The 122,915-nt window shown below is 44.9% G+C and overlaps 17 protein-coding genes across 34 annotated transcripts; 4 read left to right on the forward strand and 13 right to left on the reverse strand.

The window, feature by feature from the left end:
* Nucleotides 1-583: 583 nt before the first annotated feature.
* LOC100845459 (E3 ubiquitin-protein ligase Os03g0188200) lies at nt 584-2,396 on the forward strand. The gene has a single exon (XM_003561916.2). The coding sequence runs from the start codon at nt 1,007-1,009 to the stop codon at nt 2,156-2,158; it is 1,152 nt and encodes a 383-aa protein (XP_003561964.1). The 5' UTR covers nt 584-1,006; the 3' UTR covers nt 2,159-2,396.
* Nucleotides 2,397-2,939: 543 nt separating this feature from the next.
* On the reverse strand, nt 2,940-8,169 carry LOC100845763 (protein DETOXIFICATION 27). Its single transcript, XM_003561917.4, has 8 exons — nt 7,571-8,169; nt 4,883-5,424; nt 4,548-4,634; nt 4,336-4,392; nt 3,937-4,175; nt 3,703-3,821; nt 3,480-3,566; nt 2,940-3,371 (listed from the first exon to the last, which is right to left on the reverse strand). Exons 1-8 carry the CDS (start codon nt 7,910-7,912, stop codon nt 3,324-3,326), a joined length of 1,521 nt encoding a protein of 506 aa, XP_003561965.1. The 5' UTR covers nt 7,913-8,169; the 3' UTR covers nt 2,940-3,323.
* Nucleotides 8,170-14,438: 6,269 nt separating this feature from the next.
* On the reverse strand, nt 14,439-16,422 carry LOC104582410 (fasciclin-like arabinogalactan protein 1). The gene is made up of 2 exons (XM_010231932.2): nt 15,700-16,422; nt 14,439-14,593 (listed from the first exon to the last, which is right to left on the reverse strand). The coding sequence occupies exon 1, from the start codon at nt 16,383-16,385 to the stop codon at nt 15,882-15,884; it is 504 nt and encodes a 167-aa protein (XP_010230234.1). The 5' UTR covers nt 16,386-16,422; the 3' UTR covers nt 14,439-14,593; nt 15,700-15,881.
* A 2,951-nt stretch (nt 16,423-19,373) lies between these two features.
* LOC100823306 (purine permease 3) lies at nt 19,374-20,896 on the reverse strand. Its single transcript, XM_003558581.3, has one exon. It carries the CDS (start codon nt 20,773-20,775, stop codon nt 19,606-19,608), a length of 1,170 nt encoding a protein of 389 aa, XP_003558629.1. The 5' UTR covers nt 20,776-20,896; the 3' UTR covers nt 19,374-19,605.
* A 6,398-nt stretch (nt 20,897-27,294) lies between these two features.
* LOC100846066 (purine permease 3) lies at nt 27,295-28,869 on the forward strand. Its single transcript, XM_003561918.4, has one exon. It carries the CDS (start codon nt 27,573-27,575, stop codon nt 28,743-28,745), a length of 1,173 nt encoding a protein of 390 aa, XP_003561966.3. The 5' UTR covers nt 27,295-27,572; the 3' UTR covers nt 28,746-28,869.
* Nucleotides 28,870-29,207: 338 nt separating this feature from the next.
* LOC100823616 (bet1-like protein At1g29060) lies at nt 29,208-30,966 on the reverse strand. Of its 2 annotated transcripts, XM_024458661.1 has the most exons (5): nt 30,732-30,966; nt 30,310-30,443; nt 30,099-30,190; nt 29,818-29,874; nt 29,208-29,676 (listed from the first exon to the last, which is right to left on the reverse strand). In XM_024458661.1, exons 1-5 carry the CDS (start codon nt 30,755-30,757, stop codon nt 29,515-29,517), a joined length of 471 nt encoding a protein of 156 aa, XP_024314429.1. In that variant the 5' UTR covers nt 30,758-30,966; the 3' UTR covers nt 29,208-29,514. The 2 variants fall into 2 exon arrangements, with proteins under 2 accessions (XP_024314429.1, XP_003558630.1); XM_003558582.4 differs by lacking the exon at nt 30,099-30,190 and having other exon boundaries at nt 30,314-30,443; nt 30,732-30,954.
* Nucleotides 30,967-31,901: 935 nt separating this feature from the next.
* Nucleotides 31,902-34,283, reverse strand: LOC100824228 (GEM-like protein 1). Its single transcript, XM_003558584.4, has 4 exons — nt 33,940-34,283; nt 33,723-33,824; nt 32,719-32,990; nt 31,902-32,314 (listed from the first exon to the last, which is right to left on the reverse strand). Exons 1-4 carry the CDS (start codon nt 34,130-34,132, stop codon nt 32,126-32,128), a joined length of 756 nt encoding a protein of 251 aa, XP_003558632.1. The 5' UTR covers nt 34,133-34,283; the 3' UTR covers nt 31,902-32,125.
* A 5,759-nt stretch (nt 34,284-40,042) lies between these two features.
* LOC100824533 (transport inhibitor response 1-like protein) lies at nt 40,043-42,865 on the forward strand. The gene is made up of 3 exons (XM_003558585.4): nt 40,043-40,820; nt 40,962-41,487; nt 41,569-42,865. Exons 1-3 carry the CDS (start codon nt 40,294-40,296, stop codon nt 42,325-42,327), a joined length of 1,812 nt encoding a protein of 603 aa, XP_003558633.1. The 5' UTR covers nt 40,043-40,293; the 3' UTR covers nt 42,328-42,865.
* Nucleotides 42,866-50,031: 7,166 nt separating this feature from the next.
* Nucleotides 50,032-52,276, reverse strand: LOC100846372. Its single transcript, XM_003561919.3, has 2 exons — nt 51,836-52,276; nt 50,032-50,772 (listed from the first exon to the last, which is right to left on the reverse strand). Exons 1-2 carry the CDS (start codon nt 51,943-51,945, stop codon nt 50,349-50,351), a joined length of 534 nt encoding a protein of 177 aa, XP_003561967.2. The 5' UTR covers nt 51,946-52,276; the 3' UTR covers nt 50,032-50,348.
* Nucleotides 52,277-54,823: 2,547 nt separating this feature from the next.
* LOC100824841 lies at nt 54,824-76,090 on the reverse strand. Its single transcript, XM_014896341.2, has 32 exons — nt 75,664-76,090; nt 73,763-73,989; nt 73,545-73,618; nt 73,313-73,366; nt 72,872-73,191; nt 72,307-72,375; nt 72,112-72,200; nt 69,794-71,959; nt 68,351-68,428; nt 68,137-68,248; nt 67,847-67,897; nt 67,650-67,696; nt 64,064-64,532; nt 62,838-62,906; nt 62,581-62,658; nt 62,095-62,229; nt 61,897-62,004; nt 61,506-61,634; nt 60,622-60,737; nt 60,409-60,526; nt 59,630-59,735; nt 59,364-59,503; nt 59,049-59,219; nt 58,860-58,970; nt 58,166-58,277; nt 57,403-57,740; nt 57,182-57,272; nt 56,244-56,339; nt 56,101-56,171; nt 55,907-56,019; nt 55,369-55,474; nt 54,824-55,238 (listed from the first exon to the last, which is right to left on the reverse strand). Exons 1-31 carry the CDS (start codon nt 76,012-76,014, stop codon nt 55,393-55,395), a joined length of 6,291 nt encoding a protein of 2,096 aa, XP_014751827.1. The 5' UTR covers nt 76,015-76,090; the 3' UTR covers nt 54,824-55,238; nt 55,369-55,392.
* Nucleotides 76,091-79,308: 3,218 nt separating this feature from the next.
* LOC100825450 (protein EMBRYO DEFECTIVE 514) lies at nt 79,309-82,078 on the reverse strand. The gene is made up of 2 exons (XM_003558588.4): nt 81,564-82,078; nt 79,309-79,884 (listed from the first exon to the last, which is right to left on the reverse strand). The coding sequence occupies exons 1-2, from the start codon at nt 81,927-81,929 to the stop codon at nt 79,540-79,542; spliced, it is 711 nt and encodes a 236-aa protein (XP_003558636.1). The 5' UTR covers nt 81,930-82,078; the 3' UTR covers nt 79,309-79,539.
* A 639-nt stretch (nt 82,079-82,717) lies between these two features.
* On the reverse strand, nt 82,718-84,360 carry LOC100825759 (aspartyl protease 25). Its single transcript, XM_003558589.4, has one exon. The coding sequence runs from the start codon at nt 84,258-84,260 to the stop codon at nt 82,962-82,964; it is 1,299 nt and encodes a 432-aa protein (XP_003558637.1). The 5' UTR covers nt 84,261-84,360; the 3' UTR covers nt 82,718-82,961.
* A 1,902-nt stretch (nt 84,361-86,262) lies between these two features.
* Nucleotides 86,263-91,272, reverse strand: LOC100826074 (vacuolar protein-sorting-associated protein 37 homolog 1). Of its 2 annotated transcripts, none has more exons than XM_010230759.3 (8): nt 91,089-91,272; nt 89,570-89,609; nt 88,810-89,025; nt 87,964-88,051; nt 87,324-87,363; nt 87,170-87,216; nt 86,838-86,958; nt 86,263-86,711 (listed from the first exon to the last, which is right to left on the reverse strand). In XM_010230759.3, the coding sequence occupies exons 2-8, from the start codon at nt 89,593-89,595 to the stop codon at nt 86,551-86,553; spliced, it is 699 nt and encodes a 232-aa protein (XP_010229061.1). In that variant the 5' UTR covers nt 89,596-89,609; nt 91,089-91,272; the 3' UTR covers nt 86,263-86,550. The 2 variants fall into 2 exon arrangements, with proteins under 2 accessions (XP_010229061.1, XP_003558638.1); XM_003558590.4 differs by having other exon boundaries at nt 88,810-89,028; nt 91,089-91,246.
* A 2,678-nt stretch (nt 91,273-93,950) lies between these two features.
* LOC100826383 (ubiquitin-like-conjugating enzyme ATG10) lies at nt 93,951-102,273 on the reverse strand. 9 transcript variants are annotated; one of them, XM_014897113.2, is made up of 9 exons: nt 101,930-102,211; nt 101,348-101,625; nt 99,840-99,918; nt 97,086-97,248; nt 96,915-96,968; nt 96,773-96,826; nt 94,683-94,782; nt 94,506-94,603; nt 93,951-94,350 (listed from the first exon to the last, which is right to left on the reverse strand). In XM_014897113.2, the coding sequence occupies exons 4-9, from the start codon at nt 97,236-97,238 to the stop codon at nt 94,165-94,167; spliced, it is 645 nt and encodes a 214-aa protein (XP_014752599.1). In that variant the 5' UTR covers nt 97,239-97,248; nt 99,840-99,918; nt 101,348-101,625; nt 101,930-102,211; the 3' UTR covers nt 93,951-94,164. The 9 variants fall into 9 exon arrangements, with proteins under 9 accessions (XP_014752599.1, XP_010229065.1, XP_014752600.1 ...); XM_010230763.3 differs by lacking the exon at nt 101,348-101,625 and having other exon boundaries at nt 99,840-99,933; nt 101,930-102,273; XM_014897114.2 differs by lacking the exon at nt 101,930-102,211 and having other exon boundaries at nt 99,840-99,933; nt 101,348-101,911.
* A 444-nt stretch (nt 102,274-102,717) lies between these two features.
* Nucleotides 102,718-104,827, reverse strand: LOC100846677. Its single transcript, XM_010230765.3, has 4 exons — nt 104,796-104,827; nt 103,469-103,631; nt 103,298-103,351; nt 102,718-103,209 (listed from the first exon to the last, which is right to left on the reverse strand). The coding sequence occupies exons 1-4, from the start codon at nt 104,810-104,812 to the stop codon at nt 102,718-102,720; spliced, it is 726 nt and encodes a 241-aa protein (XP_010229067.3). The 5' UTR covers nt 104,813-104,827.
* Nucleotides 104,828-105,434: 607 nt separating this feature from the next.
* On the forward strand, nt 105,435-112,261 carry LOC100827009 (MADS-box transcription factor 47-like). Of its 5 annotated transcripts, none has more exons than XM_010231834.3 (9): nt 105,435-105,624; nt 105,699-105,929; nt 110,888-110,969; nt 111,096-111,154; nt 111,321-111,420; nt 111,492-111,533; nt 111,663-111,704; nt 111,781-111,929; nt 112,022-112,261. In XM_010231834.3, exons 2-9 carry the CDS (start codon nt 105,742-105,744, stop codon nt 112,038-112,040), a joined length of 681 nt encoding a protein of 226 aa, XP_010230136.1. In that variant the 5' UTR covers nt 105,435-105,624; nt 105,699-105,741; the 3' UTR covers nt 112,041-112,261. The 5 variants fall into 5 exon arrangements, with proteins under 5 accessions (XP_010230136.1, XP_010229795.1, XP_010230689.1 ...); XM_010231493.3 differs by having other exon boundaries at nt 105,436-105,624; nt 105,722-105,929; XM_010232387.3 differs by having other exon boundaries at nt 105,437-105,624; nt 111,787-111,929; nt 112,022-112,202.
* Nucleotides 111,117-118,154, reverse strand: LOC100820872 (transmembrane protein 131). 4 transcript variants are annotated; one of them, XM_024457992.1, is made up of 7 exons: nt 117,992-118,154; nt 115,986-117,693; nt 114,023-115,107; nt 112,615-113,938; nt 112,452-112,496; nt 112,037-112,369; nt 111,117-111,958 (listed from the first exon to the last, which is right to left on the reverse strand). In XM_024457992.1, exons 1-4 carry the CDS (start codon nt 118,123-118,125, stop codon nt 113,047-113,049), a joined length of 3,819 nt encoding a protein of 1,272 aa, XP_024313760.1. In that variant the 5' UTR covers nt 118,126-118,154; the 3' UTR covers nt 111,117-111,958; nt 112,037-112,369; nt 112,452-112,496; nt 112,615-113,046. The 4 variants fall into 4 exon arrangements, with proteins under 4 accessions (XP_024313760.1, XP_024313762.1, XP_024313761.1 ...); XM_024457994.1 differs by having other exon boundaries at nt 112,037-112,131; nt 112,204-112,369; nt 112,452-113,938; XM_024457993.1 differs by having other exon boundaries at nt 112,037-112,142; nt 112,204-112,369; nt 112,452-113,938.
* Nucleotides 118,155-122,915: the final 4,761 nt, after the last annotated feature.

A 122,915-nucleotide genomic window follows, 5' to 3' on the forward strand; every position in this document is an offset into this window, starting at 1 on the left:
GTCAATAGTGTAGGGCCAGTTTGGGGGTTGGTAGTAAATTACTACAGTACGTGTATACGTATCAGGCATGAACCATGATGCAGCAGGTGGCAGGTAGGCCGGAAAGTGGTCGGATTTGAGCCATTCCAGTCGCTGCTTTTGGTGTGTCTTTCGGCCAGACCTTTAAATCGTCTTTGATGAGGCGATGAAGGAAAAAAAAACGCTGGCAACAACACACAGCAACGGCATTTAACCTGAGCTCTTGGACTGAACCGGACCAAAGACTTGGTCTTGCTGGCCTTTCTATGATCGGTCGTGATGTGAAAACCCAAGCGCGCGGAATGTGGCCTTTTTGTGCTTACTCTGCACCATGGAAAAGATATAAAGGTCTTGCCGAGTAATAATACGTTATAGTACTAGTTAGACTTTGGCTTATTCAATCTTGTGTAAACAATAGATATGTACAGACAAACCCTGACCAAATGCAGGCATGAAAAAAGGCTTGGAAGCGGTGATAAAACAAGTCTCCATTTCGTCATCCGGGAAAAACGATTACACGCCAGACAAAGAGCAAGGAATAAGAGTCCACAATGAGAAGAGAAAGAAACCCAAAGAAAAGGGTCGTGTAGCGGCATTGCACGCTTTGATGGAACATGTCGTCGTCGGCCAATCAGAAGCTCGATATCGGTCAGCGGGCACCGCCCATTGCTCGTCGATCGACCCCCTCACGACGGCTTCCTGCTGACCTGTGGTCCCCCGAAACACATTCTCCCGCACGTACGCACGCATCCCTATCCCGTACTTTTTTTTGACAGGTCCTATCCAGTACTTACGTTATACGCATTGCACCCGGCGCAATTAACCTCCCGTTTGTACCAAACAAAAACACTTCCCCTTTGCGCGAGCTTCTAAAGAAATCACATTCGATCCGTTCCTTCAAAAGCCTCCTATCATACTCTAACAATCTTGTCCAGTGATCCAGTCCACCGCCGGCGCCTCAGTCTGCCAGGGAGATCGACTTACGGCGATGGCTCGCGGCCAGACCACCGAGATCACAGTACTTCTCCTCCTTTTCGGGCTGCTCTTCTTATCGGCCACGCGCGCATCTCTGGCGCAACAACAACAAAGCAACGGCAGCAGCACGAGCACGAGCACGAGCCCGAGCCACGGCGGCAGGACCGCCGGCGGGTTCACGCCGACGACCGTGGTGGTGCTCGTGGTGCTCATCTCCGCCTTCGTCCTCCTCACCCTCTTCTCCATCTACATCAACCGCTGCGCCGCCCACCGCCCGCGCCGCGCCTTCGCCGCCCCTCGTCCTCGGGTCGCGGCGGCGGCATCCTTCGACGCCGCCACGCAGTACTCCGCGGGCCGCCCCCGCGGCCTCGACAGGGAGCTCGTGGAGGCCTTCCCCACGGCCGTCTACGGCGACGTCAAGTCCCGCATGGCGACCAACAAGTCGGGCCCGCTCGAGTGCGCCGTCTGCCTCGCCGAGTTCGACGACGCCGACGAGCTCCGGATCCTCCCGGCCTGCTGCCACGTGTTCCACCCGGGCTGCATCGACCCCTGGCTCGCAGCCGCCGTCACCTGCCCGCTCTGCCGCGCCGACCTCACAGTCACTGACCCCCCCGCCGCCGACCTCACGACAGATCCGGAGATACCGATGGTCCAGGAAGAGGAGGAGGAGTGCGCGGCGGCGCCATCGCCGGTTTCGAGCTCCTTCATGCCGGAGTCCGAGACCTGCTACAGCACGACGTGGAGGCACGAGTTCACGGGCGCGGAGGGCGCCGAGTGCTGCTACCGGTACCGGAGGACGCTGTCGGCCATGGACGCCGCGCCGGACCGGCACACGCTCCGGCTGCCCGACCACGTCATGAAGGAGCTCGCGGCCGTCCGGAGGCACCGCCGGGCGGCCAGCCTCGCCGAGTACACGAACGCCGCGGCCGCGGAGAGGACGACGCCCGGGTGGCTCGCGTCCTTCTTGCGGTCCATGTCGCGGCAGCGGCAGCAGAGCAGGGCCGACTCTGGCTCGGACTACGCCGCCGGGGAGGAACAACAACAACAACAACACGGCGGCAGCAAACAGATTTATCCCGTGGCCGGAGAAAAACCCGGGGGGTCTGGGTCCGGTGGGGGGGACGAGAAGAAGTGCTCCGACGTTGACGCGTTAAACCGGGTTTGATCTTTTCGTTCTTGTATGTAACCTTCGTCTCGGTTCCTTATGCATGATGCACCGGTAAGGTACAAACAAGTATAAACACCATGACGAATAGAAAATTTTTGGGGCCTGATTGGGATTGGCGTTGTCTCGCCCGGCATTCCATGACTCGTAATCCCTTACCATGCACCTGGACCTGGTGCATGCATGTGATTTTCGGATATGCGTTACAGCGTCTCGAATTAATTCTGCCATTAATTTATTCTGCTACTTAATTTGCCTCGTTTAATGCTTTCCTTAACCTGATGGCCAGAAATTAATTCGCATGTAATCTTAGTGGAGGGCTTTGATTTCTATTCGTCGATGGTTACTGATATGCTTCCTTGGAGAATGTATATTCCGTCAAAGAACAATTGTTCTGACCGACGTAAGCAAACCTACTCGTTCAACGTAGTACTACTCCGTATTCGAATGATCGATAGGATTGCAGCCACCAGACGTATTGCATGCGAGCGGTCGTAAAACAGTAAAAACATGACGCTTTAAAATCTCGGTTTCACTATGATTTAAGGCCAGCGTAGAATAGCTCATATAAACTTGTATCCTAATATGCAGTATGCCGTTTTTCTGTTTTGAACAAGAACCGAGCAATCAACTTGTGCTGGACAAATTTATGTTTGCTACAATTTCAATAAAGCTTGGCAAATTTTTGGTGAACCGAAATCCGAATTTTTTTCAAAAATTCAGTGGGTACCGAAATTTTGTCCAAAACAAAATTTGAAACCTAAACTGATCCATTAGTCCATTCACATCGAAATTTCTTTTTCTTTTTCCTCTTGTTCTCATTTCTTTATGCACAGGCATGCATTCCAATAAATTTTTTCTGTTCCCATTCCTTTATACACAAGCATTCAGTCCAATTCGCCGCACTTGTACAGCTTTTGCTCCGATGCAAACAATCAATAATAAGCTACTTAAAGACGCCGGAAGTCCGGAAAATAAAAAATCATTACAGTACAAAATTGCCCGCACCAACAAACCAACAAAGGCCGCGAGCCACTCGAGCGAAGCCCCTCTCCCATGTATGAACACCATAGCCCCCTTCGTCCTACCACACGGGTCATGGGGGGAAGCCGGTGATGAGCCCGGCTGCACCGCACGAACGCCCCGGGAATTGCTCCCCCGTCGATCACCGGACCTCCGACCACTTGTCCATGCGCGTGCTCGCGATCATGGCCTGCCAGTGACACCCAAGTGAATAAAAACGTATCAGCATCTCTCGATCGGCACTACTAGCAGACAACAAGCAAAAAAGGCAAAAAAAAAAAAGTTCCTGCCGGCTCACCTCCTTGTCCCAATCGCAGCGAATGGTTATGATGGCCAGGATTAGCGTCTGGACGGCAGTTCCGCCGATCATTCCCGCCCAGATTCCCTGCAAGGAGCATCATCGCACAAGAAGTCGTCAGCACGGCGCAAAATGAGACACGATGGACGGCGAAGTAAATGTAGATTGCCAGTACTTTGAAATGTTCGTAGCCAAGATGAGAGAGATGTATAGGAGTACGTACCAACACGCCAAGGTTGAAGAGCCAGCCGAGAAGGATACCCATGGGTATGCCGATGAAGTAGTAGCTGCCGATGTTGACGTAGGCCACCATGGATTGCCAGCCGGACCCAACAGCCACACCTGCGTTTCACAAAGATGTTTAGCACTGGGCTATACAGGCTGCTAATGATTCAAGGCCCACAAGAGAAAGGGCTGGGCCTAAACGATAGAGCAGGCCGGGGAGTTGCGTGCGTACCTGAGAGCACGGGCTGGATGCTGTTGAGGAGGATGGTGAAGGCGAGCAGGATGGCGAGGTTGTTGACGGCGTCCAGCACGACAGCGCTGGAGGTGAAGATGAGCGCGAACTTGTCGTGGAGGCTCATGATCAGCACCCAGAAGAAGAGCCCGATCACCAGGGACGTCACCGACGACACGATCGTCGCGAACCGCGCGCCTTTCCCGTTCCCGGCGCCGAGCTCGTTCGCCACCCGCACTCTGCAACGCACACACGACCAACGTAGAACGTAAAAGTTAGCATCCTGAACGAAATTTTGGCACAATATTCACGGTCTCGTACTAATCCGAATGATCCATTTGACAATAAACATGGTACACAGAATATAGGTAGAAGACCGAGCAAGACAGTAGTGCGTACCCTGTGCCCGCGAAGAACGCCAAGGGAATCATCATCTCCCATCCGTTAATCGTCATGCTGTCCGCCAGAAACAAAACACGTGCATTGTCAGAATCACCATCTCCCATCCGTTAATCGTCATTTTTTTTAACAAACTATCCACTTCTTGTAATTGCGTTTATCAGCTACAAATTATTCCAGATGTTCGAAGAATTAAATAGTTTAACACTTACCAGATGGAGAGAGCATCCACCGCAATAGCCGCGTTCTTGAGATTTCCAGTCAGCAGGATGAGTATTCTGTAGTACCAGTTCTCCAGGCTGCATACAGAACAAAATTGAGCCAGTCGATTCAGATGCAAAGTGCAATATATTAGTCTCATGCACATCTGATCTGACGCCCGATTGACGACCCGCCTCCACAACAGTACGGGAATCAACCAGAAAAGCACATGCAAGATCTAACCACGTTTCGGTTTCATGCGCAAGATTTAGATATGGGTTTCAGACTGCAGCGAGCAGAAGAACCGTCAAAGTAAAATTAACACGGAGCACGTTACGTAACGTACCATAGCATTACGCCTGACGCCATGGAGAGCTTGACAAACTCCCAGATGTCGGCGAACGCCTCGAAGGAGAAGCCCTGCCACGTGTCGGGGCATCCGCCGCAGGAGACGTAGGCGAAGAGCATGGCGGCGGTGGCCCACCAGGAGAAGTTGAGCGTGAGCGCGATGCCGACGAGCCCGAACTGGAGCCTGCTGACGAAGAGCCAGGTGACGAAGACGTGGACGACGAGCGCCACACCGGAGGCCGCGGCGTTGGCGAAGTTCTTCAGCTGGCACTGCAGGAACCGGTTCAGCGGGAACAGGAAGGCGAAGCTCAGGTGCAGCGGGATGAACCAGATGGAGACGCGCCCGGCCATGGCGGACAGCTCCGGCGGCTGCCCCGCCAGAAGGAGCACGTCCTCGGCGAAGAAGTACATGGGCAGCAGCAGCACGGCGCACGCGAACAGCACGATCCAGGACCGCTGCATGTAGACGCCCATCATGTGGTACTTCTTCGCGCCGAACGCCTGCCCGCACAGCGTCTCCAGCGCGCTCGCCATGCCAAGCTGCACGAAGAAGCACACAAACAGTTACTGCAGGGTTAATAAAGTTCAGTTCAGATATACTCCACTGTGATCTTTCTCCTTTTTTGCCAGTCTGCGGCCTTGTTCTTTAACACAAGTTTGAATTCCATTTTTTTTACCCTTTACTTGTTCATTTTTCACAGCAATTATCCCAGACGGTGAGAATTCCTTCAACTTACCTCCATGTAGACACAGTGACATACTACATGCTCCATCCGTTTCTTAAAAAATCGCATATTCGTTTTCATTAAGATAAGACTTTGATCACAAATTACTATGTCAAGGTGTTGTTTATATGACATGAAATTAGTATTGCTACATCCGTTATCAAAAATACTTCATGATACTTGTGGTTTCATGTCATATACATTACATTCATATTGTATTGGTCTAGTATCGTGAATATTGATATAAACATGGTTAAACTTTCTTTAATTTGATTTAGGACAAACCTAAAATACAACTATTTAAAAATGGAGTAACTCTTAACAAAAGACACACAGATGGCATGTGTGTTCTAGAAACATAACCATCGTAGTTCAGGAAGGATTTTTTTTTTAACAAACATCTCACAAGTTTTTTATCTGTATCCACAAGCACAGACGCAATGGTACTCTGTGGTCTACTGTGTCCGCAGTTGAAAGCAGACTCGACAAGTGTGCGGGTGGAAGCAAGCTAGCAATCCAGATTTAACTGATCGATGGAGCTCTTTCTGGTGCCTTCTCACATGTACCCCGATTCACCCAAAGAAGAAAAATATTGTAGTGAGCGGAGCAGCCTTTTGGATCACATCGCCAGAGTCATACCTGACCACATAGTTGTCGGCTAGGCTGACATATTTTTCACAGTTTGGATTGGCTTTAGTTTTCTTTGTAAGCCTTGTTTAAGGCTTTAAGCACAAAAGTTCTAATTTGGACCAGATTTAATTAAGCTCACATGTCAAGCCAATGCCGCATTAACTAGGACGACGACATATCAAGGGATGAGGTTGAGGAGATGCCGAGGTTGTTCTGCTGAAGAGAAACTAATGTGCAAAAGGCAAACGATTAAATTCACATCCAGCACAGCTGAAAGCTGCGTCATACGTGACGTCCACGTTAACAAATGATGCCCACTCACAGTTTACGCAACTCAAATTCAAGATAGGCACCGAACGTAATATCTGGTTGGAAGTTGAAACATAAATTTTGGTGCGTTCGATGTGTCTAATCAGAATGTACTCCTCTAAGATGAAAATAATGCTCTGCAGATGTGACGGCAAATTTTGGTTCATCAGCTAGCTAGCAAATGTGCGAGGTGCTGGTACCAGAATCCGCTGCCAATGAACTTTTGTTAGGTGCTGATGTGTCATTTGCTGATTAGCTTAGACCCTGATAAAAGAAAAATCAACGTGTTCGGTGGGCAGTAATTCTATGCCTCAATTTAGCAAAGCTTTTGAGTCAGTGGCAGAACGAGTTTAGCTAGGTGCGCAGTACAATTGCATGAGTTTTGCTTGACCGTCCCAGCTGGCTCCCAGCAAAATGACGCAAGTCGGCAGGGAACCGAAGGCCGTCGCCCGTCGGACTCAAAGCGTAGTAGCCAGGGAATCGAATTCTTTGTCCACCGCATCGAAAACAGAGTGAACACAATTGCCCTTGTTCGCTTCGCAAGAACGGGAATCGATGCATAGACAAAGTACTAGCCGGTCCTTTCCAATGCAGGGGGTAGGTACAGCATGAACCGTGCAAAATCAAGAGGCTGGCAGAGGCTCGCGCTGGCTCAGCTCCACGTTCCATCCATGCTCCCGAAGAATCTAGCAACGTGGAGTAATTTGGAACATTTGCAAACTAGCCAGCTCGGTCAGATCAACATAACGCGTCGTAGTAAATTAGTAATACGAGTAGCTACTAGTAATTAACTCCAGTGATCGAACGCCAGCTCAGGGAAAGCTTCATTTCTTTCTCGGCGATCACAGAAATGGTACTGTACATATTTTGTTTCGAAAAAAACATTTTGTTGGGAATTTATTTATAAATTCTTGCTATATTTCGCTACGCCGGAGAAAAACCTTGCCATATTGGGCGAGAGGACGGCCGGCCGGGCGGCGGCCCCAAAAGATAGGAAAGAACGGAGCGTGCGTGCGACGTACCATGAGGCCGAAGCTGAAGCCGACGACGACGGTGTTGGCGATGGAGATGGCGGCGAGCTCGAGGTCGCCGATGTGGCCCGCGAAGGCCTGCGTGATGACGTTCATGCTGAAGGTCACTACGCGGCTGAAGATGGCCGGCGCCACGATCTCCCACAGCTTCTTGGATTCCTCCCACACCCTCGTCCCGAGCCTGGCCCCGTCCTCATCGGCGCCGGCGACGGTGGACACCACCTGCCAGTCCTGCTTCTTCGCCGCGTCGCCGTTCAGCAGCCCCACGCGCCGGCCCTCCTCTTCCTCGCCGTCCCCTCGCCATTGCCCTGCTCTCCGTGTAGCATCATCCATGGCCGTATCTCGGGAGCTTTAATTTCTCTCTTCTTCTTGCGTTTTGTCCCCTCTGAAATGACGTGCCCGGCTGCGGCTCCGCCTTCTTTGTTCTGGCTGGTTCCTGATGAGGGAGGAGGAGGAGACGTTGATTTGAGCGACAGCGACTGTGGCAGGCTGCGGCCCTTTTAATAGCAGAGGAGGAGGAGGAGGAGAATTTTGCGTGGCTGTGTTGTCGAGAGTCCAAATCCAAACGGAGAGACCGTTCTACGTTTTCTTGGAAGGAAAATAGAGGGGGAACAACTTATAACGTTGTGGATCGTACACACGGGACTGGCTGCTGCGTGGCACACGTTTGTCGCATGGTGCCGCTAATTAACCCCTCGGTCATCGATATTGATCGATCCCGTGTTGCGGGGGACGCTCCGCACCACTCCACACGCGTCTACTTCCTTCTCCGGGCCGGGGCTTCGTCTTTGTTTATTATGGGATGTCGCTGCATCTGAAATTCTGCGTGCAGCACGCCTCGTATAATATCCCTCACATGCAAACACGGATTATTAGTATTCTAATAAACGGCGCCGTGTGAGTGTGAACTGTGATTCTGTGAGGATGATGCAGGGAAAACGGAGTTGGCTGCTCGATGGTTGCATGATTGTGTTGCCCGTGTTGGGTGCGACCACTGATGATGGGAAGTTGGGAACGATTTTCTCTGTTCTACACTTCTACGGGCCGGATCAGGGCTGGCGCCTAGGGACTTGGGTGCGTCATGCATGTCGCAACTAGTTGTCCTCTCCTGTCCATGCACACGGAGAGTACAGAACCAAAAGGTACACATGCAATAAACTTGGAAGCTATCTGCATCAACGTGCCCCGGCCGACTCGATTTGCTTTTTAGTACGCTGCTGCGTTCTCGGGTCACTATCTGCACCAGCGTGCTCCGTATTGAGTTGCTTACTGGTGGTAGTACTAACACTAGCACATCGTCGTCGAGTTATGTCTGTTTGAAAGCAAAATAGCACTGCAACAAGGAGAAAGGGTGCACAGTGCCCCGGGCCCCGGCCGACTCGATTTGCTTTCAGCACACGAGAGCGACGTCCGTTTGCCATTTAGTTGTCATTAAGCAAACAGGCATCGATGATCTATCCACGTCATCATTCATTAGCAAGAATCCATGATAATTGTCCATGTGACCACATGCTCGAGTTATATAAAATCATCGCTGGATCTCTTTTCGATCGTGTGTGATCTCAGGTGCACGTCTAAGGTATCTCCTGCCCGAAGGTCAACCGGAGAATAGAGACAGGCACTCTCTCTCTCTCATGTGACTCCTTTTTCCGTCTTTTCTTCGACATATACCAGCTCCGATTTCGTTCAATTCTAACATTTGTTCTATTGAAGGAAGATGGTACCAAGTTTATGGACAATGTTTACGTGTCCCATCACGATTAGCTTCCATTACGGAGTAAACTTCACTTTGATCGATCAGTGAAAGTGGACCGTGTCTCTTTTTAGAAAGATTCGCGAACCGATCGTACTCGGTTTGGTTCCTTTATTAGGTTCAAGTCTTAGACTTGGTAGCGACATGAATTTATTTCTGGGTTTATCCAATGATGCTTTTTCAATGGAAGTAATACAGTACCTGTCAACAACGAGGTGTTTGTGGTAACTTCGTCAAATTTTTCAATGAAAATGACGTACCTGTCAACAACGAGCGCATATGATGGCATCGTCAATTTTTTCAATGGAAGTGATTACTCGCCAACTACGAGACGTTTTTGATGACTTCGTCATGTTTAATACATGTCGGCTCGGTCTTTCCAGTGTACTCATAGGAGTGGGATGTGGATTCATAGGGTAAGTGTGAGGTGTCTAACAATATTCACAAAATATTCAGTTTAATCCCTTAGAACCATTCCAGTTTAAGATCCTTGAAAAAGAAAAAGAGCTTTCAGTTAGGACGACGGAGCTCTGGTAGTGGTAGTTGGCAGCAGTTGTTATTGACATGTTGAAACCGACGCATTTTGGAACCAGGCCAGCACGCAGACAGTGGGCCGCACAATGCCACATGCAGCCAGAATTGGATGGTGCACGTAAGGAAAGAAAGAAGTACAGGCCGGCGCGCAGTGAGAGGCCGCAACACACCAATCCGGTGTGTGTGCATGAGGCCACGAGCTAGCATTAATACGTAAGTACGATGAGGTCACTGCTGATCAACGTGCTGGTGCTACACAGAATCGGCGAGGAAATTGCACAAACCACTCATCTTTGTTCATTTTGTTGTGAAAAACACCCACTCGACGTCTTTTTTTGCGCGAAACACCTACTATTCATATAATCCATTACAGACAAGTCCTAACCCGAGTTTTAGCTCACTAACGAGGGACCCACCGGTCAGTACCAAGCTGGCAGCTCATGCTTGCCACGGTGGATAGGGTTGAGTCGTAATAAGCTCAAAACGCTTGCACAAGCTCAAAGAAGGACATGCAGCTGGGCAAATCGTCAAGAACTAGCTCTAGCAACCAGCTGCACACACAAATGAAGAACTCAAGTAACAAATCTGCTCGAAACAGTGGGGATTTCCTTGCACACATATGTATACTGTGGAAGTGCGCGCGCGTGTGTCCTTATATGTAACTTATGTAAAGAAGAAGGGTGTAAAATGTAAAAGAACAATGCCTAACAATTAAATGGAGAGAAGGACGGAGAGAGAGGTGAACTCTCTAGAACAGCCAAGAAATTCTCCCCAAATCTCATGAACCCTAGAGTCTCAAATTTGCTTGATTCCGTTGATCTTTTCAAGTGATTCCACATGGTATCAGAGCACTCTGATCCGGATTGAAACTCTGTGCGAAATTGGATCGAGTTGTTCCGTGCTGCGTCGCGGATTTGTCGTCTCTATTGGCCCCGCCGTCGTCACCGTCTTGTACAGCGCGACCAGTGAGTTGCGCCATTGCTGTGTTGTATTGATTTGCTCCGTTGTTGTCAGGTCAGTTATCTCGTTCTGTGAGGTCTTGGTGAAGAGGAATTTGGTCAGCCCAGTTACTGTTCAGCCTGTTTGTTTGTCGTGGAAAAAAGGATAGTTCTGTTGTGCTATATTAAGTGTTGTTTGGTCCGTACTTAGTCTGGGAGTCATGGTTGAGACAAGTGTTGATACTGGTATTGAGAAACTTTGTGAAAGCATGCAGCGTATGCTTGCTCAGTTAATGGAACAAGCACAAGCAAAGCCAAGCAATGTGTTGGATCCTTTGAAGATCACCCTGGAACCAAATCCAGTTAAACTAACGGGTCCAGGTGATTATTTCAGTTGGGCTCGTAATGCCACTTTGATTCTTGGTGCGCATGGTCTGGATAGTTTTCTGGAGGAAAATGGGAAGAAATTAGGGGACATGTCACAAGAACAGTGGGAACAAAACCAAAAAAAGGTTATGGTTTGGCTATTTAGCTCTATGGAAAAGTCAGTCAGAGAACAAGTTGAGAATCTTCAAACTGCAACAGAGGTATGGAAAGATATCGAGAAGCAATTCTCATGGAAATCTAACAAAATGCAGGTTTCCATAATTTTGCAAGAAATGAAGCATATTAGGCAGGGACAAATGACAGTGACTGAATATGCAGGTGAATTAAAGAAATTGTATAGGGATCTGGAGTTTTTCAGGCCATTCAAACCTTTTGATCCAAGGGACCCGCATTTACTTCGTGAATGGTTTGAACCAATATTGGTTCAGACCTTTCTGGACGGCTTGAATCCAGAGTTTCATTTAGGCTCAGAGCTGTTATTTGCGACTCCAAAGTGGCCCACCTTGGAGGAGGCTGTTAAAGGAATTTGGAGGAAGAAACTCGTTTGTCTAAAAATCCTTCTGCACAACAAGTAAATGCAGAGACACGTGCTGCCTTATCTTCAGTTAGCAATCTTCAAGCAAATGCCATAAGCTCTGGTTACAAACAACGTAACAGAATGGTGTGTGACCATTATAAGAAGCCTGGTCATATTATGAAAAATTGCTTTGATATAGTGGGCTATCCCCCTGGCTGGCAGCAGAGGCAACTAAACAAGCCCAATACCAATAGCATTCGTCAAAGGAAGCTGGACAGAGTTCATTTTACATCATCCGAAGGAGAATCACCAACTATAAATGCACATGCATTGCAGGAATTCAAGGCAAAGTTGATGACTACCTCTGCTGAAGGATCAAATGAAGCTTCTAATTTCCACGATGCAGAAGGTGAGAATTACTTGTTAGACTCTTGGATCATTGATTCAGGGGCTACAAATCATATGACTGGTTCATCAAGAAAATTCTCCTCTTACACACCATGTTTTGGGAAGGAAAGAGTCTGTATTGCTGATGGTTCTTCTGCTCCAATAATGGGTAGTGGAACCATTAAGTGTGCACCAACTATGTCTTTGAATCCTATTTTACATGTTCCCAATTTTCCCGTGAATTTATTATCGGTCAGCTCAATTACAAAGAGATTGAATTGTGAGCTTGGTTTGAACCACAATTATGCTTGTTTCAGGATCTGGAGTCAGGAAGGATACTTGGGACTGGAACTGAACATGATGGCTTATACTACCTTGACAATGCTCTGTCTCCGCTTGCATTTTGTACAAAGGATACTCCAACTACAGATGATTTATTGCTGCTTCACTGTAGACTTGGGCATCCTTCTTTTCAGTCTTTAAGTCGTATGTTTCCATTTTATTTTGGGTCGCGTCGCAATGAAAAACTTATTTGCGATGTCTGTGAGCTAGCTAAGCACACACGGACTAGCTATCCTAGTAGTTCTGAGAGAAGTAAAATGCCTTTTGAGGTGGTGCATTCAGATGTCTGGGATCCTTCAATGTAACCTCATTACTAGGAGAGCGTTGGTATGTGACATTTATCGATGGATTTAGCAGATGTACTTGGTTATATCTTCTTAAGCATAAATCTGAAGTACTATCTGTTTTTAAGAATTTTTATACTCTAGTGCGCAACCAATACAATGCAAGTGTGAAAATATTTAGATCAGACAATGGAACAGAGTATGTCAACAAGGATTTTATTGACTTCATGTCATCCCATGGTATTATCCACCAGACAACCTGTGTGAACACAGCTGAGCAAAGTGGAGTTGCTGAGCGAAAGAATCGACACTTGCTAGAGGTTGCACGCTCTCTTATGTTTATGATGAATGTACCAAAGTTTTTGTGGGGAGAAGCTGTTAAGGCAGCAGCATACTTGATAAATCTTATGCCATCACGAGTTTTAAATTACAAAACACCTATTGAATGTTTGAGTGGGTCTAATTCCTTCATTGTACCTCCCAAAGTTTTTGGTTGCACTTGTTTTGTTCATGATTACAGGAATTCAGTGAAGAAGCTTGACCCAAGAGCAATCAAATGTATTTTTGTGGGGTATTCTCCTACTCAGAAAGGGTATCAGTGCTGGAGTCCTGCAGAAAAGAAATTCTTTGTGAGTATGGACGTGACGTTTCATGAGAAGGAGCCATTCTATTCTCCGAATGGAAGTTCTGCACTCGGCATTGGTAGAGAGGGGGAGATCCTAAGTGAAAACTCGACCATTGGGAGCTCGGTGCTAATTCCTGTGACCAGTACACCACAGTTGAACAATGAAACCGAGGGGGAGAAAAATACACATACACATGAGTATGAAAGTGGCACTAATATACATGAGGTATGTGGTACTCCTTCGTCCCACCGACTAATAGAACCTGGTGTATGTGATGCAGTTCCCTCTGGTTCCAATGCACCACCAGGTGAACCAACACATAATGATTTAGGTGGAGAAGATGATGTTGCAGCCTCACGGGATTCATCTCCACCTAGGGAGCATATCGTTGGAGCAACAGAAGGTGAAGGTACTGAAATTCCTATGATAACATCTAATAATTCAGAAGCTGATTATCCTATTGCATTACGGAAGCCCGTTAGACATAGAGATGTTCCGGCACGTCTTAAGGACTGTGTGGGCTATAAGCATGATATTGCTAAGTTTATCACTTATGATAATTGTAGTACATCATTTAAAGGGTTCATTGCATCTCTGGACTCCACATCAATTCGAAGTAATTGGAATGACGCAATGAAAGATCCTAAGTGGAAGGGAGCTATGCTAGAAGAAATGAATGCTCTAAAGAAGAATAAAACTTGGGAATTAGTGAAATTGCCACCTGGAAAGGAGCCGGTAGGATGCAAATGGGTATATACTGTTAAATATAATCCTGAAGGAAAAGTCGAGAGGTACAAAGCCCGTTTAGTTGCTAAAGGGTATACACAAATTTATGGTATTGACTACGAGGAGACATTTGCTCCAGTACCAAGATGAATACTATACGGGCCTTAATTTCATGCGCTTCTAATCTAAACTGGAATCTGTACCAACTAGATGTGAAAAACACATTCCTACATGGAGATCTTCAAGAGGAAATCTACATGTGTATACCTCCAGGATTTAGTACGGCTGAAACCGAGGGCAAAGTGCTAAAATTACATCGTTCATTATATGGCTTAAAACAATCTCCACGTGCTTGGTTTGGTCGCTTTCATCAAGCTGTAATGCAAATGGTTATAAGCAGAGTAATGCTGATCATACCTTATTCTATAAACGGAAGATTGACAAAGTGTCTGTCCTGATTGTCTATGTCGACGACATTATTGCCACAGGAGATGATGATACAGAAATAGAGATGCTGAAACTGCATTTGGCACAAGAGTTTGAAGTCAACCACCTGGAACAACTAAGATACTTTCTGGGAATTGAAGTCTCCAGGAGTGCCAAAGGTATTTATCTCTCCCAAAGAAAATATGTTCTAGATTTGCTAGCTGAAACGGGAATGATTGGATGTCGTTCAGTTTCTACTCCAGCTGACCCAAATCTAAAACTTGTTAAAGATGGTGGGTCTCCTGTGAACAGGGAACAATACCAAAGGCTTGTTGGGCGGTTAATCTATTTATCACACACCTGACCTGATATTGCATTTGTTGTTAGCTTGGTCAGTCAATTCATGCATGATCCTCAAAGTCATCATATGGATGCAGTAATGCGAATTATTCGCTACCTTAAAGGGTGCCCGAGTAAAGGTTTGTTATATAAATCAAATGGTAATTTACAAGTGGAATGCTATACTGATGCAGACTGGGCGGGTTCATTAGATGACGGAAGATCGACTTTTGGTTTTTGTACCTTTATTGGAGGGAATTTAATTAAATGGCGTAGCAAGAAACAAAGTGTTGTAGCAAGGTCCACTGCTGAAGCTGAGTTGAGAGCTATGGCGCATGGAGTATGTGAAGTATTGTGGCTGAAGATCTTGTTGATGGAGTTGGGTTTATTTCAGCCAAAACCTCTAATGTTGTATTGCGATAATAAGGCTGCTCTTGATATTGTCAACAACCCAATACAACATAGTCGGACAAAACACATTGAAATCGACAGACACTTCATTAAGGAAAAATTGGACCATGAAGTTATTTGTATGCCATATGTGAGCTCAGCAGATCAGGTGGCTGATATCCTAACCAAAGGATTATCTGATAAGTCTTTTGCTAATCTATGTTGCAAGATGGGTCTGTTTGATGCTTTTGCCCCATCTTGAGGAGGAGTGTGGAAGTGTGCGTGTGTGTGTCCTTATAACTTATGTAAAGAAGAATGTAAAAGAACAATGCCTAACAATTAAATGGAGAGAAGGACCGAGAGAGAGGTGAACTCTCCGGAACAGCCAAGAAATTCTCCCCAAATCTCATGAACCCTAGAGTCTCAAATTTGCTTGATTCCGTTGATCTTTTCAAGTGATTCCACGTATACCTTGCTCTGGCATGCCGGAGGAGGTGCTCCCCTGCGAGACGACCGAGCAGCGGAGTTGAAACGCGTTGGGGTAGAGCGGCTCCTGGGCTTCGTCCCGGCCGTCGCCACGGCCGCCGGAGTTCGTGGAGTTGCGGCGCTCGAGCCGCTTGCGCTTGCCCTGGAGGTGCTTGAGGCTCTGCATCTTATGGCGGCGCAACGAACTGGTGCGCATCAGGTAGCACATGGACGCGGTGGAGGAAGACCGCGCCAGTAGCCGCGGCTTCTCGGTGTCCGGCCCAAGTTAGCGCCTTCGTCGCCTTGTTTGCCGGGCAGAAGAGCCTGAGCCCGCCGTTGTCGTTGGCCATCATCTTCTCGTACCTCGAGGCCGCACCGGCCGAAGCCATGAGAGCCGCGAAGCAGCCGGACATGTTCCTGGCCACGACGCCCGTGGCGTTGGGCCTCGCTGATTCGGGCAACGAGGGAGCCTTGACAGCCTGCGAGGAGATCACGGTGCTGACCTTCATCACCGAGATGTTGTAAGGCGTCTCGTGCACGGACTTGACGAAGAACACCTGCGTGCCGTTGTTGTCGACGGCTTCCTCGTGCTGCTGCTGGGGCAGGAACCCGACACGCCCGCTGCGGCGGTCGAAGCTCTTAACCATGCCGGAGCGCCTCGGGCCTTGAGGGGCGCCGTGGGCGTCGTCCATAGCGAGCACCGTGATGGTGTTGCGCACGTTGATGAGCTGGCGGCTGAACTCAGTCAGGGGAGAAGCGGAGAGGAGGACGAGGAAGAGGAAGGTGAGGACGCGGCCAGCGTGGCAAGCCAGAGCAGCAACGTGGCTCTGACCGGTGGACCCCACCGGTCAGAATGCTTGTTAAAGAGCACAAACACGGATTATGACTTGTGTGCAACGGATTAAACGTCGAGTGGTTGTTTTTCACAAAAATGACGTCGAGTGGTTGTTTTCCGCAACGACGCTCCCAATGATGTGTGGAATGTGCAATTTTCTCCGGCCAAACGGATCGTGGCAGTACAGTCAGACGGTCAGTACGCACGCATCTGATCCGTCGGCAGGGGAAGTCACCGTCAGATGTGTACGCTGTTACCCTTTACGCAACAATGCCGTAGGTGAGCATTCATTTGGATTCTATAACTAGGTCGATCCAGTACTATTGATCAGCTTGCGTTGGACCCGGGCGCGCGATCGGCGTGAGCTCTATTCTATCAGAGTGCATGGGTGTCTCCGTCCGTTTTTAATTTGGTTGGTCGATCCGCTGCGCCAATCTTTTGCCGCGTTTGTGCTAGCTCTCGTCAAAGGGTACAGAGGCAGAAATAGTCGTCGTAGCGCGCGGTAGCACCACCTGAAGGATTCATATCGTCTTGTCTCTTGTGCCGTACGGCTCTCCATCTGAATATCTGATCGTCTCGTGTTGCAGATGCAGCGGGGGCAGGTTGCAACATGCTGTGTATGCAGCGCGAAAACACCGTATTAGTTTGGTTATAGATGTGGATGCAACCTGTGCGTGAGGGTCGTTCCTTGCATCGCGGCAGCCGGACAGGGAGCGAGGATATCATGTTGGTATATATCTAGAGGTTAAAGGTTACTTCCGGCGCGCGTCAATCTGGTCCATCAGCGAAACTGGCACGGGCGAACGATCCTTGTGGCGGTAACCGGCCTGCAGCTGCTGTTCCCGCCGCTTCCGAATTCAGAACAGGGCTGGGTCGTCCTCGATCAGCGTACACGTGGTGCAGGCATTCTTCTTCTCTGGATAACAAGCTAAGATTCGTTTTTTTTTGCTTTTACGAAGAGAAACAAACAATAGCTCTATTCATCGTGTGCCGTCGTATCAGCTGAGGTTGTCATCGAGGGTGACTGCCATCACCGCGATGCAGAGGGAATCAATCAGGGAAAGGAACTTTTGTTTCCTTTTCTTTCAGCAAAGCCTCTGTGATTCTGTGATCGAGGTCTCCGATTGGGACGCAGTCGTAGACCAGCACCAGCCATCTCCGAGCAATGATGGATGAATGGATGGATGCACAGCGAACGCATCTTTTTTAATCCTGGACTGCCTGCCGGGCGGGCCCGATTAAAACATGGGCCCCGCTGAAGGGCGGAACATGGTATGGGCCTGTTCTCTCGCAAAAAATATGGTCTGGGCTTGTTCTCTCTCAACAACAAAAACATGGTCTGGGCTTTGTTCTCTCTCAACAACAAAAACATGGTCTGGGCTTGTTCTCTCTCAGAAATAAAAAGTGATGTGGGCTTGCGGCATCCCGAGACGCGCATTAGCACGGAAAACGGCCTTAACGTTAGTACATCTTACGGAACCTGTAAGGGCGTATAAATTTCCCTTCCGTCGAAAATTGTAACGTGGCTAAATAGTCCAACAGACCTTTCAAAAAAGAAAAAAATATATAGTCCAACAGATCAGTTAAAAAAACGAAATAAAACAGTCCAACAGATTGCAAGGGCGCTAGCATAAACAGAATTAACTAGCTCCCAAAATTTGAGTATATACAGCACAACGAGAGATATTGCTACACACTAAATGCGCCGAATTCCATGGTAATCAACCCGTGAAACTAGACACTAGAAAAGGATGTTGAATCTTCTGTCGGCATTAGCAAGTTAATTTCATTATCTCAAACATGGTTATCAGAAGACATACTGAGAGCTAGCTAGCTCCTCTTTGCTTGCAGCAGATATATGCATTCAGATCGAACAACCATGATGTGTCCACCTGAGTCTAACATGATCACCGCTTTAAGCTGTCGCATTGTCTTGACCTTAATTCCTAAGGGCGCGATCTGGTTGTCGCTCGTGTTAGGTGGGAGCGCTTGATTTGTACGGTCTCGAGATTAACAGGAACACACACATGCGATTGTGCTAGAACCATGAAGCAGAGTCCTTTTTCTCTTCAGTCAATGTGCGCAGATTTCACAAAAATCCAATGTTTTGGAATATTTCTGACGCAATCGAGCCAATGCGTTTACTATATTTTTTTTCCGGGGATTTACTAATTTAGTAGTGGGAACTTACACATGTCCAAATGTCTGAAGAATGGTTTGGCGCAGCCCCTCGTGTTTTTTTTCTTTCTTATTAGGTGACTTCCTCTTCATCGTTGATCGTTGAACATCCATCCAAACAATCATGATTATATCTGCTACTAGGCTGCTAAGCGCCTAAGCCGACAGGCAGGGAAAACTAAGTCTGAAATAAACGTACCCACCCGTGACCCTTAGTCCTGACAACATCCACAATGGAGGACGGTCAGTGATCGAGGGCATGCATGGTCGTCAGGTCTGAGTGATGGACCGAGTCGATTTTCTCGCAGTAGGTTGATGCGTTTTCAGCGCTTGGAACGTCGTTGAGAATCCGACGAAACGCATACTGGAAAGCAAAAAGGTCGCAGTCCACGCGAAAGAGAAATTTAATGTATTTCCACGGGAGAAAGAGAGATTAATTTCCAATAAGAACTTACTATTAGCTGACAACCTCTCACGTATGCTCTCGTCAGATTCATCGCCATCAAGACATGCTCAAGGACTGCGGCATTCTGTGCGTCAGGGCAAGAGCGTGTGTAGCATCGTCGACGGCTCGATGCCAAGGCTTGGACGCACGGCAGTGTACAATTGCTAACTGGCGGTTTGCGCGGCTTTACGAAATTCGAATTAATAATGGTACGCTCCTTAATGAAAAGGTACGGTACAATCTGAGCCGTCTTTGTGTTTGCTTTGAGGAACGAGATGTACCAAAGCAGAAACCTTAAATCAAAGCAGCATTTAAAATGGAACAATGTCGTACAAAATGTATGTTACTGTGTGCTAATACTTTTTCAAGGAAGAAGAGAATTTGTGATGTTTACTACACCTGTATACCCGGCGTACTGTATGTTCATGTAGACACAAAATTAAGGTGTCGGTGTTCAAGGGGCAGCCAGCTCCAGGTCCCCGGTTTTCTTGGCCACCTGCTGCTGCTGCAGCAGTAGCAGCTCGCTCTTCCGTACCTCCTGCTTCTTCTGCGCCTTCTCGCCGTAGATGTAGGACGCGAATCCCCAGAGGGAGAGCACGAGGGCGATGCCCTTAGGCCCGTCGAACTTCTCGTGGAGGAACATGACGGCGAGGATCTCCGAGAGCGGGAGCAGCACGGCGATCATGATGCCGGCGAGCAGCGAGGAGGCGCAGGTGATGAGCCCCATGATGCCCAGGTTGAGCAGCTGCCACGACACGGCGTCCCACACCAGCACCAGGTAGTAGTTGTTCTTCCCGAGCCCGAACTCCGCCGCCTCGCTCGTCAGCGCCCCGAAGTCGCCCTTGATGCTCATGCCGAGCAAGCACACCATGGTGCCGGCGGCGCCCATCACGGCCTGCATCTGCATCACGGTGGAGTAAGGAGGCGGGGCCACCCTCGCGCTGCTCGCGGCCGGTCCCGTGGGCTTTCGGCCGTAACGCTCCATGGCGACCTCGACGAGGGGCAGCACGAGGCCCGCGAGAGCTGCGGCGGCGATGGCCTCGCAGAACCCGGTCCAGTACGCCTTGGCGGGCTCGCCCGCTGGCTTCCCTGAGCCGGGCCCGACCCCGAGCACGGCCGGACCGATGGTGAGCAGGAAGACGGCGTTGGCGGAGAAGGGTGTCAGGCGGAGCCCGACGAAGAGGAGCGCGAAGACGGCCGTGAAAGCGAGCTGCGTGGCCAGGAGCAACGAGGAAGTGGAAAGGGGCAGCGCCTGGGAGCCCATGGCGTAGACGAAGCAGGAGAGCGCGTAGAAGCAGCCCAGCACGGCCGCGGCGCCCGCGAGGCGCGGCGGCAGGAGGAGGTTGTCGACGATGCCGTGGCGGCGGTTGCGGAAGAGGGACACGCAGAGCGGCGGCAGGAGGAGCGGCCACCCGGAGAGCTGCAGCAGCGCCGACAGCCACAGGCGGCGCCCGCCGTGGACGAAGTAGACACGCAGCAGGAGCGGGCCGCCGGCGCCGAGCAGGACGAGGCACGCGCTGAATATCACCAGCGGCGACGGCCGGTAGCGAGCTGGCGGCGAGGCTGTGGGCGCCTGATCAGCTTGCTGCATGGCTGAGCTGGAACTGGCAGCTGTGGTTGCCATGGCGACGTGTATATGGAGGACTTTAGCTCAGCTGTTAGTGTGTTGTGCTAGCGCTGGTCTTGTACTTTGGCGAGTTTGGAGGCTCTGTTCGTTTGGGAGCTCCGGATGATGAGCTTGATTTGGTTGTGTGTTGCATGGAAATCTTCAAGGGTTTATATAGAGAAGCAGGAAGATGTGAAGCTCGCTCCCAAAGAAATTGTTGCAGCAACCAATCAAGTTAATTGACAAATTTAAGTAGGTGAGTCAACATAAAGGAAGGATGGAAGAAGTACACACGAACAGTTAACAAAGAGCGATTAGACAGGCCTGTTTGTATCTGAAATTGGCATATTTGCCCCGGAGTGTACTAAACCTACAATACTCCACTCTATTGCATGCAGTTAGCTACTTTATGATCGAGCCGAATTGGAAGGAAAATTAACTTGTTGGATAGAATTTTGTAGGTGTAAAATTCCCTGCTGGTTTTCCGTCTTTCAGTCACAAGTACTCACTCCGTCTCATGTTAAGTGTCAAAATATTTAGATCAATTTGAATCACTTAATATATGATAGAGGGAGTACTAAAATGCATTTCATTATAGTTACAGGTGTTCTTTGCGTATACGAAATATTTCACAGGAACCGTTCAAATCTTCATGAAACTGAACAAATTCATATCGTCCAAACAATTAACATATTGTCAGGACTCAGGACCGAGCAGAGGACACTGTGTACTCCCTCCGTCCAACAAAAGATGTCTTAAATTTGTCAAAATTTGAATGCATCTAAATATGACTTAGTGTATAGATGCATTCAAATTTAGTCAAAGTTGAGACATTCTTTGTTGGACGGAGGGAGCATATAGCTTGTTCATTGACCAGCGGCAGCAACTTGTGAGCAAAACGGTCAGCATTCCACGAGCCATGACCTTGGCCGCGTTTAATTTGACCATTTTGGGATAAGCATGCATTCCGCGTCCATAATTAAGCATATGCGTCGCCGGCCGGTCCAGTCCACGTCGACGCCAGTAAAATACTAAGCTAGCGTCGAGCTTAGCTTCTCTAATGATTCGCACACGCGCGTACGTATGCGTGATCATTGTTTAGCGAGTAGAGAACAAGGAGAAGCGCCTCCGGAGAAACTGCTGCTTTCAGATGTTTGGTGTAATTGGAACGCATGTTCGTTGTTGTTACCTGCCGGCAACTTTGGTTATTTTTTCTGTCGAAGGATTTTGTTGATTCAATTACTTCCATATTCTGATAGCTATTTGTCCGGACCTAGATTTAGAAACAAGTTTTGAGACCATACATATACTCCCTCCGATTCTAAATTGACAACAATTTAGGATCGGAGGGAGTATACTGTAGTAGATCAGAGGAAACTTTCTATGTGCGTCTATTTCTCAGGCGTCCAATTTTTAAGTAAAAGTCTTAAATTTTAGTCGATTCATCAAAACTGTTGGATTAAGATATAAGTGTCATCCCGTTCTCTCTCCTCACATGCTGTCGTTGGATTAAGATCTGGCGAGCAAACACGTCGACTGATTTCTAATTAAAAGACAGACGACTTGTCAATAGCAAAACCGGTTATCTATATAGCCATATAGGTCCATGCAAACTCCCAAATAGGATATCTTAATCACTAAATTTTATTGCGATGAGTTACTCACATGTCGAAATTATTGTGACATCCTCGTGTACGCACGACAGACAATGGCATGACACGTTCGGTCAAGCTAACATGGAATGGGTTGCACACTTGCACGTGTGTGTGCTCATGCCTGACCACCATTAGGGGCCTAACCACCGTAATGTGCAACCAGCCGGCCCCTAGGAGTATTGGCCTAATTTCACAATTTTGTGCCTGACCAAGCAAATCTATGAGCTGGATGGATGAGGCGGTCAAACATTCGAAAGGGTTGTGGCACATGCCAATGTTTTGGTTCGCGAATTGTGACGAACAGAGACAAGCAAAGTCTACATGGCAGTGACGATTGGGAGATGGCGTAGAGGCTGCAAGGAGAGTGCTCTCGATCATAAGTGGTTCATCATAATTGTCTTCGCATAGTATCGGTGCATTCCCTCCGTCCACAAATAATTGTATTTCTAGTTTTGTCTAAGAACATCTTCAGCAATAGCCCCTAAAGCAGGGTCCCTAAATCATGTTTAGGGGCTTTCCCCTAAAATTTTTAGCCCCTATTTCATTTTGCTCTTCAGCAGTAGCCCCTATATCTCAGTCCCTATTTATTTTCTCTTATAGACTGACACATGGAACCCACTTGTCAGTGGGTCAATTTTATCCTCTCATCTTCCCCAACAACAGAGGAGGGCACGGGGGCAAGCCAGGCTGACGGCGAGGCGCAGGGGAAGGAGGAGGGGAGCGATAGGCACGGCCTAGGCTCGCGGCGACGGGCTCAACCGCGAGCGGCGGAGCAAGGGCCGGCGGCCGCTGTCGTGGGCGACGGAGGAGAGGCGGGCCGCGGCCCAGGCTGGCGGCGGCGCGGAGGTATATCCGGGGCCGGCGGTCGTGCGCCATCTGCTGTGCTCGAAGGCGGGTGAGGGCGTCGGCTCGGAGGTAGAGCAGGGGCCGACGGCCGCGCGCCCGTCTGCTGTGCTCGAAGGCGGCGGCGCGGCGGCACTGTGCGGGGCAGCGGCGGCCAAGGTAGCGCGCAGAACAGCGGCTGAGGGCGGCGGCTCGCATGATGTGTCGACGCGGCAGACCTCGCGCGAGGCTGGGGTGCATGCGAGGGGAACGGCGGCAATGGGATTGGCCGCCGGTGAGGGGAGGCGACGTGGAGCTGCCGGAGGAGGGAGGGAGATTGTGGCGTGGCATGGGAACAGGAGGTCCCCAAGGGGTCCATGGGAATAGGGGTTGGAGGGGGTCTTTTAGTTGCCTCCCTACTTTAGTGACCCAAGTAGGGGCTCTGCTGAAGAAGGTTTTTTGGCCTCAGCCCCCGAAAACAGGATAGGAACCCTGTTTAGCGTCCCTGATGAAGATGCTCTAAGTAAAAAATATTAAATTTTGACCAGTTTTATTGAAAAATGTAGCAACATTTATGACACTAAATTAGTATCATTAGATTCGTTTGAAATGTAATTTTATGATATACCGATTTGATGTCATATATGTTGCTATTTTTTCAATAAAGTTGGTCGAACGTAAAAAAGTTTGACTTAAGACAAAGACTAGAAGTACACTTATTTGTGGACGGAGTACGTAAGTTACCTCGCGTGCATTAAACTGTGTTTGCCAACTTGTACCTTGCTGTAAAGGAGGGGATTTATATAATGTTTTATGAGGTCTAATTCAATACGCCCCCCCTCCACTAATTCAGAACGGTAGGATGGACTTTTCAGTCGCCTGTTTTTTTCTTCCTTCTGCCTCTTTTCTCTCTCGCAAGGTATCCACTGCGTCAAACTCTGTTTCGACGATCTCTCCGGTGAGATTGTTCGGAACTGTCTCTTCTATGATGGTGTGAAATTTCATCACGATCCAACGGTGAAATATCCGGCCAACATCAAAACCGAGTGTTGTTCGGATTTCTTGCGGTCGTGCGTGATTGCACGATGTTCACATGTTTCCCGCTGATTCGAGCAATGTTTCAAAGATCCCTTCGGTGGGATTGTGTGTAATTTTGTCTAGTACCACAATGTAAAATTTCTTTGCGATCCAACGGTGAAATCTCCGAAAAACTTCAAAACATTAAGTGTTGCTTTGATTTCTCGCGACCGTGCGGGACAACACAAACGACCGATTTGTTCACATGTTTCCCGATGGCTCAAGAAATTTTTCACCGATCCATTCAGTAGAATTGTGCAAAATTGTGTCCTTTAATAAAATGTGAAATTTCATCGCGATCCAACGGTGGAATCTCCGGAAAACATCAAAACACCGAGTGTTGCGCGTCCATGTGGGACAGCACGAACATCCGACTTGTTCGCCTATTTTCCGCTGTATCAAGAAATTTTTCACCGATCCCTTCGGTGGGATTGTGTAGAATTGTGTCTACTACTATATCTTGAAATTTAGTGACAATCCAACGGTGCAATCTCCGACAAAATCGAAAACACCGAGTGTTGTCCGGAGCTAGGCGGAAGGAGAGAAAGAAATAATGTTTAATGCCCATCATGCCCTTTTTTATGAAGGGGTACGGAGTGATCTGGACCGTCTTTGTGTTTTTCGTAAGAGAAGGGGGGTCTATTGAATCAGAAGTCTTTACTTTAATGTATTTCGGTGACAAAGATATACTCGCTCCGTCCAAAACTAAATGATGCTGATTTAAATAAGAATCTATACAATTCTGCTTCACTTACTTTGGGATGGAGAAAGTACAATAATTTGAGGTTGGATGCCAATTCGAACCAGCGAAACCATTTCTTTAACAGGTGTAATTGCCTCTATATTCTTTAAATAAAGACTAATCGGCATTGGCGGCGGTAAAAGGGTGATCCAGGTAACAAAATCACGCCATATTGGCACATCAAAGTTGTCCCTTTCTAAATCGCGTGACCTGTCTCTGTTATTTCAGCTCAATGTGCGTTTGACAGTACGTACTTGGTCTTGCTTACTGCAGCAGACACTCACAGTGAACCGTTAATTAAACGCATAGTTTCCAAGCATACCGGTAAGTCCTTGAGCAAGTCTATATGGCGATGAATCTGACGACCGGATAAGCTAAGAGGTTCAGCTAAACAGTAAGTTCAGAAGCGATGGTTGGAAGCAGGAAATTTAGCACTGGAAATTAATCTTTCTTTCACCCGTGGAAACATGTTAATTTCCCTTTCGCGTGGACTGCGACTTCTTGCTTCCCAATATTTGCGTCGATTCTCAACGACGATCTGCAAACACATTCACCAACTGCGAGAGAATAATCGACCCGGTCCATCACTCACACTCAGGCCTGTCGACCATGCATGCCCCTGATCACTAGGCTGACTGTCGTCGATTGTGGGTACGCTTGTTTCGGCCTTAGTTTTCCGTGGATTCTTGCCTTAGCAGCTGAGTCGTTTGTTTGGATAGATGTGTAACGATCAACGATGAAGAGGAAGTCACCTAATATGATAGTATGAGAAAACAAAACGTGTGGCTGCGGCAAACCATTCTTCAGACATTTTGACATGTTTAAGTTCCCACGACTAAATTAGTGAATCCCAGAGAGACAAAAATAGTAAACGCATTGTCGTGATTGCGCGCGCTAGGAAGGTCGAAAAGATATACTCCCTCTAGAGTTGTCTTTAATTTGTCCAAATATGCCTAAAAATTGTCTAGATACATGTAATATTTCGATAATTAATATGGATCGGAGTGAGTATCATCTTTTAAAAAGTCATACTCTCGTTGATTAATCAATAAATACTACAAAACCTTGGATTTTTATGAAATATGCGCACATTGACTGAAGAAAAAAAACGTCTTGGTAGCCAAAACCTTGGTCCAGACTATAGTACTATCTCCTTGCTAAATATAAGAGATTATAGTTTTGTCATGAGTCATCTAAATTCTTTTTGAACAAATTTATATAAAATTCTACAAACATATATGACTCCAAATTAATTTTATTAGATCCATCATGATATATAATTTTCACACTACAATATTTTAAATGTTGACAGATCTTTTTATAAACTTGGTTAAATTTTAAGAAGTTTGATTTAGGACGAAATTAGAAATTCTTACATTTAGAAACGGAGAAAGTAATGACTAGCGAAATATTGGAGCAAACAAATCCTTCAACATGGACAGAAAAAACCAACCCAAAGTTTGCCAATTGGTGACAGCAACGAACATGCGTTCTAATTACTCGGTTGGTGGCTATGATGAACACCAAACACCTCAAAAGCTGCACTTTCGCCGGAGGCGCTTCTCCTTGTTCTGTTATCGCTAAACAACGATCACGTCTTTGTACCGCTCGTGTGTGAATTATTAGAGAAACTTTTCTCGTAGCTAAGCCCGACGCTAGCTCAGTATTATACTGGCCTCTTCGTGGACTAGACCGGTGATGCGTGAGCCGGACTTCGTATGGAGATCGAGCCGGTGGTTGGTTATGGACGCGGAATGCATGATTACCCAAAAATGGTCAAATTAAACGCGGCCAAGGTCAAGGCCTCAAGGGTCATGGAACGCTGACCGTTTTGCTCACAAGGTTTTGCCCCTGGTCAATGAACAAGCTATATATAGTGTCCTCCTTTACTCGGTCATGAGTCATGACATGATGACCAACTGACAATATGTTAATCTGTTTGGAAGATATGAACTTGAACATTTTCTGTGAAATGCACAAAGAAGACATGTAACTATAATGAAATGTATTTTAGTACTTGTGAACGAAAGACTGAAAACCAGCAGGAATTTTTCACACGTATATTTCGTCCACCATTGCTTTTATCTTTGTCTGCCAATTCAGCTCGTTAAAAAAAGAGTAAAAAAAAAGAGTTCGTATCTGCATTCAACTAAGTGGAGCGGTACACATCATGATTACTCCGGGACAAAAATGTCGAGTTCAGATACAAACAGGCCTATCTAATCGCTCATTGTTAACAGTTACGGGTGTACTTCTCTCCTCTTTCCTCTATGTTGACTCACCAACTTAGTTTCTTAACTCCATTGATTTCTCCAACACTTCTTTTCGGATATGATCCAGCTGCTTCACATCCTCCTGCTTCTATATAAACCCTTCAAGAATGTCATGCAAACCAAGCTCATCACCATCCGGATCATCCAGACAACAGAGCTCCAAACTCATAAGCTAGAGCAGGCTGCAGCAGTGCAAGCACACACCCTTGCAGTGCAGCTAAGCTAAAAATCGCCCGTGTACACGTGATGGCCAGTGCCAGCCCAGCCATGCAACAACAAGCCGATCAGGCGCCAAGCGCCACGCCGCCCACTGCCTCACCGGCTCGCTACCGGCCGTCGCCGCTGGTGATATTCAGCGCGTGCCTCGTCCTTCTCGGCGCCGGTGGCCCCCTCCTGCTGCGTGTCTACTTCGTCCACGGCGGGCGCCGCCTGTGGCTGTCGGCGCTGCTGCAGCTCTCCGGATGGCCGCTCCTGCTGCCGCCGCTCTGCGTGTCCCTCTTCCGAAACCGGCGCCACGGCATCGTCGACAACCTCCTCCTGCCGCCGCGCCTCGCGGGCGCCGCGGCCGTGCTGGGCTGCTTCTACGCGCTCTCCTGCTTCGTCTACGCCATGGGCTCCCAGGCGCTGCCCCTTTCCACTTCCTCGTTGCTCCTGGCCACGCAGCTCGCTTTCACGGCCGTCTTCGCGCTCCTCTTCGTCGGGCTCCGCCTGACACCCTTCTCCGCCAACGCCGTCTTCCTGCTCACCATCGGTCCGGCCGTGCTCGGGGTCGGGCCCGGCTCAGGGAAGCCAGCGGGCGAGCCCGCCAAGGCGTACTGGACCGGGTTCTGCGAGGCCATCGCCGCCGCAGCTCTCGCGGGCCTCGTGCTGCCCCTCGTCGAGGTCGCCATGGAGCGTTACGGCCGAAAGCCCACGGGACCGGCCGCGAGCAGCGCGAGGGTGGCCCCGCCTCCTTACTCCACCGTGATGCAGATGCAGGCCGTGATGGGCGCCGCCGGCACCATGGTGTGCTTGCTCGGCATGAGCATCAAGGGCGACTTCGGGGCGCTGACGAGCGAGGCGGCGGAGTTCGGGCTCGGGAAGAACAACTACTACCTGGTGCTGGTGTGGGACGCCGTGTCGTGGCAGCTGCTCAACCTGGGCATCATGGGGCTCATCACCTGCGCCTCCTCGCTGCTCGCCGGCATCATGATCGCCGTGCTGCTCCCGCTCTCGGAGATCCTCGCCGTCATGTTCCTCCACGAGAAGTTCGACGGGCCTAAGGGCATCGCCCTCGTGCTCTCCCTCTGGGGATTCGCGTCCTACATCTACGGCGAGAAGGCGCAGAAGAAGCAGGAGATACGGAAGAGCGAGCTGCTACTGCTGCAGCAGCAGCAGGTGGCCAAGAAAACCGGGGACCTGGAGCTGGCTGCCCCTTGAACACCGACACCTTAATTTTGTGTCTACATGAACATACAGTACGCCGGGTATACAGGTGTAGCAAACATCACAAATTCTTTTCTTCCTTGAAAAAGTATTAGTACACAGTAACATACATTTTGTACGACATTGTTTCATTTTAAGTAGCACAGAAAAATTAAGTGCTGCTGTTGAGTTAATAAAGTGTAGTATTCAGAAATTTCCAGTTGTCTTCAATCAGTGATCCTTGTTCAGATGTGGAAGTGGGACTATTTTGTTCTCTCTCTGAAAAAGATAGCAGGACTTCTGCTTACTTACAAACATGCTACTCCTACATAACTGATGAAATCTGATATCCTCTTAGCTTCATCAGAAGACCAAAACTTTCAAAAATTAACGATATGAAGAGTTAACAGTGAAAGAGTGGAGAAGTAGTACTTGTCCTGTTATCCATCAGAGTTCAGAAACCGACCGAAGGAAAAGTAGCGCATAAACCAAATTTGACTTATTCATACTAACTCAAATTGGTGTACAAAATACAGAGAAAACACCCTTTCTATCAACTATCATTAATGGCAGCGTATCCGGTGAAAACCACCTTTATGATGCAAACTCCGTGAAAACCATTGTAAGAAGTTCAAAAATCATTAATTCTAGCAACAAGGTATGCCGACAAATACTGCTGAAGTTGCCACAGGCCCACAGCTACAGGCGAGGGCGAGTACTGCTATTTGATCCCATTCCCTTTTTCCTGGCCACAGCTACAACTATCAACATTTTTCTTGCTACTTCATGTACGTGAGAATTTGGAGACGACATACACTAGAAAGAAGCAGCCAAGAGCGAAGAGAACAACATGAACAAGGTGGTTCGAACCATTCTGTATGATTTTCTTGTTTATCTTCCCCATGTTGTTCTTTACCCCTGCCTGGGCCTTTGTCAGAGTCATTTGCTGCAAAGAAGCACAATATGTACATTGAGATAATACTAAAGCTAAAGGTGGTCACTCCAAGTTTCTAAGACCATTTTAAGTCTAAATGTAGGCTCATTAAACAGCGTTTTGAGCTTTCCTACAGGATTATCAGTCACTTACCAGCTGAGATATGAAATCACTTTGGAGCTTTGCCTCTGACTTGATCTCATTGGCAACCTGCAGTAGCACTACCATATCAATGCCTTGTTAAAATAGGCAAAATAAAAACTCAATTAACTTTATGGGCATTAAGGACATCATGACTCAAATTGTCACATGCAGCATTGCAGAATTGCACTACAAACCTACGGGTTCTACATCTACTTTTGATTCAAGTTTAAATACTGGTAGTAGCATTCTCGAAAAAAGGTTTAAATACTAGTGTAACATGGTAAACTTATCGGAATCACTGCGTGTACGACGTTTCCTTGTCCAAACTCCGTACGACACTTGATTGGACGGCTGCAGCCTTCACTCGTGATGCGATGAACGGCTGTTATGCATTGTCGTATGAAAATAGTATGAAAACCGTCGTACGCATAGCAGTGCTCTAAACTTATCTACGGAGTAGTATAGTTACTTGACATGGATTACAGAAATTCATCAACTCACTTACTCCTTTTAGCCTGCTGACTCGTCCACGAAGTCCGAGAATATGATCATCCAAATCAGCATTGATTGGGTCGATCTGGAGTGAAATTTCGCTGGAACTTGATGAAGCAGCTGACCGAGCCGTCAGCCCTTCCCTGCAGAACAGGACATTAGATCCAGAAGAAACGGAACTGAAGTTCAATTCAGACGGCCGTGAAGAAATCCAGGGAAACGAACTGAAGAAGCTACCGCAATGACGTGAGACAATTTCGCGAACAACTTAAGAACAAACCTCGTAAATACAGCTTAGGTTACGAATCGTACTAGAGCAAAACGTGAATTCGTTCGCCAGGATCATGGGCAACATTAATAGAGGTATAATTGATTTCAATTTCACTAGCAGCAGAAGAAATCAAACACAGAGAAAGGGGCAAAGGACGAACCTAGAACCGTAGGAGCTGTTCGCCATCTCTGAAACGTGGGAAGGGCGATCTCGAAAGCTTGGAGCCCCAAAAGCTATCAATCTGATGCGAGGGCGCGAGGCTGTTGCTCGCTTGCTTGTTTCCGGGCTTCGCCGCGAATCCGCAGCGGTAGTTATGGAGTAGGAGTAGAAGGAAGGGCAAGAGGAACCGGATTACGGCGCAGATCCGTGTTCGCGCCTGTAAGCCTGTTGCGGTTGTGATCGTCGCAGATCGGACGGCTGAGCGGTCAGCGGTGACGTTGCTCGACTAGCACGCGTCGCTGATGCATGTGAAAACTCCTGGATGTCCAGGATGCGTGTATTGGTCCAGGCTCCAGTTTAGTCCGGGTTGAAGCAAAGCAACATTTAAAATTTTCAATAAAATCTGAAAAATATAGTACGGAGTCGTACATGTATATATGGATGCGTACTTGTAACATTTGTTGTCTACACTGAAAAAAAAATGTGTTCATTAATAATAGCTGTTCTACTTGCTATTAATAATAGTCTACAAGTTTGTATTTTTTTTTGGTATAGCTCACTTATTAGCTAATTTTTTTCACGGAAGTTTACACATAGGTATACTACATCTATATGCGCACGTACAACTTTTTAAAAAAAAAAACAAATCTTTTAACTATGCTTACCAAATTGTTCAAAATTTAGGGCTCATTCTCGTTTTGGCGTGGCATGTAAACCACTTTTGATTCGAGCAAGCAAAGATTATTTACATGTAACTCTTCGCGGAGAAAATTATTTTTTCATCATTACTGCAAACTGACCTCAAGCGCCTTCCTGATCATTAAACACGATCAGTGCAACAAGATGATGACAAACACAACAATCAGATATGAAATCGTGAAGCACGACCACTCGACTAGAGTGTTCGAATGACATACTTTGTATTCGCTATAGGCAGGGTAGCATCAGTAGAAGTGTAAAACGGACAATATGCATGACCATAGGTCATAATAATCTCCCTAGAATTTATCTTATCATGGACAAACTGTTCATCGTTCAGACAGATCTCTTCAGATTTCAGAGATAATCAACCTCCACTTCACCTGTTCAAATTGGTTCATTCTTGGAGTGTGTGTGAGCACAATCCTACTTTGTCACAATACCTTGGAACGGATGCTCCACAGTCCACAGATAGTGCAAGAAGCAAATTGTGATTCAATCATGGACAGTAGACAACGAAGAGCAAAGAGAATGCATACGGTATCCCAGATCGAAACACTGGTTTAAGTTGGTATGGATAGCAACAAATGCCAACACCTATCCAACTACATGTGGGCAACTCCCAGTTTGTCTGACATGCAAAGTATACCACAACTGTAATGTATACGACGTGATAGTCCCAATCTATAGACATCACTAGGCTTGCAAAATACGGGCCTCCTGGAGTGCTTCCTGCAGGTGCTTTACAGCACTGTCATAGTACACGAACCCCATGAACCAAAACTCGTGATTATCAACAGAGACCACCTGGATGTATTTCTCAGCTGCATTTGTTCTGCTTGTCGAAGGATTGACTGACCTCAGTTGGGCGAGGGGGATGGCAACCTATTGTTTCAGAGAGAGAATAATGTTAGTTGGATCAACCAATGGCTTCTGTAACTATAACTTATGTAAATTACTGAATAGTAGCAACCACTACTGCTAACCGTGTTTCTTTGTGTATTTGGTGAACACAGTGCACAAAATAGAAAGAAAATAAAGTACTACTATGATTTATTCCATGAAAGCCAAGTCAAAAGGAAACAAGATTAAACTAGCATTCATTACTTTACTTTGAACACAGCATGTTGCAGTAGGATCTATTGCTTCATAAGAAATTAGTTGGCCTGCTAATCATACAAAATAAGATTTAGCATCACTTGCATTGCCAAGCAGATTTCATACTTCCTGAATAACAGTAGAATCTCATTGTATGTGGGAAAACACGTAAAGCAGATAAAATGAAGTACCTTGTAATAGCTCCACTCATTTTGATCCCCAACCTTGTAAGCAAGTGGGTTATCACTACAGAAAGCCAACTTTACATTTGACAGGTAGAGCACACCCATAACAGGACCAGCAGAGGTTGACAGATAACATGCGAATGGCTTCTTGAGTTTTTCTTCAGGGAGGACATCAAAAGTTTGATGAAATATTTTCTCATATCCACCTTCTGCTATGACTTTGGTGATCTGGGAGACCCTGCCCATTGCAGCATCAGCAATGCTCGGTCCAGTTTTCACTGTTACAAGACAAATAGGATTATCCCATGCTGTCACAAGACAATTATTATTGCTTCCCTATCATCTCACACTGAGCTCCATACTAAGATAATATAATCAACCCAAAACAGGTACAGCATAAAATTGATGTATTCGGAAAATAAGGCAGAGGTAAAGCAGTGCAAACAAGCATCTTAATTCATCAACAGTGTGCATCACACAAGTTTAGAACATGGGAAAATATTGGCATAATTTACCTAATAATCAGCATGCCAATGCAACCAAATAACTGATACGAACCTCTCTCTATGCTCATCAGCACTAACTCCACATCAATCCAATCACATAAGCTAAAACGCTACATCACATATCATAATCCATCACCATCAGCCCAATTCAAACATGCAGACTCGGACTGTGCGTCCAAGAAGCTATTAGACAAGAGCACCTTGATTCAGCAGAATATAATATGTAATCCTTACCCAAATCTCCAACCAAACACTACTGAAATCCAGTGAAACGTGAATAAACTAAACGGACTAAACTAGTTGAGGTATATTGGTCAAGTCGAACCCCAACACATAGTTCTCAACAATTCCAACGGCATTAACCACCCACGCAGCTAACTCTGCAAAAGTCCATACTACGGTACCATGACAGTTCCAGAATAATTTTGTTTTAGGAAGCTACAGTTCTAAGCATTGACAAATTATGCAAAATACACAGGACAAACTTCAAAAATCAAATCTCACGGTGCTGCCAGAAGTTGCCGGTGATGTTCTCCGTCTTGCGGGCGGCCTCGCCAAACCTCTTCCCCATCTTCCCCAGGACATCCTTCACCGAGTCCATGGTATCTGCAGAAACACACCAGGGCCACGAAATTAGGAAAAAACACGAACCCTCCTCGAATCGGAAGCAAACGGGGCCAGATTTGGGGTGCATGCAGGGCAGAGGGAGTCAGGGACGCACTCCTGGGAGGTGGCACGGAGCCGGCGGCGGGGCCGGAGACGTAGGGGTTGCCGGAGTAGGACGGCGCGGAGTAGGCGGCCGCGGCATGGTAAGGGGGAGGCGGAGGCGGGGCCACGTCCTCCGGCGAGAGCCGCGGGTAGGCCCCTGGCGCCGTGGCTTGGTCTCCTCCGGTGGAGGGGGCAGGCGGATGCATGTCGCCGGCGGGGAGATGGGGCCTGCGCGCCGGAGGATTACAGCTGGGCGCCCGTTGGGCTCGTTGTTCGATTCGTGGTGGACCTTGGGTGCCGCGTGGTCTGCGAGGTGGGTTGGCCTTTCGCTTTTTTTTTCCTTTCGGGGAGTTTAACGAGAGAGCCCGCCCGTCTATGTAATCTTCAGAAGCTTGCTCTCCAGATACTGTAATACGGTGATGGCGTCGCTTAGGCGGAGTTCCTTCGAATTTAACTTTTGCTTAGCCACGAAGGCGGTTGGTTTCGCCGTGGCGTGGTAGAGATACGGCGCGCGCATTTGTCTAACCCGGAATTAATGCATCGCATAATGCGGTGCGATGCTGCGTATCTGCAGGTCCGTTGGCCGTTGCACGCACGCGTTGCAGGTCAGATCCGATCTAGTCAAATCAAAGCGCCGCCTCGTACAGGAACGCGTTATTTCAGCCTTTCGAGTGTATAGAGTCCGCCAGCCGGCCCAGCTCTGGGCAGCCCATAGCACGTGTCCTCTCGGTCGGGGCGCGCGGCCAGGCCAGGCCGCAAAGCCCATTGTCCCCGGGGCTCAGTGCGAAGCATCCGGAACCCGCTAGGTAGGTGGCCCATGCACACGGCAAGGCCGCATGTGTATACGGACGGCCCTAACATCTCGTATGGGCCTCTTGTCAGTTTCGCTCCGCGTCGCATCCATCTCCGAAAGCCAAATCCACCATCGCGCACGATCAGGGCAGAGGGCAGCAGCGCGACGCGGTGCTCAGGCTTTGCCCGGCGGCCGGCGCAATAACGCTGCCACGGTGGGTCAGCCAGCCGCCGCGTACAACAACTTGGTTTCGTTCTGCCGCAGCCGATCTGCCTGGCATGAACCGCGGCAGATGCGGACACCTGCCTTGTGCCTTTCCTCCTGAACTCGTGACCTGCCGCCACCGATAAAGAGGCGCTCCAAGGGCCGGCGCCGCCACGCCTCCGGAGTCTGGACACGCACGGAGGCCATGGCAATAGTTGGCTCCCACTACGCGTACGTGCAGGTACACACATCGATCAGCCATCGCAAGTAAGTACTCCGTACTACGTTCCATGAACTGCTGCTACTGCTGCTTTATTAAGCCTCCTATAGTATAGAAATTGTGGGGTATCTTTTGATGACCACAACTATATCTATTTGCTTCCATGTTTTGTTTACAGTATATCTTGAGTCAGAGCAGGCCGATTGATATATAGCGCAAGTTGCAAAAGCCAAAAGGCAACAGCCTTTCTTTTTAGCAATAGAATGGCCGGGGTGGAAAGGTGGGACTGTACGTCTTTCACATGCATGGGAGAACAACAGAGAGAAATCATAGGTATTCATATCTACTTAATTTGCAATTAGGAAGTAAAGAGTTAACAACTGATGTCGAAATGAGAGAGAACGGAGGTAGCAACCGAAAACGGGGCATAAATTCACTCTGTATTCAGATAGATATCATCTCGTCCTTGCAGACGGGTATTGAAAAGCAGTATACATTGGGCCCTCGGCCCCGGTGTGCTTTCCTTCCCGACCACTATATGTCTCTTTTAGTCTTAGCAAATGAGTTCGTATCCACAGGATTCTACCTCCTGCTAGGACTCTGATTAGAACTATCTCTGACTCTGAGTTCTGAATTACTGCAAACATTTTATCAGTATTCAGTAACACTGATTGCTAGAGTGTTTTTGTGGAACAAGGTTAGTCCATCTGTCCATGCACCTCTTTGGGGTAGACTATTCGTAGCCAGTATATATGCTTTACAAAAGCACTATTCGTAGTTCTTGTGCTCGGCCCGGATATCAAATCAAATGCCTTTGGAGCTCTAGCTAGCTCCCCCTCCCCTCCCTCTGTGGCTAAGGCCGTGTGTGGTGTGTCAACTAGTCCACAGGCCTGAACGGGAGGCGATCGATTAACCATATGTATGTGATCTTTACCTTTTTGCTCCTTCAATTCCTTATCTCCAATTGATTACTGTGGGGGATATGTAGTGAATGTGATTATCCATGAGCAGCAAAGCAAATACATTCACCGCAGAAAAAAAGCAAAGGAAATACATTTCCATGGCATGCACACATGTACAGTTAACATTAGGTTTAAAGGTCAAGGATGCACGCAGCTGAAGCGCTGTCATGCATTAAAAAAATGCTTATAATCTAGGGCAACTTGAGAGGAAATACTAGATGCCATAGGAATAGGAGTAAAAGAGCATTATGTCTAATTATTTAGCAGGAGGGATCACTGGACGCACCGCAGTAGCTGGTTTGATTCCATGCTGTAAACAATTCAGATAACAGTACAGTGTTTGGTCAGCACTATATAAATAACAATTAACATGGGACAGATCAAAATGTATTCCCACCATGAAATAAAATAGTTTATCACCAGGAAGGACTCAAGGAAATTATATGCCGCGATGAACAGAAGCTGATATGGAAGTCACATGGCACACCACAGTGTGATTTTGTTTTTTTAAGTGCTTTGCACATGCTGTGTAAGTTTGTTGGACAGATCAAATCAACTACCATCAACCGAAGCAGAAAATTTATTGGACAAACTGAGCCAGGATTTGGCATCAACAAATCTGTATTTTTTTTCCAAGAGAGAAACGAAGAAACCCCTTGCTCGTGAGGCCGGCCCTGCTGCTGCAAGTGCCTGAGTGGACGACCCAAGCTTGATGTGCCTTTAACATCATCTTTCGGAAAAGAATTGACTTTGCTTGTACTGGCAGAACAAAATCAGAAGCGAATATTGCATCATGTACCTCGTCAAAAGATCATCAAAGCAAAACTACAGCAGCTGCCTGAATGCATGCATGCAGCCCTTGGGACGGAACAAGAGAATTTGTCCTTATGATCGACTCTGAGGGCACCGTAAGAGTAGTAGATGCAGAGTTCGTAAGGTCCACTAGCAATCTGGGGTCGGTCGAGCGATCAAGCATTGTGGATGATCAGTTTAGTCAGAAATGAAAAAGGTCAGGAATCAGGATTACGCAGGAGGTTTCCACCGAGAAAGGCAACTTTCCCCGTGCGGGTAAATGCATTAGTAATGTTATGGGGGCAGGGTCAGATAATAGTGCGTGGCTTTTGGCGTCAGTTAGGAGATGATGGCATGAGAACAGCTCATCTGCTGCAGTTTTGATTAGCCAGAGACGAACCAACCAGGGCAAACCCCAGTGCTCGCGATCGGAGATCCATCCATCCATGGACCGGGGCCTTTTTTGAATCTCTTGCCGATTAAACAACAGGAGCAGCACGTAAAGCGAAACCACGTACGCCAAATCATCGGGGGATAAAATAAACATTCAGAGCAGAAGTAAGCAGATTAACTAATCCTGCCACTGCGCCCACCACCGGCCAATTACGTTATGGGGGGCTAAGCACAAGCACGACGCGACGGGGGGCGGGCTGCTGCTATCTGAAGAAATCAAATCCTACCGCTGAAAAGGGATCGGTCGCCAAACACCAATCGAACATCGCATGCATGCGTTGCACAAGATTGGTGTTTGCTGCGCGCATGTGGAAGGTTTTTTTGCCGCTTTTTTACTGAATGAAAGGACGCTGAGCTCTCTGGAGATGTATGTGTGTAAGTGTACTTGTGTGGGTGAGCACCTTGCCTGGCATCTGAATTCCCTTGAGATGGCTGCGAGCACCGAATGCTCATCCTGCGCACTGCTCAAGTATACTGTACCATGGTTTGATGTCAAATGCATATGTATCGGCCAGCATTTTGATCTAGTGCAGCAATCAAGGTGCTAGCTGCAGAGCACACAAGCAGTGTTATCTGATCTGTTCCTATCTGATGAAGCATCTATACTACTCCACCACGATGCAGTTTGGGTTCTGAGACAGCAGTACTGCATCAGATGAGATGAGCTGTGTTCTTCTTGTTTTCCGAGAAGAACCGTGCGAGCAGGGCAGGGGGCGGTTAATTAAACAAGTGGCAGCGCTTAAGAATCCCAATGCCCTCCTTGATGACTGACAGCAATCCGTGCCTGGCAGCGTGAGATCGAGGCCGACCAGGCGCAATAAAAGATGTGGGAAGAAACAAAAACAAAGAACCTTTCCTTGGCCTTTCTCCTGCTCTTTACTGGCTGGCCCTGGCTCTAAACAAACAAAGCCAGCCCCGGCCGGGGGGCGCATGTGGTGGACTGACCGACTGGCCATTGCAAAGGGTGGGAAGGAGGGAGTTTGCATCGGATTTGATTTGAACTGCCTTTCCGAACGGGCCATCTGCATCTGCGCGACAGGTTCAAAGATTCGTAGTGGTCGCCATGCCCCGATGCTCGCGCACCCCCCAAGACAACCCAACCAAGAAGAAGGGAAAAATATTGAGATTTCAATAGAGTGAAATTGGACTAGTAAACTGAACCACTGAGCAGCTAGCCAGTTGAGGTTTAGGAACTGCGCGTGCGTGCTGCTTGCAAGGGTTTCTTTCTTCGCCGCCGTTGGCTTTGCGGCTTCGGAATTGTCTATCGCCTTTATTTATTTTTTACGAAACTGTTAATCGCTTTATTTATTTTTCGAACTGTCAATCGCTTTTTGAGACCGCGAATAGTCAGTGTACTCACAAGAGCAACTTTGCTTCCGGTTCCAACGTACCGCTTCTCTCGATCTCAAATCAGCAAATCCTAGCTCTGTCCTAGCCCTCTGATTGTTCTCCCAGGACAAATCATTGATCAATCTCAACTGAAAATCTGAAATGTCCTTTGTGTCGATCAAGGAAAAGAAGCATGGCTAGTTAAATCATTTCTCCTTGTTTGATCCTCGAGGTTAGGGTCATTTCCCCTTGGCGCTTTTCATATTTTTATCTTTGAAACCTGAAATGCAAAATTTAAAGTTTTTTTTTTACGAAACAACCATCTCTGGGTTAGTTATTACAAAGAACAGTCAGAAAAAAATATACTTTGGGCGTGCGTTTTCTAAGGAAAACCAAGTTGAAACCTATGTTACAGTAAAATAGAAGAAGTTAAAAACCTATGTTTAAAGAAATGCTGGAAAAAAACACTCGAGTTTGGGTTTAATTAGAATCCACCGAGAATAGGTTACAAACTAAGAAAAATCATCCGATCCGGAGACTAGAACACCAAGGCCCAATGCCACCACCCAACACGTCTTCATCTCAATATCTGTGATCACCCTAACCTCGAGGAAACACCTAGAATTGGAGGTGGGTTGATGCCTCCCCTTCCAAACAATTAAGATCATCGCATCAATGGTGAGATCCCTGGAGTAACTGTCAGATGCCACTCGCTAAGACATTGACCTCTTGACTAGGCATCATTAGCTTTGGCAGTAGTGAACCCCAACGCTCATTACAAATTTAAATTTCGAACAATAATGGTTGTTGGGATAGTTTGTGAAGGTACTCCGTTACTACCGCGTAGATTAGAAAACTCAGAAGACACAAATAGAGGTGAAAATGAAATGGAATGTTTCATTCACTCGTTCCGAACAACAGCAGATACATGGAACCGTTTTTACGAAGAAAAAGGAACAAAAATGAAAATATCAATGTCAACCAGCGTGATGACCCTAGCGACATTTTTGTCATCGGCAGTCGTTTTCGCCCCTCCGATCCGCCTGCATAGTTTCACAGTTAAAGGAGTTCTTGTTTTGTGTCAAATATTCATTTCACTACGTATTCATCTCATGCTTCGTACTTGTTGCAATACTAGTCACTTTATATTCTTGTACGGAGTATTTGTTTTCGTTTAAAAAAAATACGAAACCTATTTTCATCCCGTCTTGCGTATACACCAGAAAATATTTGAATACTGTTAAAATGTACCAGTGTGTATTTAAATAAGTCGGACTAGTGCATCTTCGTACCGCTGCTAGTATAGATCACACCTGAAAAAGGTACAAATCATGAGATCTACTCCCCCTTGGCTAGCTCTATCTATCTATCCCAGCGACTGAACCCGGTGAGTCCAGCTCCAGGCCCCCTCTCGTCCCGTAGTTTATCCCTGCAGAGAGAGCACTCACTGCTGCCGTCTGCCGGGGCGGCCCAACACAAGTACACCTCACCTCACACGGACTCCCACCCACCCCACTGCTCCCTCCCCCTCCGCGGAGCCTCCTCCCTCTTCTCTCCTCGCCTCGCCACCCGCGCACGCACCCCTCCCCCCGCGCGGCCGGGCCGCCGCCAGCCATGTCCGAGGAGGACGAGGACCAGGCGGCCCCGCCCAAGCGGCCGCGCGCCTCGCCCTCGCCGCCGCCCGACCAGGTGCTCGACAACGTGCTCGAGACGGTGCTCCAGTTCCTCGCCGCCCCGCGCGACCGGGGCGCCGCCTCCCTCGTCTGCCGCTCCTGGCACCGCGCCGAGTCCGCCACCCGCGTCACCGTCGCCGTCCGCAACATCCTCGCCGCCTCCCCGGCCCGCGCGGCCCGGCGCTTCCCCAACGCGCATCACATCCTACTCAAGGGCCGGCCCCGCTTCGCCGACTTCAACCTCCTGCCTCCTGGGTGGGCCGGCTCCGCCTTCCGCCCCTGGGCCGCCGCCTTCGCCTCCGCCGCCTTCCCCGCGCTCCGCTCCCTCTCCCTCAAGCGCATCACCGTCACGGACGCCGACCTCGACCTCCTCGCACGCTCCCTCCCGGCCTCCTTCCGCGAGCTCTCGCTCCTCCTCTGCGACGGCTTCTCCTCCCGCGGCCTCGCCTCCATCGCCTCCCATTGCAGGTAATGCATCCCCTCACCTCACCCTGCCTCTTCTCCCCTGCGCCGTTCCATATTTCCATTCCAGCCTGCTCTTACGTGGTGATAAATAATAATGGCGTATTTGACGCGAGAGATGCTCCTTTTCTGGGTTGGTTGTCGCAGGGGGCTGCGGGTGCTCGACGTGGTGGACTGCGAGATGAACGAGGAGGAGGACGACGAGGTGTCGGACTGGGTGGCGGCGTTCCCGGGGGGCCACACCCACCTAGAGTCACTCTCTTTCGAGTGCTTCACCCCGCAGGTGCCATTCGCCGCGCTCGAGGCTCTCGTGGCGCGCTCGCCGCGCCTCCACCGCCTGGGCGTCAACCAGCACGTGTCGCTCGGGCAGCTGCGCCGGCTCATGGCGCTCACGCCTCGCCTGACGCACCTCGGCACGGGCTCGTTCCGTCCGGGGGACGGCGTCGAGGACCAGGGCCTTGACTTTGGGCAGATTTTGACCGCCTTCACTTCAGCGGGGCGGCCGAACACGCTGGTTTCGCTGTCCGGCTTCCGTGATCTCGCACCGGAGTACCTGCCAGCCATTGCCGTGGTGTCTGCCAACTTAACGAGCCTGGACTTGAGCTATGCCCCGGTCACCCCCGATCAAATCCTGCCCTTCATCGGCCAATGCTGCAGTCTTGAGACGCTATGGGTACTAACCAGATTGCTTTCTTGGCTTGGTTTTGCCTGCGGTTTGTGGTTCTCGTTTTCTGATGATCAATTTCTTTGCTAGGTGCTTGACTCGGTGCGTGACGAGGGGCTTGAGGCCGTGGCCATGTACTGCAAGAAGCTCCAGGTTCTCCGTGTGCTTCCATTGGACGCACTTGAGGACGCCGAGGAGTTGGTATCAGAGGTTGGGCTTACTGCGATCTCCGAGGGCTGCCGTGGGCTCCGTTCGATACTGTACTTCTGCCAGAGGATGACCAATGCAGCTGTCATCACCATGTCGCAAAACTGCCCTGAGCTTAAGGTATTCAGATTATGCATAATGGGAAGGCACCAACCTGACCATGTGACGGGGGAGCCTATGGATGAAGGGTTCGGTGCCATTGTTCGGAACTGCAGCAAGCTTACTAGGCTCTCGACATCCGGACGCCTGACTGATCGAGCATTCGAGTACATTGGCAAGTATGGCAAGTCCTTGCGGACGCTCTCTGTGGCGTTCGCTGGAGACAGTGATCTGGCGCTGCAACACATCCTCCAGGGGTGCTCCAAGCTAGAGAAGCTTGAGATAAGGGACTGCCCTTTTGGTGATGCCGGTCTCCTCTCCGGGATGCACCATTTCTATCATATGCGGTTCGTCTGGATGTCAGGCTGCAACCTCACGCTGCAAGGTTGCAAGGAGGTAGCACGCCAGCTTCCACGGATGGTGGTGGAGTTGATAAATAGCCAGCCAGAGAACCAGAGGCCAGATGGTGTAGACATCTTATACATGTATCGGTCACTCGAGGGGCCAAGGGAGGATGTACCGCCATTTGTGAAGATCTTATAAGCTTCTTCTGCAGATGTACTCGATATGCTCAGTGCAGATCAGATGCAGCCTATGTAACAGTTGGCGGCAAGAAGCTGAGGTACTTGATAATTTGATATACTCAGTGCAGATCAAATGCAGCCTATGTAACAATGGGCGGCAAGACGCTTGAGTTGCGCGTCGGAGGAGTTCCGAGCCATCTATGGGAGCAGCAGAGCGTTCAATTGTTGTTGTAATAGTAGGGTTCGTCGGTATTTGCAAAGTTTTCTACTAGAAGATCATAAGTGGGGTGGAGCAGGCTTCTTCGAGGGGGCTTCATCATCGCTTCCTCAGTTTTGTTTGCTGCTCTTGAGAGCCTTCTGTTTTGAGGACAATCTATCGATGCCGGGCACGGCTGTGATGGCCGTTTCTCTAATTTTTCGAAACGAAGCTTGTCATCAGATTAAATTCATTGACTCTTTCCTGCTCTTGTCGCATAGTTTCCCTTCCATAATTTGAGTCGCGTAACACTGAAACAAAACATCCTGAATTGAGCTTATGTTATTTGATTTTTCTTCCATACAAGAGCTATGTTGAATTTCAGTATTCCCTGTCCTAAGCAAGTTATGTGATCTGATCTCCGGTGGGAGTTTGAAAAGTCTTGAGCTTGTCCTTTCGTGATCTCCTCTGGATCCTGGAGTTTGGCTGCTGTTATCATTACCACAGGACCTACTGCCACAGCCTGAAAGTTCTATCCATGGGGGTTCCTCACCGTAAGTAAGTCAGCAAAAGTTTGGCCCTGGTTCATCGAGTGATCATTGCCTCAGCGTCGATTTTGTCTCGACAGCCCTAGCTAGTTTCTAGCCGACGTGTCCGCCTTCCACAGCTGGAGACAGCGATGGCGCTAGTATCCCCACCCTAGCTACAAACTGTATGATGAGTTGATGACTTCTTTAATTTTTTTCTCTAGAGTTGATGACTAAAACCAGCAAATCCCATGCTGACACTCGTCAGTCGTAACTGTTGGCACAATGGCACCACTGCCTGCTCTTTCTTTTCTTTTTCATTTCCCCTCGTTTCTTCCGGTTTCTGTTCTCCCCTGATGGCTCTGCTGGTCACGCAGCTCCGGCGAAAAAGAAAGGGAAAAAAATAAAGCTTGGACAGTGACCAATCCTACTCCTACAGGGAAGCCTGGGCGCATCCAGAGATGATGGGGAGGGAGATGGCAAATGATGAGGTAGTGATGACTGGTCGACCTCGATGGGGATTGATCCATCGTTTGACTGATCCCCACGAGTCACACTGCCTGTCTGAGCGAGAAGTGAGAGCTCAGGGGGCGCAGTAGTAGATGCCAAGCGACCATGGATCAAAATAGGACCGTAAAATCTGCACTAGGTGAGCAAGATCAAAGGATTCCTCTACAAACTCATTTAATTCTTTGATCACTTCTCTTTTTTTTTTACCTATCTTGCAATCATGCTGTTGCTGCTTTGTTGTAGAGTAGGGGAAAAAAATGAACTGACAATCTCCTAATTAGAACAGGAGATCTCTATTGATTTCGATGGTAGGTCCAGTGGTTGGGATCGGTTGCCCTTCTCATCTTGAAACATCTTGTCAAATAATTGGCCACTGTTCAGACTTCCAGCTGAAGAAGATGAAGGGGAAAAAAAAAATCTTCAGATCTGGTGGACCTTATAGAGGTCACGCAGACCACCCATGGAAAGAGAAGAGGGAAGTGCAAAGGGAGCTTGGTTGTTTGAAATGCAGCGGTGATGGGCAAAGCTCACACGACCGTCTGATAATTAAGGGGACAACGGTGATTGATTCACGTCGAGGAAAGCTGCAAAGGCTATACGCCATATGGCACAGCGTTTGCATATGTGCAATCTTTATTAGTACTAGCTAGCTACTGCTCTACTGGATGAACAGAAACTGAGACTCGCAGATAGCCAGCCAGCACTGCTGCATGGTGATTTTGGAATATTGCTGCTTGTCCAATTATATGTGTATTTTTTTGGCTTAAATTCAGGCTCAGATCACAAGTGGATGAGAGTTGGCTTAAACCAGAAGATAATCCATGTGAAGATCACAGGTAAGATTGATGTCTTTTGGGACATCTGATGAGACCGTATTGTGCAGACTGCAGTAGTGCCTTGACAGTTGACACTGGTTGCTGCAAACTGGTCTGATACAGCAGATGGCATGGAGTTGGTTCACTGCCGTTGCTGCCCAATCTCTGCCAGCACAGTCGCTCCAAAATTAGCAACTAAAGCAACTCCTTCCCTCTCACGAGTACTTCATGCATGGAAGCATACGCACAGATCATTTGATGTGTCCATCCATCCAGCTGTTAATCTCTTCTGAAAGTAGGGCACCATTCGGACAGGCATTGTTTACATATCCGCAGAGACATTAGCAGTTTTTTCTATCAGATCTTGTCAGTCATGGTACAACTGCATATGGAATTATGGGTGCATGGAACTGAAAGGTTCCCTTTTATCACTAGTTTGGTCAAGAACTTTTGCTTCTGATGATTATTAAACGGTTGAGCTGAGCACAAGTTTAACTGCTAACTACCTCCTCCAATGTGGGCCTAGTGAAATAGGATTTGCAATCATATGAGTATACGAGCAGTGATAAGATTGGATTCTTAGGCTTACTTTATAGAGTGTCAACACCTTGGTTTTACTTCTTTTTTTCGAAAAAGAACACCTTGATTTTACAAATTTTGTTGTCACATCACCTTTTCTGACACTTTGGTGATTGAAGTAGTAGCTAGTGTCATGTTCCTAAATATCCAAGATTAAATGCAACAGCATATCCACATGTATATGAAGCCCTGGAAAAGGTGAGGTGCTCCACTAAAACCCACAAAGCTATTCACCTCATGGATGGCCTTCTCTACCTGATGTCTGTACTGGGAATCAATCTACTGGAAGTGTCAAAGTTCTTGATGGAACACCGTAAGCGCATCTTTTGTCGAAACATCGGCAAAAGAGTATATCTTGCTTTATAGGAAAAAGGAAAAGCAAGTAGCTTTGTATTTGTGGAAGTTGGATTGCCAGAACATATTCCGTAATCTGATCCATGAGCTATCTTTTGTATTAGTCAACGATTTCTGATAGAAGAAATGGCTCTGGGTGAAGTGATATCTGTGAGTTGAACATAGCTTTCACTGGTTACTTTCAGCCAGCCCAGTGGTGGAGACTTTGGCTTCTTCAAGTTTAAGCTCAGGTCAGCTAAACAAGATGCTCCTCTCAAAAAAAAAAAAGAGCTAAACAAGCTGCAGAACATGCAGAGCACATGGTAGCTGCATACCCCCATGTATTCTCATGAATTTGAGACGATTTAACAAGAAAGGCCACGCATCACGGACAATGCCTGGAGGACAGTTCGTGGTTGATCATAAACATAAAATTTCTGGTTGGAACAGGAAAGTTATTGTTCTGTTGGATCTGCAGAAGACATTTGTTCACCTTGTAGCATCAGCTGAGAACTCCTCACTGAAAGGCTGAAACCTTGCTAAAAATTCTCACCAACCAACGTATGCCAAACCAGTGGCCTAAACTAACTTTGCAGGGGCCGTTGGGATGCAGACACCGAGCATTCAGTCTCTGCTACCATGGTTTCTCAGGTAAAAGAGCTGCTAAAACAAGCAAGCAGAATTCAGCATTGTTACACAAGATCTTCAGAATATTGCTTCGACCAAACCTTTTCCTGTTCACCAAAACTGACTCCTATTCCTCGCAGAAAAAAAAGGAGGACTCCTGTTTCACTACCATTGTTTTCATGTTATGTTTGCAGTGGGCTAAGTGTGATTTGCACTGCTCCGGGAACAGGACAATCTACAAGTTGCTGCATTACTCCAGTGGCAAACCAACAGAGATGACAACTCATCTTTGGATCTGGAACGCCCTCAAACCAATCCAGCCTCTCTCACGAGACCCCTCTGTGATCAGCACGGTAAAGCCGCTGTTGCCCTAGAAAAATGGCAGGTCTTGGTCGTGCTAAACAACGGGCCACATGCCGCTGAATGCTTTGCGAAAACGCTGCAAAGACAATGTGATTGTTCAGAGGACAGGTTGCATGCATGGGTGAGTGCTAGGACAATCACATGCAAAGATTAATTGGGATCCTAGCTGCGACTAGCTAGCTAGCACAGAAAGATTTGCAAAGGCATTAATGCCATTGCTTGCACAGATCTACAGCAGAGGCTGCATGCATCCCTCTTAACTCATATGCATGCTGGTGGCAGCCACTACTATGTCTACGTAAGTATGTGTACAAAAAAACACGCAAAAGATGATGAGGAGAAGCAGACAAGGAGTGTAGTTATTTCGGTAGCATAGCACAACAGGGCAAGATCGGATCAAATTCTTGCTCCCCAAACTAGATATTTACATCTCTATGCTGAAATGATGCTCGATCCCTTCTTTTTTTTTTGTCCCCTCTCCGTTTCCCCTCTGAAAGTAAGTGAAGCCTGGGCAGATGAACCTCACGAAATGTCTGGGCACCTTCCTCGTCATTTCGATGTCGAGGAAACCATGAACTGCTTGGCAGATGAACCTCACGAAATTGTGGCAGCCGAATATCACAGAGATATATATGTGTAAGATGACGCAGTGACACACACAGAGCGAAGAGAAGAAAGCTAGCTTCATCTTGCCTTGCATGCCTAGTGATCACCAAATCCTCCTAAAGATGGCACTTAGTTAATACTCCCTTCGTCCCATAATTCTTGTCGAAATATTACATGTATCTAGACGCTTTTTACGAATAGATACATCCATTTTTAGGCAAATTTGAGACAAGAATTATGAGACGGGGGAGTAGTTTTGACCTTGCACTTGGTAAAAAACTTATTCCCACTAAGGCATGCGTTCGGTTTCAGAAATCCCTGCAGATATTGGGGATTGAAGAGAAATTGAACTGCAATCCCGGGGGGCTTAACCGAACTGAACCTAAAAGATTTCCCCCTTGACCTCCACCGGGATGGGATTAACCGAACTGAACCTAACCTAAAAGATTTCACTCCGTCCTATCTAACCTACCTACTACTCCATGCTGTAGGCATTTTGTATACAAACTCACAATCTGAATCTGAATTAGCAGGTATAGAATAGAACGTGAGAGGCCCAACAAGGCAACAACTCGACCTTGAAGAGGGCCAAACCTGATCTTGTGAATCTGTTGTGTGGCAGAACAATGGGACCTGTGGGTTGTGGGCACTGTTTGATGGTCAAAAGCTGCTTCCCCATTCAAACCCACTTGTGGGGCCTGTCATTGCAAAGGCAAAGTAATCCAACCAATTATTAGCTGCTGGGGCCAGTCCATGCAAGGTGATGGCCCAACTTGCTTGCACAGGCTCAAGGCGTGATCGATGGGTGGTGGATCCAGCTGCTTCTGTGGTCATGGGAAAGGCTCGAGTGTTGGCAAAAAGGCAGCCGCGGCAGAGAGAGATACACAGTGCAGAGCTAGAAAGGGGAGGGATCCCTTATTCCCTTTGGCAGTAGATTGGGATGAGGAGGAGGAAGGCATGCCTCGTTGCCTCAAAAGAATAGAACCGGAGCTGGTAGCTAAGCTGATGATCTCCCTGCCGATCGTCCCCTGGCTGTGGTGGTGCACGGTTCAGGGGTATGCTGGCGTCCTCTCTTTTATCATTGCAATGATGTGTTTGATGTGCCATGGTAAAAGATGATGCGAGACATCGGAGATACTATACGTCCTATCCTTTGCTCTTTCTTGTCTTCACTCCAGAATTAGCAATGTCAGTATAAACTTGTTAAACGTGCGTGCCATTTGACAATTCAACCCAGTTACTGTGAACCAAAACTTTGTCACAACTCACAACACACCCATGGGATGTGCCATGGTAAAAAGAAGAAGGCATATGGCACGTAGGAATTACGATGATGTTGTTGTTCAGCAGAAATGCACATGTCTCTGCACTGCGTTTTCCCGCCGGGTGAAGCAGCAGGGGAGATATTTTGGTTTCAGGTTAAGCCATTTTTCATATCGCTCCGAGTGAAGTCCTTATATCCACAGCAGGGTGCCGCGCGCAATCTGCTTGTCTGCACCCGGCCGATGTGCACATTCTGCAGGTCGTGGCTGCATCTGCACATTGGCAACGGCATGCAGTGTTCTTTTCACGCCTTCACGGTGAGCCGGTGACACACACAGAAACCAAACTGGCATCTCCGTTTTCGAAAGAAAGGAACCAAAACAAGACCACACCACTCTGTCGACCTGTGTGGCATGTCCTGAGTCCTGACAGAGCAGAAGCAAAACAAGACGACCGGCCAAACGTCGAAAGAAGATAAGATTCGGCACTGCTCTGCTGGCTCGATCAGTACTGAACGCAATCCACTTCGATCACAACCTCTCTCGCAAAGGTGACATCGAGCTCGACTGATTCCATGCCTTTTTTCTATCCATTTGTGCAAAGCAAAGGCAGGGACGACGACCATGGAGTAGCAAAGATGACCAACGCTTCCATGGCTGAGGTTCTGAATAAATCGTGGTGCGTACTGCGTATCCAGAGTGGTCATGGGTCACCTGTAAGTTGTAACTCGGCCGGAAATGGGATGTGCTTAAGGGAGCTAGTGCAGAATTACGCATTAGTATTTTTACATGAAGCTAGCTAACACATATAGTATCTGGCCAGGCAATTAAGAGAATTTAGCTGCTACCCCTAGGCACTAACTAAACACTGAAACACGGCTCGTAGATGCAGATTCCTCACCTCACCTCTGAGCCCTGACCGACGTAGCATCAGCAGCAGCAAAGAAGGGTCTTCTTTGATTTGCAGAATAAAGATAGCATGAAAGAAAATGAGTTTTCCTTGCATGCACGCCGAAAACATTGACCCGCTGCGGGGCATGCGTAGTTAGCAATCTGAAACCCTTGTCAACAACACGATTTTGACCCAAGTTTAATTATTCCGTACCAAAATCTAGTTCGAACCAGATTTAATGTTATCCCTTCCCCATCTAGCTACGCAAAGTTTGATCCAGTATCCTTGCAAAAGAATCAGTTTGAGCCAGTACGGCAGTATACCTATTAGGCTGGCCAGGCAGTGAGCTGGCATCCCATTTGGTGACATGGACGTCTCGTATAATGCAACTTTTGACAAGATGTGTATGATGTGGTCTTACGTATGTTCTTCTTCTTTGAGAGAGATATGTGGCGTTCTACAGCCAGATTTAAATCGTGGTGTTTAAATCTGATGATACAATGAGTCAAAATAAAATCTGGTTCAAAATAGTAGTACACTCCATTTACATACTTCTTTTTCTAAGAAAAACCAGAAGGCGATGATATGTCCCTCTTGTGAGACCCTAGTTGTCTCTCCTCCGGAAAAACGTCTCCGCAACGATGCTAGCCCCTCTACCGGTGACGGGTGGGGGGGGGGGGGGGGGGGCTCTGATATGTGTTGCACCGTATGGAGTTAGGGTTCCTTCCTCTGCTTCCTCGGTAGTGACGGTGATATGGCAGCGTCTTGTGGTGTAATAGGGTTAGCTTTCTTGATCCATCTTGTCAGAGGCAATCTCGTTGACGGCGTAGTGGAGGATGGGGGATCGTTTGATCACTGCTATCTTCTAGATCAGCAGTGGATCGATTCGGTTTTGTATTCGTGTTTTGATGCTTCTTTTCCGATCGGTGAGGTTTTGCCAGCTTCGGCTTTGTCGGGAGCTACTGATGTTAGGTGGGTCTACTCGGATCTTTTTAAGTCTGCAGATCTGGAAGTGTTGAAATATAAGTGGATTGATTAGTCCCTTCGTCAGATTGGTCTTTTCATTGCGTTGGCTAGCGCATGTATGGAGCTCTTGACTCAGCATGAGTCACATTTGCTCAGCATGTTACACATGACACGTACACGTACCCTCCAGGACTCAGAACTCCACCGCAGCATTTGCTCGCACACGCGCGTCTGCACTTATGTACATGCATGCCTAGATTACTAAATACAGTGAACGGCGCGGACTCGATCACGCTGTCATCACCAAAATTAAACCCCGCACCCTATAGCTCTTGCACAGCACAGTTGCACTAAATCGCGAAGCTTAGCTGCTGATCACCTCTTCCAAGAGCTTATACCTCCGAACCCTCGGCCTTCCCCGCGCGACGACTCCAGGAGACGGCGGCCCAGCGCCTCCGCGGCCACTGCCCAGATCCGAAGCCGACCGCCGCAGCAGGAGCTTCCGCCGTTGCTGCTGGAGCTGCTGCTTCTTGATAGGCTTGTTCAGCTCCGCGGCAAAGTCACCGCGAGCAGCGACGACGACCTTGTTCGCCGGCGGTGGCATCAATCTGCTGCAGGTCGTCGGATCGCTGCCGTGAGCGGCGCCCGGCGGCCGGGCGGCGATCGCTTCGAGCGTGGAACTCGCCGGGATGCTAGGAGCGGCGTTGCCTGTTGCTGATTGTCCTGTCTTCAGGCACCAGTTGCATGTTCCGTAGGCCTCCGCCTTCGGGTACCGGTCCGTGCAGTACCTGACGTGACATGACCATGTACAGATTTTTTAGTTAGGCATATATATATGCAGTGCATGATCGATTTAGTTTGGTATGCATGTACGATATTGCATGCATGCGCACATTTGATTCGTAGCTGCACGTGCACATACACGCACACACGTACGAATGTACGAACAGAAAGTAGTAAAGATCAAAGAACTGGACTGCTGGCGATGTATACATGACGCAGCAGAATTGTCCTTGAAGAAAATATCCAGCAGGATTGAGTTGATCGATACGGACTACAGAGTGAGGTACTCCGTACTACTACAGGGAGCACCTAGTACAGCTTTATATCAACATCGATCGGATTAATATAGGCCGGGCCCGTTTTGTTTGACAAATTCATCCACGTCGATCGGATCGTGCAAAAGATGGAACAAATTAATTAATCAGCTTGATGATGGGCGGGGCAGGGGGTGGCGATCGAGAAAGATCGATACTATGTCTGACATGCATGCAATATGTCAAACGCGTGTAGATGCCGGTCATTACTTGGACGAAATATTAACTGTATCTAGAAACGAAATATTATCCGTATCTAAAAGTTTTTTAAATATAGACAAGGCAAATTTAAATCGTTTAATATGGGATTGAGGGGTACTCACCAGAGCTCAAACGGGAGTTCTTCTGCTTCAGAGATACTAGTAACTGGCGTTGTGTGGTACTACTACACGCGTGCGTACTGGATTCTATGCGCACATGCTTAACTAATTGTTTGTGTCGTGTTAGGATAATTTTCTTACCCTTACAGAAATCTGCCACAGGCCATAGCTAGCTAACCTATTCTCAATTTCTCATGTCCAAGAATATCAGATCATCAAGCTAGGACATGTGTTGTAATAAAAAAAAGTTAAAAGTCTGTATAAAGCCAACTCCAATTCTCGCCAAGAAAACCTGCGGGAATGATCAATCCGTGCCATTCGATCGGATTGCGCTGGTACCAAGGATACCAATAACAATTCCATGAATAAACGCATGAATCTCGCATGCATGAAGGTATATACACGCTGAGAAAGAGGGGGGGGGATGTACATACGTGTGCTGGGAGCGGACGGAGCAGGCGGCGCAGCGGAACAGCTCGGGCAGCAGGCCGTGGTCGCCGCACATGCAGCAGACGGCGGACTTGCTGTCGCTCTCCATGGCCATGGAATTGATCGATGGATGGATGGATGCCTGGCGGTCGATCTCAGATGAACCGGTAAAGTTGCGGCATGAGATCGGTCAATCTCAGATGGCCAGGCTAGCTTTCGTTTCTGGCTAACTTGCAGCCAGGGCAGCTGATTTGGGAAGAAGGGAGAATGAATTGGATGGAGGGCGGTGGGCTTCTGCTGGCTGTGGTGATGAGCTAAGCTAGCAGACGCGCGCGGTGTCTGCGGTTTTTCACAGTTCACACATATCAAGATCTCGCGGAAGCTGCCCTCTTTTGGCCGCATCGATCTTCCTCCCGTCCCATGGCGGGCATGTAAAGCTGTCTGCCTGGCCTGATTTTTTATTTTATTTTTTATTTTCGTGAGTTTGCTTTTGCTTTTTACACCCTGGATTTTGTGCTTTTTGTGCGGAAAAGCGCTTTGAGCTTTCTTCTGCAGCTAGTATGAGATATGAAAAGTGCTGTACAAAGTCAAGATTTTAATCACTAAACATGCTTCTCACACAAGCGTAGGAATTCTTTTTTCCATGAAAATTTTGCAAGCACATAAACGACTTGAACATCTACATGCATATTACTTTCTTCGAAAAAGTTTAACATTTAATTAGAAAATAGTTTTTTGCACCGCACGAGTTACTCATAAAAGAGAGACTTTGTCACATGAGTAGTATCTCCGATTGTGCAAAGGAAAGTAGTACAAACTATGTTGAGTATTTCTCTGTCAGGATCAGCTGGAATTTGTACGACCATGTGAAATCCATAATTATCTAAATTTAACACTTCATTACGGTAAGATGTCCATAAACACATATTTGTATGCATTTCTTGGGGAAAACCCTTGATCAAATTTTTTGGTCTGACCACGTAGCATTTGCGTGCGTCAGTTCACCTATTGAATGTGTTGGCTTGAAGCAGAGGTTCACAAGTGATAAACCCACAATTGATCTTTTATTTAAACCCGACAACATCCTCGTATGAGGACGCGGTCCTTTTTTGAAGGTGTTGTCTTGGAGTACCGTGTGTCTTAGGTCACCTTCGTGTAAACAATAGGCAGGTTTGTGAAAGATTATGGAGATCTTGGCTGCTGCTAGGCGAACACGGCGGCGAAGCCACATATGACCTGCGTGGTCAATTGACTTGCACAGGTTTTTAGCTAAATCATTAGGTATAAAGGTAAAATCATGTGAAAATAATAATAAAGTATGTAATTTTTTACATAATAATGTATTTGACATCATAGACTTAGAGTGATAAACTCATCATGTCTTCTCAAAAAGGAAAAAAAAAGCAGCATCAACATTGACCGATGGTCTCCTCTAGCACGCAAGGCACGCACCGGCTGATCGATGTGCTCATCAACGGTGCCGCAGATCATTTTTGCGGGGAAACAATGCAGTGGACACGTAAATACCATATCTTAGAAGGGGCTATCCAGATTAATCGCAAAAAAGCAAGAGTAAACAATTCCAAAGCAAAGATCGCGTCTCTGTCAATGGTAAACCGTGAACCTAAAGTGATTTCAGAAAGAAGATGAAAAAACTACTCCTCCGTGAATTTAAAGACATTGAACGGAATAATTGCGGCTGGGTGGACGAAGTACGTTGGACGGCGGGGTGAACCTGGGCGTACCGTAAGTCTGCATGACCTACCTCGTACGACTGACGCTGGATCCCACCTTTAGGATGGACCACCGGTCATCTTCCCTGGAGGTTGGTTCACTAGCTACTGGACCAAAAGAATCTGGCGATGGCAACTCTGTAAATAGAGGGGGAAATGGGGGGCTGATCAGAGAAGGCGGCGGGGGTCGGTGTGTACCGTTGTGCTTGTTTGACTCTATCCGCCAATCGGATACCAGCAGGCAGCAGCTCAGGTGGGGCCCTTTATGGATCGCACGTGGCAGGTACGTCCGTGTGCTTTGTCGCATTCGGAGTACCTGGGTAGGACCGTAGGAGTACGTACCAGCAAGCCGAAAAACCGAGACGAGTAGACGACGCACATGAGCAGTGCTTTACGGTAAAAGTACTTATCTTCTCCTCCCTCCGTTCCTAGAACAAGACGAGTAATCTTGTTTTAGCGTCACAGCGCGTGATACGTGCGCGTATGATCTTCGTGAGTGAAGCTGCCATTTGGCTTTGACTTTGTGACGATGCTTAAAAAAGTTCTTGACTTCATATACGGTCCATATTCAACTTACCTGTAAATAAGTTGCTTAATGATGTACTCCACGTAACAAAGGACTAGCCATTCTTGACTTCTCCTGGTGTATTTTGAAGGGAACTTCTCCTGGTGTTATTAACAGGGCTGATTTAGTCTGCTGGTTCAACAAAAAGAAGTAACATTACGATTTTTTGTAGTCTACAAGGTGATGGATAATAGGCTGGAACATTGCCAAGTAAGGTGCCACTAGACGGGCGGGAAACATACACATACCGGAAAACTCGGGCTCGGAGAAACAAACATTTTATACCGAGATTAAGAAAGACAGATTAGAGGGCGAGCCAGCCAAGCAGCACGATCGATACGTGCATCCGTCTGCAGCCTTCTAAGAGTGAAACACACTTTTCTTTCTCTTCTTTTCCTTTTGCTTTTGAGAAAGAAGCAGCGGACGTACGGCTTGTTTCTGCGCTCGTGTGGCCTTCCGGACCCCCCTCCCCGCATCCCCTTGCCTGTCAGATCACGATGCCTAGTCGCGTACCATATCATCATGCCTCGTCCTCTGAAGAACGGAAACTGTTCTTCGATCAGCACGGATGGCTACTTTCTTTTGCCAGACCAGATGTGCTTTTGCCTCTATTTATTATTAATCAAGTCTAAAAATTTGAAAGAGCAAAAGGGGTTTTCGAGGAGTCCAGACGTTGGGGTCGGGGTGTCTTGTACTTCAAAAAGTGAAAATCATATTTAAAAGTCTTTTATTAAATCTGACTTACAAAGGGCAAAGCACTATTTGTATTTGTAGGCAGCTACTAACCACACAGGTCTCACGGTTGTATCCCTATGGACATGATCAAACGTCGAAACCTCAGAATAGAATACCTCATTTGCAGCACAAACTAACAATAATGAACGTCGGATGGCTATTACAGCACCATATGCATATAACGCTTCACTTATTGCAAGGACTTCGCTTCTCTACAATCTGTACAAGGGAATAGCACTGTTTATTCACATCCCAAGCACACCTGCGATATGATCTAAGCAGGTGTCCCAATTGCAACATGACCTCGCAACTTCATTTCTATCTAACCATTGGCTGCCTGTATCTTGGATGAAATCTTCATGATTACCCCTTTACCTGTAAAGCTCAAAGAAAAAAAAATCAAAAGGAGAAAAATAGGAAGCAAAAGCGAGGTCTCATAAGTGAACTGTATCCAGCAACCTAGTTCAACAAACTTGTGCTGAGTTGTCGGAGTCAACAGCAATACCTTACCAACCCAAGCAATAGTAAATCATGTCTGGGCACACTCTAAAGGATGTAAACTTCCTTCGGCAAATTCATGCATCCGAAATCGTTCCAAAAATTCAAAAGGCCTTCACAACGACATGAAAACATATACATGAGAACGGAAAGATAATGCAACTAAATTGTGCAAGTCAATGGCATGGTAAAGAAATGAGAATAGCTGGGACTGTACTTCTTTCTTTTATTTTTCTCTCTTCCTAATACAATAGCAAATAGTAGTTTCAACTCATAGCTAGTCTACCACTATGCTTGAATAAACAGTAAGCAAACTTCAAACTCTAAATACTAATCCCTCCGGTTCACGACAAGAATTTAGAAATGGAGGGAGTAACATACTGCTAGCCAGTAAAACATCACTACTAGCCAGTTCCCTACAGTCCTACACAACTTGGTATACAGATAGAAAACAGCATGATAGCGAATGCTAGTTGCAGTGATTTAATTCCAAATCAACAAGGTGTGGTGTGATGTGAACTGCTAGTAAAGTTCTAAAAGCTTACAACAAAATTTCACGGTTGCGGGATAACTTCTTCTGGTTGTTCTCTATGGCACTTAGTACATCAATTTCTGGTCCTGCCACCATAGGTGTAGCTTCTGCATCTGGTGTCCACAACTAGGATAGAAGCAAAGAAGAGAGAAGACTGAGTACAAACTATTTAAGCACTTCAACAAAAAGAATGACCAGAAGATATACCTTTATTGTATTATCAATTCCACTTGTTGCGACAGCACAATCATATGGATGAGACTGTATACAGTTCACAACTAAAGAAGATATGGGTGCATGAGAAGCAGTACTTCAGAAATAGTTGCAGTAAGAAATAAAATTGCAATTACCGGCTCCATCTCCTGCAAGCATTTTGATAAGCCTTCCTGTTTTTTTCTCCCATATGAACCATTTACCATCATCACTTCCGCTGGCAATAAAATCCCCTGTTGTAAGAGGAATGCAGCATTAGACATATGTAGTACATTTAAACTAGACCAATTTCATGGCGTACACATTGTTAGTATCACAAAATCACGCTTTTCAGTTTACACAAAATTACACGTCTGCTTTAGATATCTATAGCAAAACTACACTTCTGATGAGTTTCCGTCTATATAGCATGGACTCACATCCGTACAACCTCTTGGTTGATGTTATTGTTACCGAGGTGGGAATCATGCAGGAGCCTATGCCAACAAAGGCGAAGCAAATCAAGCAAATCAATTTAGAAACCTCTGTGAAGTCTAGACACCGACTCCACAAGCAAATCTGAACTCTTTATTGGTTCATGAGTCATGACTTGATGTCTGAACATCCAAGGCTCAAGGGTATCTGATAAAATAGTTTTTTAGAGCTTTTTCATCCAGAAAATAAAGGAAAAAGCGACACACCAAATCTAGCAACGGTCACACTGAACTCTACTCACTTTGTTCCTTAATACAACTCATATAGATTTGTGCACTTGAACCAAGACAACTCTCGTTTCTAGTGTCTGGCCATTCATATTGGTTTAAGAGTAAATGGGTGTGAGCAGTTATTGGCCGGGTGTGGGAGCTGAGAGAATAATGGGCTATATTACGGAATAAATAGAAAAACAATTATATGAGCTTTATAAGGGAAAGGAGAATAATGGAGGGAGTAGTGCACATCAGTATGTTTTGCATGAGAGGTCGATATCTTGTGTTACACTATTAGTATGAAAATGAAATCAAGTGGCTGATGGGAAACTTACTGGTTCAAATAAAAAATAAACATGCATGCAAAAGAAATAGCTCAACGGCCAAACCTTGTTCACCAAGAAAGCTAGCCTGCTTTATATCAGTCCCCACATTGCAGTGTGCAACATATCTTTGTTTCATATCAATGGCAACTTCCAGCTGCATGCACAATAGGAAAATGGTGTTAAACCATGCACCACCGGTAAAATACAGATAAAGAACAGGAAAAAAAAAGTGGAGTTAGGAACTTCAGAAAACATATAAGAGAGTAGGACAAGAAAGAAATAACCTCATGGGCAGAATCACCATTACTAGCAGACTGACTGGACTCAACCAATCCATTGTCAACCGATTGTTCATTAGTTTGATCATCTCTTCGGTGAAATCTTAAACTTAAACTACCTCGAACGGCACCTGGATCACTATCACGGCTTTCGTCACCTGACACTGATGTATCAAAGTCTAACTCCATCTCATCGTCATTATCTGAATCTTCTCGACCCTCCTGTGATGATGACCCACTAACATCTGATCTAAATAGTAGATCACTCAATGACCGTAACCTTCCATGCCGCGCATCAACGTTAGTATTTCCTTGTTGATCTTTTCTACTTTTCTCATGTTCAGCTGTTTTGAGTAACATAAATCCATCAAATGTTTCAAAGTTTAACAGTAATGTATCAAATTATCTACATGAAAGAAACAACTAAATCTCGAACACATTAGCATCTTAAAATTCCGAATCTCAATATATCCTCGACTTCAATACCCAAAGATAGAAATAAAATAATAGATTGACATGAACAGAACCGGCAGCAGAAATTATTGGGCAAAACGAATACGAGTTCTGGGTTCATTTTTGTGTACACTTTTTTTTTCTGAGCACCTAACCTATTTATAGCAACAAGATTAACAGGTCACTGAGCTATGTGCACTGGAGGACAGCCAACCACATAATCATTTAGTATGTAAAGTTGTGATGGCAACCAAAAATTAATTTCATATGCTCTAGCAACATGGGAGGAAATATATTTTTATGCCTATGTACTCACCAGCAGCAAGTCGCTCCTTTATATTTTCTACTTGTTTTGCAGACACTGAATATGGTGGAACAAGACTATTTGCTGCATCTGTATATTCACATGCCTCCTTCAGTCTTCCTAACTACATAAGGCAGAACACATATTTATTATAAGAGGTGGACCAGAACTAAAGGTGGGTGATTCGGAGAGATAAAAAAAATTAGTACTTCCTCCGTCCAACAAAAGATGTCTCAAGTTTGTCAAAATTTGGATGTATCTAGACATGACTTAGTGTATAGATGCATTCAAATTTGGTCAAAGTTGAGACATCCTTTGTTGGACGGAGGGAGTAAGATATTAAGACAGAACGATTAGTAGGCATGTGTGGCGTTCTCATGTCTTATCCTAACAAGTGTTCACAAGTCCAAAATAATTTTTGCACACATGATGAAACAAAGGGTTGGTCAAACCAGTATCATCTAAGCATCTGTCTACTCTTGCTTTGAGATTATGCTCTTTTTGTCAGACAAAGATTATACTTGAGTGGAATTTAGAATCTTCTAACAGATGCAAAGCAACTCGAGGTGCTAAGGTTAGATCAATTATGCATGATGGTAAGTAGATGCAAAGTAATTCAAGGTACTAACTACTAAGGTTAGATCAATTATGTACGATTGCACAACACGCTTTGCACTAAAAGTATACACTGTTCCACCAGAATTACCTGCAATAATGCCTCAGCCATGTACAAGTGTGCTTGAAATGATGTAAAATCAATATTCCTTGCTCCATTGCAATCCCGAATAGCCATGTAAACATCATTTTTCCACCTCCTCTGTAAATCAAAATTTCATGATCCGTACTTTTTACACGGAACAAAGATTCAATAGCAGATAAACAACTGCAGGCAAACCTTTAGGTACAATCCTGCTCGAGTACACAAGCAATCATGCCTCATCTTATCATCAATATCAGAATCCATGACCTCAAGTATTTGACAGCATGCTTCAATCCCATGCATTAAGTTAGTGCCTGTCTCCAGAGATTTTATCATGGCTTGCATGAGTTTCTTCAACATATCTACCTGAAACGAGTGCCATGGAAGGCAGAGAGGCTCAACATGTCTAGCAGATCAAGCAACATTTGTGATATAAAAAGTGAGGCCATGTTTACAAAAGTGAGAAGCACAAGTGCACCCAAACAAGCTCGCATTGAGAAGCCTGCTCACCCTAGACAAATTTCTCGAAGCATTGTTTGGTCGCAACTTATTTTGTTTTGAACATTGTATTGCTGGTTCCTTGTGAAAAGGCGGCAAACATAATTGATTGTGTACATCATCTGGTGTGTATCTCACTGAACTCATATTGTCTGCACACATAAGCAGATACATAGTCCATATAATATTAAAGATATATCAACACTCACAATAAACTGAGAGACAACAAAGGTGTAATAATAAAATGGGGATGCACTGTGTGAGCCAACCGATCATACCTGGGTCAACATCAAATAAATATACATGTTCACCACTGTAACTCAAAAGAACCTCCTTCCCATTTGGGCTGAATGCAACATGTGTAAGATGCAAATTTGACTTCCTCTGTTTACAGTATAGAGGTGCAAAGTCAATGAATGTAACAGAAAATATGTTTTGGAAGCTTTTTAACAACTCTAGCTCAGATGCCTGGCACAGTTTCTGGAGATAAGTAAACTCTCGAGAAGTAGTATTCTTTATTAAAATAATCACAGTTAAACTCCTTAAACTCCTACACACCACTAGAATTTAAGAGTATAACAAACCACAGAACCAGGTCAGAAAACAAAACTATCATCCTCCTAGCTCACAATGAGATGGTTTATAGATTAATTCAAGGTTAACCATTACTCCCTCCGTTTCTTTTTAGTTGTACATTTAGGCATTGAACTATTGAAGATTTTTCAAAATACTTGTACATTTAGACTTCCAAAGCCCAGTTAATCATTGTGCTCTTACTCTTCCTAGGCAAACAATTTTAATGCTATCGCCCTATTGGATGAAGGGAGGTCGGCTAAGCAGAGATTGGAGGAAATTGAATGCATGGTGCAATTAATTGAGTGGGAATGTGAAGAAGGAGACCAAGTGGTATTTTGTACTTTCGGCTTATTCTGTCTCTAAAAGCTGCATGTGCAACTAATCTGAAATGGAGGGAGTACCAACCAGCAACACTCGCTACCAACTTTGCGGTGCACAATCTGAAACAGCATAAAATACTCAAGAATAAGACTGAACTTACATTATCAGCAAGGTGCAATGGACAGAACATTTTAATACAAGGGGGTGGCTTCCTTCTTGTTTGACATGAGCTCAATGGTGGAAGCATTCTCCTATCGTACAGCCGGGCAAATGCATCACTGCACAAACATCAAGTTTTGAAGTGCTGTTTTTCAAGTTAACAGATGCAAGGCTTGTTATGCACTGAATAATTTATGACAACAAGTTAGGTTACCTCCCACCAACAAGGAGCTGATGGGGACGAACAGAGCTAATATCACAAGACTTGAATGCCAGCGGTTGTTTGGGAGGGTCAGCTAAAGACTTCTTTGCTCCACATCGAAGATCTAGCTGCCACAAACACATGCAATGCAGATATTGGAATTAACACCAAACCCACACATAGCTCAGTTACAGCCAACATTTATCCCAAGGGGTGCAAGTATCCTCACATTTCCAGCAGGAGCCGTAAGAACAAAACTCAACCTAATTATCCATACTAGGAGCATGTGATGAAAGCCACAACATGCTGATCATGAAGTTAACTAACTACAAGATCATAGTCCAAGAAAATGTAGCATTACAGGTTCATTCATCTGGCAACTAAAATTCTGGGTCCCATTCTGGTTCCAATTGTTCATGCAACAGTGGAACACAAAGGAGGACCATTCTAAAAATAAAAACTCGACCTGCAAAGGGGTAAGCCACCCCCCAGGCATTTGCATTAAGAAGAAGACCTTCTCACGCAGGTCGAGAAACCCTCGAACCCCTGCCTCACACCATACACAGCGGCACCGAAGCCCGTGTGAGAGCGGGCGGGCCTTAGGTCTGTGCTTAAGGCGTGGGGCAGACGAGAGGATTTTTTAACCCCAGCCTGAAATTCACTCCCACAGGGAGTCAAACTCAGGACCTGAGTGCTACTAGAGTTGTTCCCTTAACCATTACGCCAAGGGCTCGTTCGCAAAGGAGGACCATTCTATATTTGGCTTTCAGGGACAAAATACTAAATAAACTATGAACCTAAGCTGAAGCCGAATCCATGAGAAGAATGCACCAAATAACCGCAAATGCTATAGAAGCAAGGAACCTAACGAACAAACAAAAATATGGAATACTCACAAGCACATTGCGGCATTCCTGATTAGCCAATCCTACACGAGGACAGGAAGTGCACTCCCTAAAATCATGCTGCCTGAGAGTACCATCCTCGCTTGCACTCCACACTACATTAGGGTTGCCAACTTCAACCTACATGTTGCAAACGAACTAGTTATGAATGTTGAATCAAGCACAAATTTATTTGAGGGTGCAAAATCTTAAAGCGTCAGCAAGTAGAACACATCTCGGTTCTCAAGTCATGCAAATTCCATGAATACTAAAACCAAGAAGTACATTCAGGAAAAACCTCTGACCTTTATCAAATTAGATGCGATGCAAAGATAAACTTCCTTGATGTTGTAGAAATTTAAATTCCAAATCATGATCTATAGGTGTAATGTTAGGATCTTACAGCTAGTTTCTTGACCCTCCTTGAGTGGCATTGGTAAACTGCAGCTGGCTCCATAGAAATTTCCCTAGACCTTCTGCCACTTAAACGAGACAAATTGAAAACACGAACCTGAAAAAATTTTCAGGTGTCTCATGAAAAGAAGAAGGTCAAAATAACTGGTAAACAAAAAAGTGAAAATACATCCTAGAAAAGTTATACCTCTGCATCTGCTGCTCCTGAGACTACTACGTCATCAGATGTTTCAGGGACAAATTTTGTGCAGAACACATTTGCAGAATGTCCGGTGTCAATGTCATGCAACATCTCACGATTAGCATAACTCCAGATGTTGATCTACAAAACATGTATTCGTACAGAACTACACTGAATTAGTCATCAAACATTAAGTCCATGGAGATACCACTACAAGTAAAGATATATACATAGAAAATATTTGAATACGAGGTTATACCATTGCGATCGATTCTACATAACTTTTTAGCCCACGGCATAAAAAAAGATCTGACAGTCAGAGGATAAGTCCCAGAAAAGTTCTATGTTGCCGCAGTACATGTAAAGGGTTTATGCTCTACTATGTTTTTAAAGCAAAAAACTGATAGCATTATCAAACAACTACAAAGAACAAGAAAAAACTGAATAAGAAATTGATAATATTCTCCATTCAAACTACGTCCAGAAACTTACTCTAGTGTCATCTGATCCTGATATCAGAAGTGAGCCATTTGAGTTCCATGAAATAGCATTGACACAACCAACGTGACCCTGTTAAATAGCACAGGAAAAAAAAAGCAATCCTAGTAAAAATCAAGGAAAGAGTAAGGAACTTCAGCTTTCTTCTCAGGAGCAAATACAGATTCTGACATGGGAATATATAGATCTCCCTGCTCTTCTGAGAAAACTAGTAAATATTATAATATGAACAACAAAAATTTGACAAGTACCTCCATCTCCTTTTCCAAACCAAGCCGTTGTACTAAAGAAGAATGGAACTGCATTCTCTTACTAATTTCCTGGAAAAAAAAGAAAATGTTAGCCAGTGTTTATTCTCCAACCGTTTCTTACATGCATAACTCCAGCATGCAGGATCAAAGCAGATCATAAAAGAGTGCCGACAAGGTGTTTCAGTAGTTTATAACAGAAGTGTGCAACCAAACAATGCTGCTGCACTTCACAACATCAATACCTCATTCCCAAGAATCCAATACAAGGTTTCCAACAAAATCCTAGTTCCCATGAATTTGCCTCACAATGAGTGCCCGTTCAAGATCACCACACACACATAAGGTTAGGGAACACAAGTCCAAAGAGATAAACAAATGTCAAATAGCATAGCCCATAGAGCATGACCTCCCAGGCTCCCATACAGTTATAACTTCTGAGAAAGGATCAGCTGATCAGCATCCATAGAAACAGTCACGCACAGTACGCATTGGTAATCCAATAACATCTTCCAAGTTGCCGAACAACTCATTAGCCCATATCTTTGTCCTACAACCTAAAACCCCTCCACCATCAGGGATGCACTAAGAGGGTCATTGTTTCTTCCATCTAACTTTTTCAATCCGGGCTAGCCCCCTACATTATAAACCCCTCCTCATCATGCATAACAGAACAAAACAGATATCCTGGCACCCCAAGTTCAGAAGCAATTCCAATTTCCCCAGAAGCTCTATTGCATACAGCAAGCAATTCACCTAGCTCTTATTATCTTATACTACATCATAATTTGAGAACCGACATTACTTTCCAATCCATATCTGTGTGGTCGAGCTACTGGCAGCGCCACACCAAACCTCGAAGGAATTGTTCAAAAAGGCTACTGAATTTACATCCACACATCGTATAAATGGAAAGCGCTCAACCAGTGACTGATTCCCCACGTCCATAAACCCTTGTAGCAAATCTTAGCTCGATCGAGAAACACATGTCCGCAAATGCAGCACCAGCCCCAAGCCCTCGGGAGTGACGAGCCATCCGAAAGCGCCCCACTCTAGTGATTAGACCCACACAAACTGCTCCACCCCTTGGAATTAACAACTAACAACCCTGTCGAATCGGGCAATTCGACGGAGCAATCCACCTCAAAGCTATGCACACGATGCACCACCACGCCTAGAACGCGTAAGAGAACAGAAGGGCTCGGTCACTCCAAGGCAAGGGGCCTTACGGGGGAGCAATGGAGGCTGCGGGCGTCGAGCAGATCGGTGACGCCGCCGTCCGAGAAGCGCCACCGCACCCTCTCCGCCGCGTCCATCTCGGGCGCCCGGGCGAGTGAGACCCCAGCAGAGGCGGCGGCTAGGCGTCGCAGCTCCCCTCCAGCCGAATCGCCGTCTCGCCGATCGCCGAGGCCGATTTCCGGATGCTTCCGGACGCTCTTGCGCCTTCCAGTCCAGGGGGTCGGAATGGAGAGATGGTGCGGTGCGGGGGTTTGCTCTGGGGTTCGAGAGAGGCCTCGCTGCGTTGCTTCGCCTTTTTCCGGGTGAGCGGGCAGTGGGACCCACGGACGCGTGGAGCTTGCGTCGGGTGAAACGTCGCCTGTCGAGTGGGTCCCAAATTTCTCGATGAGTCTGAGGCGCGCTCGTGGCCGTCTGATCCGAAACCAACCGTGGGAGTAGGAGATGGGCACGGTGGAGAACCTTATGAAAAAAATCGTTGATGTTGAAAAATGATTATGAGTTCTTGATAAGGGCCTCTCGATTCAAAGGAATCCAATAGAAATTATATCCTTAAGATTTTTTTTCTATACAACTTTTTTTTGATTCGCAGGATTGGAAAGCATAAGAATTTTTTCTATAGATTATTTTGCATGTAGTTTCAAAGAAACTTTTCATGAGGTCCAACCTTATGAAAAAAATCTTTGTTTCTATAACAACTATGCTAGCACACAAATTTTGGAGGAAGTTTATGTATTTTCCTTGTGGTGCAATCAAATACTAGCTCCTATTGCATATTACTTTGTTTTGTATTCCTGTAATATTCAATCTGGCATGATATTCAATTCCTATGTTTTGACTATTCATGTGTTTTTGAAATGTTGTGAATCAAAGAGTCCCTAAATGACTAGAGAATTCTCTAACTCGAGGTAATCTACCTTTTGGTTTGCAAAGCAGTGGCAAAGACACACAACTAAGATATATTGGCCAGTTCAAAAAAAAAACTAATATATATTGGTAGTTAAATTTTGTTCACCGAGTTTGGATAGGATTTGAGAAGTATATGTCCATCCGTCTTGACCCTCGCACAATAATGAAGGGCACTTTGCCTTTGATCATGCTCGTGGACTGGCTGATATTAGAAGGAAAAACACATCTTGCCACGCCGCTAACTAATGGTAGTGGTTTCCTTCCTCTCTGTTCCGTTGGCTCCTTTCTAGACTGACGATAGGCATTTACTTCTGTATTTGTTTTCTTCGGATGGTAGTAGGATGTGAAGGCGTGCCCCTCGCCGGTGGGTGAAGAGGTCGTCACATACTACTACAAAAAGAACAAAACGTAAAAGACGAATTATAAGATATAGTACCAGTGTCATATGTTTGTCAATGTGACACATTTCCCACGCTGGCACAGATGATCCAATGCGCTATTGAACCTTGCCACAAATATGCCATCCCCTATATCGATGCTTTTATCAATTTAGCCCCAAACAAGTTGAAAGCAAAATGTGAATTATAATATATAGTCAAACACATAAACTCCCTCGAGTGTGATCCACCATTGAAGACAATGATTTCCTGTGGAGTTGATGGCCGTTCCACATACCTCTTTACTAGGATACACGATCTCCTTTATGTTAACTGTATCATATATTTTTTTCCTATCAGATCGGTCTTTTAGAATAGATGGATGGTTGCTATATGTTGACATGGTATCAGAGCTGAGGTCTTAGGTCCATATTTCAGTCCTTGCAATTCCCCCAATTATTTGTCGACACCCACCTTGGATGTGAGGGAAGGTGTTGATTATTCCATATCCACATCGGATATGAACGAGAGTGTTGAGTATATCACATATTTTCTTTTTCTACTAGATAGATCTTTTATGATAGATATTTTTAAGGAAAGCCATCTAGCGCACTTTATTGATCATCAAAATAGTTACATCGTTTATCAGCATAGGGAAAATAAAGCTAGGGAATCATCGTCCCAAGTACAAAATGGATGCTCAGAAAATAGCTATCTCATGCGCCACCATGTTGGCCTCCCGAGGACAAAACTCAAAAGAAACTGAGGTAAAGCCCGAAACCAAAATCTTTCAGTCGTAGAAAATTGTTGCAGCCGATGTAGTGGAGAAACCATCATCAAGCAAAATGTCAATGACCGCCATATTGTCCGATTGGATAATTAACTTGTTGCATCTAATATTTTGAGCCAAACAAAGACCTTCTCGAAGAGCATATGCTTGTGCATCATCTCATCCAAAACAAAAGGAATATCATAGACGGTACTCCCAAGGTTTCTAAATACTTGTCGTTGTTTTAGTGTTGCACTAAAACAACGACAAGTATTTAAGAACAGAGGGAGTATATCTTTACTGACACTTAACGACACACTGCTTAAGAACTTAACGACACACTGCTTAAGAACCGAACTAATGTTGCATATCCTCGGAGTACCAAAACAAGGTCCCACAAGAAAGGCACACATAATGAAGGCCATGGTAGGATCCCCCACAAAGACAATAAACAACCCAGGGCAGACATAGCTGCAAACCAAATACAACAGCATTGATAGTCGTTCCAAACCTTTCAAATATTCTATGGTTTAGAGTTTTAGGTAATTTTGGAAACTCTCCATCATTGGCCAAAGGGAACCCCAACCCACCAATCAAAGACCGGTAACCAAACAGGCCAACAAACAAATGAATACACTGGAGCAAAGAATCACGTTAGACAACAAAATTGTTCACCAAAAAAAAACGCCACATGCGCCTCCTGCAGAGTAGTCATACGCGGGAAAATAAGATTATCTAAAACAACAATCATGCACACAAGAAAGACCCGGCAAGGAGACAGATAAAGCACAACAGACCGCCAAAAAAAATACCAAGCAAGCAATTTCTACACGCATGCCACAGTAAAAGAACGGGCCGAAGATCAAACAGGTTTGGACCACACAAAGAAAGGTAAAACATTTCTACAGCTGCACTGCATGGAATAAATAACCGCGCAAGAAACACCACCGTGATTACACCGCCTCCCTCAAAACTGCTCTAGTTTGGTCTCCAGATATATATGTACAGAGTTACTACACTAGAGTTTAAGAGTGATCAAACTGATACAAAAAAAGCGATTTACAGAGTGAAACGCCCGGAAGGGGAGGAGGGATCTCGCCGAAAAAATAATAAATCTACAAAGGGAACCGTCTCGTCACAGTTCCCATCTACCTGCAAAATTGCTGTTGTAAAGCCGCCTTGAATACTACCTCTGCCCCATAAGTTTCGCCTGCTCACGCTGCTGCTGTCGTGTGGATTTGCTGGTCTTCCTCTCTGCACCGTGTTGCAATGAAAACGCTGCCGCTGTGATTCCTATGAAATTCAGCACAACAATCCACTAAATGATGAGCTTCCCCAGCCTTCTGCCACTGACGAATGCCTTTAGCTGAATATTCAAGCCCGAGATGTGCTTCTACAAAGGCAAGCATAACGCCCGAGGTTCCCGATATTTTTTCGGAGTATATGCCGGGTGACAGCCTCTGAAAAATAGTTGCAAAGGCCTTCTGCATGATCACCACCAATCAATACAGCAGTTCTCATTACTCATTTGAATAGGCCTCTGCGAAGTCTTTAATTCTTTGCTTGATATTCTGACGAATTAATAATCAAAAGAATCAGAATACAGATGCCACAAAATCAATTGAAACAAAACACATGAAGTTGACTAGAATGGGACTGAAATTATCTGGAAGCAATTGCATAGTGAACTACCAAACGACGATACAGATCATACTACACACCTGCAACTCTTGATGAAGCAATACAAACACCTTCTTCATCAATTTATGCCTCTGCAGAATAAATGTCCATAACAAGAATTAATAATATATAATATATAAGTTTCGACTCGTCTAAAATTTCAGAGAATGCTAAGGTCCAGATAAATAGTATCCCTTGTCTAACGAAATTTCAAAATCCGAGTAAAAGTAACTGTATGGTATGGATGCAGGCAGAAATTTCAACATAAATTAGGAAATAGTCATCTATTTCAGGGTTCAAGCAATAAGGAAAAGACAGGCAGAAAGCATACTGTGCCCGATTCATGATACATGTCTTTGAGTCTTTCCACAATGTTATAGTACTGATCCTTGTCTCTTTCTTTAGCAACATTGAGATCCTCCTGAACCTTTAAGAATTCAGACCTGTACGAAAAGTATGTCAGTTATAGGAAAAATTATAACATGGGTTGTGAAGAAGTGGAGTAAAAGGGGCAATTTAACAGGAAATGTCAGTATAAAACATACTGTGTTTTCTTTATCTGACTGTTCAAGTAAGAGTAAACCTCATACTTCTCATTGTACTCCTGCAAATAACCTTTGTATCTGAAGAAAAGAACATATAATCAGTTCGTTGCCTGAATGAACAAATAAATTTCTGACTACAAAGATGGTAGATACCAGCAGTATATGTAGGGGTGACAAAAAAAAAATCTCAAAGCCAGTAAGGTGGCTTTGGCTCGCTCGCTAGTTAGTGGCTTGGCTCAAGATCAGCTTGTGAAAGTAATAAACCGATCACGGATCCCTATTCATCCCATTACCTAAGTGAGCCGAGAGTTATTTTACCACCAAGGTTCTATTCGCTTAAAATACAGACCAACCCATGGCTAGCATATGTGTCATCTATCTCTCTTCAAGCCGCCTACTGAGCCTTGAATGTTTTATGGAATATGATGTAGTGTTACTTCTGCGTGCTTACAACCCATATTTTTGCTAAATCCAATACTGTTTTGCCACTGCTAGGATGGCAGCTTTATCTGTGATAAGGACTTGGCTTGGCTATCACATGGACCGACTCAAACTTTCAAACAAGTCAAGCCGAGTTTCAGCTCATTGGCATTACAAGCTGATCCACCTTTTTGAGAGCTCTTGTGAGTCAAGCCAAACCAGACCGGGCCGGCTTGTTATCCAGCCCTGTCTGCAGACAGTTTCCAGAATGTGATTTTGGACAGAAAAAAACTCATAGGTCATGAAATATCATTAGAAGGCATATCAGATTTACAGAATCCATTGATTAAATATAGAATGGGGGTACGACCTATAACATTCTAATAGCCGTACAAATGGAACCTATAATATTCTAGAAAAAACAGACGTCATAATAGTGGTCCAAGTCTAAACATTCCGCGAGATGTTGTGAACACCTGTCAACTACAGTATATTTTCTCATACTAAGAGGGAAGGGAAGGAGACGCCATTATGAACCTACTGAAATACTTTACCTAAAACAGAACCTGATCAGAAAACTTAGAGAGGCCTGCAAAACTCTCCCAGAGAGAGAGAGGTGAGAAGCATATTCTAGCCTAATACTACCTCCTTTCCGGTAATACAAGGCTGATAAAGTATTGGGTCAAGCATTAAGTCTCATGTATTAACTACCCCTTTTCTTTATGCATTGGCTAGTAAGAAACATAGAAGAACATGCATTTGATGATTTGAAACCAGAGTTGGTGGGAGGAGAGAATGGCCTTATATATTGAGATTTTAGGATTATGGACCTTGCATACCGGAAAGGAGGTACCATATGTCACTTACTGGCTGAAAAATCTCAAGGAAAATTCAGAGGTCATATATTTTTCACGTGAACACAGATCAGTGTAAATCATAGTGATGCGTGAGAAAACAAATCAAAATGCAATAGTAAAATACTTCAAAGTGGCAGAAAAACGCATGACGGATATTATGACTTACTGTGAGAAATCATTTATTGGACCTTTCAGTTCTGGCTCATCCTTATTGTACTTTGAGAAAAATAAATTATCCTCATCGGAAGAGCTGTCCCTTCTCTTTCTACTTGTCTCAGTCTCAATCAAAGAGTTATTCCTACTTCTTTCCTCATTCTCTGCAGGGGAAATTGATTTCCCTGTTCTAGACACTATGCCATTCTTGGTACCATTCCGAGGAAGCTTGGGAGTAGTTTTCTTCTTCTTCGGATCAACATGATCTAGCATTCCACCCTGTGCCACTTTTGTTTCCGTTTTACCTGTTTTCTCTATCAACCTATCTGGGTATAATATGTTCTCTGGATCTGGATTATCAATCCTTGGCAATTGACGACCCTGTGAAACATTTACTCTTTGTTGAGACCTATTAATATCGAAGTCATATGCTGGTGTCTTCCTTGGTAATCCTTCCTGGTTTATATTACCTCCAGTACTAAATTCGTGTGGTGACGGTTTCCTCTGATCATGAAAACCAGATAGAGCAACCTTCCTGTTGTTCATATTGGGGTAGGAATTATCTACGTTAGTTATTTTACCATCAAGGGACTTGGAAGAACTATTTCTCTCCAATTGTTTCTTTGTCCTCCCGATGTCATTTTCCAAAGAACCCTCACGGAATTCACCCAACTCGAGATCAGAATGCTCTCTCTGGAGCACCTTTTTTCCCTGAGGTGATTTATCAGCATTATTTTGGAAAATTGGTGGCTCGCCATTAGCTTCAGTGCATTCAGGAAGAGATGTGTGCATGCCGTGGTTAACATTTCCTCTGGCTCCTTTGGTTAAATTCATGTTATTTGCATCAGCATTAGTATCCTTTGAGCGTTTGTGCACTTTCCCATCAAGAAAAGGCCCCCCGTGCCTACCCCTTTTTCTTGCCGCAGAATCATCAGAGTCATCAAAATTGGCGCGGTGGTCTTCAACATAACCCCTTCCAGAGTTACCATCCATACTATTCAAAGGTTTCTGCATCTTATCTATTTTTTTCTTAGAACTTGCTTTCTCAATCGTTTCTTGTGTTCCCTCAGAGTGTATTGTTGGCATGGGTACATTTGGGCTCTGATTTTGCTTTTGCAGATTTCCAGAAGCCGAATGTCTTCCTTTCACAGGACTACTACCTTGTAAATGTAGATCAGTATGTGCTTCCGAGCCAACATTTCCTATCTCTTTGGTCAACCTCTCATTGATACGTTTGTCAGGAACTAAGTTTTGTCTTTGCTCTGAGAAAGAACCTGCAGCTCCTGAATACTCAATGTCAACCTTGGCCTTTTTGGCACTTTCTGGCTTTGTGGTAGCATTCTCATTACCTGAACACCTTTTCAATGTGGGTTTGGGACCTTTATCTGCAATCCTTGTTGGGGCATGCTTTGTTCCGTCCTTTGAGGTTGATTTTCTTCTACTACCATGCTGCTTTGTTAATTGAATAGCTTCTTCATTAGGTAAGCTTTCACGATTCACTGCTGAGAAGTCATCAATGAGATTGTCCCCGTAAAACATTTCGTTTGCAGGGTACTTGCCATCAGCTATACTAGAATCTAACCTAGTACTCGTGATGTTTTTGTTTCCTGGAATTTCTGACACCATGTCTATGTTGGCTGCACCAAAGTTGTCAGTTTCTGCAGCTGTATATAATGCCTCATCATTGTCAATATTAAAACTATTGAGATCAATGTGTGATGTACACTTATAATCCAGATTTGTTCCAATGTCAATTTGTTCATCATCGGCATCCAATGTTGGCAAATCTCTTGGCGAGGAAGACAACTTCAGTTCATCTGCTACTTTTCTGTGTGTTGTATCTGCTTTGTTGTCATCACTTGTGATATCCACAAATGCATCAGACCCTTCCTTGCTGCTTGATGAAGCATCACTGTCACTGTCACTGCTGCTTCCACTGCCACTTGCAGCACTTCTGCTCTGACTCCCGCTATCACTTCCACTACCACTACTGTCACTGTCACTGTCACTATCACTTCCGCTCTCACTAGAGGTACCTGCTTTATCATCACTGTCTTTATTGACCTTCTCATCTCCTGCAGCCGAAACTGGGGAGCCCCCAATTTCAATATTCTCAAATATATCAGGGTCATCTATCTGCAAGCTCGGCGCAGCTTCTTTGGTGTTCTCATCGATAGTCCTGTTAGATACATCAATTGGTTGTTGAGGTGCTTCTAGGAGGAAGTAGCAACTACGCAGAAAAGTGTACAGAACTACGGGCAGGATATCATGACGGCAATACACACATTAAACAAAAACAACGAATTAAACTTATATAAGAACAAATAGTACCTTCCACTGCCAGATGCACGCCTTTTAGAGTTTTCCACCTCTAGTTCAGGTTTGAGAAAATACCTCCCTGGTGTTTGGAAATTTGCGATCTGGAAGAATATCCATATGTTAAATGTAACAATATAATCCTAATGTTTCCTAGTGAGAAAAGAGGCAGTGCATCACGTTTTTTAGGGGAAATTGTTTGATACTCACATTCTTAATGATGATCTCTATTTTCTTTGATGCGTTTGGAATTGTGTCTGCAACAGCTTTCTCCAAGGCCTGAATATGTTTCAGAACATGTTGTAAACAGAAACGTCAAACAAAAGCTTGTGGAGTAAGTATCTGTGAATTAGTAAACAAATAACAAACAAAAAGGAAACTAAAAAATAACGAACCAAAACATTTGTAGTATATGATCAAGCCAAAAACCAGAAAGTAAAGAACATTCATACAGCGAGCAAACTCTTCTGTCTTATGGAACTGTGACATTTGAAAGGAGAAGCACTGTGCTAAGGACACTATAAGAAAAACTCATACAGCAAGCAAACTCTTGTGTCTTATGGAACTACTGTCACCCATATGTACTTTCTATGCCTGAAACTTGGTCTTGAAGAAAAAGAAGGCACTGTAAATAATCAAGGAAGCATTTTGTGTCCATATAATGTTTCCCCATACTAAGGAACTTGCTCCCTGTGAGTTCATCTATTAGCTTCTGCATTCCTTTCCTCATTTCCACAGGCAGAGAGAGAGAGAGAGAGAGAGAGAGAGAGATTACCTTTAAGTTCATCCCTTTTGGATTTTCGGAGAGTATAGCTATCAAGAGGCTTCGTAAATCAGTCGTGGTATCATCAATACTTGCAGAAACAGCACTTGCCCGGCGATTTATTCCTTGAGATATCCTATTTGGTGTTGCTTTCTCAACTTTACTAGTTTCCTCTTTATTCAACTCAAAAGGTATTATGACTTCATTATTTGCAGCAGACCGAGCAGGAAATGGTTGCTCGGGAGAAGGCGCGGGTGATGTCGATAAATTTCCTTTGGGAGTACTGTTAGACAGCTTTACTTTGGAAATCGACTTGGTTGGAATAACGGCAGCTGGAGTTGACCCATGAAAAACAGAGTTAGGTATATGCTAAAGAAGTTTTTTCTTAGTAGTAGGACATGTATATAAATAAAGAGAATAAAGTAATACAAAAGAGAAGGGTAAAATTAAAACCTTGATTCTTCTTGAAATCCTTCTTTTGGTTCCATTTCATCCTCCGCATATTACCTGGAAAAGATAAAGCATTATTATACAGTCTCTAACAAACTTTAAGCATTGTATGCACAACAAAAACTGAGGACATCCCAAATTTCTACTGTGGAAGTATGAATGCAAAATCCGCATAGAAAAAATAAACTCATAATTTCATGAGAGAAAACATGATATCACAGTTCAAAGTTAAAACCTTCTACAGCTGCAGCAGTCATTGACTTGGCCTGACTCTTCACAGATGGATTTCCAGGGTCCAGCACAATTGATCTATAACAGGCAAATTATACAGGGATGGATAAGTGACACATGAAATCTTCAATATCCACAACAGAAGATTAAAGAAATATGCATCAGGATAATGATTAATCAAAGGTATCAAAGAGATATATGGAACAGGGAGAGCAGACAAACTTTCGAGATTTCGAGAGACGTTCAGCCTCCTCCGAGCGCATTTTCACAAGGTTCTGTGCTGATTCATCCAAAATACGTTGCACATTCACCTTGCGCCAAGCAGAGCCACGTTCCGTAAGTAGTCCATTCCCATCCTCTCCACTTTGACGTTCTTCATAAATATCACATAACTCACCACGTTCGGATGCCCATGTAAAATTGAATTCTTTACCACCAACGTCGATAATCTGGTGCAAGAAAAGAACTTTCAGAAGTCAATTCAACAAGTTAAATGTACAGCGATCGCCATGTTGAATAGATTTTGCGAGGAGATGGAAATTTCCTTTTGGGCTGACTACTAGGGTAACTAAAAAGGTAGAGCACTTTCAAACACTTTAAATGCTCTCAACAGCAGGGTTCCCAAAACCACTCTGAACCAATCACTGGTTTCCAGGAATCCCAGTGGGGGACTGGAAGTGCAATACCAGATAGAATATGGCTATTTTCTGATATTTCCAGAAAATTGGCATATCTATGATGATTAGATAGTTAGGAAACACATAAACTTCAAAAGTATAACTGAAAAGATCAAACCAAAAATACTGTCAGTGCAAGAGAAAAAAAAACTCAAACCAGCCTGTTTCTACTAATCAGAGGACAATGGGTATGTTTGGTTCTTGCCTAGCAATTTTTGCCAACCATTGGCTAGCCAAAAAATTGGCTAAGGATTCCTTTGCCCATGATTGCCACAATAATTTGGCAAGGATTGTCAAAGGAAATGTGAGGTGGTGGGCAATATTACATTGGCAACCAAAATTGAGAATTAACCAAGCAAAGGCCAAAGTGGCATAGAAGGCAAAAGTTTGGTAAGGCAGATTCGGGCAAGAACCAAAAGTACCCTATATTTCTTTTAGAGAGATTCCATACCCTTCTCCATGGCACTAAGGCATTAAAGATGCATAATTTAGAAAATTAGTAGGTGACTGCTGCCCTAGTGCATAAGTATCACGACTCTGGTAATTATTACTACTGAAACAACAGAAAAATACATGAACGAGTACCTGATACCATCATGAACATGAAATTATGAGACTTACTGTTCCCTTTGTATGTACATAAAACACGCATGTGTTTCAAGAAACATGAACCTTTTCGCTATGATGTGCGGAATTAGTGGGTCAAGTATTGATCTTCTAGTAATCTACAGAATCTAAATGATTGGCTTAATGGCTTCACACATGATAAAGTCTAAACACTACGAACTCGCAACTAGTAGGCTTTTCACTTATCAAAACAGTAGATTGACAGGGTATGTGGTTAGTCCATTACCCTGGATGGATGGATGCTAAAGGCATCCTTGACAATGAACTGTTTGAGATATTGCAGCCATGATGAGTAGTTTACACTGCAGTGGTATTTATGTTTTACTATGTTGGATATATTTATTACTGTATTAGTTTGAACACCGATGTTGAGAAAGCTGTATAGAACGAACATCCTATGTCCTGGCAAAATAAACTACATGGATTGCTACAAATAATAAGCAGGTAGTATTTCACAAAACAACGCAATGGGCTTAATCACTGTCCTCTTAGAAACGGAGCAGAAAAATCCTACGACCATCTCACAACAATAAATGGAAGTTGGCTATTCTAACTTGAGTTGAGCTAACAGATCATTTTGTGCTAGCAATTCAACTATAACGTACCAAGCAGTAAATTTGAGCAATCTCCATGCAAAGAACCTATCAACCTACACCAAAGGCCCGAGCTGATAATCAGTACCATGGAAGAAAAAAAAAGAAAAGGAGGTGCACCCGGCCCAAAAAACGTAATGCGGAAAACATCGAATTTGGTTAGGTCAAAACTTGGAAGCGACTCAAATAAACAGAACTAAACGATGGAGGGTGAAGGGGAGCTCACGTTCTCCGCGGAGTTGAACATGTTGGAGTTGAACTTGATGCGGGCGCCACTACCGGCTTCCTCCGCCCGCCGGATCTCGTCGACGAGGTCGGGAGTCAGCCTTATGATTGCCGCAAAGGAGGGCGGTCCGCTGGACTCTAGGCTGAAGGACTCGTCGCGCCCCGCTGCCTGCGCCGCTGCCGCCGCCGCCGCCGCCGCGGCGGCTGCAGCGGCGGCGCGACCCCGGGGAGGTGGGGCCACGCCGCCGATGGAGGTGGAGGAGGAGGCGCCCCGGCCGCGGCCATGGGGTGCCGGCGGGCGCTTCGCGCCGCCGCCGCCGCGCCCACTGCCACGGCCGCCGAGCTTGTACATCGCCCGCGGCGAGCGCCGGCGCCGGCGGGAGGGTTGGTCGTATTGGGGCTCGCTGGCGGAGAGTAGCGAAGACGCCGAATAGAGGGGCGCAGAAATCGTGTAATTCCTTTTTCAGTTTCGTTTTTTATTTTTGTGTTGGTTGTTTTGGGTGGGCTCTCCTTTTCACTTGCCTTTACAGAATACGGACCCCCTCCTCGTCCATGGCACGTTGTATTTTGCACGAACAGAAAACACGATTATTTGATGATGAATATCACAAAGTATACTACCTCCGTTCCTAAATACTTGTCGCTATTTTAGTGCAAATTTGTACTAAAACAGCGACAAGTACTTAGCAACGGAGGGAGTAGTTTTCTTTAGAAGCTTTATAAATTTCTTTAAAAAAATTGTAATGTATGTAGATATATTGTACACATGTGTAAACTTTTTATGAAGAATTTCATTAACATGTGATCTACACACACAACAATAAACAATTTATAGATTTACAATACTCTCTCCGATTCATAATAAATGTCTCAGATTTTGTACTAACTTAGTGCAAAGTTATGCTAACTTTGATACACTTGTTATGTATCGGAGGGAGTAGCAAATAGTACTCTTTGCTTAGATGTAATTTTTTTTTCTTTCGTAGTGCCCAAAAATAAATAAGTAAAAGCTCAATCAAATTTTTACAGGTGGTATGGGTTTGTAGGTACATGCATATTTAAAATAAATAAATAAATTTATAAGTATGGTTTTTGTTTTTGTTCTCGACAACAATTAGAGTAAGGGGTGCCAATGCTCGATGGCACAAGTACCGGAATAAAGGTAGGGTATGTACGCCGGCCTTATAGCGAAGGTCGCCGTACACTTGGACAGGTTGACGCGTTGATGTTTTTTGAATAGGTTCGGTCGACCCTGCGGGTGCGACTTAATCCTATGTTAGGAAATACTTCGAGGGGGTTGTTAGCCTAGGGCTTGGGCCGAGCGGATCTTCCCAAGACACCTTTCGGTGAGAGGTTCGTCGGGGCCACCTCGTACTTGGATCGAACGCGTCTTTCCAAGTATCGAGGTTAAGTTACCCTCGAAACTCTAACCCAACCCCTTCTATTTCGAGTCCGGGCCGAACGCGTCTTCCCGGATCTCGAAACTAGAGCTCTTTGCAAGAGACTCTAGCTCTCTCCCCTTGACTTTATTCAAGCGAGAGTGAGTGATACATGCCCCCATGGGGGGTATTTATAGCCTAGGGGTCCATGACAAATGACCATGGCTATCCTTAAGGGAGAGAGAAAAGTGGGGGCAAAATGGTAAAAGTAGCTCATTTGGTCCATAACTTTTGTGTGCACCATGTGAGAAAAGTAGGGCTTGGTCCATGGTCCACCATGGACTAAGGGCCCCCTCCTCTCACCTTTCTTGCCCCGCACTCTAGCTCATTTGACCATTTGACCATGGCATGAGAGGCTTGACTCGTTGACTAGTCTTCCTTTGTCACGTGGGATTGACCGTGCCACGTAGGCGTCTCGACTTGTGTTTGCGGAATGTTGACTTGGTCGTCGCCACATAGGATTTACGGCCCGACCCATATAAGAGTTTTATTTTACTACAACAGTTTTCATCTTTAAAAAATTGGATTCCAAGGAGCCCTAGCTCCAAAACAAGTTTTCGCCACCATGTATCTAGGCATCATGTCATGGAATAATACAGTAGAGCTTTCAACAACCATAATTAGTAAATAATAATAATGTTCAGTTAATAGAAGCGAGTATGGTAGATTTCCATCAAGTTTTACTCTTTTTCGGGTGGACGAGGCAAATATTGCAAAAACATATTTAATTTTTTAAAAAATAATGCGGGGAGAAAAAATATCTAATACATGCAACCATGACTACAATCGATTTCCTAGAGCGATTTTGCTATCGTGTCATGCACCCATAGCTCCGCTATACCACGATAGGGGTGTATGCCAAAAGAAACAATGTGCAGCAAGTGGATGTGGATCTTATCGACACGCAAACACCGTTTGTGTGTGTAGTACACTCCTAGTTAAAGCGTGTGCGACACATCACTACTTAAGAGACCCACTTCCTATAGCTGATTCGAAGAGGATGTAATTGAGTATATTATATTCTTGCAAGGCTGGAGGACAAATTTATTCACCATAAATAAGATTATCTTCCATTAGTAAATACTCCCTCTGATCCTAAATTCTTGACTCAAATTTGTCTAAATATGGATGTATCTATTCTTAAAAAGCGTCTAGATACATGTAATATTTCGACAACAATTTAGGATCGGAGGGAGTAATTAAAACCACTAAGTGTTATTCTAATTTCTCCTAGAGCCACGTCACTACTCATCTATTAGGCTCAGTTTGCCGTTGCTGAAATGTGATGGGCTGAATTTATTTTATAAATTGATGTGAAAGAATACACATAAAAACAAAAAAGAATACACGTGGACTTCACCTCCTGGATGCTAATGGAGGAAGACATAAATGAGAGTGAAAGCTCTGGCTTTTGTATGTGGTTTTCCCCATCTGCCAAAACCTCCATGTTCGTGTCATGTAGGCCGGTCAAACGCTCCCGAACGATATTAAGACCCGCCATGAACAATTTAATAAAAATTAAGATCCAAATATGCAATTTAGTAATTCTAGAATTAACTTGACACCTACTCAGTAATATTAGGATAGCGGTGCATTTTACTAGTTGCAGTAATTGTTTATCATTTGGTTGACCAAGCTTACTTCATCTAGTTTTTCTAAACGGAATAAACAAGGATTCAAGATTCAACCGTGAACCAAGAGCTGTATGAGGGCAGACCTTTTTCTTTGCGAGGAGATTCAAGACCATTGATTGATGTTATTAGTAAATGCTGCTATTAATTGATTGCCATGGCCGTGCCCATACCCATAACTATTCTCCAAGGGAACTTCTTCCATATAAAGGTACCAACAACTGTGCTAACCATTTGCCAGGCAAGTAACCTAGTGGTGGCTGACAAGCAAAGCAAGCAGCACATACATACTGGATACGTACAAAAGTATCTGTTCTTTAAAAAGAAAAATCTTGCCAGAGAAAGCGGCCATTCACTGGTCAATTCTGATAGCACAAAGCGTGATCGTCATCACGCCGTCGTAAAGACCAGCAGCGGCCGGACGCGACGTGTCAGATATATTCCGCCCTAGAATCCACATTTGACCGCTCTAAAATCTTACGCGACGCGTCGTGGCCTCTAAAGCAGGTTCTGCGTGCCACCACAACCAAATCGCATGAAGGAAACAAACTCGTTTTATCCATTTGACTGCTCTCATTGACGCAAAGACACCTCGACTTAAATAACTGAATAACAGAAAAGACATAAACAAGTAAAGAACAATATGATGCGAGCATCCACGGATCATATCACAGTTGCACAGTACATAAGTGGTGGAGCGTGCTCCTCTATGGGACAGGCAAAGAAACACGCATAGATCATGATAAATGCCTCAGGTTATGATGTTTGGCATTAGATAGGCAAAACTGTGGGGGTTTATTGGGGTTCCTAGTTGCCTCGCCTGCCCCGGCCCCGGCCGCCGCGGAAGCTACCTCCACCTCGACCACCACCGCCTCGGCCTCCTCTCCCGCCGTTGCCCTTGTAGTGGCCACCACCACCCTTCTTGCCATTCGATTTGCCCATCTTCAGGTCCTCAGGGAGAGGAAGTATGTTGTCCACACACTTGCGGAAGCTGAAATCATCGGAGGATCCATCAACCCTGCGAACAAAGAAACAACGGCTTTGCCAGACGGGATGGTTGCGGATCTCAAAGGCTTCAACGCCTGCTCCAATCTTCTTACTGGGCTCAGCATGGCCTTTCTTCACCAGGTCCTCCAACACCATATGCTCATACTGCAAAAGATAAGATGCAAGTTAGCTAACTGTGAGACACAGGGTTGGATGCGAACTAGAGTTTGAACAGCAGGGCATCTCAAAAGCAAGCAGTACACCTCTAGTCTCTGAACAAACTATAATGTCAATTAAGCTTGCACTGCGAAACCTAAAGTGACACAATCCAGTGACTGACTAGAATAGAACTAATATGACGTCAAAATAAGAACAGCCCGCTGACAAATATTTTAGTCCTTGAGTGACAGAAGCTTCATGGAGCAGGATGAAAATCCCCAGCAACTGAAATAATCTTAAAAGGTGGCCAATACAGTAAACAGAAATCAAATTTAATCAAATTTACATCAATAAACATAAGACATTTCTAATTTATTTCATTTATCATATCGTCTTATAAACAAGCTCAAGCTCTCAATAGCAAGTTGTTCTCAAGATCTCATCAAGTCTAACAGTGCCCAACAAAAGAGACAAATTTGCCCTCTGGTGTTGGATAGGAACTAGAACTACAAACCTGAACGTTAAAGAAGTTGCTTCTCAGGAGGCATTGTTACATACTTATGTTAATCGCACAAGATTGACACCAAACCTAACCACAACACAGCATAACCAATTGCAAGTTTCTAACAGATCATAACTTCACACCTTACGGACTTCAAAGAAAATGAAGTACCAAACCGAAGTCCCAACTAGATCTCCATGTGGCGAAAACCATATGAAACCCCCAAAACTAAAAATGCTTCACATCTCAACTAGAGCTACCTGTGTTGTAACTATGATAACAACAGAAATCATGAATGATGAAGAGAAGCTATTTACACTAGCAAAATACCCATGTGCTGCTACGGATTGAAATAAACAATACTATGTGTAAGAATATCTTTCTACGGTTGCCCCAGATCAAAATACCCACATCCACTCTCATCCCAACTGTTCGCGCCTAATCCATTATATGTGCAACCCACAAGTGAATGAAGCATGCACCTTTATAGAAGTAAAGACTTGACAGAAAACCATGATAAAAAAAAATCTGCATATGCATCAAAAGCAACCACAAAACCTCTCAATGGAGAGACTCGAATGAACCATAATAAATCCAGTTGAAGACAGAAGCCCTTATAGACAAGGTATTTTAATCCAACACTATATGAAAAATCATAAGCTCAAGTAAAGCTGAGTAAAAGATCAACCTTGTGTAAAAAGCACAGCAGAACACTGAAATTAATCAAATGAAACTTGTTGCCACTGCCTTGGCAAGACGAAATTTCAGAATATCAAATTGCAGTCGAAATTCGATTGCAAATAAACAAACCCCTAAATTTCAACCATTTCTAGCGGAATAGCATCCATAGAAGTAATGGATCAAATCAAGACCCTGGGACACCTACACACGGCATAAGATTAGCTGCAAATTTAGAGCCTCCCCAGAGGATTTTGATATATCTAGCTAGAGGTGGAAGAAGACTCAGATTTATCTAGTCGAATTAGTTAGATGGTCCATGCACCACAAACTTCCCGAAACTAATCAAACCAGCATATCGGCACTGATTACCGTGGCAAATACCAATAGCCTAAAACGTATTAGACCAAACTGTACCACAAAACAAATCACCATAAACTCCCAACCTTCTGCAACCATAACAGCGCACGAGAGATTAACAAAATCTTAACCGTGACGGTCTCACCTTATTGATCTCAAGCTGCGGTGTCCAGGAGTGGAGCAGCGCGAAGAAGTAGTCGAACATGTCGACGGAAGATGCGAACTCCTTCGGCCCCAACTTTACCGGCTTCCCATCCTCTCCCTTCGCCCCCTCTTCCTCCCCCTTCCCCTCAACATCCTTCGCCCCCTCTTCCACCCCCTTCTCCTCAACATCCTTCGCCTCTTCCTCCAGCCTCGGTTTCTTAGCCGCCGCTTCCTCCACTGCCTCCGCCGCAGCGCTGGCGGCGGAGACGTCCCCCTCCTCCCGCTCCCTCTTCAGACTAGGGTTCGCCTCCGACGCCTCGGTTTCCATGGCGGTGGCTGCGGTGGCAGCTACCTCGGGTTCAGCCATGGCCGGAGAAGCGCGTGGGGGCTGGGAGGCTGGCCGGAGAAGGAAGCTGGACTGGGAGGCGGAGGCTGCGGTTTGTTCGTAGGGTTTTGGGGGTTCTGGTGAGAGAACGAGGGCTTGAGACTTTGAGTGCTTAAGAATCAAGCATTACCATGGGAAAAAGAAAGAGGACGAATTAAAATGGATTGCAGAGAGGCCGAGAGCCGGAGAGCCCATGAGAGCCCATAGGAGGCCAGCCCAAGAGCAAAGAGGGAAGGAATACGGCCTGCTTCTTCTTTTGGTACTCCCTCAGTTCAGAATATAAGGCATATTGGCTTTCAAATTTTCTAAAGTTTGACCAAATTTGTAGCAAAACATTAACATATACAACGTCAAATCATGATACTATAAAAAATGTATTTCACAACGGATCTATTCCATCCGTCCCATAATATGAGGCGCGCACGCTCAATTTGATTAATTAAATATGTATGTTTTTTAAAAAAAACACCATTAGATTCGTTATTAAAAAAACATTCTAATCATATAATTATTTAATTTATATTTAGTTAACTAAATTAACGATCTAGGTATGTGTGCGTGCCTCATATTATGGGACGGAGAGAACAGTGATCTACATTTTAGCACCGATGATATAATTTTTTTATAACGTTGGTCAAATTTTTCCTAACAATAGTTATAAGCCCTACAGGGGCCCAACCCTGCTTGTCTGCACCACACCGCAAAAGACATGTATCTGGGACGCTGCCAATACACTCCAAAATAGACCATTTTTTTTTACCGTACTTGTCTGTATCTGCACGGTAACTTTCTTCATTTCATTTCAAGTCGTGATCGAACACCTGCAAATCAACCAATGCAACAGACAATGACAAATCTCACACAGTACAGCAGTAATAGTTCCGAGTAATCCGGTCCCTAGCGAGTCCTATCGACACGTACGAAACACACACACAGAACACACCCGTCACGAACTTAATTCGATATGCCACTTAATCACGTCCCCTTATTGCACAAGCCGGGGTAGATGACCGATTAGTTGCAGGACTCCCTCGCGAAGCCGACGCGGGAGTTGGCGACGTCGAAGACGACCCTGAGGTTCTGCTGCTGCAGGTTGGCGAGGACGTTGACGACGGCGTTGACGTTCTGCGGCGCCTCGGCCATGGCCAGGCACGCCAGCGGCGTGGCGCTGCTGTGGATGAGCGTGTTCTCCATCGGCAGCGCCAGGTCGAGGCCGCCGTCCATGTGGACCGTCACGGCGGGCGCCACGCCGGCCGCCACCTCGTCCGTGTTGAAGCACGTGTCGAACGCGCCCAGCGACGTGTACCCGCTCGGCGCCGCCACGTGGCGCCTGAACTCCTCCCGCAGCGCCGCGTACACGGGCGGCGTCCACCGGGTGATCACCGTGCCGGAGTCCACCACCGTGCCGGCCCCCGTGGCCGGGTCGAACGCGAACGAGCCCGCCGGCACTTTGACAGGGGCCCGGCCCACGCTGAGGCCCGTCACGTTCACGTAGTAGAGCGAAGAGCGGTTTGGGTTCTTAAGCATCGGCGTGTACCGCACGCCCCTGGGCTGGCCGGCGGCGCCGAGGCGGAGCGAGCCGGAGAAGTAGTAGGACTTGTAGCTGGGCAGGCAGTAGGAGAAGACGCCGTTGTACATGTTCCCGACCTGGGATAGCAAAGCCATGGGCCCGCGGCCCAGGCCCAGGAGCCCCTGCTTCGGGAGGTTGGCCGTCGGCCCGGACACGGCGCTGACGCACCCGAAGGCGTAGTTGGGGATGGCGTCCTTGCCCAGGTGCAGCCAGTCGCTGGCAAGGGAGGCCTGGAAGGAGGCGTCGGCGAAAGGTTTGGTGAAGGCGCACATGGGCAGCGGGGCCGAGCTGTCGTAGGGGTCCTGGGCCGGGCAGGGCTGGCCCTGGAGGACCGTGCACATGGTGGAGGAGCAAGGGAGGGGGGCGTAGGAGGTGGAGTTGGCCGGGGCGAAGAGGCTGCCGCTGCTGGGGCACGTGCCGCACGGGGAGCAGTGCGCCCAGGTGGCGTCCGCGCTGGTGTCGAGGGCGAGGAGGATGGGCTGGGCCGGGGACCCTAGCCCGGCCCGGACCACGTAGGACGGCGGGCTCTGGCCCGACGCGACCGGCGCCGAGGAGACCCCCGTGGAGGCCGCCTTGGAGGAGAGGAAGAGGAGGCGCGCGTCGTCCTCGCGGGCCAGCGCGATGATGGACTCCAGCGGGGAGCTGGACGGTGGGTGCACGTTGTGGTACACGGACAGGTCGGCCGCCGCCGCAATGGTGGCGATTGCGAGGAGGAGGATGAGCGGGATTCTGGTGGCCGCCATGGCGTGGGAGCTTGGCTTCGGCTGGCTAGCTAGCTTAGGTAGGGAGAGTGTCGGTCACTGTGACTCTGTGAAGTGAGAGAGTGAGTGGAGGGTGTGATGGGTTTATATAACGGGGTTTTGGTTTTGGGTGACTGATTATTTTAGGATGTTGCGTGTTTTGTTTGAAAAATTCTGAAATCTAGTGTTCAGCTGTTTTATTAGAATTTCAAAGGCACGAAGACGAAGCGCTGAATTTCCAGAAAGAAGACATGATACTCACATGAGCACATCGCATCCCCTTGTGTCTATCCCGTCGTACTTGAGCTGGAAATTTTTTATAGCCAAAAACTTAAGTTTGGTAGAGTCAACTACTAGGAGTACAACTAAAAATTAACCACGTTCTAATGGAGCATTTTTCTTTCAAATGTCTTGAGATTCCTATGTACTGATGGCCTCCGACGAGCAGCATTTCACCCTGGTAAACCGAAATCCAGCGTAGCACGTACGTTCAAATGTCATTCTCTCCTAACAGGCCACTGCTAGGTGCCAGCACAAGTAAAACGTACATACGGCCCATGTGATGTACTGGTTCCGTTTCATAATTTTTTGTCTCAGATTTGCTCAAAAATGAATGTATTTATTTTAAAAAATGTCTACTAATATTTCGACAAGAATTATGAATCGCCTGGAGGCTGGAGCAGCTTCTTCACGGGTCAAGAAGGACAAAGGTTCCTCACATTCACATCGATCTCGCGCGCTCGTCGAATCATCACCAGCAGTCCAGCATGCAGCGGCAAGTTGGCCTAGCTAGCTACAGTAGCGACGAAACAATCCAGCGCCCGCATTCGTCTTCCCGCACGCAATGACTAGAACCATGCATTGGTGCATGCAAGCACATCGATCCGGTCCGGTCCTATCTTGTCCACGTGCTCGTTCGCGGACAGTATGTACGTACAATGCCGATGCGTCACTGTGTATCTCGTATTCTCGTACGTGTATTAATTCGATCGATCGATCGGTCACACGTGACTCGATCGGATGATGTTGCAGGAGATCACATGAATTGGCCTGGGCCGGGCCTGCACAGCGCTACGTACATACAGTCAGTGTACACGCGATAGATTAATCTTGGACCATTAACATCATGGAGCAATGTGAGAGCATAGGGATCCGTCGGCCGGACATGGACAAGCACGCAGCAGCTGGTATCATGCGGCGCTCGGTCGATCGGCCTTGGCGCATAATCCAATGGGAGTGAGATGCTAATCTCCGGCCGTTTCCTCTCAGTTGCATCCGCGCATGGTCCGGCGCCCCCTTAATTTCGGTGGCTGCTAGCTACACTCTCCTTCACGAGCAGCATCTCCAGCTCGATCGGAACAATTACGGGTCGGATAGCTAGCCCGTGAAATCCTTTGAGGTCACGTGTGCAAATCTCTGTCGAAGCACGTCTACTATACTACTCGTGTACTCTTTTCATTTTTTTTTATCATCACTAACCCGTCCTTTAGCTGCAGCCTGAAGATTAGGGTCGTTCCACGACTGTACCAGTTTACCAGGAAGTTAATTACGCACGCAAAGAAGCACAGAGTTAAAGATGATTGATGAATCCACCTGCTAATCTTCGCCGATGCCTACGATCTCTGTCAGACTGTCACCCTCGGCAGTCGGCACAGCAGTCTATTTACCTCCAAACGACGCCAGGTCACGGGCGCCTTGTTCAGTTGTTGCCTTGCGGGGAAGCGGAGTGCAGACAAAGCTCGCCACCTCGCACGGGATCGCAAAACTTTGGTCCCTTCTAATTATAATTCACACCTAACAATCCAGTTTTGTTCTCTTTGCACGCGTGCATGCAGATGCAGGTATCAGATCCAATCCCCAAAATGCTGTGTGAGTCGACCGAGATGAAGCTGCATTTTTCCAGGAAATATCTCCATGAGATTGTTCATTGAACGAATGAGAACGATAAGAAATGTACACCACCGCATCCTCCTTGCCAAGTGATCCAGTTTTAATAAAGTATGACTGTAGGATGGAAGGGGGTATATAAATTACGCACGTCATCTTGTCTGAACAAATGGAGTGTTATGTGGGTAACCATAAAAGAAGACCATGGTCGTACTCTTCTGCACTCGGCATCAACCAATCAACCAATGTAGCGATGCTCGTAGAGTGAGCCATATAAACTATACATGCAACACAGTCTGACTCTGATGTCTGTAGTAAAAAGTCACGGCACATCGGCCAGACACATCCGCGATAACGTAGAACGAGAAAGTAACGGGATACAACAGAGATGCCACGGCAGACAGCATCAGCGAACTGAGGCCTTGCCAGAGAGATGAAGCAGCGCACATTTGTGGTGGGCAGCGCGGAGCTTCTTGTACTTCTGCACAAAGGTAGGCAGGTCCATGTCCTTCTCCAGGAACTTCTGGTGCAGCTCCTCAGACTCCTCGTCCAGCTTCACCATTGAACCTGATCAACAGCAAAAAAGCACCAAGGCAGAGTGTGAGCAGGTCCATGTACTGCTTCGAAGGAACCATACACAAGACGGGAGAACAACACAGGGAACTTGGAGGTGCGGTTGTTCAGAGCACTTACTTTGCAGCTTGTCAAGGAGTGCAGCAGGGGAGTAGGACTTCATAATCTCGTCCTTTTGCCTTTCCAAGTCGGCCAACCTGTCCTCAGCAGCAGCTAGTTCTGTAGTTCTTATTATAGTGCACTGCACAAATCACAGATAAAGCTACAGTTTCAGAGAAAAATATCAAGTGCAGAAAACATTATAAGAAACCTAATCATCAGGGTATGACTTTCGCCTAGGTTTTCTTATGATTTTGGTTGAAATGAAATTATTTTTAATGACAAAATTTAACAAGTAGCATGACTAGTCGTGGAGAACTTGAGATGGAGGTGAATGGTGCTGATTACTGAACCTGATTCCTCAGCTCAGAGATTCGTTGCTCCTTTTCCAAATTTTCACCTGTAAATTCACCATAAACAATAATATTCCATTAAGAGAAAATCACAAGCTCTTTATATCCTTTTGTACTTTGAAAACACCAAGTAATCTATCGAAATAGATCTCACGTGCAAGCTGCAGTGTCTCCTTTCTAAGCTCACTGCGTAACTGAAAATAAAGAGCCATAAGTGAGCAAAATCGACAAAAGAACTCCCAATAATTTTGTACTGTATGATACACTTATCGCCAAGATGAAGCATCCAGATAACTCATGTTTTAAAATAACCAGTCATCAACAAATATGCAAGAATTATAAAAAAAAATCACCAAAATGCAATTAGCACTTAGCAACAGAGGCTCAAGTGAACAGACACCATCTGAACTATTTTATAACACTCGTCCCTTTTAACAAATTAATAATATCTTAAAGTACCAAAGCTCACACGAATTTCTACAGTATGTAAGCTTCTGATAATTTAGTATATTAGGAGAAACAGTTAAAACTGGAAGAAAAGCATCTGGCACAAAAGAAATAGTGGAAAGAATAGTTTGCCTTAGTAAATTATATTCTATTTATGTTCAAACAGAAACATGAACTAATAAAAACCAGGTTAGCCATTCTTAACAGTAGCAACCGCACTTTGGATTAGAAACAGTAGAAGAAAAGAAGACTAGAAAGTAGCTATCATGTAGAAAAACACTTCAACCACACATCTGTCAGGTCAGCAGCACGGATTGACAATGGTACAATACAGCAATACAACTTACATTGTTCTGTGTTTTAACTTGATCGAGTGAATTGAAAAAAGCATTATAAGCTTCTTTATCTTTCAACAGCCTCTGCAACTCATCAACGCTGCACCAAAAGAAAAGGTAAGAACAAAATGGTACAACATGGTTCTGTATTCCAAGCCAGGTTCTCTTTGCTAAGACAAGATAATTAACATACTGCAGAGATGATATGCCAACTTGCTGTCGCAAGAAAAAGTAGCAAATTTAAATTTCAATGTCAAATCTGGGTTTGTTTAGTAACAGTGTTACAAATCCTATCTTGTAATACTTTCGTACAGAACTTGCAAACATAAATAAACCATAACCCCCGAAATGCAAAGACTTTAAGGGAACCATACGATGAAAATTTGACGGCCCAAGTGGCACAACCATGGAAGCTGCTTTACAAAGTTATTTTCATATTATATCCAGCATTGCCAAAAGACGGAAGGAGTCTTCAACAGTGTTAGATACGCCATCCTTTATTAGGAATTAGATGCTATTAATTTTAAGCCAGACGGCTGGATTCTGGAATTATTGAAAACTTTGGTTTCATCCTATGATGGAATGGAAAATGACAGCCCTGCATCTGTTATTGTAGTATTAGTATGACACAGTACCAAAAATTTATCAACTTATAAATTAAAATAAAAAGTATTAGGGCGCCAAGTACAAATTCTCTAAGTCCGAAGATAAACGTATAAATACACACCGTATCATGGGTAAAAACTAAAGAGAGGCTGCAATTTGTAATCCATCTTTCGTATCAGGTAAGGTAAATATACAAGAACAGTGTTGTATACTAAGTGTTGCAAGCAATACTGAAACATAAGGCTAGCATACCTCTTATCCTTCAAACGAGCAATTATCCCTGCAGCCTCAGCTGGAGATGGTTGGCCACGCGATGAAGACTGAGAATGATCTGAGGCTCTTTGATGTGGACTAGTACTGGAAGAGCTGGGCGTGGATGGATGTGAAGATGAACCTACCACCGAGGGAGGGTACCAAGACTGCGTAGGTATGTCCTGGAAATTCGGCTCAGGTTGCTGCTGCTGAGAGCTGCTGATAGCATTCATTCAACAGAGCCAAAGGAAGTAAGCAAGACAAGCAAAATTTTCAAAGCAAAGCTTAAGATAAAATATACAGTGCCGATTCGCATAACTCAGTGTAACTGAAGATCCAACCAATAGGAAATGACAAACTGTGGTAAGATAACTCCGCTGGTAACAAAATAATGTTCCAAACGTGAATTAGGCAAGGTACCTGAACTGTGAATCACGGACAGATAACATATCATGAACTGACAACTTATTTTCCCAATTACCCAGTATTAGGTTGTGAACAGAAGAGGAAACACAATTCATTATACAAGAAAAGGTCAACACTAGCTCTTTTTTTAACGAAAAGGGCAACACTAGCTTCACGGTGTTAGTAATTAAAATGCCACTTATTTGCACCATTCCCCAATATTTGGTTCATGGAGAGAGAAACAACTTAACTCAAACAACAGGTAAAACCTAGCTTCGCTAAATTGAAAATAGAACAGCCAGATTAGAACCAATAACACCTAGATAACTTCAAATTACAATTGGCATTAACCTACCCGAAGAGAGGAATTCTCCAGCTCATTGCACAAGAGCAATCTGCATCAAAAGAAAGAGAAGGTTATGCATGTTGCAATGTGTGAACCCTTGTCTGGTGACAGGTTATCATTATAATTTTGAGAATATGGTAGGGAATTGTGCACCACAACATTAAGAACAAAAATGAGAAGGCACAAAAAACAATTGCATAACTAAAACAATCATTTGATTCTTCAGTTATACATTATAGCACATTGAATTCCCACCCATCATTGAAACTGCCATGCTAACAAGACAATACAGCCATATGCTCCGCAGGCTGTGGCTTCAACTTCCAAACTTCCTATGCCCCATTCTTTTCGGCTGCAGCTTCTCTAGAAGCCAGCTTTAGCTGAATTTCTCAGAGAAGCTGTTACCACAAGAAGCCCTCTGAAACTGTCATGTCTCCTTCTATCTGGCTTTTGGAATTTCGGCTAGTTGTCTGATTTTAGTAGGAAAAGTCCAAAATGCCCCTGGACTTCGATTGTTTCCACACTACCTATCAGTCCTAAAAATATTGCATGACTAGTGACATTTTTCATCACGGCATAACAATAGCAAGCTCATACAACTGTTTGGACTTATTTTTTCCACAAAATAGCAAACTGGTAATGATCCTCACTGTATACACATCAATGAAAGGACAAAATTGAAGCTAGCTATATGGCAAAAGAAAAATCCCAGAACTAGCTACGAACCGTTCTAGCCAAAAGTTTTTCTTAAAGCTCAACTCATGCAACCAAACTGACATATCTTCAAAGCTTGATTTTATTCAAGAGAAGGGAGTAAGTTTTTGGCAGCACTTTTTTGGGAGAACGTGAATATGTTCTAATCAGCAATACAGTCCTTGATTATTCATAAATGGTCCTTGAAGACAAAAAATCTACATATGTATATGTAATGGTGATTCAAGATCAGCAACAGCAAAGACTAGAACAGAACGGTATGGTAAAGGAAATTTTGTTCTAGTCTTTGCTGTTGTTGCTCAGAGTGACAACAAAATTTCCTTTACCACACCGTTCTGTTCTTGTCTTTGCTGTTGTTGCTCAGAGTGACAACAAAATTTCCTTTACCATACCGTTCTGTTCTTGTCTTTGCTGTTGTTGCTGATCTTGAATCACCATTACATATACATATGTAGATTTTTTGTCTTCAAGGACCATTTATGAATAATCAAGGACTGTATTGCTGATTAGAACATATTTTTGCACGTTCTCCCAAAAAGTGCTGCCAAAAACTGAGTACTCCCTTCTCTTGAATAATATCAAGCTTTGAAGATATGTCAGTTTGGTTGCATGAGTTGAGCTTTAAGAAAAACTTTTGGCTAAAATGGTGATTCAAATTATTTTCACACAACGGAATGAAACAAACATGACATAGCAAATATTCATCATCATCCATACAATTGCGTAGAATAAAACCTACTGTCCACACCATTAAAATCTGAACAAATCACTTCTAATTATTGCAAAGAAACAGAGGAAGGTAACACAGCTATACCTCAGATGCCGTGGGAGCAGAGGTCGGGGACGAGGAGTCGGGGACGGCGAGGTCGGGGACGAGGAGTTTGGGACGGCCAGGTCGGGGGACGAGGACGGCGGGACGGACGAGGATGCGGCGGGGGGAGGGGGGAGGGGCGGCTGGGTCGTGAGGAGGCGCAGGGTGGGGGAAAGAAATTCGGGGATGGAGGGTGCGCGAGGTGCCTAGCGTGGGGGCGAGATATTGTTTCGGGTTCAACTCAGCACAACCGGGTCAGTCTGAGGGCTTATTTTTTCACAGGTGGTCATCCAACCTAACAAACACGCTCTCAGTCGGTAAAAGTGGGACGAGAAGAAATTTTCTGGGTTTACTCAGTCCACCAAACACACCATATGTGTACAACTAAAATGAAACAAAGGATCTCTAAAAAGAGATTTTCTGGGTTTAGTCAGTCCAACGAACACACCATACGCGTACAATTAAAATGAAACAAAGGATCTCTAAAAAACAGAGATGACCGAAGAAGCTCGGGAAGACGGTTTTTATCTAATCGACGGTTTTACACAATTAGAAAAGAAATTCAAGATATTAGGGAAAAAAAGTCTTCTTCTTTTCGATTCATACCTGTTTAAACCTATTAATGCCATATTTTTCTAGTTCCGGCTCTTAAAAAAAGCTTCAACTTCTCTACCCACGGAAAGCGTGGTGGGGAGAAGCTCTCGGAAAACGACGGTCAGTTTCTGTTGTATGAGCTCGTTGTCTGAGCTTATGGATGGAAATACCCTAGTATCCCTGGACCGAAACATTAGTGGTCTAACTAGGTGATGTAAGTTATTTGTATTGTTCTGCTGCACATATGTGCTCGCAAACAATTCCAATCATCTTAAAGTGCTACATATTACGTTTAATATGCCATAGTTGTTTGAGAACAAATGAAATGATACGAAGGTCCTAAAGTTGTCTTACGGGCAAAAAGAGCTACAGTAAAAGAAACGCATATCAACTGATCCTCATGGTTCGAGACTCGCAACAACATCATCACTGATACGGGTGCGGGTGGCCGATCTTTCGATGAGATTGATAACTCTCGATTTGGGTAGGAGGTGACGTTGACGATCCGACTATGGCCTAGGAGGCAGCGCCTTAGCAATCGATACACCAACTCCAGAGGGTTATTGATCACGCGGGGGCACGATCAACCTGACCACGAAGGTCTTTGTTCCTGCAAGCAATCGAAGAACAAGCAAGAACAAGATAAATAGCGGATGCAATCTAAAATTGCGAATATACTATATCAAACCAATGTCTCAACGAGACGATAAGTTGGGGTTCCGAAAGCGGTAAAACAGGTGGTCTAACCGACACACGCGATTACACGAAGTAGTAGCGATGGCTAACTTTTAACTAAACAAAACCCAAGGCTACTTAGGGAGGCTCATGGGGTATATAAAGGAGGAGAGAGAGATATTTTCGTCCACCTTGAATAAGGAGTCCGAAATCCAACTCTATCTCTAACTTTCCTAACAAAGTACAACTCTTTAGGAAACAGAAAAACAGATCCTTCAACTTGTTTTGTCCGCCACGGTCAGCACGAGTCGAATCTCTTGATGGGGCCAGATCCGTTGGAAATTTCTTGTAATTACCTTTCCAACAAGTACTTGTTTGCTTGATTTGGACTCCGGATGCGGCCTGGGTGATTAAAACAAATTCGGGTCTCCTGGCAGCTCGGACCCGAATCGGATTCAACTTTAATTCGTGATATCTTTCTCTAGCAAGCTCCGAATCATGTGCCGTTTGATTTGTTGGAAAGTACACTTGAAATCCTTCCCTCTCAGCTGTATGAATGCTTGATTCTTGTTGGCCCTCCCGTTCGCCTCCATCGTATCTCATCTTGACCTTGGACTTGAAAAACTCGACAAGATGTTTACGTAATAAAACGAGACAAGATAGTAGTAGCTCCGCCTCTTCATAAATATGACAATGAAAACAATTACTACCTGAATTCACCTGATTATAAATCTTGTCAAATCTTATAAAATTAAGGGTACCAAAGATCGTATTCATGGTTAGCATGTCCATATCAATCACGAATGTGCCCACCGCTCCGGATGCTTAAGCGCCCACACCAGAAGAAAGGCTCGTTGTGTTGAACATATCCGCCTCTCTCAAACTTGTCTGAAATGCTCATCATATAGCTTGCTATCGTGAATGTAGTTATGCCCACAGGTACATGCAAGAACTATCATCTTTTGGGACTTACGTTAGCACCGTGGTATGCCAAGGAGAATTCGTCATTTCCTCTTGAGAACACCAAACGATCTTTCAGTTTAAGGACGGAAAGTTCAATGCATGGCTTTGCACTGCTGGAAAGCGAGTTATCAATTTGCCATGACTTCGGCCACACACCAGAAGTACATTGTGAAGTTCTTCAAATTAAGGAAGTCCAAATCTTCTAATTCAGAGTCATCTCAGCCTTGACTCCTTGAGAACTCCAATGAAGGATTTAAAATGGGCTGCTAAGCCAGCCCATTCTGCAGCCCTGATGCCAAACGATCAATTGGGTGCAACAAGGCATAATCGTTGTCTCAAGTATGTTCCTATTCACTACAAATTTCATACCCGCGCTGTTGGTTTCCTGGTAGCCTCAAATAACAGACCGGGTGATGACCTCCGGTAGAAGCACACACCACCTCATCACTTCCACTAAATTCAGATAAAACTCATTTTGCAGGGCTCTCTCGATCAAATACTCCCTCCGATCCATAAAAAGTGTCAACCACTTAATACAAATTTTAGTACAAAATGGGCGACACTTTTTAATGATAGGAGGGAGTAGCTTTTGAACAAACTTGAAAAACACAAGGATGCAAAAAGAAAATTCAATTGCGTGCAAAATATGGAAATCATGTAAAAGCTGTAACTAAGCCACTAGGCGTTTACAAAATTACAAATTGGTGGAATTATAATGTGTAACCAATATGAGAATGTTTGAACCTATCCAAAGAAAAATAACAGGTGATCACTTCCCATTTCAGTGACCATAACTGTCACGGCACAACCACAGCACAGTAGTACAACATACTGAAAAAGAGTGAACCTATGAATTGCAGTGAAGCTTTAGCGGAATTTTCAACCCTACTGCCTGGCCAACTACAGATAACCATGTTGACAAGTATTGCAGACATAGATCCTTCTCTCCCGATTTACCTAGAAGCAACTTCATCCAGTCACTCGTACCACAGGGATGCAAGGTGAACCATGGCCTACTTAGGTGGGGATGCTCCTGCAGTCATGCAAGTGCAGTTTCATTTTGAGTGAGTAAGCTTTCCAAAAATTTGTAAACTAGAAAGCATACATGTATTTCTCATGTCATTATCAAGAATCATGCATCAACCAGCTCAAGCTGCCTTTGGCATTTCACGTGTTAACCATTCTTACCTCCCGAGTAATAAATGTCCACTTTGACTCACTTAATACATTAAGTGAGTGGGCAGGGAGATCCTTTTTAATCTCATCTATAGTTAGTAGCTGTCCACCTAAGGAGAAGTGCAGACGTTGGCTAGCAAAGGAGAATAGATGAAGTACATATTCAATAATTTTCTGAAATATGCATACCAGCCTGATGACCTTGAAAGTATAGCAACGGAACCTTGTAAGAAAAGCTGTAGGCAATATGGAAATCATAAACATGAACACTATCACTAGAGCTCTGGACCTGCAAAGAGAAAGAAACTGTGACTGGTGCATATGTGAATTAAGAACTGAAGATTTTTTTCTTAAAGGATTATTGCAAAAAAAGGATCACAGTTAGCTCAGTTCATATAGAAAAAGCTTAGAACTAGTATTAGTACATAAGCTACAGTATCTAGTGTGTGATGTGAGACCAAACTGATCCATTTTGGTTTATGCTGTATAAACTACAGCCATTTAACCACAACTGAAAGAATTAATTGGAATTTCATGTTGTAATCGGCGTTGGGCCATAGCAATGGTACAACACAAATCCATGGTAGGAGTCATCCCGTGTAGGACTTACTCTTCAACAGCACCCGCATGAACAGTACCAGAGCAATCAATTAAGGAGATAAGATAGTAGATTACACTCCGCACTTGGTAAGAACACTAGGTTCTGGGAGGACTGGTGGGATTGGGGCAAAACCTCTGAAATGGCAGTTTCCTGATCTTTATGAAATCTGCTTTAATAAAAGAATTTCTGTAGCTGCTGTGGTTTCCTCTAGAGGAAAGAAGGTTGGTTTTTGCCGTACTTTGTGGGGACCTATGCTTACTGATTGGGAGAGAATTCTGAATTCTTGTGATCAAGTGAGATTACTTGATAGTGGGGATAAAGTGTGGTGGACTTTGACTCAAAATGGGAAGTTTACAGTGAGTTCTTTTTACAAGAAGCTTATGTGGCAGAATGTTGATTTCCCACATGAATTCCTGTGGAAAATAAGAATCCCTTTGAAAATTTGAATACTCTTGTGGCTTATGATCCATAAGAGTATCCTGACAAAAGAGGTGCTCCAACATAGGGGATGGAAGGGGGACACTCAATATTGTGGGCTGGAGGAAACGATCAATCATTTGTTTCTCCAATGCCCTCTAGCTCGTTTTCTGTGGAATATTGTCAGATGTGCATTTGATTTGCTGGCCTTACCGGCTACAGTGTCTGATGTGTGGGACCTGTGGATTCCGGCATGTGCAGGAAGATTGAGGAAACTGATCATGGTTGGGGTTGCTGGGGTGTTTTGGGCTATTTGGAATATTAGAAACAATGCTTGTTTTAGAAATGTTAAACTACACCCTTTGGGCCTGTTAAACTGCTTTGTCATTGGCTTAAATTGTGGTCAATTCTCCAGAAAAAGGAGGAAAGGCGAAACCTGCTTCAGTGGGGAACAAGGCTAATTGAACAAGTTGCAAGGGAAGTTTTTGAGGCGGCACAAGGATGGAACCCACTGCAGAGAAGAATTTCTCAGTAATTGCTATGGGAAGGAGATACTTGGTGGTGCTGATCATCTGGAGTGCTGTTGCTCTAGGGGTGGTTGGGAGCTCCATCCATGTTGTTAGGAAAGTCAGGATTCTATTCTTAGGTATTAAGTCGTGTCTTCTCTATAAAAGGGACAGTGGAACACCATGTAACCCTTATTGATTATTTAAGGAATGAGAACAAACTACTCTCTCCGGCCGGAATTACTTGTCACGGATTTAGTACAAAGTACGCAGAAAATTTCTCACTCTCACATGCAGGTGCAAAGAGTTCTCTGAGCGGCATGAGGTGGAGTTGTTTGTGTCTGGCCTCCGCAAGCCACTCCAGAGAGACATGTGGTTGATATTCCCGGCCACCCTGGAGGACGCCATGGATCTTGCTCACACCTCCGAGGAGCAGGAAACCTGCGCCTACTTGAACATGCAATAGGGCAACCTACACCAGCGGAGGAGCAAACTCCAGCAACAGCGATAGGCTGCCCTCTAAAAGCAGCACATGCAACCAACCATAATGGCAGTGAAACGCAACAATGAGTCCTCTTCCACTGGGGCAGTGGCCGGATAACCAGCAGCAGCAGTGGAATCCTTCGGCCAAAAGAGTAGACCACAACGCTACAATGCAGGCCAACGTAATGAAACGACAGGGGTTCCAAGCATGGTAATGTACCCGTATGCAGGTAACACAGACAAAAAAATACTAATGGAAACTGAAAACTTACCCAAGTATCATGCTCTACAGTTCCTTCATCGCTGAGGTTGTTGTTATCCTCAGTCTGTTCCAGAAGAGGAATTTCAGTATATTACCAATATGCAACTTCATATTACTCATCATACAGGCAAAGGAAGAAACAGCCTGCCCACCTGGCTTCCTGCACCAGTGTGAAACACTCCTTCGAGAGCTAGAAACCCCTCTACCTGCAAAAGAACAAAAAGAAAACAAATATAGGTCATCCTTATCTCAAATGTTAAGTACAAAAAAAACACAACAGGGTTTCCATGTCCAGTCAGGAAATCTAGTCCATTGACCATAACCTGAGATGCCACCCCCATTGTGCAGCAAGGTTTCCATGTCCAGTCTGGAAGAGAATCTTCGACATCAATCTCCCTCCACTTGGTCATCAGAGCCTTCGCCGAGGCGTTGAAGTCGTCGATAGACAGAGTTCCATCCCAAAGGGAGGGCGCCATTGCAAAATCGCTACAACAACAACCAGGAATGGAGCTACAACGGTACAAGGACAACGGGTGTACAGACCACTAGTTTTGGCAAACGAAATTGATTATGTATGTACAGTATACATACAGGGTCTGTCTATTGACCAGACGCCTGTTTTTCCTTTCTAAAACAGTCGCCTGTTATTTTGTTTAGAAGCAGTCGCCTGGTTTTTCATCAAAAACCAGTCACATTTTATTGAGCTGTAAAACATAAGATATGCTATTGTGTGGACCAGAATTACTCTAGTTACGTATTGTTTCTATGCTTTGTGTTCTGGGCCTTTTGTGCTGAAATTTTGTGTGTTGGGCCTGGGCCTATTGTTTTCAAATGGAGGGCTTTGTGTCTATAGAAATGATCAAAATGTGATGAGCTTCTACACAGAAAACAGAGATCCATTCTAAAAAAAGAAAAGGAAAACAGAGATCCTTGTGTCAAAAAGAAAACAGAGATCCTAAGATCTGCTACAGGATCTAAAACAAAAAGTAAAAGAACCTATTTGCAATTGCAACCGGGGAACCTACAACTTGCAAATAAAATGAGCTGCAAATCCAATGAAGCGAAAAATAGAGGAGAAATCAACCGATTCAGATTCAGAAGAGAGAGGAGCAACTTCAAGTCTGGAAGCTAGTCTCAATATCAATACGTACAGGTGTTCACAAAACACCCCAATCCATCTCCTCCTCTCCCCTATAGGCAAGTATTGCTTCCAATACATGACACAAACACATAAGGAGAACTTGATTGCAACAGAAAAGTATTGGATCGGGTAATTTGTCCACATATTTGGTTCAGGGTTCAGTATGCCCTTCAGTATTTGGTTAGCCCTTTGGTTACTTCTCTACATATTTCTGTGACATCAAACCCACTTCAAACCTTGATGCAAGAAGGTGCAGCATGAAACTAATGTGCATTTCAATCATAGTAATTAATTATGTTGGAACATTTTGCAGGTATAAAATATAATCACAACATCGACGAATCATGATCTCCTAGTACACCCTAATCAGAGAGCTACCTTGGAGATGAATTCAAGAGCACAAAAACTACACAGTGTTGACTATTGAGGGACAGGGGATTGATAATATTTACAACATGCAGATGCAGAATAGTGTATATCCCCCATCTAATAAGGTACGAGTTCCCCCACCCCACAGGACAGCACACTAGGGCTGCATGTGCAGAGGACATTTACATCATGTGCACACTTTCAGAAAATACTTACTGCCATAGCACAGAAATGCTGATCAAAGAAAGAGGGAGCACTTAATATTTAACAACAAAAGGAATTATAAGTAAACTACCGTTATTTGAACCAGAAATTTCCAATTATATGTTTATACACCTTACAAAAGACACCTCGAACTCGAGCATATAAGCTGCAAAATTACCCTCACAGAATTAAACATCTAGCAACATCAGATCCAAAACACTTCGACAGAAATACAGAAAATGGGTGTTTCAGTTAACATGCGAAAAAAGATCATCGTCTAATCATTGCCATCACCCTTCTTGGACAAAATGAATCTACAAATAATAAGACAGATGTATAATTAAGAATGGAATTGCAGAAGCTATCCAAGTGTGATTGGTCTGTGTGCAATTCCATCAGTAAGAACAACTGCAATTGCAGTCAATGTGGTATGCAAATGCAGCCCGGGTGGTATGCAATTGCAGGTGCAGGCACTGGAAAATTGCAAAAATATGCAGGTGCTCGAATTACAAAAAGGAAAAAATAAAACCAAATCATGCAGTGCAGAGATATAGTCAGCAAACTAACAATTAGATCATCTATTTCGTTATAATAGCCCTCTCTGAAATAAGAATCGATGATCCAAAAGCACTTCTGGGAAATATCGACAACAAAAGCAAACCAGTGTGCTTTCTGGGATATATATTGAGCTAAATTAGAAGGAGAAGAGCTAAATTGTCACTGCTCATACAGAAAAGCATATGGCAAAGCCAGAAAACAGAAATCACATGGATTCGAGCATATACAAAAGCCATAATGTGTTGTGAAAAAACAGCCACATGTTATTTCAAGAAAAATCAGTCACTTTTTTCTGAGCCATGCAACACATATCTAATGGGACCAAAACAAAACAAATTAAATAGGCAAACGCTCTCACAACACATTGAAAATGTAGTTCAAAATACCTATTGTAACTTTACACATTACAGGTTGTACGATCCTAGAAGTAGAGCAATGCAAATTACCAAAAAGAAGACTATATGTAGTTGCAATTGCAGCCGGCAACAAATCTAGATTTGTCCTAAAAAAAATGCAATTGTATTTTAAAAATTCTACAGTTGCAACGCAATAACTGGGTTGCAACTTGAATTAAAAGCCACTGCAAGTACAAAATTTGATTTAAAAGACATGCAATCAGAAAATTTGAATTAAAAGCCTAGGGGGTTTTTGATTTGGGAAAAGAACAAACCTCGATATTGCTCACGGCAGCTTGAGGAAGAGAAGGACGAAGCAAAATTCGGTAAAACATAAACTCAAGCAGAAATCAACCGTCTCAGATCCGTAGAGAGAACAACAACTTGAAGCCAGAATTATGGAAGCTAACCTCAATCCCCCGTAGTCAAGGTGTGCCCACTGACCGCACCCTCTTCCCTCCCCTCCCCTTATTCTTGACACTGGATTTCCTGGGAATCACACCCCTTATCGGCCAAAGAACAAAGGAAATTAATGTAGCCACAATATAGAGCGAGCGAGATGAAAAGGGGGTGCATTTTGATTTAAAAGGCAGTGCAAATTTCAAATAGATTGCATAACTGAATGTACAAGACCTAGTACAATTGCAATTTCAAAAGGCTGGAATTGCAACGGCAGAAAGGGGTGCAATTTGATTTAAAAGGCACTGGAACTTTCAAACAGATAATACGTTCTTATTTGAAATTAATCTCAGGTCTTGCTTCTACATTGCTTGTGTTGCTGCTACCACTAAAGACAGACAAAAAAGAAAGTAAAAAGAGTATATATATACTTGTGGAAGTAATTTGAACATAGAAGAAAGGAACATAAATGAAAATTGCGATTGCAAGTTGGTACACTTGGAATTGCAAAAGTTAAAGTAGTGCAATTAAATTTAAAGGGCAGTGCAATTTGCCATGATGAAAATAAACTTAAAAAAATGCAATTAGTTGCAGGTTGGTATACCTAGAATTGCAAAAGTTAAACTAGTGTAATTAAATTTAAAGTAGAGTGCAATTTGCCACGATGAACACAAAACCCATGAACACAAAAATTGTAATAAACACCTTAAAACAGCGAGCACATATAAAACAACTTGATTTTTCAAAGCATTTATGAAAACACAACTTGTAGGCCAAAAAAAATACATCGGATACAAACGAACCCATCATATTTGCACCCATATATGTAAGCCAAAGAATGACACCCTGCTAACCAAAACACACCGATGGACACTTTGTACTAAGGCCAAAAGCTAGACCCATAAATCATCAGTCAAACTCAACAGAAAATTAGACATAAAAAATAGCTGCAAATTGGCCATTACACTTGAAGGAACGTATCGACATCATATCAATCATATTGACATTTCTAGTAAAGTATGGATGAAAAGCACAAATGAGTCTGACCATGAAAAGTAGGGTAAAAATGGGTAGATACCCTACTACGGCTAGCGGGCCTTAAAAAATGCTCCATCAAAATTGCGAGAACACAAGCAACACCAAATCACAGCAGTTCAAACAAAAATCATCGCCACAGGAATAAGCCCCCATAAGCCCAGACTACAGATTCCTGATGTTCTTGTTCATGCTAGCAATACAAGCAAAAAACTGTGAGTAAGATCAGGCTACAAATGGATACATGCTGTTCCCATTCATGCTACACACTCGCCAAATCAAACGAAAATCCCTGCTTCCACACAAACGAACAAGTACAATGAAAAAATGAACAAAAAGTTTGTGAGTGATTTATTTCCCTGTGATTATTTGCATCCAATATATGTTCGGGCACTACCTCAACCCCCATCTAGCTCATTCCAACAAAGGCCTACGAACAACCAAATCCCACTGAAATTAGCGGCAAAGCGCGATCGAATCGAACCGGAGATGAGTTGTCGCTGGTGAGGAAGTTCCCCGCGAGAGCTTGTCGATTGGAGAAGAGGCGCGCCCCGGCAGCCGCGGACTCGAGCCGGAGACGATCCCCGGCGCCTCCCCTGTCTCCTCGTGTACGGCGCGTCCCAATCGTCTGCGCCGTCGCACCCAGCACGTCCGCAGCGTCGCGCCGTCTGCCAGCAGAATCGCCCCGCCACCCTCCACCTCCCAAACCGCGGGCAACGAGCAGAAGCCCCCGCGCTGTCCTCTCCGTCTCGAGCGCGCCGCCTGGCAGAGTGGGGAGAGAAGACCAGAAGAAGGGTCGAGGTCCAGCGAGAGAGCAGCCAGAGGAAAAATAATTGACACGAATCTTGATGAGTAGATCAATGGTCCACAAATCGCCTGCTTTTAAACAAAAAACCAGGCGCATGTGCACTAGGAAAATCGATACATATATGTTACTGTAAAAATTGTTCAATAATACCAAAAAAGAACAGAACAGAACAGAGAATAACTCTATCTTCCCTCCCCATGCCAAACCTAGGAATTGCAAAGAGAAGAGTAGTGGAGTGAAGGGAGGAGAGAGCCTCACCTGCGGCGCCTGTCGACGCTAGCGGTCCTCGCCGGCACGATTTGGTGCGGCGCCGCTGAGAGGTGACGATAGATCGATCGAAAAGAACAGTGGCTGCTGACTACGGCTTCGTGAGGTCTCACGGTGCTCCAGGGCGCGGAAGCGAGGCCGGGAAGGCTTGGGAGCGGCCGCGCGGCATGCTGCCGGCCGGAGGTGGAGAAGAAAGGCGACGTGTGGTGGCTAGGGCGCGCGAGGGGTCCTGGTGCTCGAGCTGGTGGTGCGGGACGGATCAGCGGCGCGCGAGGGGCTCAGCGCGGAGACGGGGGAGCGGCAGACGCTAGCTCGCCGGAATTGGCTGAGGAGGCTGTTTCGATGGGGAAAAGAAACAGGGTTCCTGGAAACAGTTGGGCTGCCCACGCGAGGCCCTTCCTGAAAACAGTTGGGCTGCCCACGCGTAGGTGCCACAGTTAGGAAGGCACACGGGCTTTGTTTCGTATCGCTCTCGCAGTCGTGGCCCACGCGTAGGTGCTGGAGTTAGGAAGGCCCACGGGCTTTGTTTCGTATCGCTCTCGCAGTCGTGGCTGAAACGGACTGACTTTCGGCCGACGAGGCCCGTTGGTCCGATCGGCGTCTGCGAAAAATACGACGCCAAGATGCTAGTGCGACTGTTCTAAAAAAAACTGCTAGTGCAACTGCGGAAAAAGAAAGTGCTAGTGCTAGTGGATGTCTTGCTAATTTGCTTAGCTTCCGAACTGACCCGAAAATGCAAGAATCCGATGCTTGTCTTTTCGGAAATTAGCTTCTCTTTGCTAATTTGCTGGAGTTGTTTGTGTCTGGCCTCCGCAAGCCACTCCAGAGAGACATGTGGTTGATATTCCCGGCCACCCTGGAGGACGCCATGGATCTTGCTCGCACCTCCGAGGAGCGGGAAACCTGCGCCTACTTGAACATGCAATAGGGCAACCTACACCAGCGGAGGAGCAAACTCCAGCAACAGCGATAGGCTGCCCTCTAAAAGCAGCGCATGCAACCAACCATAATGGCAGTGAAACGCAACAATGAGTCATCTTCAGCTGGGGCAGTGGCCGGATAACCAGCAGCAGCAGTGGAATCCTTCGGCCAAAAGAGTAGACCACAACGCTACAATGCAGGCCAACGTAATGAAACGACAGGGGTTCGAAGCATGGTAATGTACCCTTATGCAGGTAACATAGACAAAAAAATACTAATGGAAACTGAAAACTTACCCAAGTATCATGCTCTACAGTTCTTTCATCGCTGAGGTTGTTGTTGTCCTCAGTCTGTTCCAGAAGAGGAATTTCAGTATATTACCGATATGCAACTTCATATTACTCATCATACAGGCAAAGGAAGAAACAGCCTGCCCACCTGGCTTCCTGCACCAGTGTGAAACACTCCTTCGAGAGCTAGAAACCCCTCTACCTGCAAAAGAACAAAAAGAAAACAAATATAGGTCATCCTTATCTCAAATGTTAAGTACAAAAAAAACACAACAGGGTTTCCATGTCCAGTCAGGAAACCTAGTCCATTGACCATAACCTGAGATGCCACCCCCATTGTGCAGCAAGGTTTCCATGTCCAGTCTGGAAGAGAATCTTCGACATCAATCTCCCTCCACTTGGTCATCAGAGCCTTCGCCGAGGCGTTGAAGTCGTCGATAGACAGAGTCCCATCCCAAAGGGAGGGCGCCATTGCAAAATCTCTACAACAACAACCAGGAATGGAGCTACAACGGTACAAGGACAACGGGTGTACAGACCACTAGTTTTGGCAAACGAAATTGATTATGTATGTACAGTATACATATATGCTACTGTAAAAATTGTTCAATAATACCCAAAAGGAACAGAACAGAACAGAGAATAACTCTATCTTCCCTCCCCATGCCAAACGTAGGAATTGCAAAGAGAAGAGCAGTGGAGTGAATGTTGGAGTTAACCTTGTTGTTTAGAGTTTTTTCATCATGTTCATTTATTTGTGTCGTTCAGGTAGCAAGCTGTGGCAGCGCACACGCAGAGATGTGTTCACATGTGTGCATGCAAGCTAAGTGAGTTTAGTACTTTAGTTAGTTGAATTAGCTAGTCCAGTGGAGAATGGATGCATGTGTGGGCATCGATAGGATAAGTAGCATGCAGGTAGGTGTGTTGTTGCTGACTGAGTTGCATGGCTGTTAGAGGCTTCGATGTGGACCGAGTAATCAGCAAGTTGAGGAAGACTCCGGCTGAATCGTGTGGCCGTATCCAACGTGATTATTCGTGGCTTTCTAGCTACCGGCTAGTGGAGAGCAATTAGCGGATCAGGACAGTAGTGTGTGCGTGTGTTTTCCTCTCTACTTAAAACTTGTAATCAGCTGAGTTTACAAGTGAACAAGAGAAAAAAAGACACGAGGTGTGCGGGTGCCGAAGCCTCTGTGAGTTCATTGTGTTTGTGTGTATTCTTCTACCTTGGGCCATAGATACCAGTGAATGGAGGAGAGAGCTTCACCTGCGGCGCCTGTCGACGCTAGCGGTCCTCGCCGGCACGATTCCTTGGTGCGACGCCGCTGAGAGGCGACGATCGAAAAGAACAGTGGGTGCTGACTACGGCTTCGCGGGGTCTCACAGACGGGTTGTCCGTGGATGTGTGAACGATGATTGGTCGTATAGTTCATAGTTTGCACTGACGACTACCACTTGCCATTAGAGATGATTTGTCAAGGATGACGAGTTTTGTAAGAGATAAGACGGTCTTTGTCCCTGCATTAGACCTTCACATATAGAGTCATATGGCATTGTTACGAATTAGTTCGAGAGGTTTGCAAGAATATTAATCCCATCAACTTTGGAGGTTGCTAGCTAGCTGCACATAAAAACGAATCAGAGTATACCTGCAGTCACGTTGCATGCTGTCCCTGGCTGTACTTGTGTCGTGGACGCATGAGCAAAGCAGCCTGGTGAAGTGGTGATCGAAGTGCAAGGTAGGTGCATCCCGACCCTGTTTTCTCCGGTCCCATCGTCCTCGGCGGGTGCTGGGCGCGCGGTACCGGTGTGCGCTCCACCAATGGTACAACCACCTCATCCTCCTCAACAAATAGCCCTCGCATCGACCGGCATCGCCCATCCACACACACCGGTTCGATGTCCTGTTCCCTCCTCCCTACCGAGGAAAACACCCCAAAACAGTATCCCCAGCCAGGACTTAAAAAAGGATACAAAAGGGGCACCGGAAGAGCTGGGCCAGGCCCGGAGGCCGGAGCAAGCAAACAGTGGATTGGCCTTTCATTCAAAGCGAGGGCAGCAGCCAGCAGCAGACGGAGATCGAAGAAGGGCGAGCGCGCATCGATGGAGAGGGCCCCTGAGGTGACCCGCGGACCAATGGCGTGTTGGGTGGGGGCCGGTCACTTCCTGACCAGCTCGTGGCAGACACCTGGCTCCATTCCTGTGACACCCCCCCACCCACGAGCTTTGCTACGGAGAAAAAGGGGGCAGCCACTGCCGCCTTGTGTGCCCTACACTGACGCCAGTTGCCAGCTAGCTACTTTCTCCCCTGTACTCTCTCTCTCGTCTCCTGTGCTTTCTTCCATAAGTAGTAGTAGCCTTTGCCCGGTTGCTCGCTCTCGTCCCTGGTCCTTTGCGCAAAGAGGAAAAATAACAAGGAAAGAAAGCTCCAGTCCAGTCCAGCCCCCGACGCCGCCGCAGCGCAGATCTACTACACATGTAAGCTTCCCCGCCTCCTCCCCAGCTAGCTTCTCCTGCAGTTAGCTAGGGTTTTGGATGATCTATTCCAATAGAGATCGTTGTGCCGTCGTTGCAGCGGTGTGGTGTGGGGCGGGGATGGCGGGGAAGAGGGAGAGGATAGCGATACGGAGGATCGAGAACCTGGCGGCGAGGCAGGTCACCTTCTCCAAGCGGCGGAGGGGCCTCTTCAAGAAGGCCGAGGAGCTCTCCATCCTCTGCGACGCCGAGGTCGGCCTCGCCGTCTTCTCCGCCACCGGCAAGCTATTCCAGTTCGCAAGCTCCAGGTATTTATATTCACATATATGCATCCTACCCCGGCCGGCCAGTAGTCGCCTTCAGTGTCTAGGAATTAGGAGTAACTCATCTGTCCTCGATCGATCAATATGTTCTCGGCCTCGGGGTTCTTCCAGCTGGTAATTCAGGGATGAGATTAACCCGGGTGGCCGGGTCGATGGTTTTGCGGGTGCTAGTAGTTGCTGCTTTACTCTGGTCTCTGAGAATGCACTGATTGATTTGCTACAGCTTCTTTATTTGATTCGGGGTAATTCGTAATTACATACTGCTGAGTTCTTGAGGTTGAGGTGGTTCTTGTCATCCTATTCTCATCCAACCATTTTTAATTAATTTGTTGATGTGCTTGTATGTGATATTTGATGTGCCAGACTATTTTTCTTCAAACGGAATAGAGAACAGAGGTTGCTTGATTTGGGGTACAACATATATACATGCATGTGCAGTTCTTTTGGGTCGTGCTCAGTCTTCTTTTTTTTTTCCGCGTGTGTATCAACAGTCAGACAGTCAAAACTCAGTCTTTTGAGCTGAATTTCTGCTACTCTATTTGCTTCGGTTTGATGTTTACATATTATAAATCATAAATGTTCCAACTGTTCTTCTGCTATGACATGTGGAAAGGACTACACAGAGCGGGAGGGGAAGATTTTCTTTTGGTACTGTAGGTAGCCAGCAAAATTAACAATGTTTGTCTCTACTTAAAAAAAAAACTAAATAGCGTATTGTCAGGGGAGAGAATCAGATTTGGAGTTGATTGTTCTCAAGCGAGACCGACTCTTTTTGTAATATGTGCTTGGACTTCCAGGTCTCTCGTCTCATTTCTGAACCCTTTTATTTTGTTATGTTTTAGTACATTATTCTAGAATGTCTGTTTCATTGGTTTTGACCTTCCTAGGAAATTATACCAAAGTAGGACTACAGGATAAGCTATGAGTACACAGCTAATTACCCATACCTAATTTGGTCATGTAGTACTACTCCATCCAAATAAAACTTTATCGTTTTAGACAACTCAATACTCTTAACCATTGATTTATGTTACAATATATTTAGAAAATAAATAAAAACATGATGGTACAGAACAAATTCAGGTGGACGGACCCCTGCGACCATATGTGTATATATAACAAGATAGTATTAAAGCACATTTCAAGCCACCACGTACATAACACGTACATAACTAGCTCCAAAATATCCAATTTACATGTGGTGTTGAAAGTTCAATTTTTGAAAGTTTAACTAGAACAATGTATGTCTAAATCTGAAGCTTAATACAAGAGACTGAGTTTTGACAAGAGATAGGAGCCGAGATGTGTGATATGGGTAACTACAGACTGAGTATATAGTTTACCTATAATTAACCCGTTGCATGCAATATGAACACATGCAATGCATGTGGTCCTAGACATGGTATGCATGTTCCGGTCAAAACAAAAACACGGTATTGTTAGAGTGGTGTGAATTAGGGACATGGCCACATGGACATGCATGCAGATAAAACTGTATTCCTCTTTGTGTTCTTTCCCACGCAATTAATCCTTAGTGGTTATCTACGCTCACTGTGTCGATATTGTCTCTCCTCTGAACTATAGTATTTGAGAAAACTGAATAAAAAATCATAATGTTAATCATCCTAGTTCTTTTCTAATATACTCCCTCCGTTCCTAAATACTTGCACTAAAATCACAACAAGTATTTAGGAACGGAGGTAGTACTTGCTGGAAATACATGCACAACCGCAAAATTTACCAATTTATTACTTTAGTAGATCACATATTATTATATTTCTGCACCAAATTTTGTGAGTATACCTTTTATGTCTTGATTAATATCTGTGAAAAAAATTCAAAATAAGAAAATACAAAATCTGCTTTGGTTAATGTCTAGTCTTTTCATGGCACGCGTGGATAGTGTATATCACTGACACTAGCTGGCCTTGTGCATGACATGATTTGTCAGCAGGGCAATAAAGCTACATGTGTAGGTATTTGTGTAGGATGGTAAGGACTACTGGACAAAAATGGTTAAAAAGATTGGGACCAATCCAATAAAAAAGAACCCGCTGAAATCCGTACTATTATCGCGGAAGGGCAGCATTGTACGTCGGAATCCGTCCACGAATTCCCCCAGTAAAGTTTTCACAACTTGTCACGTTAGGCTATTTTTTATGCAATGACTTATAACAGTGATACAGAACATACAGATTACTTGTGTTACGCAATGACTTATAACAGTGATACAGAACATACTGTCCGTTTCGTCGCTTTACGGAAGAAATATAGCGTATTCACTCGATACATAGCTTAACCTAGAGACAGAGCAACTTACGTAGTCCCGTCCAACAAAAAATGTCTCAACTTTGACTAAATTTAAATGCAAAATTTGACAAACTTGAGACATCTTTTGTTGGACGGAGAGAGTACTAGTTTTTCTCTCTGGACCGGTTTGTTTCAAAAACCAAATTCGCGAAAAGGATCGCCACATTCCATTGCTCGTGAATATCTTAGATCCATTCTGGATTATCCCGTGTATCTAAGGATTTGAGAAAAACCTTAGATCCATTTTGGATTATCCGGATTTGAGTAAAACCTCAGTCTTCTTTTATCATGGCATGTTTTTTCTACTTTGAACATACCAACTTAGATTTCGTTTAGAGAATGCTTTGACCAAAAATTATTTTATTTATATATAAAAATTTATGGTCTGAACCACAATTATCAGCAAGTATTTCTGAAGACGAATCTAGTTAAACAAAATTCATGTCATGCATAAAAATCATATATTCACAAATTGTTATTAGTCAAAAACTTTTCTTGATGAAACCTAATATGCCATATGTATTTTTGATGAAAAGAGGTAAAGAAAACCCCTACAACATAATTGTGAGCACCAGGATTTGAACCTAATATGCCATATGTATTGCGAAAAAGAGAGTATATTATGTTCAGAAATACATATCTATTTTATTTTTAAAGGCGTGTATTGCAAGTTCGGTCTTATATTATATATGGTTCAGGGTATGTCCAACTATGTCTGTATGGGCTGCTTAGCTCACACGTACCGGTGTATTGCGAAAAACTTTCTCCAACTATTGCAGAAACACACAAAGTCCATTTTTAGCTTAGTAGGTGTGGTTCTTAACTTCGTATATAGTAAGTAAAAAGGAAATGAACTAGGATGCACATCAACATGTTACGGCCCAACCCAACACTTAATTTAGAACCTACAAGTATATGGCATTAATCTTGAGAGAAACTCCGCAGAAGTTCACTAGTTTATGACAGAGTAGACATTCCCAAGAGTCAACATCTTTGTTTCCTCATTTTCCTATCAGATTTTTTCACTTCAGACATCTTAATAAGTGTAATGACATAGATACACAATATATAGTCCAAATGAAGTATACATGAGGTAGAAAATGCAGCAGATCTCACGGCGGGAGAAACCAGCAGTATACATAAGGTAAAAAATGCACTCTTTGCCATCGGCCTGGCTCCAGCTTTTCCAAGTTTATCTTACGGGCAAAGTAATTTTCCAGATTATTGTTTGATGCATGTATTTTATTAGCAGGGTAATGTATCATTTTAAATTTGTGTATTGACTTATCATGTTTATCGCAAGTTCATATATCCATAACATGCACGCTGACAAATTGGTTTATTTTTTACATAAGAGTGTGTGATTATAATTCATATTACTCATCATTAATGACAAATTAAAACATAGTAAAAATTTCAACTAAAAACTTGGCAATATTATTAGAAAACTTGGTTCAGAACTCAATTTTGGAGGTTTATTTTTGACATCGTGCATTTTGTGAGCATATACCATTTTAAACTTGTGTATTCACTTTTTACGTTTTGAACCAAAGCTTATATTTCAGATTTTTCCTATTAAATAGCTTTAGAAAATGGCAAAAAATATTTACATACAAAATGGTGATTTTATTTCCTCATCAATAAAGCTAAATGAAACCATAGTAAAAAAGTTAACAAAAAATTATATGGTTTACATCATAATTTTAACCAAGAAAGAAATGAGAAGAAAAAAAATTATTTGTAATTTTGCGAGCAATTCTTTGCCGAGAGCTTTTTTATGTTTTTGCGAAGTGCTTTCTTTTGCCGAGGGATCGGACTTTTTATATGTTTGCCGAGTGATGTGGCTCTGTGAAGAAGGCTTTGACAAGAGTGCCCGATGGAAAGCCTACGGCAAAGCCACTGGCACTCAGCAAAGCCGGTTTATCTGGTAGTGAGAAAACAATGTAGTACTACACATTACTAGTCAAGAACAAAACGTATAATAAACATAAGCGTAGAAATGCAGCAGGAAAAAAACCATACATGTCGTTTGTGTAAGCATGCATGCATACGGAGTGCACATTAGTGTAAATACAATACAATACGTAACTGTTCAAAACGTGCATTTATCTAAGAACGTGGTAGAGAAATACTCGATTGAACTTATTCAATGAGGTCTAATTTTTAAGATTGTCAAATCAAAGATAATGGTGAAAACTGATTTCAATTCGGACGCTCCATTTGGAAGCAACAACTCTTTGAAGTTCCTCAAAAGTTTGAGGCGGAAGAAAGATCTCCCAGCTCTTTCAGTTGTCTGTTCCTCAGCAACAACTCTTTGAAGTTCCTCAAAAGTCCCTATGTTGTCTTTTGTATGTCGTCACAGAATACCTTCAACATTCCAAAATATAAAGTACAGGCGCGTTGAGTGCAGTATAGGTCGAATATCTATCTTCCAAAACGACAAAGTGTCGAGAGAGAGAGAGAGAGAGAGAGAGAGTAAATATTCTGCTTGCTTAATTTGGTGTATTCGGTTCGGATAGCATATCTAAATTTTTTTCTGTTAGTAGCATCTTCACAAAGGAGGTTGGGGAACACCAACCTTTACATGTATACACTGATTAATTTTTGTTTCCTAAATTCCTACATTCCTGAAGCATGAACCAGATTATTGATCGGTATAACTCCCATTCCAAAATACTTCAGAGAGCAGACGAGCCATCTCAACTGGACTTGCATGTAAGCTAAACCATTTGCTATTTGCATCCACATTTGTTGCAACAACTGTTATATTAATGCTATGAGTGCTTATCCCCCTTAAATTTACATATGCATGTAAGAGTTTAATTTTCTGTCAAATGTTAGGAGGACAGCAACTGCGCAAGATTAAGGGAGGAGCTTGCAGAAGCAAGCCTTTGGCTCCGGTTCGTACGTACATACATACCACATACATATACAGCTACTTCTTTTCCAGAACAATCCCGAATAATACGAAATTATACCAGTGTAGGGGTTTTGTATAATCATATCTAAAAACGATCACATAAAAACTAGTATTCAACAACTGGTTTATTCATCTCATGCCCACAGGCAGATGAGAGGAGAGGAGCTGCAGAGCCTGAACATCCAGCAGCTTCAGGCTCTAGAGAAGAGGCTCGAGTCGGGGCTCAGCTCCGTGCTCAAAACCAAGGTACGTTTGGCAACAATGGGGCTATCTGTTGGATGGATGGTCTTGGTGAGTTGACGATTTCCGTATTGCAGAGCCAGAAAATCCTGGACGAGATCAGCGGGCTAGAGAGGAAGGCAAGTACCCAGTCTTCAGAACCCAAATATTTGCACGGGGACTTCAGAGAAATTTTACCTGAAACTTCCCCATTAGGTTTCTGTTTGGTTTTGCTGACATGTAACAGCTCCCCTTGTGGTCTTCAACAGAGGACGCAACTGATAGAGGAAAACTCAAGGCTGAAGGAGCAAGTAAACCCCCTGCATTTTTCCAAATGTTCTGTGTGTTGTTTCCATTTCTGTGTTTTGATTAGGCGACGATCTGAAGCTGCAGGTGTCCAAGATGGAGATGCAGGTTGCCGCTGATTCACCGGTGGTTTACGAGGAAGGGCAATCGTCTGAATCCGTCACCAACGCGTCATATCCGCGTCCTCCCCTCGACACGGAGGACAGCTCTGATACGTCGCTCAGGCTCGGGTAAGTTCTTGCTTGAAGCCAAGTCCAGTCTGAAATGGCATAGAAATGGTTGGTGAGATCAATAGTGATGGTATGAATTTTGCATGTTGCAGATTACCACTCTTTACCTAGATGTGATTGGCTGGAAACCGTCTAGGGCAAACTCCTGGATCACGCTCTGCATTGAATAAGCGATTTTGAAGTGCCAGATGATGTGTGTAATCTGAAAAATGACTGTACTTTGTTATATATAGTATAGTGCTCATAATAAGAGAACAGGCTCTTTTGATTTTACCTGCTGCTGTTTTTATGTGTACCACTAGTCCCTGATGATCCATCAGAATTCAGAATTATTACAGCCCGTGCAAGCAATGCAACCTTTGCTACTACTGATTTCAACAAACTAAAATAAGATCACTGCCTGTTAAGTTCTTCTTTAGGAAGCAGCCTTCATCCGGAACCTTCTTTCGGGAAACACATAAAACAGGGTCAAAAGTGGAATTTGCAAGAAAAAAGCCCTTAAAAGTTAAGAACAGACATTACCTAGGATGACTGGGTAATGTTAGCATCTCCTTTGAACTGCCTAACCTGCACGTGTTACACAAAGTGAGCATTATTTAACATCAATCACCTTTCCTGCTTTAGACAGGCATATATGTCCAGTCCCTTATGTCTTCGATTGGACGGCAGTAAAGTGAGACACCACCTTTAGTATCTTCAGCTTTAGATCCGACATCATCTAGAACATGGGTGCTTGAATGGCAGATCAAGTTTGTTCCGTGCACTGGAATGGCTCCTGATTCTCTGTACTGCATTTGCAACGAAGCAACACTGCAGCCAGATCTTGCATAATATTTTTCCAGACAAGCATAGTGAAAGAACAATGGGTGACTAACTTATAAAAGTTTAGGAGGTCTAAATCTTCTGTCAGATTAGTTTCACATTGCTGAATTAAAAAATAATAATTTTCAGTGGTGAGAACTTCAGGTTTTACTTTTTAGCGTGTCCCTAATTTTCTTTCGCGCTAATCAATTTAGGCTTCTGGAGCTACAGATATGATAGCATGGTTAGCAGAAAGGCAGGCATGCAAGATGCAGAGGAGAAATGCAAGAGTCCAAATGTTTCAACTTTCAGCTTCTTAATTTATTGCATAACCAGACGCTACATCAGATGGCAGCGATCCTCGGCCACGAGACACAGGTGGTTCAGATTGTGACTTCATCACGAGGGCCTGGGGCTCTCTTGCAAAGAAACTATTGGAGGCCACTTCAGAAGCATCAAACACCTTGCACTGCGCAACCTCCCTTGCTTTCCCCAGCAGATGTCCAGAGAAATGATCTCCCCAGATATCATAAGTGAACTCTTTCTTCGGCACAACCACACCCTCGTCTCTCTTTATAGCCTTATCTTTCATCAGGTTGGAGCCAGGAGCACGAGCATGTGGAGCGATTGGTGAAGTTGCAGCCAGCAATGGTGAGCGCCACGCATTGGTCAGAACGGCGGATGAAGCCAATGGGTTTAAAGATGTTGCTGAAGGTGCGGGTGGCTGCTCCTTGGCAGTTTGCAACAAACCATTCTTCTCTTTTTTATTCCCAGATGATGGTGCCCTTGCCTCGACATCAAGTCCACTCTCAAGTTTATTTTTGTGCTTTGGTTCTGATGTTACCCCAGAAAATGACCAACCTTGTTTTGGGGTTAAACTTGGTGATAATGGCGAAGATGGTGTTGAGTTCCCACTGTGGCTGCTAGAAACCTCAAATTTTGCTGCCAGTCCTGCACCACCAACTTTTCGCTTCCTTCGCCTTCCTTTGTCTCGAGCAACTCTGATAGTAAGGTTCCCACTAGTTTGTGTGGCTTCAGTTGATACCTTATCTTCCACAGGATTAGCTGGGGACACAGATATAGTTGAAGTTGTGTTCAGCTGTTTATCTGGATTCCTCTTGTCAGATGTCTTATTGGGGCTACCAAGAGTACCATGAGGTTGTTTCTCAGGAAGAGCTTCTTCAGCTTTTCTGTGTTCCCTTATAGACCTGTGAGCAAAGCATAATCGATCAAACTTAAGTCATTTGAAATTGGAGAAAATATGACAAAGACGACACTGGTCAAGCTTTTACCTGGAAGTTTTGTTACTACCCTGAAGAAAAGATGGCTTAACAGTCTTACTGATCGTGCTTTTCCTGTCATCAATCTTGACATAGTAATCTTCAGAGCTTGCTGACAAAGAATACGGGACCCCGCGAACAAAGACCAGAACAAACAAGGACACAGTTCCAAAAAGGAGTATCAATGCTTTCCAATGGATGGATCTGAAGTAAGACCTTCTGCACTGCTTAAGCATACAGACAGGAACATTTGCAGTCATAGGGATTACAAAGATGCCAGTAGTCATAGCTAGCTCAAGATCTCTCTGAACCTTAACTGAAGAGAAGTCAGCTTTAAAAGAAATGAGCATTCTTATTGATTCACTTGGTGCTAAGATAAACCCCATGCAGTTGTCTACGTTAAATCCATCCACACCACAATCAACTCCAGAAACTTTTACCTTTGACACTTTAAGGGGAACATCGCCACTATTTTTGACATGTATCTCCTTGAACAGCTGTTGACTGCACAAAGTGCTGGTGATCTCAGATTTAGACACTGTTGATTTATTGTCAACATTGTGCCCAACGTTAAAATCTAGCTTCCAAGCAGGTTCAGATCCCTCTAAAAGGGCAATAGATTGCCATCCACCATGTGCTCGAAGAGGCAGCCACTCCAAACCTGATAGATTGTTTCTGATCAAAACCGTACTTGACCACATGCACCGATTTGAGGGACGGAAGACAATAGGACCAAGTAGAGCGCTCTCCAAAGGACCAAGATGGGCCTCTGTAATTGCTCCAACTCCTAATGAGAAACCAAATCTAGTCTCTGTCGAGTCAATTTCCGGAGACCTGCTTGAGAATGTGTGTTCACATGCATCATTTACAGTTCTGCACTGGCCAATGATTTCTTCAGAGTTCAGTACCAGTTGCATGGACATACGCTCCTGGCTTGGGTTACTGATGGTTATCCATTTAGAAAACTGTGATCCAATTTGCACAACAGGAAATAACAATTCATGGTCTATGAGAACAGAAATCCCAGTCATTGTGCCATGAGATCTCCAATTCCTAATTACCATATCATCAGCTCTGACTGTTCTCATGATTGTTGGCTGCAAATCATTTTATGAGATTACATGAGCAGATTCACAAGCAAAAATATTCAAATGTATATAGGTAGAGAGAACTTGAGATAAACCAATTTAGAAGTTTTTAAATAAATGCAACAAAATAACAATAATTAAAAACGAGGGCCAAAAATATTGTAATTCGAAGAGTTACGAATTGCTTCATAAGTACGTCAACATCACATAGTTCTAAGATTTACAACAGTCAAATACTAGATCAGTGCTCCAAATATCATAAAATACCTAATAAATGGGACTCTTGTCCAGTGCATCAAAGTCACCAGCTACAGGAATCACACTTAAGAACAGATAAATATAGCGGTCCCATAAATAAGTCAAAATTGCATTGCCATATATTGGACATTATCATGAAATAAAAATTTACTCTGAAATATCAACCACTGGTTCAATAGACAGGTTAGCTGACTCAAATGCTATAAAGAGCACTAGTTTCTCTAAGGGAGAACGACTACATCTTGTGCCTGTTTTAGCCTATCTTGTGCCATTCGTTCCTCAAATAGATAATTAACTAATTGCAACCTCAATCAAGGCCTACAAATCTTTCTTTAATGAGATATAAGCATGCTATAGAAAACAGTAGAGTTATGCCAGTATGAATTTACAGCCTACATGACATAAACTTTACAGGTAAGAGAAATGAAAGAGATAACAATGTACTACGAGGAATGAAATTAATGAACAGGGTGACGCATCACAAGGTGATAACAACATTCATTGCTAGGCATCGATCAGTTTATGAGCATTGAGTGCTTAAAATCCTAGTTCAGCTAACCAAACAACGTTTAAGACCAATTGAAACAACAAAGGGTTCTAAACTCAAAAAAATATGTGCAAGGGAATACCTTCAGGTTATGCAGGCCTTCTGTTTCTAAGACACTGCCCAAAGATCCTGTCCTTGAGTTCGCAGAGATCTCTAGTTCAGAAAATGATCCAACATCTGGCTCATCAGATTCAGCAACAGTGCTAGTTGTGTACGAACTAGATGTGTGCATTATGTCTTGGCATGGTATCATGATTGAACTACCAAGAGAGCTATTTGTTTCTACCACTATATTGCAGTTGTCAAACGAGGTATCCTTTGGAACTGAAGCAGTATATCTTATCAAAGCTATATCTGTTACAGTATCAGGGAAGAGTATCAGTCCATTCAGGTACTTCACCTGGAAGATCGCCGGGCCATCCCTATTATCCCCAGTTACACTTACAATCCTCAGTAGTTCTGTTGCGTCATTCCGTAAAGAAAGGGAATATATTGATCCATTTCCAGCACAAGATGATATACACTCAAACGTGACAGAAACTAAGTTGGTGGAATCATAGTAGGTTCGCATAAGCACCTCTAACTCAATAGGTATAACAACAATGTCCATTGCATCAGTTGTGTGATTGCGCAATTTCATGTAGATCGCACCAAACACCTTGCCTTCTGAAATAGGCTGCAATTTCAGCTCAATCACAGTGCTACTTTTTGAAGGAAGCACCTCCCATTGCTCACTAGGCCTAATATGGAGCATTGGCCATCCATATTCAGTACTGCTTGCTGTATACCAGTTGTTGCTCAACGAAGTTAACTCCACTGCCTCATCTAAAGGGCCTAACTGACAAACTACATGAGAAGATTGTTTTGCGCCTTCAAATGCAGACATCCAAACAGCCACTTCATCGACAAAGAGAGAATCATCAAAGGGGTTGTATATCGACAAGTTCTTCTCGAGGTGTTTACCTATTACAACATCCATCCTGGTCAATGGCAGTATCTGATAGGGCGACCTGACAGCCATGCCCTTAGCTTGTATAATGAATCCACCAAAATTAGTCTGCAAAACCAAATGTGCTGACGAAGAGCCCAACAGCTTTGGCAGGAACATGAAAGTGACCGATGCATTTTCTCGGGGCTGCAGAACCAGATCCTCATAACCATAAACATAGAACTGTGGATCAGTGCTGAATGGCTCATACACACGCAAGACGCTTTCATTGTTCAAATTCACCACAGTCAAGGAGGCCATAGAGGCTGCATACAAGTTACTCCTGCCCCAATCCAACACTGGTGGATTTATCTCCACGTCCATCGACGACGAACTGTAAAGGCCACTTGGGTTGACATCTGTGGGTGTGCCATCCAGTTCCAGTGGCACCCCATGCGATGCCTGCATCCAGTTGTCAGGCACGAGTGGCGCCTGGCACGACGCCGCATTATATCTCGCAACATCCTCGCCATCTCGCCCCAACGCATCACGCGCCCCGGTGATCCTCGCATCTGCAGACGAGCAAGTTACCATGCCTCCGCCGGACATCGGGAAGCACAATGGCCGGGATGGTCCCCAGTCTCTTGACACCCCCAAATTGGATTCCTTGGCGCCATCGTCGCTGGCAAGCAGCGTCTGAACCACGGAGGAAGAGAAGCAGAACGAACTCTGGTCTGCACACACATCCCGGAAGCCGAGGCAGCGACCGTCCTCATCGGTCTCCTCCATGGAATCCCCTGCCGCCGCCGAGGCGGACAGAGCAAGGACCACGAGCAAGCAGCACAGAGCAGCCATGGAGCCCCTGCAAGAAACCGGGAACCGCACAAAAGAATCAAGAACTCGCCGGCTCACCGCAGTTGTTCGTCAAAAATAAAAAGGCAAAGTGCTACCGAACACCAAAGCATCCCCATAAAACCTCAAGAAAAAATAGTCACAAGAACCACAAGAAAAAATTGTATTTTTCAGCCGCCTATAAGGGATCACTCTGGCAGTCGAGAACAACAGCGAGTGAGGGGCAAACAGCAGTTCCTTGCTCGTTTCGGCATGGCCGAAGGCAAGAACGCAAAGAGGGTGAGCAGGGAAGTTACTAGGGAACTTACCGAGCGGAGGAGGCGACGGAACGAAAGGTGCTGAGGAAAATGGAAGTCGCCGCCGGCGGAGAGCGGCGGCGGCGGCCGGTCATGGCGAAGAAGGCATGCGGCGGGCGAGACTTTACTGTGGTTGTGGTGACCATGGGAATCCACGGAAAAAATGAAAAGAAATAAAAAGGAGGGGAAGGGAGAGGAGGAGAGGGGGAGATGAGAAGGACAGAGGCGGACAGGAACTAAAAAAGAATAGCGGCAAAAAGGAAAAGGAAAATGCTAGGGGTGTTGGTTGGTTTTGGTGTGGAAAAGAAAATTTAAGACTTTTTCATCACAAAATGGCCGTTTTGTCCCTTTTACTTTTGTGTGCACTGAATCCCGATTATAACTCAAAATGTGTTTCGCGCAAATATAACACAAGCATCATCGTCTTCTCTGTTCTGGGAAAAGCAATACGCAAATAGTATATCACAAATATTTTAGCATTGAGCCTGAAAAATGAATTCCTCACAACAGTGAAATAAAACAGTGCTACCCGCAAAAAAAAAAGAAATACAACAGTGCATATATGCTGATCATGTATCACTTTACAATAAGAACGCAAAAAAATGATCTGAAAGTGTTCGTGACATCCACAAAATTCTGAAAAACATGGAAAATATCTTGAAAATGTGCATAATAATGGTAGCAATATTCTCGAAAACATGAATACTATTGTAAAAATATTCATAACATCGGAAAGCAACTATAGAAAAAATAACTTACACATATCAACAAGTTCTTAGATATTAATCACCGCAACAAGTGCAAATGGCAAGTATTTGGTTTTACGTTACGTAGAAGTACAATACAAACTAACCACAATAACACAAATGACAAATTTTGAGCAACTATTACCTTGAATCGGCCATAAGAGTTATCAACACTTCAAATCACCAAACAACACACCCCGAAGAAAATGCAGACAATAGTTAGCTTGGTGCACGCCATGGGAATTAGGGTTTATGTCGGATTAGGGTTCTTGAAGGAGAGATGGCCGAGAGCATGAGGGGGCAAGGGGAGCCCGCCATGGGGTGCATGGAGAGGTGGCCTGGATCCATCGGAGCGGCTCTGGTTGGACGTGCGCCCATGAGAGGTAGGCGGCATGGGGTGTGTTGGGGGCGAGTCAGGCTTGATGGGGAAGAGAAAAGGGAAGAAGATGGCCGGAGGATGGTAGAGACACGAGAGAAGGAGGATGGGCGCGGAAGATCACTCACCTGAGCCGTCGTCGCGGTACGTTGCTAGTCCGCCTCTCGCCTCGTCTCCTCCACGGCGACTGCGTTTCTTTCTCCAAGGAGCGAGAAGGGCGAAAGGGTAGTAAACGAGCACACAGAAAAGGGGGTGAATTCTTTTAAAACAGGGGCACACACCGAAGGGGGTGTTAGAATTGGGGGAGGGTTTGTGCGTAGTATTCGAGCGACCAATTCCAAGACTATCCAAATTTGAGCTGGAGAGCAACCAATACCAATTTTGAATTATGTCCCTAAATGTCTGCATCCAAAAAGGATTTAACTTTGTATCCTATAAGGTACCGTTTGGTGTGGTAAAGCAAATTCAGAAAACAATACCCAAATTCTTTTTTATTCGACATTGGTTTGACATTTATTTTCTCCCTTTAATGTCTAATATTGTGGGCCATGAATCCCAATAAAACCTCATGAATAAAACGTGTTCCAAACCAGGTTTGGTTTCAAGCGAATATATCCTGAGCAACCCACGCACTATCTCCATCGCGAGAAAAGATATACGGCATAATTTCGTTTGCACTAAGAAAAGTCACAAAGAAAACGTGTCCAAGGAGCTCGGGCGCTAGCCTGTTTAATTTCCAGGCTACAAGTCCAAGTCAAAACTCACAAATAACATTTTTCAGTATCTGCATCAATGAGATTTCCGATGAAACTATATAAAATTTCAATCATTTGAAGCTAATTTGAGATTGATCCTCGTTGTGCCATGGTCCAATTATGTACTACCTCCCCCCGTTCCTAAAATCTTGTCGTGAGTTTGACCTGAAACTTTTTTTTTAGAAACAATTTGAACTAAAACCACGACAAGAATTTAGGAACGGTGGGAGTAGTCACTTTGTCGTCGTCAACCTGCAAGAGCCTAAAAAAAATCCAAGGTACACATTTCATCAATTAATTTTCAAACTAGCTAGTTAAGTAGATTGAATGAGACATGCTCTTTTCATTCATGTATTTTTGTTTCATAATAACATGCTTTTCAAATGAGGAGCTAATGGTGTAATTGTCTTGAATTTTCGAAATATCATGAACTTTGAACATGCTAGACATGCACTTTCATTGATTTTAAATTTTGAATGTACATGAATTGTGGAAAATACACAGTAACACATTTGTATGAAATTTAAGGATAACATGGATTTATTATGAGACGTGCGCTTTCCAGTAACTTGGATCGTCAAATTCATAACATTAATTATTCACTTAAATGTATTGCTCGTGCATTCTGAATTTCAATACTCCATGAGTGTTGACGAAACACATGCTTTTATTTCATTTGCCTTATTAGTTCCCAACACATAACATGGATTCTCGAATGAGGTGTGCACTTTTAATTCTTTTGTGATTTTCATACGATCATTAATTCTGAATGAGTGTACGTCTCGTTCATTTGGAAGTTCCAACGGTGCATACAATTTAACGAGTGAAATTTTCAGGAAAAGGATGAGATTTGGTTCCCGTGTCTTTTTTTCTTTCTCATTCGCAATCAAACGTAAACACATTGCTCTCCAACAGACATCCATTTAAGTGTAAAAACAAATACTCAGCCAATAAATGCAAGACATAACCCCATATGTCCACATACACCTACTCCTATATGTAACCATGTCTGGTGCTTCCGGTTTGTTAAATTTGATGGTCTCCCAAAGAGGCAAGCAGCTCCTACAGCGAAGCACACGAGCTACATGTCCATGCACTTCTCCCATGAGAATCCAAATAGCAGCACAGATTAAGGAGGGGTGGTCAATCATGTTCATGCGTGATAGACAAAGCTTGGCAAGAAGCAAAGGACTCCAGCCGCTTTCCGGCGAGCCCGACGGCTCGGGAATCTCCAGCCGTCCAGCACGAGTACTACGTAAGAATGCACGCAGTACACGTCACATTTATCCTGTCCAGGTTGTGTTTCCGGGCGCGCAAATACGTCCAGACTCGAGAGATTTGGATGGCGAAGCCGAAGAGAGTTTCTTGGTGCTTTGCGAGCGCACCAGTCCAATTCTTTGGGAGGGGACCCAGGGCCAAAGGGGGGCACGTATGAGGGGATCGTGTACCCGGTGCTCGTCCTTTATTTTATTTTGAGCAACTTGTTGTTCGACGTCGTCTGCACGTCGATTGGGCGGTCCAGTTGTGTGAGGGCAGGGTTGCGTAGGCGGTTGTATTCTTGCGGCGGAGAGTATTGTACGTGCGTGCCTGCGTGCTTTGGACTGTCCAGTCAAGTAGGTTTTGGAGGGGCAACGATTCTAGATAAGGGTTTGAGGAACAGAGACCTTTGTTTTGGGAACAAGTGGATTTTACATATCTGCCGCAGAAACAACAAGTGGATTTTAGTACATATCTACCGCGGAAACGGTGAATGTTACTTCATCCGTTCAAGTATTCAAGGCTTATCTCTCAAAATGTGATTTACAAATCCAAAGCCCGGAAAAAAAATACTCTAGAAATTTATTAAGTAGAAGAGAGTTGACCTAATTTATACTACATCCGTCCGCCAAAGAGTGTACGTCGGGATTTTCAAAAAAATTAAGCATTCGGATAGAAAATGCATTTAGAAGATGCCAACCATCCTCTTTAATTCTCCCACCTCCCATGAGTTAAATGCATGAATAAATGTTATTGGTTTTGATTTCCATGTAACGAGAGAGAAACAATTTTTCTTAGTCTGAAGTGTTTTGGACAGAGAGAAGTACACTCTTTTGTGGACAAATTTGAAATCCAAACGTACACTTATTTGTGGACGGAGGAAGTATAAAAAAACAATAGAAAACATTAAGGTGCGGCCCCCTTTAAAAGGAAAATTGGGTCCAAAACTACAAAGACAATAAGGTCACATCGTTGACACATCACGAGACCAGACGCAAACGACAAACACACCAGATTCAGGCCGCAGTCCCAAGCACATCGACTCACACGTGAGCCGTGGTGCCACATGGTGTGAGGACCTCGCAGCCCACATCCAGGGTGGCTGCTTCAATGTGTAGGCAGCTAAAATCCTCAGTTCGTGTCGACCAGGCCGACGAACACACCGCCCTCTGTTTTGCAGTACAATTATGTCAGTCAAATACATCAATGAAAACGTTTTGCCCTATAAAGCTAGCCATTTTTTTCTTTTCATCGCACCAACCGGACGACACTGTCCAAATGAAGCAGAGAAAAACACCCCAAAATATACGCCGCCAGAGTACAACTCAATCTAGCGGTAAGCTAGAAAAGGGGTAACCAAAAGAGTACGTCCATCCACTTCGCAAGACTACTCTTTGAATTGTTACTCGTCGCTCATCCATTATATGTGTAATACATACACGAATTACATTCTTTTGATTACAAATAATTAAATAAATGTGATTGGATTCATATATTGTGTTATAACTGTTGCTTAGTACAGTATTTAGCAGAAACTTGAGGATATGTGACCGCGAACATTTAAATAACTAATGTGTACTTATAAAATTTCCTTAACAAAGCATGTGCATTTGGCTAGTGGAAAAAAAACACAAGATGACTCCGATCATGTCTCTCGTGACTACTCATGAGACATTCGTGAGACCGTGAATCACTCGTCTGGATAGGAAAAGAGACTTGGACTCGCAAATATGCCCCGCCTGTCTGACCATGCGTTGACCCGAGAAATTGACCTGGCCCGTTTATTCAGTTCTTCACGCAGT

Source organism: Brachypodium distachyon, chromosome 1 (assembly GCF_000005505.3).
Source record: "Brachypodium distachyon strain Bd21 chromosome 1, Brachypodium_distachyon_v3.0, whole genome shotgun sequence".
Classification (NCBI taxonomy): domain Eukaryota; kingdom Viridiplantae; phylum Streptophyta; class Magnoliopsida; order Poales; family Poaceae; genus Brachypodium; species Brachypodium distachyon.

Coding starts and splice junctions, on each gene's coding strand:
- LOC100824228 (XM_003558584.4), bottom strand. CDS start 34,132: ATGCATCCGCCTGCCCCCTCCACCGGAGGAGACCAAGCCACGGCGCCA. Junction 33,825..33,939: donor CTCCGTGCCACCTCCCAGGA/GTGCGTCCCTGA, acceptor GTGTTTCTGCAG/ATACCATGGACTCGGTGAAG. Junction 32,991..33,722: donor CGGCAACTTCTGGCAGCACC/GTGAGATTTGAT, acceptor GTCTTGTAACAG/TGAAAACTGGACCGAGCATT.
- LOC100823306 (XM_003558581.3), bottom strand. CDS start 20,775: ATGGCAACCACAGCTGCCAGTTCCAGCTCAGCCATGCAGCAAGCTGAT.
- LOC100826074 (XM_003558590.4), bottom strand. CDS start 89,595: ATGAGCTGGAGAATTCCTCTCTTCGG. Junction 88,052..88,809: donor GCTCGTTTGAAGGATAAGAG/GTATGCTAGCCT, acceptor CTTTTGGTGCAG/CGTTGATGAGTTGCAGAGGC. Junction 87,364..87,963: donor AAGTTAAAACACAGAACAAT/GTAAGTTGTATT, acceptor CTTTATTTTCAG/TTACGCAGTGAGCTTAGAAA.
- LOC100825450 (XM_003558588.4), bottom strand. CDS start 81,929: ATGGCTGAACCCGAGGTAGCTGCCACCGCAGCCACCGCCATGGAAACC. Junction 79,885..81,563: donor CGCAGCTTGAGATCAATAAG/GTGAGACCGTCA, acceptor TATCTTTTGCAG/TATGAGCATATGGTGTTGGA.
- LOC100846372 (XM_003561919.3), bottom strand. CDS start 51,945: ATGGCCATGGAGAGCGACAGCAAGTCCGCCGTCTGCTGCATGTGCGGC. Junction 50,773..51,835: donor TCCGTCCGCTCCCAGCACAC/GTATGTACATCC, acceptor ATGTCACGTCAG/GTACTGCACGGACCGGTACC.
- LOC100845459 (XM_003561916.2), top strand. CDS start 1,007: ATGGCTCGCGGCCAGACCACCGAGATCACAGTACTTCTCCTCCTTTTC.
- LOC100826383 (XM_003558591.4), bottom strand. CDS start 97,238: ATGGCGCCCTCCCTTTGGGATGGAACTCTGTCTATCGACGACTTCAAC. Junction 96,827..96,914: donor ACACTGGTGCAGGAAGCCAG/GTGGGCAGGCTG, acceptor CTTCTGGAACAG/ACTGAGGATAACAACAACCT. Junction 94,783..96,772: donor CTGTAGAGCATGATACTTGG/GTAAGTTTTCAG, acceptor TTCTCTTTGCAG/GTCCAGAGCTCTAGTGATAG.
- LOC100820872 (XM_024457992.1), bottom strand. CDS start 118,125: ATGGTCACCACAACCACAGTAAAGTCTCGCCCGCCGCATGCCTTCTTC. Junction 117,694..117,991: donor TCCGTCGCCTCCTCCGCTCG/GTAAGTTCCCTA, acceptor GGTTTCTTGCAG/GGGCTCCATGGCTGCTCTGT. Junction 115,108..115,985: donor AAGGCCTGCATAACCTGAAG/GTATTCCCTTGC, acceptor AATGATTTGCAG/CCAACAATCATGAGAACAGT.
- LOC104582410 (XM_010231932.2), bottom strand. CDS start 16,385: ATGGACGACGCCCACGGCGCCCCTCAAGGCCCGAGGCGCTCCGGCATG.
- LOC100845763 (XM_003561917.4), bottom strand. CDS start 7,912: ATGGATGATGCTACACGGAGAGCAGGGCAATGGCGAGGGGACGGCGAG. Junction 4,393..4,547: donor GTGGATGCTCTCTCCATCTG/GTAAGTGTTAAA, acceptor TCTGGCGGACAG/CATGACGATTAACGGATGGG. Junction 3,567..3,702: donor TCTTCAACCTTGGCGTGTTG/GTACGTACTCCT, acceptor TGCTCCTTGCAG/GGAATCTGGGCGGGAATGAT.
- LOC100827009 (XM_010231834.3), top strand. CDS start 105,742: ATGGCGGGGAAGAGGGAGAGGATAGCGATACGGAGGATCGAGAACCTG. Junction 111,155..111,320: donor GAAGCAAGCCTTTGGCTCCG/GTTCGTACGTAC, acceptor TCATGCCCACAG/GCAGATGAGAGGAGAGGAGC. Junction 111,421..111,491: donor GCTCCGTGCTCAAAACCAAG/GTACGTTTGGCA, acceptor TCCGTATTGCAG/AGCCAGAAAATCCTGGACGA.
- LOC100823616 (XM_024458661.1), bottom strand. CDS start 30,757: ATGGCGAACAGCTCCTACGGTTCTAG. Junction 30,444..30,731: donor AACAGCTCCTACGGTTCTAG/GTTCGTCCTTTG, acceptor CCTGTTCTGCAG/GGAAGGGCTGACGGCTCGGT. Junction 29,875..30,098: donor TCGTACACGCAGTGATTCCG/ATAAGTTTACCA, acceptor GTGCTACTGCAG/GTTGCCAATGAGATCAAGTC.
- LOC100846066 (XM_003561918.4), top strand. CDS start 27,573: ATGGCCAGTGCCAGCCCAGCCATGCAACAACAAGCCGATCAGGCGCCA.
- LOC100824841 (XM_014896341.2), bottom strand. CDS start 76,014: ATGTACAAGCTCGGCGGCCGTGGCAGTGGGCGCGGCGGCGGCGGCGCG. Junction 67,697..67,846: donor TGCTTCATCAAGAGTTGCAG/GTGTGTAGTATG, acceptor TTAATTCGTCAG/AATATCAAGCAAAGAATTAA. Junction 59,504..59,629: donor TTTATTTGATGTTGACCCAG/GTATGATCGGTT, acceptor TTATGTGTGCAG/ACAATATGAGTTCAGTGAGA.
- LOC100824533 (XM_003558585.4), top strand. CDS start 40,294: ATGTCCGAGGAGGACGAGGACCAGGCGGCCCCGCCCAAGCGGCCGCGC. Junction 40,821..40,961: donor TCCATCGCCTCCCATTGCAG/GTAATGCATCCC, acceptor TGGTTGTCGCAG/GGGGCTGCGGGTGCTCGACG. Junction 41,488..41,568: donor GCAGTCTTGAGACGCTATGG/GTACTAACCAGA, acceptor TTTCTTTGCTAG/GTGCTTGACTCGGTGCGTGA.
- LOC100846677 (XM_010230765.3), bottom strand. Junction 103,352..103,468: donor CAATGGGGGTGGCATCTCAG/GTTATGGTCAAT, acceptor GTTCTTTTGCAG/GTAGAGGGGTTTCTAGCTCT. Junction 103,210..103,297: donor ACACTGGTGCAGGAAGCCAG/GTGGGCAGGCTG, acceptor CTTCTGGAACAG/ACTGAGGACAACAACAACCT.
- LOC100825759 (XM_003558589.4), bottom strand. CDS start 84,260: ATGGCGGCCACCAGAATCCCGCTCATCCTCCTCCTCGCAATCGCCACC.